The following is a 144,179-nucleotide window of genomic DNA, read 5'->3' as shown; positions in this document are numbered from 1 at the left end:
TTTTTTTTATATAAAAGGGGAAAGAAAACCGCAATTAGTGTGTGAACTTTAAAGACATTGGAGGAAAATGTTTTTTTACAATATTAAAGGGCATTTATTTGAGGGTTAAAAAAAGTGGATTTAAAAGTGATTGAAATTTAACCGTGCATCATGTACATTGTACATGTAGATAGAATGCATGAACCTACCGGTATCTAAGGTCCAAAACTCAAGTGTCAAGTAATTATGTACACAGATGACCAGATGCAGACTCTACATGTACATGTGTAACTTATACACGTAGTATGCAGCAAAACAAAAATCCCAAGCTCTATATATAAACTATTATTATGTCACGTGACTTGATGACGATGCTGTGTTTGTCCAGCGCCATCTTTACCAGATCCGCCGAGCATCAAAAACTGTTCATACTCTTTACATCAAAGGTAAACGTATTTGTTGAGTGATTTTTGTGGGAATATAGAAGAGGTAAGAAAAAATTGTCAGTTTCTTTAAATAAGGTTAAAGGCTAGCTTACAAACGTAGAAATCACACTTTGCTTTAGACTGCAAAATGTGAAGTGTATAATGTACATGTACGTACACAAAGTAATGTCCCAACAAAACCTACATGCAGTAATAAGAGTGGGAAGACTACGGTGATTCAAAATACATTTTGTCTATTTCGATATTTCAGAAGATAATTAAAGATGTACCTTATAAATAGCTCTTCAAAATTTGAACAATAATTCCAAAAAAAGAAACTAGAGCCTGTAGAGGTCTGTGTCTGTTTAAAAACAGAACATATAGGGTTTCTCCGCATTATATTAAATAATCCGTTATAACAAATTAATAATCCGTAATAACGAATTAAAAATCTGTTGTAACGAATTAAGAATCCGTACTAACATATACTTGCAGTGGCGCTAATGGGCTTTCGTATAAATCAGCCAACAGCTCAAGGTACATGTGTAATTGATATGAAATTTGGTTTCATTTGCAGTCCATCTTCCATTGGTTTTAAGATTAATTGCGAGGCATTAGGCTCCCCATGCACTATTGGATGCATCCGTTTCTGCAAGTTGCTCACTTGAGGCAAAATACATGTAGAATGAGATGCAGTGGGCAAACTGCAATTCAATTCTTGCTTCTTTTATCAGTGACATTTTTGTGTGAGAATTCCTCTGTTTTCCTTTGGCAAAAAATAAAAGTCTCTGGTTTCTGGTATGGAGCTTGCCCAAAAAGTGATGCGGCAACGCAGCTTTTTTTTTTTATACTGTTTTTTTTTTCTTCAAATGTCGGCTGATGACTGCAAATGGTGCCTGACTAAACTTACTGCCAATTATGGGAGTCCAGAGAGGCCACATAAAGCTTATACTCGATCGTAACCCCATCTAAAAACACATTAAAATTGTGCAACAGCAGGATTCCAGTCAAAGCAGTGAGTTTGGCAGTTTTGAGACATCTTTCATTGAAATTTCATTCATTTCATTTTGCCGACGCCCATGGCTACGGCAACGCACGCGCATATATACAGGTACCAGAAACCGGAGACTTTTTGGGGGGGGGGGGGCCTTCAGTGCAGTGCTGCATCTTTTGCTGATTTCAAGGTTCCTGCAAAACATGGGACCCAATTGTACTCCTGGAAAGCAAGAAACCAATTTCTCAATTACTTGAGCGACAAACTGTACAGTCAGCCATATTTGGGTAACTAAGGAACGACATAACTTTACAATTGGTTCAATTTGATCAGTAGGAAGCCGGACTTCCATTTCATTTGAATTTATGACAAACCCAAGGGTTCAAGCAAGATTTTTACAATATTATAGGGCATTTATTTGAGGGTTAAAGATACAAAAGTGGAATTAAATGGATGCTGAGGTGTATGCCATTGAAATTCAACAAAGAGCATTTTGTATGTAGATAGAATGCATGCGGTATCTTAAGGTCCAAAACTCAAGTGTGAAATAAATATGTACACAGTTGCTGAGGTGTGTGTGCGATTGAAATGTAACAAAGTACACCTGTAGATAGAATCAGTGCATGGAGCTACCTGTCTCTAAGGTCCAAATTAAAACTCAAGTGTCAAGTAAATACTGTATGTACACAGATAAACAGATAAACAGACAGTACGGGTACGTGTGACATACATGTATGCAGCAAAACAAAAATCCCAAGTTCTAAATATAAACCATGTCACGCGACTTGATGACGATGCTTGTCCAGTGCCATCTTTACCAGATCCGCCCCATCAAAAGCCTCAACTGCTTGTGCTTTTTACATCAAAGTAGAAAACTTAAATTTGTCTTCAGGTGATTTGATTGGGAATTTGGGTAAGAAAATTATCAGTTATTTTGGATGAGGTTCAAGGCTAGCTTACGAACTAGGAGTGACAGTTTGCTTTAGACTGCAAAATGTGAAGTGTACATACATGAAGTAATGTTGTAACAAAACCTATTCATGTAGATGCATTTAAGAGTAGGCAGACTACGGTTTATATTGAAAATACATTTTGTCTATTTCAATATCCCAGAAGGTACTGTTATAGCTCTTCAAAATTTGAACAATAATTCCAAAAAAGAAACCAGAGGTCTAGGCTATGTCTGTTTAAAAACAGAACATACAGGGTTTCTCTGACTAAGATTTTTATGAGGTTTTTTTGGCAATGCGTAGTCATGTAATTGATAATTTCTTGTATTAAATGAATTGACTTTAAAGTTTTGCTAGTAGCCACACAAAAAAAAGTTTAAACATAAAAATCAGTTGATGACGCCATCTGTACATGTACGTCATTTTGAATTTTGCATACTAGTAACATTATCTACCTTCCAACAAGTTTCATGATGATCGGACCTACCCTTTTGTTTGTTTTAAAAGTCATGTACGGTACCTAAACCTGTTACGAAAAGAATTTTGATTTGAGCATGTTGTGTTGGTGAGATATAGCGATAATCTTCAAAATGTCAGAAATCTATATAAAATCACGCAAGGACAGCACCATAACGTCATCTTGATTTTCATCAATAACGCATTCCCATCTATAGACATACATCTACAAAGTTTCAAAGGGCAAAACCTAATTTGATTTATATCACCCCGACGCAAAATTCCATCTTATAATAGTTTATGCGGTACCCGCTGCTATGTTCGAACCAGCCAACCGATCCCGTTAGCTCGGTGGTCGAGTGGTAAGACATCTGCACTAGAAAGCAGGAAGTCACGGGTTCGAGTCCCACCCGAGTGATTTTTTCCAACTTTCATTCGGGAGGTAACACACTACCGGTATGGTTCTCTAGATATAGGGCCCATTCACGCCTTCAATGAATTAAAATCGAACTACTATCGGAAAGTAGTCTTTAGATGCATCTTTGGAAATGACATTCTTTTATTGTTTTCTTTAAAATGACAGTATGTCAGAAGAAAAAATTCACAGGGAGTTTATTGCAATTACTTTCTTTAAAACAAGCACATGTGTATGCTTTTAAACAATAATTTCATCAGTTACTTCTTGGATAGCTGCAAATGATATCTTAAACAGCCCGATCATTCGATAAAAGTCGCAATATATAATGTGGTTTCAGTGGTGGATTTTTCAAAGGAGAGGATGGGGCATTGCTGCAGTCACCTCATCATAAGATCAAGGACCTCTCTGAATCAGTGAATTTAAGATTTGCAATTTTGAGTGATGACATTATTCAGAGAAGAATGCAGTGTTGTAGTCGAGTCACCAACGTCGAGTCCAAGTCCCGAGTCATCAGCCTCAAGTCCGAGTCCGAGACACAAGTCACTTGTCCTTAGTTGTTCACCAAACTAATCAAATTTTTTAACATTATTTGTCAATCACCCATTCTGTCTATTAAGTAAATCCCAGTGTATATAGTTGTGTGTGTACATGTTGTTTTGACCCAAAATGTGTTTTCCTTTTAATACCGGACACTTTTTGGTGTGACACCGGGCCCATGGTGCTCGTCGTGCAGGCTCTACACATATGTGCGCAGCCCTTGGATACAAATTTCCCAGGCGCTGTGTTTTGTCTATGATATGGAGTAAAAAATAATGCTACATTCATCGCAGAAATAACGTTATGATTTTTCTTTTGTTGAAAATACGTGACTTGAGTCACGAGTCACCAAGCTCGAGTCCGAGTCATCAAGATCGAGTCTGAGTCCGAGTCATTTTCCAATGTGACTCGAGTCGAGTCCAAGTCACCAAAAATGTGACTCGAGTCCGAGTCCTTGACTCAAATCATACAACACTGGAAGAATGTAAACCAAATTTTTTTTTCATTACATAAAGAATTAGCAATTTCAAGGTGGTTAGAAACACCAATCACTTCCTCCACCCTTGGATTAGAAACGAAATCCGTTCATAACATTTTAGTCTATATAACAAACACCTCGCTATCTCGCATGTAGCTCACTTACAATTTGCAGTTTTTCTTTTTAAAAGGAAGTCGACAAGAACAAAAATGGCAGAGTTTGGCAGCATGACCACGACTACAAATACGCCGTCTGCAACTGGAAGTGGTGGAAATGACTTGGTTAATGTTTCCTTGATCGTTGGAATAGTTGGACCACTTGGCCTCTTGCTGATGGCAGTGTTGACATTTGGTTTTGGAATATGTAAGTAGTATTCCTACTGGTATAATCTCAGGATTGAAAGTTATTGCCTTTCCATTGTTTTCACTTGCTTTCTGGTGGCTCTGTTGGCACTTTGTTTTGGAATATGTAAGGCCAAAAAAAAAAGTCTCTGGTTTCTGGTATGGAGCTTGCCCAAGAAGTGGTGCGGCGACGCGTTTTTTTTACATGTTTTTTTGCTTCAAATGTCGGCTGATGACTATAAATGGTGCCCGACTAAACTTAGTGCAAATATATTATGGGAGTCCAGAGACTGGAGAGGCCACATAAAGCTTAATCTTGATCATAACACCATCTAAAAACACTTGCGCAGCAAGATTCCAGTCAAACCAGTGAGTTTGGCGGTTTTGAGACGTCATCTTTTATTGAAAAAAAAAACACTTTTTCATTTTTCCGACGCGCATGGCTACGGCGACGCGCGCGCATACCAGAAACTTTTTTTTTGGGCCTAAGTCATGTTCCTACTGGTATAATCACAGAATTGGACGTTACTGTCTTTCCATATTGTTCACTTGCTTTATGTTCCCCTCCGAAGTGAATTCATGGCACGTTTTATTACCGTAATTTTCGGAATATAAGCCGCGCGGTGATAAGCCGCAGCACGCAAAAATCTGCAAATTAAGATTTGAAGTCGGCGTATAAGCCGCACCGGCGTATAAGCCGAACCGACCGCTGCGGTTTCAATTTTGTAAGGCCTCCAAATTCTAGTCAAAATGCTCTGAACCAGTTCCATTCACACTTCAGAAGCTATTAAAAGGACTACAAAAGTAATATCAAATCATTTACAATTGATACTTTTACAAACAAATATGGGAATTGATGAGAAATAAACACCGGGAACTGCTGCCGGCTGCCCCGTCATAGCCCGGCAGCCTGCGCCACGCACGCCGGTGAATGACAACATTTTCCCACAGCACGTGAGAGAGTATGAAACCCACCGTGTGTTGTCTGACTGGAGCGCTACAAATCTTGCTTTGTGGCAACAGATGCTGATTTGTTTTGTCCTAAGAATAAACAGGTTCGTTTTTACCTCAAAACTTATCAAATTGTTGCGATTAGTTGCGAGAAAAATTCAAGTTTCGATCGTAACTTTCTTTGGAAATAGTCAAAACGAAGCGGACCTTTTAATAGACGATTCCATTAATTTTGTAAGAGGTGATTTAGTCCCTCTTTTGAGTTTTACATCGTTTCTTGAATACATTTCAAGAAAACAAAGTATATTGTGACGTTGAACAACTGATTATGTAATACAAAAAATGTTTCGAACGCCATAAAAATTGTAGTGGTCTTTTTTCTTTTTTTTTAAACAGCGAAAAAATTGGTAATTATTGTTCCCAAGAAAGAACACCCCTTTGTTACCACAAATGGTGTGGTCCGCTGTTGGGAAAGCATGCCTGCATATCGCTGCTGCACTGTACCAGTATCACGTACGGCTGGTGTTAAGTGTCGAAGACAGCTTTCATCACCGTACTTTTTTACCGCTCGGTACCTTTACGTGAGACGTGGTTTCGGTTTGTTAATGACTTTCTTAATTTATAATTCATTTCAGCAACATATCTCTTCTTATACCAGTACATTAAATACACATGTGAATTTCATTTTTATTCTTCAAGGCTCGGTGTATAAGCCGCCCTGTGTATAAGCCGCAGTAAACATTTTCATGGGCAAAATCAACGTATAAGCCGCGGCTTATATTCCGAAAATTACGGTACTTGTTTTATACTCTCCTCCGGACCCCCCCCCTTCTGAAGTGAATAGGGTTAGAGAAGCAATGGAAATCCTCCCAAACCAAGATACATGTATTACAAAAGTAATAGGTACCATTAGAATTGTACGCATACGGACAACGCACGTGGCTCGAAAAAAATGACCTATTAACTCATTATTTGTGTGATAATTTCACCAGGCATACATAATACATTTCAATATTTTGATGTTACATGTACATTGCCGGGAGTGTGCCTTATAAACTAACTACGCAATATAGTGATTCAATAGGTGACTTTTCTGAGCCGCATACTTCTCCCATAGGCACACCATTTCTAATGGTCCCTAATATTGACACATGAAAATACATGAAGTGAGCTCATGATTTCATGAGATTATGTTCTCTTGTTTACTGTCCTTTTGTGTGTTTGTTAGAGATTTCATAATAAAACTGAGCTTTTGATGTTCTTTAATTATGGCATTTCAGTTTTCCTCGGCAAAATGGTCAGTTTGATAGTTCACTGACAGTGTTGGTCTTGGAGCAAGAGGTTCTGAATTCACGATACTGAGACGGTACAGCCTTATTACCGCGTAGCAGCATGCACCTTTCCATCCACAAACCTGACTCAGGCAGCGAACTGCTCACAAAGATACAAGGACGTCATTTGCGCGGCTTGTGTACGTAGCACCCACTTCGGTAAATCGCTGCACAGTCCAATAACCTGTGCGCATAGTAACAAACCTGATTAGAGCAGCGAACCGCTCGCAAAGATACAAGGACATCATTTGCGCGGCTTGTGTACGTAGCACCCACTTCGGTAAATCGCTGCACAGTACAATTCGATGAACCATGCGCATTACCATCGCACCACTACGATAGTAGCTGTGCCCTATATATATGTTATAACAAAAATTGTTTCCCTGTTGTATGAGATTCTTCAAAGTAATTACAAGTGTTTTGTGTTGTTTTTGCAGATAAATACAGGGAGAAATGCTGCCGTCAACGTGAAGGTAAGGGTCCTAAGGGGATATTTGTATTTTGAAACAAAAACAATATAACAATGGAAATTGAAATATTATTAAAGAAAACTGCGCGTGATATTAATATTAAGAATAAAATGATTTTGGATCTCCGTCACATTTTAATCACTCTTCCTTGTTATAGCCGAGCAAGACTTGCATTTTTGGCCAAAACTTTGTAAAGACATGGCTTTAACGAGTGAAAAAAAGAAGAAAATAAAACAATATTGCTTAAAATAATATATAACCATTATTAGGCCCCCCCCCCCCAAAGTCTTCTGGTATGAAGCTTGCCCCAAAAGTGGTGCAGCGACGCGTTTTTTGTTTTTTTTTTTACTTTTTTTTTTCTTCAAATGTCGGCTAATGACTGCAAATGGTGCCTGACTAAATTTAGTGCAAAATATATGGGAGCCCAGAGAGGCCACATAAAGCTTATACTCGATTGTAACCCAATCTAAAAACACGTTAAAATTTCAGTCAAACCAGTGAGTTTGGCGGTTTTGAGACATCATCTTACATTGAATTTTTAAAAAAATTTGCTGACCCGCATGGCTACGGTGACATGAACGCATACCAGAAACCGGACCTTTTTTTTTTTTTTTTTGGCCTTAACTGGGACCTACGTATTGAGTAACGATAACAATTATGATCATGAGATTATATTCATAGATATGTACATAGTAGGACCTACATGTACTCTTTCACTGAATCCATTCAGATAATTTAATATTAGATTAAACATTTATTATGGAATCTCAAATTAACTTGCTGTGGTATTTGGAATGAGGATTCATGCATCGGTATACAGTTAACGCAATTTGTTCTCATTGTAAAATTTGCATCCAGAAAATGGTCAACAATCGTCACGTGGGGAAAACATAGGACTGATCCCAATACCAGCTGACACAGGTAAGCTTTTCCCAGTGTTTCACAGTAATGATAACTTTCATCATAGGAAACGTTGTCGTTGTTAATCTTTCCTCATCAGAAATTATTTGTTGTCCAAAATGGACAATACAACTTGCTTTTCCACCAAGTTGTTAATTAAATTGATCCATCAATTTATGAGGCCTATCAATTTATTTTATTTTGAAATGATTAAATAGGCAGCAAAGAAAGACTAGAGACTATTCTCTGCACGCTATCACAGTCACTGTACAAAATATGCTCCCTTCAATTGTGAAAGTACCGGTATTGTGGTAGCCATGGTTTCAAGTAACTAACCCCCTCCATGAATTATCTCAACAATAACTGGCACAATGCATTCACCATGGACTTAACAGAACATAACAGACATTTTCACAGAAACTTTCTTGACCGTTTGCAGGTATCAATGACGCCGTTCTACACAAGATCTCTGAGATGCTTGGCTTTGATTCGCGGAACCTAGCAACACATCTGGGTTTAAGCGCGTCAAAGATCTCCCACAAGAAACAACAGATCTTCAAGGTACTGGACAAATGGAGGCGCCGACAATCCACCGGCACGGATCAGAGTAGAGTGTTATGCACAGCTCTCATTGAGATCGGTAGAATGGACATTATCAATGAATTGATAGGTAGGCATCAAAATAAATTTTAATCAGTCATAATTTTCATGATATTAGTAGCCTTGGTACATACATGTATGATAGATTGACGAAGCAAAACCCTTTTTTTTTCAAGCCGCTAAAATAGGCATGCTTAATTTACTGAATTACTTTTTGTGTGCTTAATTTACAACGGTATACCAGAAATCACATGAAATACTTTTGTTGACATGAATTACTGTCTGTTTAAGGCTCATGACTCTGTTATCAACCAAATTTCAGTACTCAATAAGTTTGAAAGGGAAAGCACATATAATGATTAAAACCAATTAAATTACCATACTCGGAGAGAAACGCGTGTTAGCTCATTTCTTAAGCAACGTAATTATAATGTTTATGTTAGCTTATTAAAAACTTTCCTTCTGCTTGCCCACCTTCCCTTTTTTTGCGGGGGGGGGGGGGGGGGGGCTGGGAAGGGCACATGTCCTCATGTCCTCCTGCACCCACGAATACATCCAGGAATGAACACTGGGGAATTAATAAGTGTGTGGTTCGGTGGCTGTTGGATAAACGTAAGATCGTAATAAAAATGGCCTGGAAACAGCATGCAGCATTGTCAAGTTTCGCCCTTTTTGTTAGAATTTACCGCCAGCTACAGTTAGTCATCTTCATCTAGTTCATGGTGTGATCAGAATTTCTGCGTTGATTTCATCACAGCTGCGTTTGTTTGAAGAGTGTAAGGAACTGGCTGTTTGTGTGTAACATCAATTTCATGCGCCTCATGGTTTATCGATACATGTATTGTCATCTTGGGAATGTCACATTTAAAAACAAACTGGATATGTAACTTTCAATCCTATACAAAATTTGTAAGTGTACATTTTACCGTACTAAATGGGAAACTAAATCTAATTCAATACTTTTGTGGATAAAGATAATAAACCTGAATGCGAAAAAAGAAATATTTGGTGGTGCGAGGACTTGGACCAGCAGATTGGTCGGCTTTGTTGAACTGTAGCTCGAAAGAATTGTAATGAATCATGTTCATGTGTTCTCTAGTAAATTACTCATTATAATTGTATGATTTGTTTTAGAAATCACCGGACTCCAGGGGCTGTATACCTTTGCGTATTTTCAACAACAAATTATCGACAACTACAAGCAAACTGCAACGACTATCCCTGCACACCCAACACTGCAGTCACGTCAAGTGGGTATTGAGGAATTCTTTATTCCTCTAAATCTCAAAAAGAACATTCCAGGCAAAACAAAATCAGAAAGGTTGGTGACATTACCAGAAGGAAAATTATTCTTGGATGAAGCACTATATGACATTCTCAATTCCTTGGATGATTTGTTCAATCAGGAAATAGTTAAGGAAATCAAGATTCTTCTTATTGGTGGGGCCGGGACGGGTAAATCAACTCTGTTAGTGAAGGTTGCAAACTCCTCCATCAAACTTAGTTCAAAACCCCTTCTTGGTAGATTCGATCTTGTGTTTTGGATAAAGCTGAGGCAAATGCAGCAATCTAGTTGTGTCTTGGATGCCATATTTGACCAAATTCTAGCACAAAACACCAAACTGACAAAACCCATAGTGAAAGGGTTCATTGATGATCATGAATCATGCATTGCTTTGCTGTTGGACGGATTAGATGAAATTCCGTCTCATGTTTTGCAATCCAAGGAGGGCGTGTACAGGGTTCAAGATATCTTACACAGCAGAGTCCTTACTAAAAGTTTTGTGGTCACCACCCGACCACACATGGTGGAATCAGTACTCAGGTGTCACCCAAAATTTGCCCAGGTGGAGACAACTGGCTTCAATCCACAAGACAGAGATCAGTACATCAGATTAAACCTTCCTGATGATGCTGACATGGGAAAGGCATTGGTTTCATATCTGAAAACCAATCAACATCTATGGGAAATGTCCAAAGTTCCAATCATTTCCCAGATGATGTGCCTTGTTTGGAAGAATCAAAAGTCATTGCCTGAGAGAATTACTGAGCTGTTTGCAAAGTTTACAGAGGTTCTTTTCATTCGCCGCAATGAAGAAATGGGTGATCAGCACATGATGTTCATCATGATGTCAATCATTGATGGTTTGGGGTGTGTTGCATTGCAAGGGTTACTAGACTGTAGAGGGGAAAGACTCATGTTCAATGAAACTGAATTTCAGGATTGTCAGTCTTCCTTAGCTGAGGGTTGTCGTGTGGGATTCATTCAATGTGAAACCTTCACTAGTGGTCTGGATGTAAAAACGTTGGTCACTTTCCCCCACAAGTTCATCCAAGAATACTTCGCAGCATGTCACCTGGTGAAATTGCTACAAGATGATAAGACAAATTCCGTCATCAGTTGAAGCAGATTGGAGAAGGCAATGTTCTTGCGATGGAATACCTGCTGAGATTTTGTTGTGGTAGATCAAGGCAGGCTGCTGGTCTCATTCTGGATCACATACGAGAGATGCAAGGTGATGAGAGGGAACTGCAGAGATTAGCTCGGTTACTGTTGTGCGAGTCTGGTTCAGAAAATTTGGCTACCAAACTAGTCAAACCAACTAGTGTAGACTGCAAGAGTAACAAAGACCTGAAATCACTGAGCTACTACTTACAGCATGTCACTCCGCCACTTGAAGGTACAGATTTTTACATGCATGTAAGAAAGCAGGAGCTTACCCTGCTCAAGGGAATTCTTCCGAGTGACAGCATGAAGTCAGCTAAGCTGATATTTGTTTACTACTACTTGTCTGAGCAGGAGGAGGAGGAACTTAGCCTCCTAGAGGAAACACTTGGTGAGGTGGATGAACAGCGCCGTGCTCAAATACTCATTGTGGTTTGCATTGAGGCAAAGTCTTGGTTTGACGTGGGGCATGTATCACACAGCTTTTTCCGCATGCAGGAACAAATAGGCAGGCTTGGTTTGCATATGTACCAACGATCACTGGATGAGGTTGTTGATCTATTGAAGGCACTGGAAGGATGCAGGTTGGGTTTTCTCACACTGTATGGCACCAACCTGCATGCCCGGGTGGGAGATGTCAGCCACATCTCATCATCCCTTACAAGCTTGCACCTCATTGCATGCAGGTTGGTCGATGATGACGTGAAGGACCTGATCAGCATCCTTCCTGCTGGGCATGGTTTAGTATTGCTTAGCCTTGATATCAATGCATTCAGTTTGGATGCAGTGAGGGCTCTCACCCATCATCTCCGAGGTCTTCCTAAGTTATGGGCGTTGAGACTTTGTAACACCGGCCTCGATGCTGAGCTCGTCAGACAAGTTGTCAGTCAAGACCTCTCTCGCCTGAAGGAAAAAGAAGAGGGAGAATTCAATACCTATTAATCTCCCACCAAGTAATAACTCTCACCCTGTTCCCTATGAATGCACCACGCTCACAAGGCGCATTAAACCGAAACAAGTAGCACGTATCATGGGTCATTTTATGTAGAATCAATGCTCTGCAACCCCCTCCCCCTCCCCCCCCCCCAAAAAAAAAACGGTTAAAAAAACTAACAATCAATAACAACAACAATTATATTTTCAGAGGTCAATAAGGGGCTCGATAATGAAAAGAAAAGTCAACAAAAAGGTTTCAATACAAATAGATGTATTCGGAATCCTCTTACATTATGAATACAAATATACCAAGCATAGTTCTTCATTCTACTGAACCCCCATCCCCCCCCCCCCAAAAAAAACACACCAGATTTTCAATCCATCAATTAATCACTCAATCAATGTGAAAAGTCGATCAACAATTCCTGTACAAAATGATTCATTGAAATCTTTAAACTTAATAGCACTGTACTAAGCATTCTGGGTGTCACTTGAAAGTGATATTAAATTGACCTTGTATCTTGGGTGACCTCTGAGTACTATTATAAATCCACAATCTAATCGTCAATTAAACAGGAGAATATCCACCTCTCCTTTCCATTTCTTTCGAGAAAATATCTTGAATCGCAACATCTTAGGTAAAAGTTGTGTGAGATGTCTTCAACTTTTGTGACAAAGGCCTCCTCCTACCCTGTTATCCGATCAATGTAGTAATATGGCATTCAGACAGACTAATGTGACCACACGCAAATGGTTGCACGACACTCTTCCATAGACCAGTGCTGTGCAAAACTTAGTATACAGAATAATACTCCAAACCTCGGGTACTTTAGAATTGTTTTGTGTTTGCCTCATGTACAAATTCGGAAAATTCTCGCAACTTCACGCCTTTTAAACAGACGTTTCTATTGAGTGTTTCTGCTTCAGTCTTTATCAAATCGTTTGTGTAAATTAATGTAAACTACGCATAAAATGGCAAAATTTATGATTCCAGTTTGCTAACTTTTGTATAGATCTTTAACTTTGACTGTTAATGTAATATACCTTTAAAGTGGTGTAGTTGTGTAAGAACAGTATAACGTGGATTTTGTTTACTATTCAACTATAGGCCTATGTCCATATTGAGAGTTACCAAACCAGTGTTCATACTGTCAAACAATTCATGTATAATATATACATGTAGAATGTTGCATTGCCAAATGATGCATTTTTGTCAGAGGACAGTCATGTTTGCTCATTCAGGACCAATCATTGCAATTGTTGTATACGCGAAAATGTTTCTGTGTTTCTGATTATGTTGAAATAGGAACAAGTGGACAATTTGCTTGTTTTTATCATTGCAAGCCTCTTCAAAGTATTGATTGACACTAGATTTGTTTGTTCCAAGTATGATAAATTTTCTCGTACCAAAATGACATTTTTGTTTCTAACAGTTTTGATATTTTGCAGTTGCCCAGGTGATAACAGTCATTATAACATGCCCAAATGCAACCATTCAATTTGGTAAAAGTCGTTCTGCAGGAGAGCAAAACTATACTTTGAATCAGCGTTTTGATTTATTCACATTGGAAATGTAAACTGAATGTAAATAATGTTTAACTGTTGTTGCTGGCATGACACATGAAAGAAGATTTTGATTAAAATGAGATTTAAACACTGTATTTGCGAAGCCGAACTGATTGCAATTTTAAATGATGGGGATTTTTGTACTCATTAATGTACACATTTAAAGGGATATGGGATGGGATCATTTGCATTTATCCCAAACGTAACCTGTCGAATTGTAATCAAAAAGCTCACTTGGATTAAAGATCGTACTTGTACTAAACACCCTGTGAAATTATTCCATCTGGCTTGCTGTCATTGAGAAGAAATCAAGAAATGTAGGTGATTTCCAATGATAAGTCAATTGACTGGTGTTCGGATTTAAAAGAGTTCTATGGACAAAATCGCTTTTATTGATGAAAAGTTTGTGCATGGATATTTCACCCTTTATTGAAAGGTGTAATATCCAAAGCTTCAACATGTTAGGTTGAGAGTATTCTTCTGTGGAACAGTGATGGCATTACTTGTATTGGAAACAAACAAATTGCATGAAATTCAAATGTTCCTATATGCCTTTAAGCCATGGTTTACAAACTACGTAATTGTGATTTCTATCTTGTGATCATTAATGTGCAACTCTGTAAGATAAGGTCATCACTCGGTCACGGACTACAAGTCAGGATAATCTGCTGACTTCTGGATAGTTTGGTTTCAGTCATAAAAATAAACCACAAAGGAGAACTGTCTTGGTGCATTATAATAACGTGAAAGTTGAACAAAGAAATTGACTAGAGCTGGTTTGACCCTGTGACCTCCGGATTCCTGTTCCGGTACAGTAATCCGGAACGGTAATCCTGCTACAGTCAATTTGTTTATTTAACTTGAAAATAAGATTTGAAGGTTTGCATGGTGGAAAGATAAGACAAGATAAGTTTGCGGTAGCACCATGTGAGTAAATCAGTCAACTTGCATCCTTCTCAGCTTCACCGGTTTGGAGCTTCACCAGTTTGCATCCTTCTCACGCCCTCACCGCTCCCATCCTTATAATCGCATCATCGTTGGAATCCCTCATTCTCCTGACGACGGGTGGAGCATACTGTTCGAGACGTTAAGTCCCTCCGGTTCTTTTCAGAACCACACATACTCACAAAAGAGATTTATTCACATGGTGCTACCGCAAACTTATCTTAAAAATAAAAATTAAATATCTGATATTTGCACCGTTTGGTGGAAGTAAGTTTTTATTGGTTAACTATGAGTAGAGATATGTTGGAATTTGTTGTATTATTTGTTATTGGTGCAGAAACATTTCTGATCTCTTCTTTTGTTTTTCCAGCTATTTTGGGCAAAGTTTAAGACGTCCGGGATTGTTATTTGACATTGTGTACTTTGTATGATTATTGTCGTGTAATAAATTATTGCATGCAATGACTTGAGTCAATCAAGGAGAAATCTTTGAGGTTAGATGATTGTTGTGTTATGCTTCCATTCCTCCCTCAGTGATGGACCAATCTCCCGCCTCTGAATTCTACAGCTGGGTCACCACTTGGGTTTTGTAATCAGGCATGCAGGCTTCATAATGAGGATATCCAAAGAAATTCCTTGGAAAATATATCATCCCAATCACAAGTTTACTTCATGCAGTTACAAAAAAATGATTAGACAGCTAAATCACTGATGGATCCAGAAGCATTTATTGTTGGGGGATTAAGAAATAGCCGACAGGCCAGTTGTTGCCAATTCCTTATGTGGAGGGGGCGGGGCTAGATCGAATTTTATGGGAGGGGTGCAGTGTTTCCTTTCTTTTCTTTCTTTGTATTATAATTGGCAACAGGGATGAATAGCCTACAATTTCGTATTAAAAACAGTCGTCTTCACTGGTGGATTTATCGTAAAGGCATTTCTGGTGGCCCCCACTTCGGTCTGCAAGAAGACAGCTTCTTTGATTAATTCAAAACATCAAATAAGTTGAAGTCGTTTTGAATGAATCCTCAGCTTTGCGACACCATAGTGAGTCTTACATTTAAAAACAAACAGCATTTTAAAATATTTATCTAGCACCCAATGAACACTAAAAATTGGAACTTGCAAAACTACAAATTACTGCCCCCCCCTCCCCGCTTCATGCCCTTTCATAAACAACTCCACTTTAAAGAACTAAAATGCGCATTTTGTTTGACCCCTTCCATATTCCCTTAAAGATGTTTTTGTACAATTTAATTGAGCTGTTTATATTACTTATGGGGGGTTATCAGAGGACAAGTTGGCCGCACTAATCGAAAGCCCGCCCTCTATGGCTAAATTTATCAAATAGAGGAATATTTGATATTAAATAAATATTGAATAGAGGAACATTATTAAAATAGAGGAATATTATTAAATAGAAGAATAAATAGAAATCGCGGCACTCTGGAAATTTGCGCAGTTATCACGTGATGGAAGAAAAGACCAATTGCCCCTGTATAATTTGCATATACATTTCCGTACAGTCCTGGCTATACCAAATTAATGAAAAGGGGTGAGCCATCCATGAATACAAAAATAAGGAAACTCAGTTCAAAATAAAACAAAACAAAGCAAACTATTCAAACAATCTTTTCTTAGATGTACGTCTCCAGTATTGTTTTATAGAAATTGTGAGAATTTAAAAAGATGGATATGCAAAAATTGTGAGTAAGAAAAAAACTCAACTTTTTCCCCCAAGCTAAAAGAAACTGAAACTACCCCACAAAAAAATGCCGGGTAATTTTCATTGATAAATAAGGCGATGCAGAAATAACTGGTTCGCGTCTCCCAATGCCTTTGAAATCATTGCAATAGTACAGAGACCAGGGATTTGTTCACAAACCAATCTCACGTGGTTCGTTGCGCGTTCGTAAATTGGCGGGGCACGTATGGTGGAGGACTTCGAAAAAACGTCACAACAGCCAAAGTAAGTTTGCCAATTTTGACCTGAAAAGTGAACCATTTGGCCTTGGAAAGCTAGGTAGAAGTGACTGAACTACTGTAGATTCTTCTGAAGTTGATGCAGTGGAAAACACGGTTCGGAATCCTAAGTTTTTAAAGGAGGAATTCCGTCAGTTAGTTTCTCCATTTTCTTAGCCCCATAAATGTGGCCTATTTACTGGACTGCCTCCGTAAACATAGGCCACACATCCACATGTACAAAAACGTGTCGACTTTGCTAAATTTTGATTTTCACATTTAGGTTTACTTTGTAGGTTTTTTTTGCTTTAGAAGCATTCTCACCCTCTATATAGGCTAATCAGAAAGTGCTGCCTTTTTTCAGATGTCCATTTTTCGTGAAATTTCCAGATACATTTGCACACGTTTGCGTATCAAAATTTCAACATGAAATTTCACAAAAAATTAGACATCTGAAAAAGGCAGCACTGTCTGATTGGCCTATATAAAGGTTGAGAATGCTTCTAAAGCAAAAAAACCCTACAAAGTAAGCCTAAATGTGAAAATCAAAATTTGGCAAAGTCAACACGTTTTTGTACATGTGGATGTGTGGCCTATGTTTACAGAAGCAGTCCAATAGGCCACATTTATGGGGCTACCCCCCCCCCCCCCCCACCTATTGATTTTCAGAGGCCTAAGTGTCTGGAAAAAATAACCGGTCAACATTTCAGCACGCCTCCCTGCAAAAAAATTCTGGATCCACCGTACTAGCCCCCCAAAAAAATATTGGTTCTAGAACTGCGCCTGCGGTTTGGGGCGGAGGGGTAAAAGGAAAAAATAAACATTTGTGCAATGCATGCTGGGCGTGGATAAAAACAGGAATTTTAATCCCCAGACTTGTCTTTTTTATTAAAGTTCAAATTTGGCAGTGGGAGTATATTTAGCCGGCGCGGGCTTTCTTGAAGCGAACGATATTTTGCGGGATAGGCACTGAACATGCGCAGTGACATTTTTCAGGACTTGGACATTTTGACTGTGATAAATCTTATTCTGGTACCGCCACAACATTGTCATTTTGACTTCGTATTCACGAGACGTAATCTGATCATTTTACAATTTCCGATTTTATTTCCCTTTAATTAAAAAAAAAATCCTCCATAGCCAAGAATCAGAAAAAGAAAATGGGTAGTTTAATGTCAGAGTTCTAGTCGATTTAAAATAATTAAAAGATATTCTTCATTTTTTTTGGATGAACAAAAATTGAAAATGTTGAGAGCTTGGGAATCAAACCCTGCTGTGCTGGGGATCTCTCACTCATCAGATTCACATGTTATCCACTAGGCCACAGGTCTTGCACATGCACAAACAATGTTGGTAATTTGATTGATACATTTTATACGTGTGAAAAGGGGGCACTGTGTAATCTATCTGGCTAAATATTGTTTACTGAAAGAAAGCCAGCTCAATCTAGCCTGCGAAATAATTATACACTTCCTTCAAATTTCTATTTTATTTGCCTGCATGTCTCTTGAATGTTCACTACTGAATGGTAGCTCTCAAAAGTCTGCCATTGAAAACTGATAAGTTGCACTCTTGTTATTTACAGGTGGTTATCATGACAGTCAGACTCGGAGCCAATGAAGTGGATGCTGTCAAGAATGCAAATGTGAACCACACAAAGCTGATCTTTAACTGAAGGAATGCCCAACGTTCAAAGTCCTTGCCATTCGGTTTGTCATGGTTCAACTCTGTTCATTGAACTAATATGCTCTAGAACAAAGCTCCAGTAAAGTCTATAGGGCCAACTTCTTAGGGCATGGAAATAATCTTATGAGTTTTATACAGTTAAACTGAAATCTGAAATGAGTAATTTGATTCCAAATACATTAACAAGTCTTTGTGATGTTTAGACCTCGAGCACGTAGATGCTTAGAACTAAGTCAAGTTTTAAAATAACTTGAAATTAAAACAAAGCTCCAGTAAGGGCCAACTTCTTAGGGCATGGAAATAATCTCATGAGCACGTAGATGCTTGGAACTAATTAAGTTCAATTTTAAAATATTGGAAAATAAGTTGCACAGTAAACCTAACCTAAACATTAGGTCAGTGCTAATAAAAGTAAATTTAAACTTCAAATACATTTAAATATTCACTTTAATAAATTATATCAATATTTTTTTAGACTTAAGAATATTCAGTGCCGAAAACTAAGTTTTCCACTTGATTTAATGAAATTAGAAAGCATCAGCAGAACCGTAAATGTAACAAAACCTAGGGACAAAGCGAATAAAAGTCAAATTTAGCTTTAGATGTGAGGCAGCTCACTTGGGATGGCAATCCAGTTTTGACTACAATGTGGTAGCATTCAAGTATGCCAAAGTCATTTTTGTTTCCACTATTCTGTGTAAAACTGTGGACCCTTGCAGCATTTGTTAGGTCATTCAATCATCTGCATGCATCCATTGACCGACAGTCATATTAACCACTGGCACTGATGACATAAACCACCTAATTAACCACTAACCAGACCTGTCCAGATGTTGCAAGGACTGGGCAAATATTCCACACTTCTTGGGAACTTAAGTTCACTTGCGCATTTTCTTCTTAGTTTTCCAAGGCTGGATTGCCAGTAAAAACAGTTCTAGCATTTACACAATTTATTGGAAATCAAACAAATCGAGTCAACTTTTACATTTGGCTGAAATAATGAGCACAAACAAGAATGGAAATGAAAATGCTTTCAACAAATTCTTTCAGAGCATAATCTAAAAAAAGGACATATTTAAAAAATAATCTTAATGTTAAAAATCGAAATTTTTATGCCCCGCGGCGAAGCCGAAGGGGCATACTGTTTCCGCCTTGTCCTTCCGTGGGTGGGTGGGTGGGTGGGTGGGTGGGTGGGTGGGTGGGTGTGTGGGTGTGTGTGTGGGTGGGTGAGTTTGTCTTACATACGCAGTGTGGACTTCCGAACAAAAGACGTCCACATAATGTAGGTAGTACCGACGTTGTGTGGACTTACCCCACGTCCACACAGTGTTTCCCCATTTCTGGAAAACAGGTTTAGAGGCATTTTTGGGTTAGGTTTATCTGTAGCAGAATGAAGAGAAACACTAAAGGGAATCATAGAAAAAAAATTGGGTTGAAAGAGTTTTCACAGTTTGAGAAAAATGAGTTTTTTCACTGGTTTTTCTTAACTACACGAAAGCAATGGAAAGTCCACACTAGTCATGTGAAACAAGTATGGGTGGGTGTGTGGGTGTGTGTGTCCGGACAAATCTTGTCAGCGCGATAACTTGAGAAATACTTAACATATGAACTTCAAATTTGGTTTGTGGATTGTTCTTGGTAATCCTAAGAAGCCTATTGCATTTGGGGCCAAAAGGTCAAGGGTCAAGTTCACAGTGGCTAAAACAATAGAAATCTTGTCAGCGCGATAACTTGAGAAATACTTTACATGTGAACTTCAAATTTGGTTTGTGGATTGTTTTTGGCAATCCTAAGAAGCCTTTCGCATTTGGGGCCAAAAGGCCAAAGGTCAAGTTCACAGTGGCTAAAACAATAGAAATCTTGTCAGCGCGATAACTTGAGAAATACTTTACATGTGAACTTCAAATTTGGTTTGTGGATTGTTTTTGGCAATCCTAAGAAGCCTTTTGCATTTGGGGCCAAAAGGCCAAAGGTCAAGTTCACAGTGGCTAAAACAATAGAAATCTTGTCAGCACAATAACTTGAGAAATACTTTACATGTGAACTTCAAATTTGGTTTGTGGATTGTTCTTGGCAATCCTAAGAAGCCTATTGCATTTGGGGTCAAAAGGTCAAGTGTCAAGTTCACAGTGGCTAAAACAATAGAAATCTTGTCAGCGCGATAACTTGAGAAATACTTAACATATGAACTTCAAATTTGGTTTGTGGATTGTTCTTGGTAATCCTAAGAAGCCTATTAGTGGACCAGCCAAAACGACATATTACACTTTGGACGGCATTTTTGGGTAATAGCAGGCAACCATGTCAGATCAATCAGTCATGGCATGGGGAAGAAAATGTAGGTGGATGCCACCCTGGATTTTGACCCCAAAGGTCATTTAGAGGGTCAAAGGTCAAATATAGTAAAATTTGTATTTCTTTTGTATTTTGAAAGATTTTGGAGCTTACTAGCGTAAGTATTGTTCAGAAAATATTTTTATCCTACAGTTAGGCACACCAGGCAGTTGTAGTTAACAGGTTGAATTAAATTTTTCACCTCCATATATAACAATTACCAGAAAAAAAGGTACTGTTTTCACCTAACATATAGAAATATACATACATTTATGTATATATGTACTTGTGTTTTTTTTTTTTCAAATTATACTTAGCGCTTCGGTCGTTACTGTGATGTTTCACTGTAAAGATATTACAATATATAATATATCATAATATATTATGTAAGACTCGAAAAATAGGGGATATATCTTACGTTATGCGTTCATGTACACAGCTGTATTATAGGACTGGTTCGCTAGTCTTGGCCAGCTGGGTTGCAGCAGTTAGTGGCGTCACACCCACAGGCAAGAGTGCACCTCAGATTCCTTCGGAAGCATGTGCATCGGGCTGCTCTGCACTTCGATTTGCAACCACAAGTAACCAGCTCTAGACAGGCATCTGGGATAGGAGGTAATCGTGTCCAAACAGCTTTAAGGCAACCTGACTCCATCTTCCAAGCTAAAGTATCCATAGGAGATGATATATCGATGTGTTCCTGGTCTGCCTGGAACCAGATCTTTGCCTGGTAGTTTGCACGCATAGTGTGGAGTTCCAGGGCATCTCTTGTTGGCGGCAGTGCCTCAAAGGTCTTCTTTGCCTTCCCAAAAAGTTGCAATCTGGCATGGTTAACAGTGTACAGCTCAGGAGTGCCATAAAGGTCACATACAAATTGTTCGATAGGCGCAAGGTCTCCATCACGACCAATTCCCTTGAAAAGTTGTGGTTGGTTCCGGAAGGTTTTCCAGCATGACTTTTTCCCATGGCCAGTAAATGAGGAGGTTGTATCACAACCTGTCAGTGCGTGAAAGCTAAGCAAGTTATCCCTCACAGGTTGTGTAAGCCTCTGAGATATGGCATTTACTGAGTAGCATTTCCTCTTCTGAGCTGTCCCAGCGATCATCCATACTTCAGCTTGGGTTGAAAGGAAGTGAATCAGAAGTAACATAACATCTGTGTCTCTGCAGACAACCAGTAGTCTCTGGTATCCTTCTTTGACAGCCTCACATGCATGGAGTATTATTCTGGTGTCGGCCTCTTCGTGGTTTCCTCGAAGCTCTGTGTCCTCTCTTCTGGTTGACCTTGCTTCTGTTATATCAGAGAACCCGCCTCCTGTTACCAGCTCGTATCTGTCTGGTAGATCTTTTCCTTTCTCCATGATGGCCTTGGACAGAAACTTAGCAAGATCGGCCTTGTTTTCATCTAATGCAATGAATTGCCTCCAAACATGTGGAAGTGGCACATGGTGTCCATCAATGAGCTTCCGAATAGGTTTCTTCTTGCCCAGTCGCTTTGAGCGGGTCACTGCCTTTATCGAGCTTTCCCCAATGTACCGATCAAACACCACATCAACTCTCCTTGTGTGCTGCCTAAAGTGATGTGCCACACTCTGTACAAACACATCAGCATAGTCGCCAAACGTCTGACACCCTTGAGGCTTTCCAAGAGCTTGGATGAGTGCATGGCCATCGACCAGCACACACGTCTTCTTGTCAGAATGAGGAACTTCTGGGAGTGTGTTAAGTCCAGGCGTCAAGATGCTGATCAGCTCTGCCTTTGGTGTGGAGTTCATTTCACCTCCAGCCTTTGCCAAAGACAAAGGAATTGGGGATAGTTCGTGCTTCAGTATGACCGGCATTTCTAATGGCCGACCTGCAGTAACAGCATTGAGCAGTCTCTGGAGTAACTTTCTGTCAGCTTTGATAGTTTTCTGTACATTTTGCTTGGTGGAAACGCTTGCTTTGTATAGGTCAGCAAAGCTTTTTGAGTGATGTTTTCTTATCACGTCGTGAAACCCCACAGTTTTCTCAATCAGGCGTTGCTTGACGTTGGTGAGAAGGTGCTGATATCCTCGATCTTGAGCTGTGAGTAGATCGCTCACTACGTCACTTGGTGCAGTGTCTCTTGTTGCCAATGATACCAAAGGTATGTCTTTTCCATCCAGGTCGTCTCCATCTTCTTCAGTCGAGGTTGTGTGTATTTGAAACATATCAAATCTTCTTAGCTGTGTTACAAGCTTCTTCACATCGTCAACATCACGCTTTCTCCCGGAGTGAAGACTATCAGTACGGACGAAGGTGGTTTCTTTCTCATCATCTTCCAGGTTGAAGAGAGATCTCGTGTCCTGTGTGATGCGTGATCGTTCTGACCATGTGATGCAAAACCTGTCTCTGGCTTGATCATTCCGTGTAATGCCAATTATACCGTTGTGCATCTTGCAGGTTTTGTTTATCCACTCAGTTGCTTGATCCGCGGGAACCTGGTTGAAGCGCCTGTGGGATCTCTTCACAACAAAATTACCATCGATGAACTCCGCATAAACTTCTGGTGCTGTCTTCTCAAGGAGTTTCATGTCTGCGAGATAGACAGGTCCCCATCTTGCATAGTTTGTGTGGTCGTATATGGTGAGCCATGGCAGCATTGCTGCAAAGGCTTCAAGATGAAGAGTCCAGTTACCATCTCTCTCTGCCCTGATGAAGTCAAGTAGGATCTCCACCATTTCCATGTATGTTGACCACAAGGTGAAGTTTGCATTGTCAGACTGCTCCTTGTCAAAGTCTTTGATGAGACCTTGAACGTTCTTACTGTTCAGAAAATTTGACAGCTGTTCCACTGCATTACACAGTTCTTCTGTGTTGCTGCCATCATTCTCTGTGAACCATTTAGCCACATTTCGGGTAAGATTTTTCACTTCCACATCATGTTCGTGACCATTCTCAACCAGCCAGGACTGAAACAGTTCCCATTTGATGTGCCACAGAGCTTCATACACAAGTTGGTGCCCTCTCACAGCACGGTAGTAGGCTTTGCCATCAAGCATAGTCTCTGTCGTGTTGGCTGCATACACACCTGCTTCAGTCCAGAGATCATCAAGACCAGCATTTTCCATGTGTTGACCAATGGCTTTCAGGAAGTTGAAGCAGACGTGGAGTCCTCCCAAGAGAAAAATTACTTTCTTGAACTTGGGATTTGCCCATACAAGTTCCTTGCCCCTGCTATACAGTGGCTGGTCAGCAGTTATGATGGTATGCTGCTGGCCAATATGATTTGAAATGTCCATAAAGCGATTTATCACAGTTGTCAGTGTGTCGTTGTTATCTGCTGGTGCCTGCAGAATGGGTAGCATCCCTGCTGTTGTCACAGGGGGGTCAACTTTACTGGTGGCTTCATTGAGTGCTCTCCAGGCAGGAACGGACTGGTTCTCTCCATCGTCATGTATGCGTGACACCACCCATGCCAAATCTTTATCTCGTGCCTTCCTCCTTTCATCAAAACTGCTGCTGAACAATTCTACATCAATCTCACTGTCACCATCAAATAGAGGTGTCGGTCTCTGGCCCGATGGCAGGATAGCATTATCAAGCTTTTGAAACTCATGTAGAGCTTCAGGCTTGATAGCTCTTGATCTTAGAATGCGTTTGCTGTCTGGATCACCTTGGCTTGGACGTGGAGCCGGCCCTCTCTGCCATACCATCATCTGTGTACAGTGGAAGGTGTTCTTTCCATCTAACGTTGCCTCTAGTACGTCAATGTTGTCACAGGAACAGTGGATCATCCTCTCTTTGACGATGTTGTCTGGAATGTAAACATTGCCATTTTCTGCAAATCTCTCCAAAATGTTATTGGCTATAGTTGTGTCAATTCTTCGCACAGTGTCGATACCAATGGTATGGTTGGCTGCATGGAACAAGTCAACGAGTGCCTCAGAACGTGTAGCTTGGTGAAGAGCAAGACCTAAGCCAACATGCTTTGGCGTCAACTTCCGTTTGTTTGAAACTGCATAAACAATATCCTGGGCAATGCTACACACAGTTTGCTTAACAGTGTTGTCTTCCTCGATGCCCGAATGCACCACATCTATGCCTCCAAACAACAAGCGAAGAAAAAGATACAGGCTGTTAGGGATCACTTCATCGACATGTTCTTGATCAAGTTCTTGCCAGGTGTCACTATGTCCTGGGGTGTCAAGCAAATCTTGTCTGATTCTGAGGGCCACATGAACCATCTCTTGAAAGATATTACCTTGTGCAATCTTTATCGTTGCACCATCTTCATCCTCAGTTGATTCTGAATCTGATGAAAATGCTACTTGTTGACGACACTTTGTCAGGGTCTTGGATATTATGAAGTCTGATTTTTCACCAGGATACATTAGAAGAGATCCTGTCTCGAGGGTCCGCACGTAGTTGGCCTTTTGTCCAACCAGCAGTTGAACCTTTTCGTAGAAGGTTGTTCTCCTGGACAGATATCTCACAGGCACACAGGTGCCCCTTTCATTGCACATAGTCTCATATCTATCCCATACATCACCCATGCTATACACATGACCTCGGGACAGCCCTGCACCCACATCTCTACACAGCTTCAACATGCAGTCATCCACCTCAGGTTCCCGGGGATCTGTTGATGATTTTACTTTTGAAGATCTTCTCTCAAATACTCTCAAGCATGCAAGATGGTAACAACCTTCAGCTGCGATCAAGTCACTGACTCCTGATAGTCTTATAGACATTACTGGATCACTTTTGGCACGTTCAATCAAGTCAGCAGACTTTTCCAGTGTCTGTACGTTGTGGATCTTTCTGTTACCCTTTTCTTGGCAGAACATGCAGAGTGACCAGTCAATTGCTGATTTAGAACTTCGTGTAGTAGGCGCTGAGGAAGTGCTTGTGGATGGGTCTGATGCAGCACTTGTTGATGCTTCTGGTTGTGATGGCTGGCGTTGCTTTCTTAATCTGCTTAATTTACTCTCAGAGGTGAAGGAAGAATAGCAGGTTTTGTGCCATCTGATTTCCAGTGCATACAAGTCATCCTGTGAAAGGCTCTGTAGTCTGTGTAACACATCTACATAGCTAGTATCACCAAGTTTTAGTCGTTCCTGGCCAACAGTCTGAGCCCTGGCCTTTCCATCTGATGATGCTGTGCGGAGATCCCCAGCGCTACTCTGGCAGAAGAAGCATGCCGATTTATCAAAGTCTTTAGGTTGTCTCTTGCGCTTGATGGTGTAAACTGGATCCATGGCTATTGCAATGGCTATTGCATATAAATTTGGGGTGTATCTACATGGTGAATTGGGCTTGATTCTGTAAACAAAAACATAGATGATTTTCAATCAAGAGGGAGGCGAATATGGCTATTCAAAGATCCACAAATAATGCAAAATGAATTGCAATAGACATTATGCATTGTTTTTTTATGTAGGCCTACATCATTTATTAAATAACAAGCAATAACTATTTCAAGTTTCATGTATTTAACTGGCTCTCAAACAAATACCACCGGAGAAACGTCATCTCCATATATGGACAAAGGCAAGATTTTTCAGTGTGTTTGTTTAACTATAATTGGCATTGGATGTGAAAAGGATTTAATTTAAGATATCAACAATGCCACATAATAGTAAGCCAGTTCAACAAACTGGTAACAACACTTTCAGTCTGTGTGGCCAGTACGGTATGTAAGTTCTCTGAAGTCTCCAGGGCTAGGCAAGAAAACCACTTATCAAGATAACATTACTCCAACTCAAGGCTAATGGGACCACCCCATGTGCACAGGCCACTGTGCTAGTCAACTGCTCCATGACTGCACTTACATTAACCCATTCATTTTTTTCTTGTTTATTGCACCTCATGATTGCACTCACATTATAACACTGCTTTCAATAAAATATGCATGCACAATTATTGTTCCACATAAGCTTGCTACCTACAGATATATCCATTATTCCAAGTGCCTTGGTTCGAGAAATAGGCAAACTTGACATGCATGTACTTGGAATCTAAAAGATGTAGTGTATATTTGACAATTCAGACACTTGGTCAACTGTTCTAAAATTCTAATCAAAATACTAAACTACATACTCAATCTTCAATTCAACAAATGGTGATTGTGGATAATATAGTCATACATGTATTCATCATTAAACCTGAACAAAGTAAATCTTGTTACAATTTAAAAAGCAAAATACAAGAGTGAAAAGTTTGAAAAGGGATTAATACCAAGTCATCCATCATCTTCGTAAAAGCACTATGCTAATGTGAAAAACATACAACTTGAAACCTACAAATCAAAAGAAAGGAACTAGTACATACCTTGTATAGGGAAGGTCGAGTCTTGTGTGTAAAGATTAGATACATGTAGCTGATGTCTGGATACGTTGGCATTTGACTTGGAAGTGAGCAGCCTCAGTCTCACATACACTGTCCAGTCCGCCTTTGGCCCATACCAAAATTTAATAGGTGTAACCACAGAACAAGGATAACAAGTGTATAACATTACAATTAAACTGCATCTATCGTACACATACTGTACATGTATGTATATCAGTAAAACTTTCGATAAACCTGTCCAAACAATCTTGAAATAATCTTCACCTACATGTATCACAGGTCATGACACTCGCTTTCAACATTCTACACCTTGCGGTAGAATGGTATCTCCAACCCACTGCAACAAACACGTGAACTGTTTCACAACAAGAAGAGATTAACCAGTGTTTATTGAATATTTAGGTTAAACAATGCAAGGGTAGTGCATTGTGTTAGCAGGATTCTGAGAACTGTTCTATATACTGGTATAGGAAGATTAAGCATGTAGATACACACTTGAAGGAAATCACACTTTTGTGTTTCCTAATGCTATATAGTTGTGTGTTAAAATGAAAGTTTATTAATGAATTTTACAAGCTGGGGATATGCACATGATAATGAAAATAGTTTTAGTGGATAGATCTATTAGTCTAGATAAAATTTGCTACATAATTAAAAAATGTGAAATTTGACCTCATTTGACCTCATTTGACCTTGAACAATAGAAATCTTGTATTTATTCTGAGATTATAGGGATTAGGGATTAATTCATATAAAACCTACAGAAGACACTAATGCTGTCAATGAATGTTCCATGTGACCAAGGTACATGTAAGTTGATGTTAAAAGAGTGGTGTTATGTCATGGGAACAGTCACGGTTGCGGGGCATTTGTGTTTGTAAACACACCTGACTTGTTTTTTAATGAAATTAAATATGAAAATGATATAAATGATAAATAGCCAAACAATAAAGGATGTGTTCAATCTAAAAATGCAATTTAAAAACCATATTCATAAAAAGAAATGTTTGAAAGGATTAGTGAGTATAAGACATAAACCTGAGAGAATTTTATTTTAAAACTGTAATTACAAACAAGGTAACTCGCATTTCTTGTTTGCCATAACCACATGATTTAAAAATTGAGGTACATGTATATGACACTTATTCAAGTTGGCCCTTGACATACTTGGGACATTGTTCAGTACGGAGCAGTAAAATGTGAGAGTCATTATGGAGAAACTCTGAAAATCGAACTTTGGGCATTAACATTGCAGGCAATACTGCTGCAAATCTGACTGTTTTGTTGAGTGTTGCATCTCTCCAGTGTGGACTCGTTGCCAACTGCAACATAACTTGATACAATCGTCTTGGAAGCACAACAGAAGAACATGCCTACCTTCAACTCCATGCAATATTGGAAGTTTGTTTGGACACTTGTTTGGGAGGACGATGCGTGTTTGGAAGGATGATGCTTGTTTGGAAGGACGATGCTTGTTTGGAAGGACGATGCATGTTTTGGAAGGACGATGCTTGTTTGGAAGGACGATGCTTGTTTGGAAGGACAATGCTTGTTTGGAAGGACGATGCTTGTTTGGAAGGACGATGTTTGTTTGGAAGGACGATGCGTGTTTGGGAAGGACGATGCCTGTTTGGAAGGACGATGTTTGTTTGGAAGGACGATGCTTGTTTGGAAGGACGATGCGTGTTTGGAAGGACGATGCGTGTTTGGAAGGACGATGCTTGTTTGGAAGAACGATGCTTGTTTGGAAGGACGATGCGTGTTTGGAAGGACGATGCGTGTTTGGAAGGACAATGCTTGTTTGGAAGGACGATGCTTGTTTGGAAGGACGATGCGTGTTTGGAAGGACGATGCTTGTTTGGAAGGACGATGCTTGTTTGGAAGGACGATGCTTGTTTGGAAGGACGATGCTTGTTTGGAAGGACGATGCTTGTTTGGAAGGACGATGCATGTTTGGAAGGACGATGCTTGTTTGGAAGGACGATGCTTGTTTGGAAGGACGATGCTTGTTTGGAAGGACGATGCTTGTTTGGAAGGACGATGCTTGTTTGGAAGGACGATGCTTGTTTGGAAGGACGATGCGTGTTCGGAAGGACGATGCGTGTTCGGAAGGACGATGCGTGTTCGGAAGGACGATGCGTGTTTGGAAGGACGATGCGTGTTTGGAAGGACGATGCGTGTTTGGAAGGACGATGCTTGTTTGGAAGGACGAGGTTTGTTTGGAAGGACGAGGTTTGTTTGGAAGGACGATGCTTGTTTGGAAGGACGATGCTTGTTTGGAAGGACGATGCGTGTTTGGAAGGACGATGCGTGTTTGGAAGGACGATGAGTGTTTGGAAGGACGATGCTTGTTTGGAAGGACCAACTGGAACTTTGAGGAACACTGCCTATTCTGATGTGGGAGACGTGGAATTCTGGTGACTTTCTGCTGTTGGGACAAGTGGAATGATTCTGGTGACTTTCTGGTGACTTTCTGATGTTGGGAGAAGTGGAATTCGCCATCCTCGCTACCTGTGGATGCCTGTATCACTCGGAAACCTCGGAGGTAACCCCCCCCCCCAAAAAAAATCATTGTTAATTGTCAGACACTTAAAAAGGATTTTGCTAATGCTATAGCAATGCATCATTTAACTGGGTTTGGGTTTGTTTCACAAATTAACACATGTTATGGGGCATGACACTATAGGTCATTCTAAAAACAGATTGGTTAAATAACCAATGTTGGTTAAAATGTATCCAACCAACCCGATTAGGTCCACACATATTAAAAAATTGTTGGTTAATTCAACCAATGATTGGTTATGTTACCAATCTGTTTTTAGAGTGTAAAAATGGCAGATATAATGAATCTGGTATTTAATAATTTCAGATTTTCATTATTTGGCCAAAGGCAATTCAAGGAAAATACTTCAAATTAAATGAACATTAATTTATTTGCATGGATTTTCTGCAGACGTGAACATGCACAAGAGACCCCCTGATTGTGAAAGTGTACAGTTTGCAAGTGGAGTTGTTCTGTAGATTGCTCGGAATCGTCGGCATAGGGGGACAAGGTTGCATGTTAACTGAGGTGAGGTAACCATTTTTTTTGCAGGGCCACATGCATTTGTCCCCCCCCCCGGATTGTGACAGTTTGCAAGTGGAGTCGTTCGTTGGATTGTTTGGAATCATCGGCGCAGGGGGAACAAGGTTGCATGTTAACTGAGGTGAGGTAACCATTTCCTTCGCAGCTCAAGGCCACATGCACTTGTTCCCCCGGATTGTGACAGTGGAGTCGTTCGTTTTGTTCAGAGTAAGTCAAACCATGATTCTTGTATTTTTCATGTGCAAGCAAATTTGAATCTATCCTGATTCTATAAGTCGAAGCAACTGCTAATTATTATATTATGTTAACCAATTTGCACAGCAGTTTTGAGCAATTCTGTAATAAAATTTCTCTCAGGAAAAAAACGTTAAATTTGCTTGTACATATATATGTAACTTGAACCATCCTGGAAAAATTTCAGTGAAAACAAAGTTTTAGAAATAAGCACAAAAGTCAATTTGTTTGTCAGGATTTTGTTGAAATAAAGGAAAATTGGGAGAAAAACATTCCCAACAGCCCAAATTCTTTTTTAATTTTTTTTTTTTTTAAGATTACATTTTGATTATGTTTTACTTAAACAATAAGAATGTCCAGGGTGGTTGAAATATGTGTTTGTTATGTACTAGTTGGTGGTGGGTGTGTGCTTGTTATTGTGTGGGGTGTAGGTGGTGGCTTGTGTGGGGTGTAGGTGGTGGTTTCTCCACAGGTCATCGGAGTTGGACTGGTGCCCCGTTTGCGTATTGCGGGGTAAACCCAGTTAATCGGAGTTGGACTGGTTCTTCGGTTGAGGTGCGGGGTAAACCCAGTTAATCGGGGTTGGACTGGTGCCTCGGTTGGTGCGAGGCAAACCCAGTTTCAAGGGACGGGTTGCGTCCACGGGAATGCTCCGGCATCCACGTGGGGCGTGGGTCCTATGCAGCGGCCTGGAAACCCTAGGATGCCGTGCCATAAAGGAGCAGGTAGTGCGTCCCTCTTTATAGGGGCGTGGCCCTGTATTCACAGCCGGCAAACGCTGCTACTTCCTCAGAACGCATGAACCTGTAATGGGGGATGAACTGAGGGGGGCACGCATATAGGTTAGGGTACTCTCCTGATCCTTCGGGGTTGGGGGGGCGTACCGGACAGTCGGCAACTGTGCATGGCCCTCCGGGGCCGGCCTTTTGCCCAGCAATGGACCTGACGATACTGAAAGCGTGTTTGGGGCTGGTATCCTGGGACCTTCACGTGGTGGCCCTGTTTAAACCAATCTTACCAGGATGTGCTTCCAGAAGGGTTACATCTAAAAACAAGGTAAGATTTTAAGAAGGAATGACTTTTTGAAGAAATTTGAAATTTAATTAGGAACTTTTGAAAAATAAATTCTCAACAAACATCATAATTATTGCCGATCAGTCAAAATGGACTTCAATTTTAGACCCCAAAGAGCATTCCATTTGTTTCTTGGATTATTATTTTTTCCATCAAGTAAACCAAAGCATTCTGTTGGAGAAAGATTTGAAAACCTTTTCTTACAATGGTAAACAATCTTCAGAGTGGGTCATCAAAGGCCTTTTTCTTTTAATTGAAATGATGCCACCTCAAAATTTCACTCCAGTTTTAACTCGGCATTCTGAATCTATAGCTTAAAAATTCTGGGCACGCTAAATAAAGATAACAAATAAGTAAAACAACACAAACAAAATTGCTTTTGTGTTTATAATTGGAAATACAAAATTTGTGGACAAGATTTGTGTGCAAAATGTACTTTGAAAACTTGACCACTTGAATGATTGTTTTGTTTTTGATAACACTGCAAGGTACAAGCTACCACGGATGAGAAGCTTACTGGAGAGAAGAGGGAAAGTAGCGATGAAACAACGATTTCAGGGGAATCCGATCATCCAATCCAAGGTGAGCATCTGATTGCAACTGATCCATTATAGACAGCAAAAGGAATGGAGAAACATCTTCAAAACGGCTGAAATTATGATTGGACATTTGTCTGTGAACAAATTGAATTCTGTACTTTGAAGTGCATTTTAAGTTAATGGCTTTTGATGCTCTGCATGAGACGGTTTAAAATTGATTTTGTCATGTCAGTCTGTTTTAAAATGCATCAGCAAATTAAACTTTTTCTAAACTGAACAGTTTCCAGTTTAATTGATTAAATGAAATTCACCAATTTGCCACTGGATAATGTTGTTTTGTATTAGTTATTTTGTTATTGCAGTTTAACCCCCCCCCCTCCCCACTGGAGATGAGAGGCTGTAGAGGAATTTGTTGTGGTGACAATGAATCATTCTAATCAAAGGTGAGCAAAACATCTGACTGAAAATGATCAATTCAAGACAGCAAAAGCGGGAACGGATAAACCTAAGAAACGGCTGAAATTATGATCGCACATTTGTCAATTCAGAGGTCCTTGTCAGAGCAAAAATACATGCTCAAGTCAGATTTTGTACTTTTGACATGCATTCTAACTTTTGGGGAGAAGTTTATTGTCAACGTGATTGATGGCTCCAAATTGGTTTTCGCAGTGCATTTTGGCAAATTTATTTAAATTCCCTCATTTATGATGAATAACGCTTTCTGTTCATTCTCAGCCCTGATCACTTATTTCCTTCAGATATCAAACATTCATTTCTTGTTTTTCTTTCCTTCCTTTCCTGATAGTCAGTATGGGCTCTGAGAAACACGCAGGAGACAAGATCTGCCGCAGCCATTGTTAGCAAGAACTACCAGTTTAATAAGGTCAATAATTTTGCACTTGTGCTTTGAAATCAAGGAGCAATTGTAGTTGACTTCCAAGGTAGAGAGTAGACTCTGCTGTTGTCACAAAGATTTACACATGTGTATTTGAAGGACAGTTTTCCAAGTTGTAAACATATTTTTCAAACTACGAATGATTCGCTGATTGTGAACATGCCCTGAAAGTGTCCACTGGTTGCACCTCAGAAATTGCTTTCCAATGTGGTCATCAGATTATAGTCTCCATAATCTCTTGAGATCAATTCAAGTCTGCATGTCCTCTTGATAGTAACTACAACATTGATGTCTTATTTTGATGGAAACAAAATCTTCTTTGTAGTTGAGATGTTCTCAAATTCTGAAATTGTCTGATGATCCACTATGAGCCCTGTCTGATAAACACTATTCTAAGACCCCACTGTTCTCAATCCAATTCAAGTTGACTTGACTCTGATATGCCTTTTTGTTTCTATCTCACATCTTCCTCTGCAGGTGGACCACTGAGCACGATAGCCTTGCATAGGAGAGCGTCACGAGTGGATTTACAACTGACTGACCAATCAACTTTCATCGGAACTTTCTGAAGTAGTGGTGGTGGGAAAGCTAGGTTTTCAGGTTTGAAATGGAATGTTTATCTAAGTTATGACTAGTTAAATGTTTGGTATTTTGTAAATTTATTTATTTTAACTGCATGCAAACACATAAAATTGTGATATTTTCTCCAAAATGTATGATACTTGTGAAACGGCAAAAAATGGCTCACTAAGAAAAAATCCTGTTTGAAATTATTACGTCACGATATACTTGTAGAAACTGGGACAAAGAAAAAAAGGAATCAAGAAAAACAAATAGACTTTTCGAATTTTGAATTTAGTCTGATAAAAAAGGAGATCTTTAAAAAAAACAAAAACGTATCCTTAAATAAAAAAACAGTCTTCTTAACTGAAAGAAATCTCAATCTGGATCAAACAATGAACAAAAAAAGCTCTAAAGGTATAAACAAATGGACAGTAGGAAAAAAGTATAAAGCCACACAGCATTATTGGAAAATGACTGTAAAAGCACAGCAATGATCTACAAACCAATGACTCCACAAGCAGACAAACCCAAGCAGGAAACAACTCCAGTTAGGAGGAACTTATCATGAAATACTGTGAACTATAAACTGCTGGTCTGCTGGCTACAACTAAAGTGTGGCTTGTAGGGCTGTCCATTTTCAAATAGTTTAGTATTTGATTATTTCAAAACTGCACTTAACCGAATGTTTGAATATTAGAAACTTGCCGATCAAGTGTGACACACGCAAGCTCCATCTCCAATTTCTTGCCACCACAGACGGATGTTTCAGTGAAGTCGTTTTGCTCCAACCTCTCTGCCATCTGCCATGCGATGGGCGCTAGAGCACATCCCGTTGAAGAAGTCGGTAGCTAGGGGTGGAGGAGCAAAGTTCAAGTTAACAACGCTGATGTTTAATGGTAGCTACTAGAGATCCTGGATGCTGACTCTGCCTAGGTAGGTGATGTTGAATACGATAGAAATCACTAGGGAAAAGTTCTATATGAACAGCATGTGAAGTGACAGTCTCTAAAAAGAGAAGTGGTTCTGAAGAGTTGAAGATTTAGTCAGTGATTCTCCTGACTGTCATCAGGAGAATGCCTAAACCTAAAGACAGGTGATCATTTAACCCCTTAACGCTGGCTGACGGCGGTGACTGCAGCTCAATGAAGGGTGATGAGCCAGGGAACGCTGTGGCCGCATTCCTGCTGCATTCATTGATGGGCAATATCCAAATGCCTGCATGTACACATTCAAACTCAAAGTGCAGCTGATCCGTGGCTGACAATACCGGCATCAAGGGGTTAACAGGTGTTGGGCAGATCCAGTGTGGATCAATGAAGCAGGATTTGATTAAACAGCCAGCTTAGGATTGCATTATATCAGGAATAAATGACCCACATGTCTTAGATTTATTGAAGATCAATAACATGTGGAAACACCTGTTATATACCTCCTGAAAAGCGATTGTGTGCCGGTTCGTGTACGGTCCCTATACTTACATATATAATTAATTTTAATGTCGCTTTTTATTTCCAATTCAAGGTTTTCACAATACCTGGACCTAAAAGATGAGCTGCTTTTGATGCTGAAATGCACTGACACGGCACTACTTTGTGACATCACACATCACGTAAATCCTCACCGTTTTCACAAACTGACATGTACGCATGTGGGGTCAGTTCGTGAAAACCGTGTTATCAATAATTTCAGTTTCACGAACTGACATGCGGGTGTGTGCACGCACTTTAATAGTACACTGACTCGTAATAGAATAATGTAGTTTTTTACCCAATGAAACACAAACATGTGATGGAAATACGAAATAAAAACGCTTTGAAGGGTTCGACACAAATTTACACCATCCATTTACTTGTGGGCTTACACAAAAAATGAATTAGAATCCTTTAGACTGGTGACATTAAGACCGGTTTCAGTTTGTGAAAACCGAGTGTCAGTTTGTGGTGTCTGTGACAAAATTTTGATGCCTTTGGTTCGCTTAGAATGTAGTTTTAATGGGTTTTTTTCAGAACTCAAGAACTAATAAATTTAAAGGATACAATTAATGGTTGACTTCACATCCCTGCCTGCATCAGTGATCAATTGCATAAACTTAATTCAAAGTGGTTGTTACATCAACTATTTACTTGAAATGGATCAGTAGAGTTTTTACGCAAAATTTTTGGATCAGATCCTTGCTTGAACATTGTAGTAAACCAAGTTATTGTTAGTGCACCTTCTTCAGACATCTCTGTGAACAAGTTCACTCATTATGTAACTTTCCATTCTGTGTATGTGTGCTCACATGTCTTTTCAGCACATGTTTGTTATCTTGTTTATTTACCATTTCACTTGCCTCATAAAATCAGTTCTTTGTTCCGTATAATAAAATTAAAAACGGTTTCAGCAAGTGTATACTCGGTGACATGCAACCAACCGAGTTACTGGAGATCGCTTGAAGTAGATTGCATGCAAGTTGTTTCTTCAGTCAACATGTCCTACTTGTGATAGCGTCGCATCTACATGCACCCCTGCATCACTGACAGAAGTGCAACTTCTTCACACAGAAAAGCCAGCTGTCACTGCAAATACAAACATTGTCTGCAGGACGTCATCGTTCTTGCAGTCATTCAAGCAATCGACCATGCTTCCTGAAATGGTAGGTATAGGAGCTGGATGATGAAGAACAACTCTGGAGACAAGCTGCTGGAGAAGAATCACTACACGGCCAATCTCCAACACTCCACGAAGGAACGCTCATCAGACGCCCCTTTGGGCAACAGTAAGGCGGATAAGGGGAGGATTCTGGCTCTGGCCCAACACTCTGTGGATGCATGCTTGAGAACCCCTCAGGGTAACCGTATCACAGATGAGGGTTTGGGGAAGTGACCGGGAAAGTGCCCAACACTCCGTGGAGGAATGCTCAGCAACCCTAGGGCGACCATAACATAGACAAGGGCCAGGCCAATGCCTGTACGTGGTACTCGAGATCATTCCTACGGCTTTTGGACTCCATCGTTACAGGCACGGGTCCATCTCAAATCCGCAGCCTTGAAGATCTCCGGACAACGCAATCAATTCTTGTCCTATTCTTTCACTTAGTGCCTGGAATTGTGTCTTGTGTTGGGAAAGCTACCATTTGCAGCAGACTTGACCAGACACCAGCAGTGTATAGGCCTTCATCCTTTAGTTTCCTTCAATCGTGTCTACTGAGGAGGGGCATTATATTGCTACCTCGGCATCCGTATCAGGTTGTACAGAAGCGACAAGAGATTGAGGCACTGGTGGCCAAGATGACAGAAGATCTGCGCAAGGTGGAATCCTCTCTCCTGGCCCCCTGGCAAACGCTGGATGCGCTACAAACTGCCATTGAATAGTGCACCTTGTATGTGTTGCGTGTCAGCAATTGCCAGAAGAAAAGTCTGAAGTGGCTAAAGAAAGAAAGGTTGGTGCAGAAAGTTTGCAACCTTCCGATGGGACCACCACCAATGACGTCTTTGCGACGTCTATACAGAAAGGTGTAGGTCTGATGGATCCCAACCGGGATGCTGCAGTCAAACAGTCACGCAAGCCGTCCGCATTTCATCTTCACCTGACAATATCGTCCGCGGTGTCTCCACCATACAGTTGACTTCTATCATCTGCCGCACCATTCAGTTCATGAGCGGGTCTTTGGAAGGGGACTTGGGCCCCACGCTAGGATGGTGGTTTGCCTGTTGGGTATCTCTTTCAGGGGCTGCTGTTCCAGCTCAGTACTTACACGTACAGACAAGGGAAAGGAGATACGCTCCAAGAGCATTACCACAGCTCTGCGTGCCGCGGCTCGAGAGTTTCACTCTTGTTGAGAACCGACCGCAGCCGGTAATTCCAATCAGCCCTCTTTCGTACCCTCACTTGATCTTGCTCTTGATTGATATAGCTGTGAGCTCCTACAGGAACATCACTCAGCTTGGAAGGGATGGACGTGCTATTGACGAGTGCTGAGGGATCTAAGGGCATCGCTGAATTGATTGGTGTCTCCTATGCCAGTAATGTGCTGAGGGAGGTCGTTCTAGTCCTTGCTGGTCTGATAGAAGAATGAGTGTTGGAGTCCTTTGATATTGGTGAAGGGGATCTGAAGGTAGTTGGGTTTTGAGTGTCTCGTTGATATTTCTGGCTGCTTAATGGTTATTTCAGGTGGAACTTTAACGTCGTCCGTCCATTGAAGATTTTGTGGAAGTTTGTGAGGCGCTGTACGTATCTCCTATTTTCCAGGGTGGGTAATTCCAGTTTTTCAAGAAGAGCAGTAACAGATGTAGAATTGTCCCAGCTATATGTGTTAGTGATGAAGCGGGCAGCTCTTCGTTGAACCATCTCCATCTTCTGTTTATTGGTGGCTGTGAAGGTCCCACACTGATGCACAGTAATCGAGATGAGGATGGACTAAACTTTGATAGGCTTGGAGTTTGATCTTGGGTGGGGCTGAACCTAAGTTGCGTCTAAGAAAACCAAGCATGCTGTTAGCTTTAGCTGTGACTGCATTCATCATGTCGGTTTTAAGGCCGTTGTCCAGTCTGTTCTGGGTTGGCCTGCTTTCTCCCTATGGCTCTCCTCCACTTGGCCCTGTCCGTCGCGTCCCTCGCATTGACTCCAAGCAGTCGCATGTCATCTGACACGGAGCTCTGCCAAGTCTTGCGCGGTCGGCCGACGGGTGTGGGCCCACCCACAATTACGTTGGTACACCTCTTGACCCAGTTGACATCCTCCTTTCTCTCCACATGACCAAACCACCTCAGCCTGTGCCTCCTCAATACGATGCCAATCCCCTCCACTCCCACTCTCCTCCTCAACTCCTCGCTTGACAGCCTGTCAGCCAGAGACACCCCACACATCCACCTGATCATTCTCATCTCTGCTCGTTCCATCTGCTGGATGTGCCCCACCCTTGTGGGCCATGTCTCGCAGCCGTACACCATACTGCTTCGGACACAGGCGGTGTAAACCTGGCCCTTCATCTTCAGGGGCGGCGCCTTGGATGTCAAAAATGGGGCCAGCTCCCTGAACTTCTTCCACCCACTCCTCACGCGTGATGTCACTGCTGCTCCTCCCTCAGCACCCAGCATGTCACCCAGGTAGTAGAACGACTCCACCACCTCATACGTGTCACCGCAGACCTCCAGACCCGCTTCTCTCTCCTCTGGCCGTAGACCATCATATACTTGAGTACTTGCTTTTGCAACAATGTTTATGTGAATTATGGGTTGATGATAAATTCATACTAACATTTTGTTGTGTACGCAAAGGAAGCTAAAATTCTAAATTCTATCTTGAAAACTCCTCCTTACATATAGTTGTTCTCCCAAATTAGTGGAGCCTCAAAAGCTACAAAAGCCTGCAAAAAAGTAATCATAAACTGCATGCATACAAGTATGCTATTTATATTCAATTTTCCTTTTTAATTTTTGATTTTAACTTGAATTTCAGGTTTTCCTGCTCTTACCAAGAAGACGTTGCTCTTGATGCTGGAATGCCCTGAAACTGCACCACTTTGTGATGACATCAAACATCAGAGAAACTACATCCAAGGTGCCTTGGGCCTATTTAGAATGTACTAGGCTGTTAAATGAGAAAAAAAGGTTATATGGGCAATTCCATGCTGGTGGAGACACAAGACCAAACAGTTATTGTACGGTTTGTTCCAAGTTTGATTTGCTGAAGTGACACAATATAGCTTGGCGTTTTTAAAACTGAAATAGTTTTGTCCCATGCGCGCACTATTTTGTGAGTTACGGTACACCATCACATCAAAGTCTGCAATGACGTCATGATGACTTATGGATGCACTGGTAAGGAATTTTGAATTAGTCTTTTGCTATCTATTCAGTAATATTTTCTCTCAATTTGTTGTGTTACCATTTTAAGGGTGTTTGGATATTATTTGTAGTTTTTAATTTTAGTCAGATTTTGCTTGTAAAATGATGTACAAATTTAATTATTTGTAAGTCACCAAAATAGATTTGGTTTTTTTGTAAATACCTACATTTTTTTACCAATGAATTATTCTGTTAAAAGTTTCTTAGCTTGAGTTTTTGAGAAGTATATTTAAATATAGAATTTTGTTTACATTTTAGTTTTAATGCTTAGGCCAGCCATGAAATATTGTAATGTCCGCCACATGTAATGTCATGCAGTCACAATCTCTTAGCGTAACGTAATGCCAGTCACATTATTGCACAGTCCGTAGTTGAGGAAAATGCAAGTACACATGTTATTTAAGTCCATACACATACAAGTAGTAAACTCTTTCAACCAAAATGCAACTGAGTGCCAAGCCACTGTCTGAGCAACTTATATATTTTCACAAAACAAGTCTTTTTAAAATTTAATTTGGACATCTGTAACCCTTTGATAAAATGAAAAATATGTTTGTTTTGCTTTTTGGCACAAGTAGTCTATCATTGTCCATTTTGATGGGGTGGGGTGGGGGAAGTCTTCCCTGTGAGAACTGAATTATTGTTTGGCACCAAATAGTTTGATTTTCATAATCCCCTATTTATTACTTAACATTGGCTAGCTTATTTCTTTTGTTTTGTTGTTGGTACATTGGATAACTTTGGTATTGCTAGAAAAGTAGCAAGTAAAATTGTGTTAATGTAAACATGTACAAATTATGATTAATTCTGTTGAATATTTTATATTTTCAGGAAAGATGTGCAGCCAAGTTGCAACTTACAGCAGCAGAGAGAAAGACACAGCAGAAACAAAACTTGGAAGAAAAGGATTGTATGAAGGCCACAAGAGGAACAAATGAAAGAGGAATAGACAGAAAAGATCAGAACATGAGGAGTTTCATAAAGTGAGCAGGAATAAAACTAGGAGAACAAGTAGTTAAAATTGAGCATGGAATTTGTTAAACATGTTGAGACCTCAAAATTTGTAGTAACACAGAAAATATGATGCAAGTCTATTTACCCAGGTTTTATTGGAGACAACTGTAATATTATTACGGTCGCTTTGCAAAATTTCTTACTTAATTAGCTTTATGATCAGTTACTTTTTGGTGTTGATGGTATATACATGTAGGTTTTTTTATTATGTTTTTGTTTTTGATAAATTCTAAAATTCTTTGAGTTTGGATATTGAAAAATTATTTTTGGTCTCGAATACAGTCACTGTTGGAAATTATGAAGAAAATAAAACTTGACCTGAACAGAAACTTTTCAATACACAGTGTCTCATTTCTCAATTATCATGATTATAAAAACTTTCATTTTACATCTTTGTTCATGTATAAAGTGTTATACAGGCTATAAATTATATGAAAAATAAAATATGACATCCATTGGCCTTTAACATGAAGAGAAATTTCAAATTTGCTCTATCATTTGTTTCCTGTGTTCTTTTTTATGTAATGCCAGTCACAATAAAGAAAGAGTTCTGTAAGCGAAGGACGTAAAAGATCAATGCGTCTACAGGTTGGAAAATGTAAAGACACTTCATCCCGAAAAAAAAAGATGCGTATTGGAATTTATATGATACGGCTGATTAGTGTACACAAACATAATGACGTGTTCAAATTGCAGTTTTTGGCATGGCGTCTCTGCGTATACCTATTGAGAAAATTGCGTTATAATTTCTTGTCACAAAAATGCTCCAAATTCACTGTATACCTTTAAAAGTTCACTCTAACTTCTAATTGCAAACCGACATATGTCTTGTACATCATAAAATTAAGAATGAGAGGAGGTTATCATTTTTCTTTAAGAGAAAAATTTGAATTAAAAAACCTATGTCACTTATTCGCATGTGAGAAGAATTGAAGTGATGGCGTCACGCGTAAAATCGTGATACTGATGCGAATTTGAAACCTGCCGAAACACTCTAATGTCTGTCGCCATGGAATTGCCCATATACTTGCTAAAACTGTAGATTTTCTGATTTTGCCCAATTAGTTACTTGGCATTATTGTATTTTTGTTCATTTGTGTAGTTATCATTTGTTTAAATTTAAAATTGAGATTTTTGTTTGTATATCAATGAGAGAAAGTTAAAAAGTGTTGTACATAGTTGTGCACCCTAGTTGTGGTAAAAATTAGTCTCAATGAGGAGCGCCCTCTATTGCCCATGAATTGCTAATGACTGTTTCATGAATGAATTAATGTATAATAATAATAATAAAATTATAATGGAAATTTCTATAGCCCCGAATCCATTTAAAAAGTGCTCCCTGCACTTTACAATCAAACTATTTATATAAATAAAAGGAATATAAATACAATTTTTAAATTGTGATTATTTAAAACTCAAAGTGTATGATCCACACTAACAATTGGTTTAAACATGATGCATAGGAATGCTTTGTTACAAGGTGTAAGATATGGTTGACATGAATGAAATCAAGCCAAATTTGTGTGATGTAAATGATGTTATCAAACAAAGTTAAACATTAGTAACTTCTTTGCAATATACAATTAAAACTGTCTTTTTGTAAAGTGACATTTTTAAACTACATTCCTAATAGAAAAAAGTTCTGGGAGGAAAAATCCATGTTTTAAGGATACAAAATCCATAAATATTTCCTTTTTGAGTTGTCCTTAAATGTATGGAAAGAAAAGGGAAATGGAGAGTGTTTTTGAAATAATTTGAGCATTCTAAAATGATTTGGCATAAAAATCTAGCCAGATAGACACAGTTAAAATATTTGGTCTATAGAGGGCAGTATGCATATATTATCTGTAACATGTTTGTAAATCAATGTTTAACTTATTTAAATTCAGTTATACAAGCAATTATTCCTGAAATAAGGCGTTACTGTATTGGAACTGGTATTGTTTTTCTTTTTTAAGTGGTTAAAACATTTCAGAATTTGAAAAAAATAGTTGTATAAGATTTGAAGCAAAATTCACTGACAATTTTAAGTAAAATCGAGATTACCAAATTTAAAAACCTCCATTTCCACATTCAAACAAAAGTTGGCCTTTTATAGTTAAAAACAACTTTGTGCCCCCCCCCCCCCAAGAATAAAATGAGTGAACAAATTTAACGTAGGACTTGCTTTTAAAATATTGAGCATTGACAAATTTAGAATCTTGTAAAGGGAAGTAAATTAACGTCTACATTTATTAAACAGAATTGTGTTTCTTGTTAAATACATGTATGTGAAGTTTAAAAACTGTAATATTAACTTTAAAAGAAAGTGTGAAATAGGTTTGTAAAAAGTGTAAATAAAGAGCAACAAAAGAAATAATATGGAATAAATGTCTAAATTGAGAACCAGAATTTTGGATCTGTTGAGGTTTCCTTCTCAATATTCAGTTTTCTGCTTTCTTCAATTATTCAAATGAGCCCAGGCGGCCATTTTTTTTTCTTTTTTTTATATTGCGCAATCTAACCTTTAAATATTAGTTCCGAGAACACATTTTCGAAGAGGCCAGTGGCCTGGTGGTCTAGCTCGCTGACCGCCAGGCGCTGGGTCCCCGGTTCAAAACCCAGCCGGGGACCCGGGAGGAGAATTTTTCCTCACAGCAGTGATAAAATTTTAAAAATATATAAAATAGTAGCATGGAGCAGAGTTGAACCGCGTACCTTGTGCATGCCAGCTCTCTTCTTTTCCGCTCTGCCATGGCACTTTCTTGAAAAAATCTCCGGTTATTGTAATTAAAACCCTTAGGTTGTTGGACTTAGAAAATTTTTCAGCTTTGGCCAGAATTTCAGAAATCAAGGGGTACCCCTTAAAATTTTTTTCAGATCTGAGGGTCTGAGGCTGGGAGGTTGAGAAGTTGGGAGCTGAAGGGGTTTGGAGCTGGAGGGTAGGCTTTGGGACTTTGGGCTGACTGGTTGGTGGTTGAGAGGGAACTGGAATATTAGTTGAAGGGCTTCCTGACTGATAGGTCTGAAAGTTGATAGGACTGGGAAGGGTCTTGGGGATTTTTGGACTTTGGAGTTTATTTGGCTGGACTTAGATTTGGGAACATAATTTCCTCATATTAGTTGGACGAAATTTTTGACTGAATTTTCAGACTTCTTTTTTGAAGCCCTGCACTGTCCTGTAAGTTCAGATCTGTCTTCGCAGCCAATCATCAGTCAGACTGGTAGTTAGCCTTTTCCTTTTTTGGAGATTGCTACACTTGTTGAAGCCTGCTAGAGACCACATAAGACTGCTGGAATGCTGGTTACCAGTGGTGTGTGAGGTGGATGTAGACTTCTTAGCCTGAGGGTCTCGATACAACCTGGTTGAAGGGCCTTCCTCACTTGACCATGTAGAGTGCCGTCAGCATGGGTTTTCATGCTTCAATGATTTTATATGGCTTATCGCCCTCTCCTGTCAAGGTGTCCAGAGGTCACATGATAGTCTGGTGCCGGTGAAAATTTCAGGATTTTTAAACAGGAGTAATTTTTACACTTAATTTTTAGAGGTATGCCTGAATGTTTGCAAATCTTAGATTTGTTTCTCAGTGCAACAGTATAATGCAAAGTTTATACAGCTTTGATTATATTTTACATTAGTATTTTTCTAAATGTTTAATCGTTTTTTGTTACGCGATTCCTCTTGAAATTTTATGGAGTTCTTAATTGAAGACTTTACTTTATGAACAATCGATGGACACATTTTTATTAAGCTCAGCATATATTTCCAGAATTGTCGTCCACACAAATGTGTTGTTCTTGTTGCGTATTACGAATATTTTTCATTCCGATTTAAATTTTCACGCAGAACACACTTCGTTGTTTTTGTTATATTAATTGAATTAATTTGGTGTTGAAATTAAATAGACATCGTCTCAAAAACCAGTGTGTGGGGTTTTTTGGGACTTTTTTTTGCATTATTTTGCATTGCCATTTTCTCGCTAGAAACAACTTGTTCTAGTTACATTAACTGTATTGTTTGATATTCCTGTAAAAAATTTTCAGGCTTCACAAAAACGTCATGATCAGTTTATAACGGAGGAAATTTCACTTTAATACAATGGGTATTTCTCATGATATCCTCCAGACAACGAGTATGTAAAAACGTCATGATCAGTTTATAACGGAGGAAATTTCACTTTAATACAATGGGTATTTCTCATGATATCCTCCAGACAACGAGTATGTTTTGTTTCATTAGGTCGAGTAAAAAAAACACATGATTCTCGTCCGGGTTTTTGAAAAAAAGAGGAAGCGGGGCTTTTTTTTTTTTTTTTTTCAAGATGGCGGCCATTTAAAAATTTCCTGCAACTGTTGGTGTTTCCACTGTTTAAAGACACTTTTAAAATGAAAGATAAGTTAGACAAGAGAACTGAACATGTTTACAGTTTCATTTAGACTTGCATTGGTCTACAATTTTTTTCCGATGAATTTGTGGACTTTTTCAGTGTTTTTGTAACTGCATTTTTCAAAAATAAAAAATAATAAAAAAATCCAGACGGCCTCCAAAAAAGGAAGCAGGCGGGGACGAGAAACTTTTTTTTTTTACTTTGCTTTAATGGTTGATTTAATTCGCATTGTACTTGTTTTCCTGCTGAATTTACACACTCTACAATATTAAATTTGACAATTCCTCTTCAAATTTGGGCTGTTTAGGACGTCAAAATTTCAAATTTTCGTGACGCGCATCGGCTGCGCTGTATTTTGGAGACATTCCAAGCACCAGGAGCCCATGTTTAGAACATTTTGCACACTACGCGCACAGGGCGTTACACACGCAGTTGTAATTTTCCTACAAAGATGGCGTCCTATGAGAGAGATCTATAGGAGAATCCCGGCCTCGTCATCACAACCAACCAACAAACAAAATTTCAATTGACTTGCATTCTGATTGTACTTTTTCCACTGAAAACACTCCATTGTGTTTTGTTTTATTGTTGCAAGAAAAAACTATGAGAATTGTTACACACTCCCTGTTATTCTAGATTTGTATCTGCACATGTGCACTTAATCAGGCCATAGAGCTAAAGTAAATTATTAGAGAGGTAATTCATATATGAATAGGATGAAGCTTGCTGGGCGCATGCATCCATGTTTGTGCTTAAGTCATCAGACATTAGCTTAAATGTTGTATGTTTATACATTTCAAAGCTGTTATTACAACTTTCATTTAAGTCTGTGCTTTCACACTAGTGCGCTGCATAGATTTTTGCATTTTGTTCACTGTAGATCACGTGGCTGCTCAGCCATATATCTGTTATATTTTGGCAACACATTAAGTGCATATAAACTCAAAAGAATTGATGTCATATTGGTGACGTGACTTGCACATTGATCTTGCTATATGTACATTCTTCAAGCACTGTGTTGAGCTCAGACAACTTTGAAGTGTGCAAGGCAATGAGGAGTAAATGCCCTCATATTTTACTACAGCTCTATGGAATGGACATTTTAACTGATAAACTACTATTGAGACAACAGAGGTCAAAGGTCACCCAGGTTCACTGACCTTTAATGTTGTAATGTATACATGTCAACAAAACATATTTTTAACTAGCAGTTTCCAAGATTGGTTTAAAGTAACTTCAAATTTTCAACATTAGTAGCCTATCATCTTTTTACATACGAAAAATTAAGCCAACTAAAAAGCAAAGGTTTTCAATTGTTTTACAGTACTGGTAAGGCCCCCCAAAAAAACCACTTAGTCTCTGGTCAGACCATAGTTCCGGAATTGATGCGGCGACGCGTCTTTTTTTTTTTGCTTTTTTTTCAAGCTTTGATTGTACAGACAAGGTGGGTTACGATTTTGCTTTTTTTTGGTGTACTCATGTACATTGGTGTCCTCCATAATTTGCCTTGGTGCCCTCGATCATTTGCCTTGGTGCAATTTCCAATTCCTTGGTGCTCTTTGGTAAAAAAATATTGAGGTGCGCCAATAGAGGGCGCTGTTGGAGCATTCGCGGAACATTTTGAAAAAAGAAGAAGATTGAAGCGCATTATTAAAATCGACGCGTGCACTGACCAGAGACCGACTATTATTTTTTTTGGCCTGACATTAAATTTTTTGGTAGGTAAGGCAACAAACCCACAGACATATAAATGCATAGACCGCCAGGTCCTATTCAAAACTACATGAGCATTTTGTGATTTGCCTAGCGCCCGACTAAAATCAAAACTATTGGGAAATTCACCTCTATGAATAGGGATTTTACACACGGTTGAAGAATTCCAATCAAACATGTAAAAAAAACCTGTGAAGTTAGTTTTTGATTGTTAACAAATCCCTTGTGAACAAAATACGATATCCGAGATTAAAAACAATACGGTATCCAATATTTTCATACAACTTTTGAGTAATACAGCCTTTACCAAAATAATTTATGAACTGTATTTAAATGTATGTACTGTACTAAGCGCATTGGCACATTGAGTGGCATCGCAGTTATGCGCGCTGTCAACAAACATTTTGCCCAATTATTAAATCACGGTTTCACACGCACGACTGGTGGTCTATGTGTTTATATGTCTGTGAACAAACCAGATAGCATTATGGCACCCTCTATGGCTACTGGCCATTGAAGAAAAATTAATTAACTTAACTATCGCTTGTGGATGCTGCGGCTGTGACGAACAGCGCCCTCTATAGGAATGGACAGAGAGGTGTCCTCATGTCACATGACTGACTGGCTCTGTGATGCTCCCAACACCCGGGAAAATAGAAGACAAAATTGCAAATTTAATAAATTTATCAAATTTAAATTAAAAAACATTAAAAGTAAACAAATGAGGATTATTTTGTTGGGTGATTGAGGGTCGTTGATCCCAACTACATGCAATGCTGTTTTGCCAATTTCATTTTAGAACGTGTAGTTCGTGTCAACAAACTTTTTTAGGGCCCCTCCCTGCAAAATAAAAAAAGTGGTATTTAAAAAGGCCTGTAAAGTTTTGAGTTTTGTATTCGTTTTGTAAGATGCCAATTATCTTTCCTTATAAACTCTTGTATTCCATGATTTTTAGACTACATGTTTTACTTACGTATAAGAATATCTATAAATCTGAAAGTCGCAAAACAAAAATCACCCCGTATCATTTTGTTACATTTTCCCTCCACTACGGCCTGTGCCCAGTTCCATCTCATTTTGCCAGAATGCCTCACATATATAGCCTGATAATACTCACACGGACTTAAGCTTTGAGACAGGACCCACCTTTAGATTGGTGCCATGAAGTTGCATGGTGGCTACAGGGTTCCAGACCGTTCCTGCCATTCCATGAGCTGTCACCCCTCCCCCATCTCCCATGGCCATGTTATGATGCATGCCAGACATTGGCTCATGTTGCTCACCAAACCGGCTGACAGGTGTCTGTAGGAAATAACCAGGGCAATAAAGTTAGAGCTCGCAAGCATGATGACATTTCAGTAATGTCTTGAGATACACAAGGTGCATCTTGATGAGGTTTTGATTTCTCTATTTGATTTTCTTAATGATCGCTGTTCAGTTTGTGCTGGTCCCAGAGGGCCAGCTTACAGTCCTCTTTGTACCTCACGGATCGACTCACTGTCACTTGTGAGCTGGGCAGTGCTGTTGTATAGGATTACCCTGTAACACCGATGAATGGGCTAAATCAATTGAATAGGACTGTGTGTACTCTGGAACCAACTTGAATTGCCTTGTGTTGTTGTAAACTGTTTTCAAGTCCTGAACTCATGCTGATTGAGTGTAGTGGGGGTGGTGGAGGGGTGAGATGCTTACTTGTTCATTTGGAAGCCATCCTCTCTTGACAGTGTCTTGATGGGGGAAGTTAGGCATCCTGTTAGCTGCTGTGCCTGGGATGTCCTCTAAGTTGCTACTTGGGATCCAGTCACCGCTGCTTCCTGGGGAAAAAAATCAGCAGAAACAACAAGTTTGTTTTAAATCTGCCATTTATAAGGAAAATATTCTCTTGAATGGATGACAACTAATATTTTGCTAATCCGCATGTCCTGTATGTCCATTGGGTTTAGAAATCACAGTGGTCTATTATTTAAATTGTATTTTCATGGCCTGAACTTAAATGTTATCGTATCCTTCTGAGTTGATTTTAATAACATTTTTTAAATAACAAGGATCCTTTAGCTAAGTTCTTCAAATAGGATCTTTAAGTACCGAGCCAAGAAAATATGAAACTATTTCACACTCCTATTATCTTGATGCTCCAGATATAGTCAGTTTTCATGCATCTAATGAAAGTGTGTGGTAAATGAAAACTGAGCTTACCTGGTGTGTAAGCCCAGATGCTACTCCCTGGTGAACCAACAGGGTAACCCAGATCACTGACAGGTACAACAACAAAGCTGACAGGTGTCTTGCGTTGCCCTCGACTACGCTCATTGCTGATTGGAATTGGTAAGCAACGATCTCGACCAATGGCTGCTGGAGGCGGGGCCTGAGGCTGTTCAGTTGCCATGGTGACCAGACTAGGCGAGGTGGTTGGTCAATGAAGCAAGGCTCCACGTGATGAGTGAGCTGCTCAAAATGAAATTAAAATGATAAAAAAACCTCAAAATTAATGAGAAAAATGAATGTAATGTATGCCATTAATGATAGACTGTGTTTCATAATTTGGTCAGAACATAACAACAAGAATTCAAAGTTTTTTTTTTGGGGGGGGGGGGGTTGCTGTAAAAACATGTGCTATGTTAAGGCCTAAACCATAGATGAATTTTAAAAAGTAAACATGGGTTATCCTTTCTTGTGATGTAGTTAATTCTGTGACATCGTTTTGCATTTTGGCTGGGTGGCCTTTAAAAAGAAAGCAACAGTATTTTTGCAGTGAGCTCCAAAATTTGGCCAAAATACATGACCTGTCTCCATGGCAATCGTTCTATTCTGCAATATAGCGTATGCATAATTTTTCTAAATTGCGATGGACTTCAGGACTACTATTAGGGGTGATCATCTTTGGATGAAAATTTCTACTAAAATTCATCAGCCTACCCCCAAAATTTGAATAGAAAATGAAAGATGATAAAATCAGTTTTAATTTGATGTGTCTTAACACCTTGAAGGCTTGTGAGTATTTTCCCCTGAATTTTGGAAGTAGGGGTATCTATCACTGGGGTCTATGGCAGTTTATTTAAGTAGTCTGCAACCTGATGGTGTACGTGTACATGTACACGTATGCAAGTAAAAAATTAACCTAACTCAGGTCCAAGGTACAAACTCAAGTGTAGAGTCAACATGTCAGCAAACAAACAAGATAATGAACTGTACACGGCTCAGATCTGGGATCCGCCCACTCTAAAGGTTACGACTATTCACACTTGTTGCATCAAAGTGGAAAATCCCCCCCCCCAAAAAAAAATGTCTTTCAGTGACTTGACTCCTCAATTCCTTCAAGGAAAACTGAAGTCACACCTGGGAATAAACAGGAATCGAACCAGGGGTCAATAGAAAAGAAAACCAGCAATAGGATCTGAACCAAAGACTCCTCAATTCCTTCAAGGATAACTGAGGTCACACCTGGGAATAAACAGGAATCGAACCAGGGGTCAATAGAAAAGAAAACAAGCAGTAGGATCTGAACCAAAGACTCCTCAATTCCTTCAAGGATAACTGAGGTCGCACCTGGGAATTAACAGGAATCGAACCAGGGGTCAATAGAAAAGAAAACAAGCAGTAGGATCTGAACCAAAGACACCTCAATTCCTTCAAGGATAACTGAGGTCGCACCTGGGAATAAACAGGAATCGAACCAGGGGTCAATAGAAAAGAAAACAAGCAGTAGGATCTGAACCAAAGACTCCTCAATTCCTTCAAGGATAACTGAGGTCGCACCTGGGAATTAACAGGAATCGAACCAGGGGTCAATAGAAAAGAAAACAAGCAGTAGGATCTGAACCAAAGACTCCTCAATTCCTTCAAGGATAACTGAGGTCGCACCTGGGAATTAACAGGAATCGAACCAGGGGTCAATAGAAAAGAAAACAAGCAGTAGGATCTGAACCAAAGACTCCTCTATTCCTTCAAGGATAACTGAGGTCGCACCTGGGAATTAACGGGAATCGAACCAGGGGTCAATAGAAAAGAAAACAAGCAGTAGGATCTGAACCAAAGACTCCTCAATTCCTTCAAGGATAACTGAGGTCGCACCTGGGAATAAACAGGAATCGAACCAGGGGTCAATAGAAAAGAAAACAAGCAGTAGGATCTGAACCAAAGACTCCTCAATTCCTTCAAGGATAACTGAGGTCACACCTGGGAATTAACAGGAATCGAACCAGGGGTCAATAGAAAAGAAAACAAGCAGTAGGATCTGAACCAAAGACTCCTCAATTCCTTCAAGGATAACTGAGGTCGCACCTGGGAATTAACGGGAATCGAACCAGGGGTCAATAGAAAAGAAAACAAGCAGTAGGATCTGAACCAAAGACACCTCAATTCCTTCAAGGATAACTGAGGTCACACCTGGGAATAAACAGGAATCGAACCAGGGGCCAATAGAAAAGAAAACAAGCAGTAGGATCTGAACCAAAGACACCTCAATTCCTTCAAGGATAACAGAGGTCACACCTGGGAATAAACAGGAATCGAACCAGGGGTCAATACAAAAGAAAACAAACAGTGGGATCTGAACCAAAGACTCCTCAATTCCTTCAAGGATAACTGAGGTCACACCTGGGAATAAACAGGAATCGAACCAGGGGTCAATAGAAAAGAAAACAAACAGTGGGATCTGAACCAAAGACACCTCAATTCCTTCAAGGATAACTGAGGTCACACTTGGGAATTAACAGGAATCGAACCAGGGGCCACTAGAAAAGAAAACAAGCAGCATCTGAAGCAAAGACTCCTCAATTCCTTCAAGGATAACTGAGATCACACCTGGGAATAAACAGGAATCAAACCAGGGGTCAATAGAAAAGAAAAACAAGAAGTAGGATCTGAAGCAAAGATTCACCAGATTCAAACCAGACAGCCCTAACATGAAGCTTCCAAGACATTAAGTACATTTAGGATCACTAGTCATCAAATCTAGCTGATGCAGTGATTATTTTCAGAACATGGTCACTTGCACATTGGTCTTCATTTACACTTGACACAATATTATGCAAAGAGCAAAAAACAAGTCTGAATTCGGTGGCATTAGTTTGCTTAAAAGTAATACACAAAGTATGTGTGTTTGGATGAATATGATAGAGTCAGTTTCTTTTAAGGCAAATACTCAATACATGTATATTTTGGGGTTTTGGGTGTTGAAAATTTTCCAGTTTTAAATCGAAAGAGTACAAAGAGTATAGGCCTACAACCGTAAGAGATTATTTCACTAAATATGAAAAGACCAATTAACTTATCTCAGGTCCAAGATACAAACTCAAGTGTAGAGTAAACATGTCAGCAAACAAACAAGATAATGAACTGTACATGTCTGTTGCATCCAGCACTTGTCCCCCAAACTCCCCAAGCTCTATATATAAACCATGTCACGTTACTTGATGATGATTCTGTGTTTGCCAGTGCCATCACGCTCTTTGCATTTTCCAAATGAAAGCACTTCCAAAACCATTTCTTTATTGTTATCAATAGTTTGTCAAGTCTGAACTTAATGACAACAAGAATTCAAAGTTTTCAAAGTCCATTTTCATTTTCTTACTCAACATGAAATGCAAGGTTTTATTAAAAAGATTATAAATGGATTGACTGACCTGGGTGTCATCTTCATTGTTTATTGTGTACATGTACCATCACCTGAAAGAGAAAATGATTGAAAATAAAAAAAGTAAGAGTCATTTCATGTAAGTAATTTACATAAGTGTCCACGGAAAAAAAAGAACTCTTAATAAAAGAGCAAAGGAAATCTGAATTTGGTGGCGCTCGTCTAAAAGTAATGGACAAATTATTTGGGTTTGTAAAAATTTGCAAGATTCAGGATGATTTTCTTTTTATAGAAAGAAAGGAAAAACCTCCGAGATTTTCTCACCAAATATAAAAAACACAAATATAAAAAGATCTCATCACAGCCAACAGCAAAGTATTCTGAGTGCCCAGCTGGCAACTTGCATTTTTTTGGGGGGGGGGGGGGGAGAGGGGTTGAAAATGGAGTAAGAAATGCAACTTTTCTAGTTGTGAAAACATGTGCTATATTAGGGCTTCAAAGATAGATGAATTTTAAGCAACAAAATGTATTAGTAGCGAGTCTGTAAATTGGCCCAAAATGTAGTTGCAGTGAGCCTGTAAATTGGCCAAAAATTGCAAAACACATGCCCTGTTACCACGGCAATGGTCCTGGTACGGATTTTAAAAGACTTTGGTTATTTACTCCCAAGTCCAATCAAGATGAAACAATCAAGTTTTGATCGTGGACACTCATATGAAAGATTGACATGAAACAACTCTTCAGACAGGTTGGCAATTTTACAACTGAAAATTCTGACTGAAGCTGGTTTGTGAGCTAGGTCCAAGGAATTCACACCTTCTTTAGAAATCCAAACTTGTTCATCGGGACTTTTTACAAACAGAACACAAAATGAGAGATTAAATGAGTCCATTATGTCACAGAATGGAAGGAAAAAGTATGCACAGGTACATGTATTAACACCTCATTTGATGAAACAAGTTTGGAATGACATGTACAATGCATATATGTATGGACACTGATGGTTGCAGGCCAGTAAATAGGCCCAAAATTGCCTACGTCGGTCAAATCACGATTTGTACGCCCTCATTTTTTTGCTATCATCATTTTGTGGGCCATGAACTTGAAGGGTTGTAAAAAGAAAAAGAAGAAAGGTGGAAGCCGTGAACAAGACTGCCAGCTCATATTTCTGTGTAATTTGGATGAATTAAGCCCTAAAATTGCTCTTTTTTGCAATGCAGCATAGGCATAAGTTTTCAGAATGGCGATGGGCTTCCGGAATATACTTTTAGGGGTGACAATCTTTGGATATAAATTTATCACAAAAGTCATCGGATTACAACCACAAAATTGAAACACAAATTGAAATATGATGAAACAATAATTTGATGTGTCTTAAAGACCTTGGAGAGTTGTGAGTATTTCCCCCTAAATTTTGGAAGTGGGGGTATCTATCACTGGGGCCTATGGCCGTTTATTTAAGTAGTCTGCAACCTGATGGTGTACGTGTACATGTACACGTATGCAAGTACAAAATTAACCTAACTCAGGTCCAAGGTACAAACTCAAGTGTAGAGTAAACATGTCAGCAAACAAACAAGATAATGAACTGCACATGCCTCGGATCTGGGATCTGCCCACTCTAAAGGTTACAACTATTCACACTCATTGCATGAAAGTGGAAAACCTCTAACAATTTCTTAAAAAAATGTCTTTCAGTGACTTGACTCCTCAATTCCTTCAAGGATAACTGAGATCACACCTGGGAATAAACAGCAATCGAAGCAGGGGCCAATAGAAAAGAAAACAAGCAGTAGGATCTGAACCAAAGACTCCTCGATTCCTTCAAGGGAAACTGAGGTCACACCTTGGAATAAACAGGAATCGAACCAGGGGTCAATAGAAAAGAAAACAAGCAGTAGGATCTGAAGCACAGATTCACCATATTCAAACCAGACAGCCCTAACATGAAGCTTCCAAGACATTAAGTACATGTAGGATCACTAGTCATTAAATCTAGCTGATGCAGTGATTATTTCCAGACAACTTTCATTCTTACTTGACTTGAGACGTTGACCGGCCGTCATCTTCTTGACTCCTCATCGTCTCTCAGCCAACATTCTCTCAAGATCAATTTTACTTCAAAGTTGATTTTTTTGGTTGGTCAAAATGATAACTTTATTGATAGACTGAAAATTCTTTATCAGTATTTATAGCACAGGATAAAAGAAATTTTAGTACATGCAGGGCCTACAGTGTATGTGAAATATGAAAGATTTGAGGAAGAAATATTTTTATAACCTTTTTATTTAATGGTTAAAAAAAAACCTGGTGTGATTAAAAGTATGGTGAGGTGCTTGCGATTGAAATTTAACAAAGGGCAGCATGTACATGTACATATAATGCATGAGCCTATCTAAGGTCCAAAACTCAAGTGGGAAGTCAATATGTACACAGATAAGCAGATATACAGACTGTACGTGTGTGACGTACATGTACATGTATGCAGCAAAACAAAAATCCCAAGCTCTATATATAAACCATGTCACGCGACTTGATGACGATGCTGTGTTTGTCCAGCGCCATCTTTACCAGATCCGCCCCATCAAACGCCTTAACTGCTAGTGCTCTTACATCAAAGTGAAAAAACTCTGTCTTTAAGTGATTTGACTGGGAATTTAAAAGAGGTAAGAAAATATTGTCAGTTATTTTGAATGAGGTTAAATGCTAGCTCACCGGTACAAGTGTAGGAATCACAGTTTGCCTTAAAAAACAAAATGTGAAGAGTACATACAGTAGTAATGTTCCACCAAAACCAACATGTATATTTAGTAATAACCAGATTAGGGCACAAGCTACCGTACACGTACCAGAGCTCTTCAAAAAATCAGAGCTCTTCAAAATTTGACAGGAATTCCAAAAAAAATTGATGTCTTGTTCAAAAGTGGATACATGTAAATACAAAATAACAAATTTGCCTGAATTAAACTCACACAGACAGTGCAGTATTAAAGAAGTTACATCTCTGTATTATAATCATTTCAATTTCTTTTTAAATACTCTTTGTATACAGATAAAATGGCTACAGCTCTAAAGAACATCGGTCCCCATCTTGAATGCATCATCTGTGCAGACAAATACAAACAGCCCAAGGTGCTGGATTGCATGCATAGTTTCTGCCAGAAATGTTTGGAGAAATACTACACTAGCAGGTATGCAGGTCAGCCTAAGATTCCTTGCCCTGTATGTAGACGGGAGACGGTACTCCCAGAGACACGCATTCAAGGCCTAAAAACAAATTTCCATTTGATGGGAATAGTTGAGGAGGTCTCACTCCAAGAAAAGGTGGTTAGTTCAGAAAACACAAAGGTCACCTGTGAGATTTGTGATGAGGGAAATGAGGCCATGCATCGTTGCCTGGACTGTGCACAGAATATCTGCTCAAACTGTCGCAAGACACACTTGCGATGTACTGCTACATCAAACCACACAGTGGCTACTTTGGAGGACATTCGTCAGGGGAAGGTAACAGTGAAAAAAACACCAGAAGAAGATGAGTCTAGATGCCACAAACACAAGGGGGAAGTGAAACGGTTTTACTGTGAGACATGTGAAGAGTTAATCTGCCGAGATTGTACTGTAGTAGACCACTGTAAACCAGAGCATCACTACATTGACTCTGGAGAGGCTTCTCGCAAATACAAACAGTCAATGAAAGATACGTTTCCAGACTTCACCACAGGCATCAAAAGACTTGAACAAGCTTTGACCACTTCATCACAAGTCAAGCAGAAGTTCACACAGAACGTCACAAAGACTGTGAAAGCTGTGCAAGACAAAGCGGATAAAATGAGAGCTGAGATAACAACTCAAGAGACCAAGATGATTAAAGAAATCAAGCAACTCCAGCAGGATCGCAACAGAACATATGATGAACATCAGTCAACACTGACAATGATGCTAGAAAGTAAAAAACATTCATTGGGGACATCCCAAGATATCATTAACACTGCATCAGACAGTGATTTTTTGTCACTATACCCTATCATCAGCAAAGACTTGAAATCACTCAAGAGTCAAAACACTCCCCAGATTGATCCCAAGCTTTCATATCTGAGCTTCACCCCGGGTCATGGTTACATCAATCTGGGCAAGCTTGATGGGGTGGAAGCAGTCAAGTGGGAGATGTGTCGTAAGTTTGGTAAAAGAGGAAGTGGTCGAGGAGAGTTCAATTTGGCTCGAGGTATTACTGCTACTCAACCTGGTGAGATTGCTGTGGCAGACATGATGAACAACCGAGTGGTCATCTGCAGCAATGAGGGACAACACAAGGGAACCATTCTCCTAAAATCAAGTAAGTTTCTTTCATGCACATGTTTCATAATTGTGTGGAAATTATAAGTCAGTCTTCCATGTGCACATGCAGATCTGACAACTGAGAATGGCCAATAAAATACTGGCAAGGAATTGATGTGCTGGCAGTGCTACCAAACATATTTGATTTTGTTCTCCCAACAAATATTAAGGTTTTTTTTACATGAAGGCCTATGTAAAAAAAATGGCACAAAAAAAACACACACAGACACACACTCACAAAATAAACAAAACTTCAGCAAAACTTCTATTTATTTTATTACTGATTTGTGTTTGTATGGTAGAAAAACTTTTTTGGGGGGGGGGGAGGGGTCTGTAACCTTTAGAAAAAAATGTTTATTTAAAGGTTGCTTTGCAAACATATCTGCTCTGTGAGTAGAATGTTTTAGGCCATTGGTGATGGGGCTGATGAGCCCCCATCCAGATCACCCTTTCGTTTGGTCTTTGTTCTTCTGACAATAATGCTGCATGGCTTTTATTTCAAACACAACAACGTGTGAATTTCAAAATTGGTATTCAATATATCCATCCTGACACTGAGATGTGCATTCAAATCTGAAGTCAAAATGACATCAGCAGGCATCAAATTACAAGAAATTTTAGTTCAAAAAGTGACCATTTTGTCTCGTTTATAACTGAACAAAGCATGGAATTACTCACTTACGGGTCAAGGTATGAAGAAAACACTGTGTACAAATATGCACTGTTGTACAAAGACATGACATCATACAATGACACCACCATATCAAATTAAAAGTGATTTAAAGGGACACTACATCCTGGAAAGCACCCAATGGGGCTACAAAGAGCATTTAAAAGTAGGATATTACACAAATATATTGATGAGTGGCTCAGAGTGAAATAGGAGGAATATTATCGCAAGATAAAATCTGGACTTTTCTTCGCCTCGTGAAATGGAAAAGTCCAGATTTAACCAAGCGATAATATTCCTCGGATTTCACAATTTTAAGCCACTCAATATTTGTTTGATATACCTGACATATAGATCCTGACATATTTGATACATTTGAACCTTTATTTCAACATAAAATTGGTGGAAAATGTATTTATTTCTTCCACACCACCCCTTCACAAATATGTTTGAACCTAGCTCTGCAGCGCTGGCTCTTTGGAACAATACGCGATACGGTACGCTACGCTGAACGTGCACACCAGCATGCATTTGCATACAAATACCAAGTCATGGAACAAGAATGATCCTAACTGTTGAATAGTACAATGTATTTCCCATTCCCCATGGGTGAATGGGACTTTTTGAGCCCCGGCGTGAATGGGAGCAATAACGCATGTCACGTGATGTGAGTTCCACCAATCAAATGACAAGGATCTGTATGTCAATATAAAAACGTCTACACAACCATCCTTGACAAATTGGCCGTTTGTGTGTTATTCTTGCAAGAACAAATTTTTGGGGTCAAAAATTTGACTCTCCGAAATGTGTCATTCCATGTCAATTCAACACGATTTTGGACCCGACCCTCACAGATTGAAACGATTTGGTGTGATGATCGGCCTGTATGAGAAACCCCCAGAACTGAATTTTTTTGTAGTTTGGCTTGTTAGATTCTGAGTTACGGGTCAACAAACTTTTGACTAATTAGCATAACCTCCTAACTTTCAATACTTGTATCTCCAAAACTACAGCACCTACAAAGCCAAATTGTACATCATATTAAAGCTCTTTGAATGGCCTCTATTTCATAAAATAAAACCAAAATTATACCATGAAGCACAGAGAAAATGCGCTATGAAATGACCTTTGACCTTAAATTACAAAAAAAAAACAATGTGCTTTAAGTTACTTTTATTTTCTCAGTTGTCAATCTTGGGACATTTTGTGAAAGGTGGCTTAAAGTTTGCCAGAACTAAATTGTTATTATACAGTTCGTTATTATACAATTATTTGATGACTACAAATGGGGTTTATGTTGTTCAATTAATGCTTCATTTGAAAATTGAACAACCTTATTATTGCTAAAAAAAAATTAGCAATACGGGTAAATATAAGACTAATCTATTTTGATGTTTAAACAATGAGAATAGCACAGAGAGTGCATCAACTATATAAAAGACTTTGCAAAACTGTATCTCCAAGACATTGCAGTTGTTCATAATTATACATGTATGGTGGTTGAAGACTACACAATGTTCATGTACAGGCCTGTTAATTCTACATGACCAGGCTTTAAGGCAGGCCATGTTTTCATTAATATAGGTAGGTTATCATAGGTATTATATTTCATGAGGACTGAGAATAGTGACAGTGCATTTATATACTGTACATATGTTACATTTGAGTTCTTCTTTACCCACAGATCCAGTGGCAGTTGCAGCCATCCACAATCATGAGCAATGCTTGCTTGTGTTGGATCTTGGAAACAAGTATGTCAAGGTGTTCAACATGAAGGACAACACTCTTGTTATGCAGTTCCCAACGATGCTCAAGCATCAGGTAGACAAGACAAAAATGAACCTACAGAGTCTAGCCGTAACAAAGAATAGCATCTTAGTAGGCGACACCAACAATATGGTGTGGACTGAACACAGACCCACTGACGGTGAGATCCTACGCACCATACCAGTGCAGACTCCACCTCACTTCCTGGCTGTTGATGACGACACTGATAGAGTTGTGGTCAGTGGAGGTAACACAAAGAAAGTGGTTGTTGGTGATACCAAAGGTAGAACAATCTGGACGATTAATCCAACCATTAATGGTGAGCCAGTGGGGAACTGCAAGGGTGTATGCTGTGACAGCTCAGGCATCTACCTTGCAATTGCAATGCACCAAGGTGTGTCTGACACTGGTCATATTCACCACTATGACCAAGATGGCAGGTTTCTTAATTGCCTGGCTCAGGGTCTGTATGACCCACAGGGAATCGCATTCACATCGGATGGCCAGCTGGCAGTGGCTGATTGGTTCTCAATCAAGATGTTTCACAAAGTGTGATGTCATCCAACATGACATTGACTACCAATCATCATCATCCCAACAGAAAATGTTGAGGATGAAATTGTCCAGTCATTACAGCACCAATCAACATTCATGCCCTACTCATATCACATCTCTCCTCAAAAATCCAAACTGCAAGATCCCTCTGATGTGGACCATTTTACCATACAAATTCTTAAATAAACAGTGCATCAATTACATTATAATAAAGTCTTATTATATAAACAGTTTTATTGACTACAATTACATTTGATTTGATTGGGGGACAATTTTGTTTTAATCTTGATTAATTTGAAAGGAGAGGGGAGTTTAGTGGGTGTTGAGGTGTTTGAATGTAATGACCCCCGCCTCCTCAACCCAACACCCCTCCCTCACCCAGTACATGGATTGCCATCAATCTATCCAATACTTACCAACTTTATGTGGTGTTTATGAAACCCCGGCTTTGTTGTGGCTTCCGCTTCATCTCTGGCACTAGATTCCTAAGAATCCTACCACATTCAAACTCAGTGAAAATGCACCAACCATCCATTGGCCTTGTGTGACAGGATTTGGTGTCTCTAAAGAAGAAAATGGACCAGTATTGTACTGGAGTTACATCAGGGGACAAAAATCATGAAGCCCTAAGTCAAAGCCAGGGACAAAGCCAAGATTTCATAAACACAATTAAGATTCTTCAATTGTTCCTGATGGAAGTTGCTGTATATATTCTGCTATCTTTATAACCAAGATTTGAGAAATGTTTAGGATCATTTCGTTCTTGAGATTTAACATTCTTAACATTAATTTTGAATAATTAAAACTTTACAAATGCATTACTCAGTTGAATTTTCTGTTAGGATTAGTGTTCAAGATAATGCATTACTCAGTTTAAATACGTGCATATTAGTGTTCAAGATAAGCCTTTATTCACTCAGTTCATTTTGTGTTACTTTTTTGCAGTTTCATGTACAGATTTAATTAATAAAATGCTGCTTTCATGTAAATTGACTTGTCCAAATACATCCTAAAGATGAGCAACAAAGCTCATTCTATTAATGTGGTTTCAGATCTTCATTCACAGAATGGAGAATTGTGCAGTGTTCATGAAGTTTATTTCTTGATCTCATCAGAGGCTTTAAATAGTACAAGCCAAAGCTGGAGACAAAGCCAAGATTTCGTAAACTCCCTGGGATTCTGAAATTTGTTCCTAATGGAATATCTACATGTAATCCATAATATATTGTACTTTTGTTAATAGAACTTTTGAGACAGTTTTACAAGCACTTCATCCTTGAGAAGCAACCATACTACAAGTATTTGGTGAAATAGTATTGTTTGAATTCATTTTAAGCATACGCATCACCATGATAGTTAGTACTTAGATTACTGTTCAATGTAAGCCTTTATTTACTCAGTTTTGACATTACGTTTTGCAGTTTCTGTTTACACATCTTAATTAATGATGCACTTACATATATATTGAAGATGACTTACTTATTGAAATGTTTGCTAAAGATGAGTGAAAATTAATTTGGTTTCCTGTCTTAATTCACAGAATGAAGACTCATTTTTATAAGAATTTTTTTTATCTTGATTTGAAATTTTGTTGACATTTTTTCTCAGACTGTCAAATATCTCTTCAGTTTGAATGATTAGAAATCAATTCGACTGAAGCTGAATTTCAGAAAGCTATACGGCCTCAGTTGCCTTGATTTTGGCCTGACTGCCACCTTGAAAAGGTCCCACACGAATAGCACATTTCTAATTCAATTATTTTCCTCACAAAACAAATAGATTTCTTTGACTTTTCAAGAATTGAATTGCACACGTTTGTTTTCATTGTTTTGCACATTTGGTTGCAGTTTAAAAAAAACCTTGAAAACGAAAAAGAAAACGTCATCAATTCAGTGTGCGTTTCAGCAAAAATTATTAATTTGTTTGCAAAGTATCAATATTATTGTAAAAATTAAATGTTCAAGTAGACTTTTAAGTGTTTAACAATTCACCACTGTATGTAGATCGTAGTAGTCACAACAAGACTTTGTAAACTCCCTTCATGTATATTGTTCAATTTGTTCCTAATAGAACATACATCTACTCATTGTATACTGTGCTATCTCTATATTACATTTTCTGATTATAGAAATTACAGCCTGTGCAATTTTAATTATTCTGTTTTTCTGTTAACTTCACTTTTTAAAGCCATGTAGCATCATTTGCAATTACCCAGATAAGTACCTACCGATTTAATGACAGAAACCTCAAAGTGAAGATTGGACTGGTAACAAATACCCTGTGAAATAATTCCACCTGAAATGGTATTGTCAGAAAACAAACATTGAAGGTGGTTTCAAGATGGGGTGCCTACAGAATCCAGTTACGAGATCCAAAGACTTGTGCATTATGTTTTCTCTGTTTTCTGTTTAGTAGCCACTAAGCTAAGACTTGAACAGAATGCTTGTTATGCACCCTACTTAAAATATTGAGCACTTTTGTTGCTTCGGAAAAAAAACCTGCAAAAAGTAAATGATACCTTAAAGCATGTACATCATAATAAAAGTTAATCAAGATAACTTAAAAAATTAGTCCTTTTTTAATATTCACTAAGTTTCTTTAAAAAAGTTGGTAGTTTTTTGGTTTCATTTTTGTAGTTTTTCATAGAAATCATGTTTATTGTTATTATTTACAAGCTTTGTACATTTGCATTTATATCAATGAAACACTAATGTGGATGATAATGTAATCATCAAAATGTCTGCTTAAGATGAGCACAAATACTTTTCCTATTAATTTGGTTTCCTGTCTGAATTCACAGAATAAAGACTTGTTTGAACTTTACTCACAAGGGATTATCTTGATGAAAATCTTTATTATTTCTCTTTGAAGGTTACAAATTCTTTAAGTTGGAAAGGTTGCCACTCATTGTAACAAATGTTCAAATCAATGTTATTGAATTTCAGGACGCTATGGCCTCCGTTGCCTTGATTTTTGCCTGACTGCCTCCTTGAAATGTCCTTGCCTTTTCAAGAGTTAAATTCCAGACCTCTGTTTTCATTGTTTTACTTATTTGGTTGCAATTTCAGCAAACTTCAAAGCAATGAAAGAATTACCCCCTCATACAGTTTGAGTTTCAGCAAAGAATTATTAATTTTGATGACACTTTTCAAACTCTGTTGTAACAATTAAATATCCAAACTGACTTGTAAAATCAGATGTTTTGAAATGAAATGAACAGAAATAAATTAATTCATTATTCAGAATAAGAATTCACTCACCACTCTTTGTAGTTCTTTGTAGTAGCTCTTTTCTTCATCTAACAATTAAAAAGAAAAGTCATGCCTTACAATAACTGTATTGTTATTCCACTTGGAACGCTCAACCCCCAAAGAAACCCACAAAGTAAAGTCTCCTGAATCCAACATAATCCCACAACTCAGATGAACCATACAACAGGAATGGACCACTGTGGAATTTGCTTGAAACTATCACATGTGGTTGAATGTGTGAATAACTTAATTTTTTCCCAAGTTTCGGCAATAACAACATTCATGAATTATTTTTGGATTACCTTTGTTTGATACATAAATACGCAGACAATTTCATGAGTGGATTCCAGCCGGCCAAATACAATCCAGAATTCTTGGACCGGTCTGCAAGTCTTCATAGCCGCACGACAAGGTCAATGGTTTCACCTTTTCATCAGATCCCCAACAGTAAAAGTTGCACAGCGCCCTCTTTTGACGATGGCTCTCCCTCCCTTAATTATTGAGTGTCTGTGATTTTTTTGCATTGATGATATTTAAACTTATAATATAAATAACAAATTATTGCCTCTTTGGCCATTTTCATAGACATTCCAACAAATTTCTTTCAGAATCTGTTCTGTGAAAAGGATTTTAAAAACCACTTTATCGTTTCCCTACAAATTAACTTTGGCTGTACCTTGCAATTTGCCAGCTGGAACCCTGACCATGCAATACGGTCCGTGTTAGTCATCTTCACTTGATGACTAATATGGGTCATTCTAGACATTGAGGGTCCAAAGTGTGACATCATTCCTGTGCCTGTGACCTCTGAACTTTGTAACTTGCCATTCAAGTATCATTACAAATGACGTCCATTGTTGATTTGTTGGGAGAGTTGTTTGCTTTCATAATCACTCTTGAAACCTGACTGCATTAAAGAATTCATGCAGAATAAAAACCAACATACATGTCAGGTGTAACACGGAAAGCAAAAGAAATGTTATTTTCTTTAATTTATTGCATGCCCCATATGCATGTATTGATGGATGGGATTCAATTTGGTTTTTTTTCTTTTTAACTTTTCAATGGACCATCCACCGAGACATTTTTCCTTCTTTAGTTGAAAAGGAAACGAAGATGCCAGCTCCTCACAGCTGCTAAAATGAGTGCCATTACTGTTTTTTATTTACATAATTATTGTCCAGTAGGCCAGATCATGCCACATTGAATGTAGTGCTACCTAATTGTGTGATGTGTCCAAAATTATGCTTATTGAACAGCTCCCCCCCCCCAATAGTCAGATGGTGTTCAGCCCTTAACTCCCCCCCCCCCAAAAAAAAACATTAAAACAAATGTGAGATTTCACAAATTAAACAAATGATTCATATTTTCCTCATTGTTTGGTCTAAGTTTTGGTCTCGATACATGTATATAATGACTTGGTCTCAGAGTTGGAGGTCTGGACTAATGTTGTGCATCGGGTCGGGCTGAGCAGGCCGATCCGACCTGAAACATTATAGGTATAGAATCTGAACCGAAACCGATCTGAACTCTCAAAATCCAACCCGACCTGACCTGACCCGACCCAACGCAACAAAAATTCAGGGAAAAAAAACGACCCCAACTGACCAAAGTCAGTTTTGGTTTGGGTCAGTTTGGGGTCGCGTTTGCACAACATTAGTCTGGACTACATCACTGCATGCATCAGGGGCGGAGCTAGCTTGCAGGAAATGCATGGAGATGGGGGGGGGGGGAGGGTTCGTGATATTTAAGTGCATTATGCCCCTCCAATAGGGCGTCTAGGGGCATGCCCCTTCCGGATTCAAAGGCAATTTCAGAATAACTTTAGGAAATTTTGGTCAAATTCTGGTATTCTTGGCCCTATTTTACTAGTATCATAACATATTGTTCAGTGGCCGAATGGGGGCTGGGGGGGGGGGGGGTTACCCCCCCCCCCCCCATTAGATCCATCATCCCCTGATTACATTCCTTGACTTATGTTGTACTTACATGAGATTGTTTATCTGCAGTAGATTGACAAAGATGGCTGGTAGCAGGCTGGCTGTATCTGCCTTTCTCCCTGGCTGGGTGAGTCAGGACTGTTGAAAGGTTGCCATCATCTAGGATGCCATGAAGGTTCTGATGTCTCTTATGGAAATCTCTTCAGAAATCCACTGTCTAAGCCCAGCTGAATGGGTTATCATTCTCAATATGAACTACTCTCAACTCTGGAGTAGGCGATGTTCCCAAAGTGTGGACAGAAGCGCACTGTCAAATAAAAGTAGACATGTTTCAAGTGTTTCATTATGCAGGGTCTCATTTACATCTCATGATGCATTCTTATTTACATTTCCCAATGTCACTGTTCTGGGCATTCAGGCAGCTTGGGTTCCTACACTCTGCCTTGACTTGTCTCATGTTGAACTCGAATACAGAAAATACAGGCAAACTCTTGAAACACTGAAAACACAGACGATCAAAAACAGAATGTGACATTGGTGGCATTTCTACAGCTCTTTATCAAGGGTAGCATCTCTGGGTATGGACTCCTTGCACAAGTACCCCCTCAACGGTTACAAAGGGAGAGTTGGGGGAGACAACTTGAAAGCATTGCCAACAGCGCCTGGCACTCATGTGAAAATGTTACAGGTTGGATAAGATTCAGAATAAAATAAGTCATGCGTACTTTGCGCAGTCCGCATATGAACCAGCACGTGTAGGCAGTATGGCCCTCCCACTGGGGCTCTCAAAAGTGCTGCAAAGATCTTGAGAAAATGAGGCATCAGATCAAATCATATGCAATGATCACTGTCAGGCAAAGTCACTTACATGTACTGGCTGACAGTCAGGCATTGACTGGCTTGTTCATCAGGCTATAGTTCCAAACTACTCAGTTGGGTTTCACATTCAGTTGGCTTGTAGGACTGCACTGGCTGGCCAACTGACTGACAGTGACAGACAGGTAGTCATCAATGGTCAGAAGAGATGAAAGTCTGATGTTGGTCAACTGACATCTATTCAATTCTGAAAAACAAAAATGAACCCTACAACATTATCATTGGCAGTTTGGAAGTTAATAGTTTGGAAATGATGATTTGGCTGGTACTTTGGCACATTGCTGGCTGTGACTTAGCCTGTACATGTACATGTAAGCCATGGACCATTTGCACAGTTCTGATTGTTTCTCTGTAATATGGCTGGAGTTACATACAGCCTTCCTGACAGAAATCAACATGAATGGGCATTTGGAGATGAAATATAAATCATGGTCTTCACTTCTGCAAAGACTTGCTTGTTCATGCGACCTCAAATTTTTTTAACCAATAATGAATGCACATAGGCTATAAAACAATTCTGGATTGTCTGGTGTGTAAAATCTGAATCACACTGAATTTACATCTGAGATGAAAAATTATATTACGCAAAATTGTCACTGCTTGACCGTAAAATTGTCAAGGAATTTAGTTGGGTTTGTTGACCTAAGGCCAAAAAAAAGAATAGTTCTGCTTCCGGTTACCCGACCGACCCTATTTTTAGGCTGCAACCCTAAAAATGTTATCGGCAATTTAAAAAAAAAAAAAAAAAAAATTTAATAAATAAAAATAAAATCTTGTTGTCTTTCTGTCTTCACTAAATACCTCTCAACAACCCTTTTGCATCAAAAAATGCTTGTATTTATTTGTTTTCTTACCTACATAAGGTTTTTTTCAGAAGAAACCTCCGTTATTTGTACAAATTCGCTTCGTGATATGACTACTTCGCAATTCCATATCACGGTGACTATAATCATGTGCGTAAACCGAGCTCAATGCGGCGACGACTTGTTCCTGCCACGCCCCGCAGGTGCCAATTTAGAAGACATGATGAAAATGCGGTAACTAGTCTGTGCACGACTATGCAATCGATAGCGATAGCATGGCTGTGCATTGCAGGCCGGTGCACGGTCAACTGGTCAGATTCGACATCGTAAAAATGCCAAGAAAACACCAATGGAGAAAGAACATTTTTGCAAGTTAATTCACAGAATTGATCTGGCTTGTCTGTGTATGTATTTTCCGTGTTCAAGAGTTCATTTTGAGATCACACTACTTGTATTTGACGTGATACAATGCAGCGTGTTTCCTGAAATTTTCGACCATAAAACGAGGTCTGTTGGCTGCGCGACACAAATGCACAGTGCATCACACACTTTGGAGTTTTGGCCAGCTTCCTGTCTTGACTAGCGTTGTGCATATGGTGCGAACGACCCAAATTTTCCATGATTTTTTACGAATTATCAAAGGTAAACATATTGACAATAGTTAAGGTAGGTTTTATTTACTTTTTGTGGCCATTTTGTGTATAGCTTTCGTAGTGCAATGGAAATAGTTCAGGCTAAAACTTTGCACATAATTGAATACCCCATTCAATCTGCATTAAAAAAAATTGGCAAAAAAATAAAAATTCCGACCGACCGACCCTATTTTTGAAAGGCATGTAATTGGAAGCAGAACTATTTTTTTTTGGCCTGACAGATGTGAAATCAGATGGCTTTTTGGAAGGAGTGTTACTTCTTACTGTGAGCAATGGGGGGATTAGGGGTGTAGATGTAACTTGTAACATGGTCACTTGCACATTGGTTTTCATTTACACTTGACACAATATTATGCAAAGAGCAGAAACAAGCCTGAATTTGGTGGCATTAGTTTGTCTAAAAGTAATACACAAAGTATGTGTGTTTGGATAAATATGAAAGAGTCAGTTTCTTTTAAGGCAAATACACAATACACGTATATTTTGGGGTTTGGGGCGTTGAAACTTTTCCAGTTTTGAATCAAAAGAGTACAAATAGTATACAACTGCAAGAAATTATTTCACCAAATATGAAAAGACCAATGAACTTATCTCAGGTCCAAGATACAAACTCAAGTGTAGAGTAAACATGTCAGCAAACAAACAAGATAATGAACTGTATATGTATGTTGCATCCAGCACTTGTCCCCCAAACTCCCCAAGCTCTATATATAAACCATGTCACGTTACTTGATGATGATTCTGTGTTTGCCAGTGCCATCTCTCTGGGATCCGCCCCCTCAAAAGCTTACCACTGTTCACACTCTTAGCATTTTCCAAATGAAAGCACGTTCAAAACCATTTTGTTATTATTATCAATAGTTTGTCAAGTCAGAACTTAATGACAACAAGAATTCAAAGTTACTTCAATTCCATTTTCATTTAGTTACTCAACATTTAATGCAAGGTTTTATTAACAAGATTATAAATGGATTGACTGACCTGGGTGTCATCTTCATTGTTTATTGTGTACATGTACCATCACCTGAAAGAGACAATTATTTTAAAACAAAAGTAAAAGTCATTTCATGTAAGTACTTGAGTGTCCACGGAAAAAAAAAACTCTTCATAAAAGAGCAAAGGAAATCTGAATTTGGTGGCACTCGTCTGAAAGTAATTTACAAATAATTTGGTTTGCTAGATTCAGGATGATGTTCTTTTTATACTCAATTTTAATTAGAAAGAAAGGAAAACGTACCTGAACATAGGGTTTTGAAAAAAAAAATCATTTCTGGATTGATGCTGCAAAAAGAGTATGCAGTTGCCCAAGATTTTTTCACCAAATATGAAAAGACAAATATATAAACATCTCATCAAAGCCAACAGCAAAGTATTCTGAGTGCCCAGCTGGCAACTTGCATTTTTTTTTGGGGGGGGGGAGAAATGGAGTTCAAAATGCAACTTTTCTAGTTGTGAAAACATGTGCTACATTAGGGCTAAAAAGATAGATGAATTTTAAGAAGTGCAATGTACATACATGTCAGGGTGAGGCTGTGTAGTGATATAGTTAATGTTGTGACATTGGTTTGCATTCAGGCTGGGTGGCCTTTCAAAAGAAAGCAACAAAATCTATTAGTAGCGAGTCAGTAAATTGGCCCAAAATGTAGTTGCAGTGAGCCCGTAAATTGCACAAAAATTACAAAACACATGCCCTGTTACTATGGCAATGGTCCTGGTACGGATTCTTAAAGACTTTGGTTATTTTACTCCCAAGTCCAATCAAGTTGGAACAATCAAGTTTTGATCGTGGACACTAATATGAAAGATTGACATGAAACAACTCTTCAGACAGGTTGGCAATTTGACAACTGAAAATTCTGACTGAAGCTGGTTTGTGAGCTAGGTCCAAGGAATTCACACCTTCTATAGAAATCCAAACTTGTTCATTGGGACTTTTTACAAACAGAACACAAAATGAGAGATTAAACGAGTCCATTATGTCACAGAATGGAAGGACAAGTATGCACAGGTACATGTATTAACACCTCATTTGATGAAACAAGTTTGGAATGACATGTACAATGCACATATGTATGGACACTGATGGTCGCAGGCCAGTAAATAGGCCCAACATTGCCTATGCCGGCCAAATTAGGATTTGTACGCCCTCATGTTTCGCTATCATCATTTTGTGGGCCATGAAATTTCAGGTTTGTAAAAAAAGAAGAAAGGTGGAAGCTGTGAACAGGACTGCCAGCTCGTATTTCTGTGTAATTTGGATGAATTAAGCCCTAAAATTGCTCCATTTTGCAATGCAGCATAGGCATCAGTTTTCAAAATGGCGAAAGGTTTTCGGGACTTAATTTTAGGGGTGATCATCTCTGGATGGACATTTCTCACAAACGTCATCTGATTACCAAAACAAAATTGAACACAAAATGAAAGATGATGAAATCAGTTTTAATTTGATGTGTCTTTAACACCTTGAAGGCTTGCGAGTATTTTTTCCTGAATTTTGGAAGTGGGGGTATCTATCACTGGGGTCTATGGCAGTTTATTTCAGTAGTCTGCAACCTGATGGTGTACGTGTACATGTACACGTATGCAAGTCCAAAATCAACCTAACTCAGGTCCAAGATACAAACTCAAGTGTAGAGTAAACATGTCAGCAAACAAACAAGATAATGAACTGTACATGACTCAGATCTGGGATCCGCCCCCTCTAAAGGTTGTGACTATTCACACTCGTTGCATCAAAGTGGAAAACTTCTCACAATTCCCCCCCCCCCCTAAAAAAAATGTCTTTCAGTGACTTGACTTCTCAATTCCTTCAAGGATAACTGAGGTCACATCTGGGAATAAACAGGAATCAAACCAGGGGTCAACAGAAAAGAAAACAAGCAGTAGGATCTGAACCAAAGACTCCTCAATTCCTTCAAGGATAACTGAGGTCACACCTGGGAATAAACAGGAATCAAACCAGGAGCCAATAGAAAAGAAAACAAGCAGTAGGATCTGAACCAAAGACTCCTCAATTCCTTCAAGGATAACTGAGGTCACACCTGGGAATAAACAGGAATCAAACCAGGAGCCAATAGAAAAGAAAACAAGCAGTAGGATCTGAACCAAAGACTCCTCAATTCCTTCAAGGATAACTGAGGTCACACCTGGGAATAAACAGGAATCAAACCAGGAGCCAATAGAAAAGAAAACAAGCAGTAGGATCTGAACCAAAGACTCCTCAATTCCTTCAAGGATAACTGAGGTCAAACCTGGGAATTAACAGGAATCAAACCAGGGGCCAATAGAAAAGAAAACAAGCTGTAGGATCTGAACCAAAGACTCCTCAATTCCTTCAAGGATAACTGAGGTCACACCTGGGAATAAACAGGAATCGAACCAGGGGTCAATTGAAAAGAAAACAAGCAGTAGGATCTGATGCAAAGATTCACCAGATTCAAACCAGACAGCCCTAACATGAAACTTCCAAGCATTAAGTACATGTAGGATCACTAGTCATCAAATCTAGCTGATCGATGCAGTGATTATTTCCAGACAACTCTTACTTGACTTGAGACGTTTACAGGCCGTCATCTTCTTGACTCCTCATCGTCTCTCAGCCAACATTCTCTCAAGGTCAATTCTAACTCAAAGTTTGGGTTTTTGGTTGGTCAAAATGATAACTTCAAATAGATTGAAACTTCTTTATCAGTATTTATAGCACAAGATAAAAGAAATTTTAGTGTGTGTATGAAAGATTTGAGGAAAAAATATGTTTATAACTTTTTTATTTGAGGTTAAAGAGAAACTGGTGGGATTAAATGTATGGTGAGGTGCATGCGATTGTAATTTAACAAAGTGCAGCATGTACATGTAGACATAATGCATGAACCTATCTAGGGTCCAAAACTCAAGTGTCAAGTAAATATGTACACAGATAAGCACATATACAGACTGTACGTGTGTGACGTACATGTACATGTATGCAGCAAAACAAAAATCCCAAGCTCTATATATAAACCATGTCACGCGACTTGATGACTATGCTGTGTTTGCCCAGCGCCATCTTTACCAGATCCACCCCATCAAACGCCTTAACTGCTAGTGCTCTTACATCAAAGTGAAAAAACTCTGTCTTTGAGTGATTTGACTGGGAATTTAAAAGAGGTAAGAAAAGAGTGTCAGTTATTTTGAATGAGGTTAAATGCTCGCTTTCCGTTACAAGTGTAGGAATCACAGTTTGCCTTAAACAACAAAATGTGAAGAGTGCATACAGTTGTAATTATTCCAACAAAACCAACATGTATATTTAGTAATAACCAGATCAGGGCACAAGCTACCGTTCACGTACCAGAGCTCTTCAAAAAATCAGAGCTCTTCAAAATTTGATAGGAATTCCAAAAAAAATTGATGTCTTTTTCAAAAGTGGATACATGTAAATACAAAATAACAAATGGAAATAAAACTTTGGGTTTTTTTGCCCAAATAAAACTCAAACAGACAGTACAGTATTAAAGAAGTTACATCTCTTGTATTATAACCATTTCAATTTCATTTTAAATACTCTTTGTAAACAGATAAAATGGCTACAGCTCTAAACATCGGTCCCCATCTTGAATGCGACATATGCGCAGACAAATATAAACAGCCGAAGGTGCTGGATTGCATGCATAGTTAATGTAAAAATTAACCCAACTCAGGTCCAAGATACAAAGTGTAGAGTAAACATGTCAGCAAACAAACAAGATAATGAACTGTACATGACTCAGATCTGGGATCCGCCCCTTCTAAAGGTTGCGACTATTCACACTCGTTGCATCAAAGTGAAAAATCTATGACAATTTCTCACAAATTGTCTTTCAGTGATTTGGTTTCTCAATTCCTTCAAAGATAACTGAGGCCACACCTGGGAATAAACAGGAATCGAACCAGGGGCCAATAGAAAAGAAAACAAGCAGTAGGATCTGAACCAACACTCCTCAATTCCTTCAAGGATAACTGATGTTACACCTGGGAATAAACAGGAATCGAACCAGGGGCCAATAGAAAAGAAAACAAGCTGTAGGATCTGAACCAAAGACTCATCAATTCCTTCAAGGATAATTGAGATCACATCTGGGAATAAACAGGAATCAAACCAGGGGTCAGTGGAAAAGAAAACAAGCAGTATCATCTGAACCAAAGACTCCTCAATTTTGCAAGGATAACTGAGGTCACATCTGGGAATAAACAGGAATCGAACCAGGGGTCAATAGAAAAGAAAACAGGCATTAGGATCTAAACAAAGATTCACCAGATTCAAACCAGACAGACCTAACATGAAGCTTCCAAGACAGTAAGTGCATGTAGGATCACTCGTCATCAAATGTAGCTGATGCAGTGATTATTTCCAGACAACTTTCATTCTTACTTGACTTGAGACGTTTACCGGGCGTCATCTTCTTGACTCCTCATCGTCTCTCAGCCAACATTCTCTCAAGATCTTCCTTCAATTTCTTCCTGATGTCATAGAACCCAGGATGAATCCTGCCAAGAACCTGACCATGTTCCTTTAGTTGTCTCATCTTGTTGTCAAAGGAGTTTGAGGTGATGCCTTTCACACCCTGGAAACAAACCAGACAGGATGACAGTTTTGTTACCATGGTTACAAATAGATGCATTCAATAAAGAATATATTATAAGATTGAATTTTGCGTCGGGGTGATATAAATCAAATGAGGTTTTGCCCTGCACCGACGTTTTAACACTGTATACTCAGTGTGTTACCTCCCGAGTGAAAGTTGGAAAAAATCACTCGGGTGGGACTCGAACCCACAAGTTTGTTTCCAACTTTCACTCGGGAGGTAACACACTGAGTATACAGTGTTAAAACGTCGGTGCAGGGCAAAACCTAATTTGATAAAGAATGTAGTTTTGCTACACTGTTTCAACATTATGTTGGTTCCCCTCCTCTAAAACTCACACTCCCACAAAGGTTTGCGTAGATTGAGGACTTCCCACTGTCCTTCTGATGGCTTTTGTTTGGGTAACTTTTGGCAACTCCTTTCATTTGATTTGTGATGGTTTTCAACTGAGGACATAGTGTCCTCTTATGTACAGTCAATTCTGTTGACAAATTTAAAACTGAAAAAAAAAAACCCAATTGGTCCAAATTCAAATTTGAATTGATTGAACATTTTTCATCAGTATTTATAACACTGGAGAAAAAGAAACTGCAGTAAGTGTGTGGAGTAAGAAAAGAAATTTGAGAGAAATATTTTTACAATGTATTTTATTTGGTGTTTGAAAAAAATTAGTAGAATTAAATGGATGCTTAGGTGTATGTGATTTGAAAATTTAGCCAAATGCAGCATGTACTGAACATGAAGACAATGCATGAACCTACAAGTATCTAAGGTCCAAAACTCAAGTGTCAAGTAAATATGTACACAGATAAACAGATATACAGATTGTGCAAAACTAAAATCCCAAGTCATGTCACATGACTTGATGACGATGATGTGTTTGTCCAGCGCCATCTTTACCAGATCCGCCTCATCAAACGCCTCAACTATTTGCTCTTTACGTCAAATTGGAACAATTTTGTTTTTGAGTGATTTGGTGGGAATTTAAAAGAAGTAAGAAAATATTGTCAGTTATTTTGAATGAGGTTAAATGCTAGTGGGCACAAACTATCACAGCTCTTCTAATGTCAGAGCTCTTTAAAATTTGACAGGAATTCTAAAAAAAAAAAATAAAAAAAAATTGATGTATTGTTCAAAAGTGGATACATGTATCTAACTACAAAATAGCAATTGAAAATAGATTTGTCTTTTTGGCCCGGGTGAAACTCACACGGACAGTGCAATATTACTGTATTATAAAAAGTTACATCTCTGTATTATAACCACTCCGATTTCTTTTTAAATACTTTTTGTATACAGATAAAATGGCTACAGCTCTAAAGACGATCAGCTCGCTCGAGTGTGACATATGTCACGATAGATATGAACAGCCTAAGATGTTAGATTGCCAGCATAGCTTTTGTACGGAATGTCTGGAGAAATACTACACTAGCAGGTATGAAGGGCAACGAAAGATTCCTTGCCCTTTATGTCGACGGGAGACGGTACTTCCAGAGACACAGATTCGAGGCCTGAAAACAAATTTCCATTTGATGGGTATAGTTGAGGAGGTCTCACTCCAAGAAAAGGTGGCTTGTTCAGAAAACACAAAGGTCATCTGTGAGATTTGTGATGCGGGAAATGAGGCCATGCATCGATGTCTGGACTGTGCACAGAATATCTGCCCAAACTGTCGCAAGATACACTTGCGATGTACTGCTACATCAAACCATACAATGGCTACTTTGGAGGATATTCGTCAGGGGAAGGTAACAGTGAAAAAAAAAACAGAAAAAGATGAGTCTAAATGCCACAAACACAAGGGGGAAGTGAAACGCTTTTACTGTGAGACATGTGAAGAGTTAATTTGCCGAGATTGTACTGTAGTAGACCACTGTAAACCAGAGCATCACTACATTGACTCTGGAGAGGCTTCTCGCAAATACAAACAGTCACTGAAAGATATGTTTTCAGACTTCACCACAGGCATCAAAAGACTTGAACAAGCTTTGACCACTTCATCACAAGCTAAGCAGAAGTTTACACAGAAAGTCACAAAGACTGTGAAAGCTGTGAAAGACAAAGCGGATAAAATGAGAGCTGAGATAACAACTCAAGAGACAAAGATGATTGAAGAAATCAAACAACTCCAGCAGGATCGCAACAAAACATATGATGAGCATCAAAACACACTTACATTGATGCTACAAAATAAACAACATTCGCTGGGGACATCCCAGGATATCATAAACACTGCATCTGACAGTGATTTTTTGTCCCTATACCCTATCATCAGCAAAGACTTGAAATCACTCAAGAGTCAAAATCCTCCCCAGATTGATCCCAAGCTTTCATATCTGAGCTTCACCCTGGGTCAGAGGATTGGTGACATCAATCTGGGCAAGCTTGAGGTGGAAGCAGTCAAGTGGGAGATGTGTCGTGAGTTTGGTACAAAGGGAAGTGATCCAGGAAAGTTCAATGGAGCTCGGGATGTTACTGCTACTCAACCTGGTGAGATTGCTGTGGCAGACAGTTTGAACAACCGAGTGGTCATTTGCAGCAATGAGGGACAACACAAGGGAACCATTCCCGTACAATGTAAGTTTCTTTCATGCACATGTTCATCAACACAAACTTTCATAATTGTGTGTAAATTATAAGTAAGTCTTCCATGTGCACATGCAGATCTGACAACTGAGAATGAAAAACAATAAAATACTGGCAAGGAATTGATATGCTGGCAGTGCTCTCCAACACATTTGATTTTGTTCTCCCGACAAAACTTCAATTTGTTTTTCTTTACGTGAAGGCCTATGTTTAAAAAAAATCACACACTGACACACACATACACAAAAAACCTACAACAAAACTTCTATTTATTTCATTACTGATTTCAGTTTGTTTGGAAGAAAAACTGTTTTTATTTTTGGGTCTGTAACCTTTAGAAAAGTGTGAAGTTGCTTTGCAAACAAACCAATCTGCCGTGTGAGTAGAATGTTCTACCCAGTAAACAAAACACCGGAAAAGAACCTGTTTTGGGGAGAGAGTTTTTAGTGAATTTTTGGTTTGGTAGTTTTTAAACCAAATTTTCGCGTTTTTATAATGTGATTTTTATTAATTATAAACGGAAATATGCTTTCTCGTTCCAATGGCACTTGGAAATTACCTACTAATCACGCGAATAAAGAAATGTGATTCCGGAAGGTTTTTATAACTAGTGCGAATCGCGTTATGATCACTATATATTCACTTGACCAAATATGACATGTTTTTAAATCGTCTTTATATGGTGGTGACAAAAGGAGATCATTTCACTTTTGAAGCACCAATACTTCTGGTTTTACAGTTTCCACGAATATCCGGTGATTATAACATTATTATTATCTATTCATTGCCTAGACTATTTACCACTGTATTTGACGTAATTATTTGGTGTATATAACAAGTAATTTTTTTGTTACTAAAACACCAATAGATTTGGTTCTTTAGTTGCCAGTAATTCATTAGTGATCTTCATGTTATTGTTGTCTCTAGTTATTTACCTAGGCATCTTACTGCTCGACATAACGTTAGTATTTAGTGTATGCAAAATGGTTATTATGTCGTTTTTTGAAGACAAATGGATTTGCTTGTACAGTTACCAGTAATTCATTAGTGATCTTCACGTTATTGTGCCTTGTTATTTACCTAGGCATCTTACTGCCTTACATAACATAATTATCTAGTGTGTGTAAAATGTTATTTTTTTATTTTTTAAAGACCAATAGATTAGGTTGTACAGTTACCAGTAATTCATTAGTGATCTTCACGTTATTGTATCTTGTTATTTACCTAAGCATCTTACTGCTCTACATAACGTCAGTATTTAGCGTGTGTAAAAGATTATCATGTCGTTTTTTTAAAGACCAATTTACTTGTACAGTTACCAGTAATTCATTAGTGATCTTAACGTTAGGCCAAAAAAAATAATAATCGGTCTCTGGTCAGACCTAAGTTCCGGAATTGATGCGGTGACGCATGTTTTCTTTTTTGGTTTTTTGGGGTGGCTTATACAGACAAGGTGGGTACTATTTTGCTTTTTTGTGTCCTCATTATACATTGGTGCCCTCCATAATTTGCCTTGGTGCCCTTCATCATTCGCCTTGGTGCAATTTCCCCATTCCTTGGTGCTCCTTGGAACAAAAATTTGAGGCGGTGCGGCAATAGAGGGCACTGTTGTACATAGCTTCCGTGTAAATTTGAAGAAAGAAAAAAGGTTGGCGCGCATGATTAAAATCGATGCGCACGCTGACCAGAGACCGATATTTTTTTGTTTTGGCCTTACTAAGCATCTTATTGCCCCTCACAACGTAAGTATTTAGTGCGTGTAAAAGGTTGTTATGTCGTTTTTTAAAGACCAATAGATCAATCAATTTTGTGCCACTTTTATGCATGGGCAGAGTTCTTTCGAGTACTGTGCCATGCTGTCTTGAAGCTCACAAAAGATTGCAACTTGGCGAAAGAAACAAACTCAATTTTTGTGTTCCGCAGTAAACTGGAGTTATCTCTGGATTCACAAAAGCAAATGAGATGAAACAAAAAGTATTGGAAAGCCTGGTCTTTTTTCTTTATATGTAAATGCTCAAAACGACTTAATTATGTTGAGATTTAATATGGAAAAAAAAAATCATTTTCGATTGTACCATTTTTTTTTAGACAGCCTGTAGTGTGTGTAAAAGGTAATTTTTTCATTTTTTAAAGACCAATGGATTGTTTCACTTAAGTTACATGTTGACTCGAGGTGGGCGTGGTAAACCTTGGTGAAGCAATTGTGCCACTTTTTGGCCATGAACGATATGTTTTGCGTAATAGCGGTATGTTTTAGGATGTTTTTATGTAGTGAATGTTATAATATTTAGCTGTTCAAAGTCTCAATGAAACAAATTTGCCAAAAAACCCCCAAAAAACAAAGCAAATAAAATATTTTTTTACGTGCAAACTGTGAGTTTAAAAATTATTTGAATAATAACCAATATTAATTGAGTTTCAGGATACCTGAGTTTCAGGTATCGCCGAACCTTGGAAATTGCAATATACATGTAACTAAACTTAATTCACACCACATTGGTAACGTGTCATGATGACATCAGCAGGTATCAAATTACAAGAAATTTTATTTCAAAAAGTGACCGTTTTGTTTCATTCGTAACTCCTGAACAAAGCCAAAATCTTGTTCACATTTTGTGATCTGATGGACCATCCATTGATGAACCATGTTTTTTTCCCTGTGTACACGTGAAGTTGCCTGACCTTCTGGTGTTGACAGTCAAATTAAAGTTAGGTGAATTCAAAATACTAAAAGCAGCATGAGTTTAAAAAATGGATTTACTCTGTAACGGGTCAAGGTATGAAGAAACAAGTCAGGTGTGTTTACAAACACAAATGCCCCGCAACCGTGACTGTTCCCATGACATAACACCACTCTTTTAACATCAACTTACATGTACCTTGGTCACATGGAACATTCATTGACAGCATTAGTGTCTTCTCTAGGTTTTATATGAATTAGTCCCTAATCCCTATAATCTCAGAATAAATACAAGATTTCTATTGTTTTAGCCACTGTGAACTTGACCTTTGACCTTTTGGCCCCAAATGCAAAAGGCTTCTTAGGATTACCAAGAACAATCCACAAACCCAATTGGAAGTTCATATGTTAAGTATTTCTCAAGTTATCGCGCTGACAAGATTTCTATTGTTTTAGCCACTGTGAACTTGACCTTTGGCCTTTTGGCCCCAAATGCAAAAGGCTTCTTAGGATTACCAAGAACAATCCATAAAATCAAATTTGAAGTTCATATGTTAAGTATTTCTCAAGTTATCGCGCTGACACAATTTATCCGGACACACACCCACACACCCACACACACACACACACACCCACCCACCCACACTTGTTTCACATGATTAGTGTGGACTTTCCATTGCTTTCGTGTAGTTAAGAAAAACCAGTGAAAAAACTCATTTTTCTCAAACTGTGAAAACTCTTTCGACCCAATTTTTTTTCTAGGATTCCCTTTAGTGTTTCTCTTCATTCTGCTACACATAAACCTAACCCAAAAATGCCTCTAAACCTGTTTTCCAGAAATGGGGAAACACTGTGTGGACGTGGGCAAGTCCACACAACGTCGGTGCTACCTACATTATGTGGACGTCTTTTGTTCGGAAGTCCACACTGCGTATGTAAGACAAGCTCACCCCCACCCACCCACACACACACCCACCCACCCACCCACCCACGGAAGGACAAGGCGGAAACAGTATGCCCCTTCGGCTTCGCCGCGGGGCATAAAAACTTTGTACAAACATGCACTGTTGTACACAGATGTGACAGAAATTGTGACATCATACAATGACACCACCATATCAAATCAGAAGTGATCTAAAGGAACACTAGGCCTACATCCTGGAAAACACCCAATTAGGGCTACAAAGAGCATTTAAAAATAGGATATAAACGTCTACACAACCATCCTTGACAAATTGGCGGTTTTTGTTATTCTTGCAAGAACAAATTTTGGGGGTCAAAATTTTGACTCTCAAAAATGTGTCATTCTGTGTCAATTCAACACGATTTTGGACCTGACCCTCACAGATTGAAACGATTTGGTGTGATGACTGGCCTGTATATGAGAAACCCCCAGAACTGATTTTTTTTTTGTAGTTTGGCTCAACGAACTTTTGACTAATTAGCATGACCTCCGAACTTTCAATACTTGTATCTCCAAAACTAAAGCAAATACAAAGCCAAATTGTACATCATATTAAAGCTCTCTGAATGGCCTCCATGAAGCACAGAGAAAATGCGCTACAAAATGACCTTTGACCTTAAATTACAAAAAAAATCAGTATGCTTCAAGTTTCTTTTTTTTTCTCAGTTGTTAGTTTATGATGTAAGCACCAATCTTGGAACATTTTGTGAAAGGTGTCTTAAAGTTTGCAAGGACTAAATTGTTATTGTACAGTTTGTTATTATACAATTATTTGATGACTAAAAATGGGGTTTATGTTGTTCAATTAATGCTTCATTTGAAAATTGAACAACCTTATTGTTAAAAATAAATTAGCGATACGGGTAAATATAAGACTAATCTATTTTGATGTTTGAACGATGAGAATAGCACAGAGAGTGCATCAACTTTATAAAAGACTTTGCAAAACTGTATCTCCAAGACATTGCAGTTATTCACAATAAATACATGTATGGTGGTTGAAGACTGCACAATGTTCATGTAGGCCTATTCATTCTACATGACCAGGCTTTATGGCACGCCATGTTATCATTATTATAGGTAGGTTATCATAGGTATTATATTTCATGAGGACTGAGAATAGTGACAGTGCATTTATATACTGTGCATATGTTACATTTGAGTTCTTCTTTACCCACAGGTCCACTGGCAGTTGCAGCCATCCACAATCCTGAGCAACGCTTGCTTGTGTTGGAAGATGGAAGCAAGTATGTCAAGGTGTTCAACATGAAGGACAACACTCTTGTTATGCAGTTCCCAACAGTGTCTAAACATCAGGTAGACAAGACAAAAGTGAACCTATCGAGTCTAGCAGTAACAAAGAATAGCATCTTAGTAGGTGACATCGACAATATGGTGTGGACTGAACACAAACCCACCAATGGTGAGATCCTACACACCATACCAGTGCAGACTCCACCTTGGTTCCTGGCTGTTGATGATGACACTGATAGAGTTGTGGTCAGTGGATGGAACACAGAGAAAGTGGACATTGCTGATAGCAAAGGTAAAACACACGCCACATTTCATCCAACCATTAATGGTAACCCAGAATGGTGCCGTGGTGTATGCTGTGACAGCTCAGGCATCTACCTTGCAGTGAACAAAGGTGAGCCTTACACTGGTCATATTCACCACTATGACCTAGATGGCAGGTTTCTTGATTGCCTGGCTCAGGGTCTGCATTTACAACAGGGAATGAGATTCACATCAGAGGGCCAGCTGGCAGTGGCTGATTGGTTCTCAATCAAGATGTTTCACAAGGTGTGATGTCATCCAACATGACACTGACTAGCAATCATCATCATCCCAACAGCAAATGTTGAGGATGAAATTGTCCAGTCATTACAGCACCAATCAACGTTCATGTCCCACTCATATCACATCTCTCCTCAAAAATCCAAACTGCCAGATCCCTCTGATGTGAACCATTTTACTACACAAATTTAAAATAAACAGTGCACCAATCACATTTTGTTACAGTACAAAGTCTTATTTAAACAGTGTATTGACTACAGTTACATTTGACTTGATTGGGGGACAACTTGTTTGAATCTTACATGTATGATGACTGGAATTTTCTTTGTCTAAATTAAATTTGAAAGGAGAGGGGAGTTTAGTGGGTGTTGAGGTGTTTGAATGTAATGACCCCCGCCTCCTCAACCCAACACCCTTCCCTCACCCAGTACATGGATTGCCATCAATCTATCCAATACTTACCGACTTCGTGGTGTTTATGAAACCCCGGCTTCGTTGTGGCTTCCGCTTCATCTCTGGCACTAGATTCCTAAGAATCCTACCACATTCAAACTCAGTGAAAATGCACCAACCATCCATTGGCCTTGTGGGCCAGGATTTGGTGTCTCTGAAGAAGAAAATGGACCAATATTGTACTGGAGTTACATCAGGGGACAACAATCATGCAGCCTGAGGCCAAAGCCAGGGGAAAAGCCAAGATTTCATAAACACAATTAAGACTGTTAAATTGTTCCTGGTGGAACTTGCTGTATATATTCTGCTATCTTTTATAACAAAGCTTTGAGAAATGTTTAGGATCATTTCGTTCTTGAAATTTAACATTCTTAACATTTATTTTGAAAATTCATAACTTTACAAATGCTTTACTCAGTTCAATTTTGTATTAGGATTAGTGTTCAAGATAATGCATTACTCAGTTCAAATACGTGCATATTAGTGTTCAAGATGAGCCTTTATTCACTCTGTTAGTTTTTTGTTACTATGTTGCTGTTGGCATCTGCCAATTCAATTTATAAAACACTACTCTTCTTGTAAATTGACTTGTCTAAATGTATCCTAAAGATGAGTGACAAAGCTCATTCTATTAATGTGGTTTCAGATCTTCATTCACAGAATGGAGAATTGTGTTGACAGTGTTCATGAGGTTTATATCTTGACCTCATCAGAGGCTTTTAATGGTATAAGCCAAAGCTGGAGACAAAGCCAAGATTTTGTAAACTCCCTGAGATTCTGAAATGTGTTCCAAATGGAATCTACATGTAATCCATTATTGCACATGTACTTTTGTTAATAGCACTTTTGAGACAGTAAATCCACTTCATCCTTGAGAAGCAACCATACTACAAGTAGTTTGTGAAATAATATTGTTTAAAATTTATTTTAAGCATACGCATCACCACGATAGTTAGTACTCATTACTGTTCAATATAAGCATTAACAATAAACATGTACTTACTCAGTTGTTATGTTACTTTTTGCAGTTTCTGTTTACATATCTGAATTTACGATACACTTACATATTTATATTGAAGATAATTTACACACTGAAATGTTTGCTTTTAAAGATGAGTGAAAATTAATTTGGTTTCCTGTCTTAATTCACAGAATTAAAACCCATGTTTATCAGAATGTTTTTATCTTGATTTACAATTTTGTTTACATTTGAAAGATTAGAAATTAATTTGACTGAAGCTGAATTTCAGAAAGCTATATGGCCTTAGTTGCCTTGATTTTGGCCTAACTGCCACCTTGAAAAGGTTCCACACAAATACAGTGTAGCAAATTTCTAATCCAAGGTTTTTTCCTTTAAAAACCAAATAGAATTCCTCGTCTTTTCAAGAATTTAACTGCACACCGCTGTTTTTCATTGTTTTGCATATTTGGTTGCCGTTTCAAAAAACTTGAAAATGAAAAAAAGAACATCATCACTTCAGTTTGCGTTTCAGCAAAAATTATTGATTTGTTTGCAAAGTATCAATCTTATTGTAAAAATTAAATGTTCAAGTAGACTTTTAAGTGTTCAATAATTCACCACTGTATGTAGATCTTAGTAGTCACAACAAGACTCTGTAAACTCCCTTTATGTATATTCTTCAATTGGTTCCTAATAGAACATACATCTACTCATTGTATACTGTGTTATCTCTACATTACATTTTCTGATAATGGAAATTACAGCCTGTACAATATCAATTATTCTGTATTTCTGTTAACTTCACTTTTTAAAGCCATGTAAGATCATTTGCAATTACCCAGATAAGTACCTACCGATTTAATGACAGAAACCTCACAGTGAAGATAGGACTGGTAACAAATACCCTGTGAAATAATTCCACATGAAATGGTATTGTCAGAAAACAAACATTGAAGGTGGTTTCAAAATGGGGTGCCTACAGAATCCAGTTAGGAGATCCAAAGACTTGTGCATTATGTTTTCTCTGTTTTCTCCAAAATGTATAGTAGCCACTCAGCTAAGACTTGAACAGAATGCTTGTTATGCACCATACTTAAAATATTGAGCACTAGCTTTTGTTGCTTCGGGAAAAAAACCTGCAAAAAGCAAATAATGATACCTTTAAGCATGTACATCACAATGAAAGTTAATCAAGATTACTTTAAAAATTAGTCCTTTTTTAAAATTCATTCAGTTTCTTTAAAAAAAGTTTTGGTAATATTTTTGTTTCATTTTGTAGTTTTTCATAGAAATCATGTTTATTGTTATTATTTACAAGCTTTGTACATTTGCATTTATATCAATGAAACACTAATGTGGATGATCATTTAATCATCAAAATGTCTGCTAAAGATGAGCACAAATACTTATCCTATTAATTTGGTTTCCTGTCGGAATTCACAGAATAAAGACTTGTGTAACCTTTACTCACAAGGGATTATCTTGATGGAAATTTTTGTTATTTTTCTTTGAAGGTTAAAAATTATTCAAGTGTGAAAGGTTGCCAATCATGTTAACAAATCCTCAAATCAATGGTATTGAATTTCAGGAAGCTATGGCCTCCGTTGCCTTGATTTTGGCCTGACTGCCTCCTTGAAATGTCCTTGCCTTTTCAAGAGTTAAATTCCAGACCTCTGTTTTGATTGTTTTACTTATTTGTTTGCAATTTCAGCAAACTTCAAAGCAATGAAAGAATTACCCCCTCATACAGTTGGAGTTTGAGCAGAAATAACGTCATTCATTTATTCAGAATAAGAACTCACTCACCACTCTTTGTAGTTCTTTGTAGTCACTCTATTCTTGATCTAAAATTTAAAAAGAGAAATCATGTTTGAAATAACTATATTGTTATTCCACTTGGAACCCTCTACCCCAAAGAAACCCACAAAGTAAAGTCTCCTGAATCCAACAGAATCCCACAACTCAGATGAGCCATACAACAGAAATGGACTACTGTGGAATTAGCTTGAAACTATCACATGTGGTTGAATGTGTGAATAACTTAATTTTTCCCAAGTTTCGGCAATTACCAAATTTCCACTTATTATTTCTGGATTACCTTCGTTTGATACATGAATACGCAGACAATTTTATGAGTGGATTCCAGCCGGCCAAATAAATTCCAGATTTCTTGGACCAGTCTGCAAGTCTTCATAGCTGCACGACAAGGTCAATGGTTTCACCTTTTCACCTGATCCCCAACAGTAAAAGTTGCACAGCGCCCTCTTTTGACGATGGCTCTCCCTCCCTTAATTATTGAGTGTCTGTGATTTTTCTGCATTTATGATATTAAAAACTGATGATATAAATAAGAAAATTATTGCCTCTTTGGCCATTTTTCATCGAAATTCTAACACATTTCTTTCAGAATCTGTTCTGTGAAAAGGATTTTAAAAATCACTTTTTCATTTCCCTACAAATTAACTTTGGCTGTACCTTGCAATTTGCCAGCTGGAACCCTGACCATGCAATACGGTCTGTGTTAGTCATCTTCACTTGATGACTAATATGGGTCATTCTAGACATTGAGGGTCCCAAGTGTGACATCATTCCTGTGCCTGTGACCTCTGACCTTTGTAATGTGCCATTCAAGTATCATTACAAATGACTTCCATTGTTGATTTGTTGGGTGGGTAGTTTGCTTACATAATCACTCTTGAAACCTGACTGCATTAAGGAGTGCAGGCAGAATACAAACCAACATACATGTCAGGTGTAACACGGACAGGAAAAGAAATGTTATTTTCTTTAATTTATTGAATGCCCCATATGCATGTATTGATGAATGGGATTCCATTTTGTTTCTTTTTAACTTTTCAACGGACCATCCACCCCGACATTTTCCCTTTTTTATTTTGAAAGGAAACAAAGATGCCAGCTCCTCAAAGCTGCTATAATGAGCGCCAATTCTGTTTTTTTTTTACATGATTATAGTCTAGCAGGCCAGATCATGCCACATTGAATGTAGTGCTACCTATTGTGTGATATGTGTCCAAAATTTTGCTTATTGAACAGCGCCCCCAATAGTAAGATGGTGTTCAGCCCATAACTAACCCCCCCCCCCCAACATCAAAACAAATGTGAGACTTCACAAATTAAACAAATTATTCATATTTTCTTCATTGTTTGGTTTAAGTATAAATAACTTGGTCTCAGAGTTGGAGGTCTGGACTAATGTTGTGCATCGGGTCGGGCTGAGCAAGCCGATCCCACCTGAAACATTATAGGTATAAACAATAATCTGAACCAAAACCGATCTGAACTCTCAAAATCTGACCTGACCTGACCCGACCCAACGCGACAAAAATTTAGGAAAAAAACGACCCCAACTGACCAAAGTCAGTTTTGGTTTGGGTCAGTTTGGGGTCGCGTTTGCACAATATTTGTCTGGACTACATCACTGCATGCATCAGGGGCAGAGCTAGCTTGCTGGAAATGCATGGAGATGGGAGGGGGATATTTATGTTCATTATGCCCCTGCAATAGGGGGTCTAGGGGCATGCCCCTTCCTGATTCCAAGGCAATTTGAGAATAACTTTAGGAAGTTTTGGTCAAATTCTGGTATTCTTGGCCCTATTTTTTATACTAGTATCATAACATTTTCAGTGACCGAATGGGGGCTAAGGGGGAGTTTTACCCCCTCCCCCTTTAGATCCACTACTGTGCATCATCCCCTGATTACATTCCTCAATAACTGACTTCAGTTGTACTTACATGAGATTGTTTATCTGCAGTAGATTGACAAAGATGGCTGGTAGCAGGCTGGCTGTATCTGCCTTTCTCCCTGGCTGGGTGAGTCAGGACTGTTGAAAGGTTGCCATCATCTAGGATGCCATGAAGGTTCTGATGCCTCTCATGGAAATCTCTTCAGAAATCCACTGTCTAAGCCCAGCTGAATGGGTTATCATTCTCAATATGAATTACTCTCAACTCTGGAGTAGGCGATGTTCCCAAAGTGTGGACAGAAGCGCACTGTCAAAAAAAGTAGACATGTTTCAAGTGTTTCATTATGCAGGGTTTCATTTAGATCACATGATGCAATCTTATAACCTTTCCCAATGTCACTGTTCTGGGCATTCAGGCAGCCTGGGTTCCTACACTCTGCCTTGACTTGTCTCATGTTGAACTCGAATACAGAAAATACAGGCAAACTCTTGAAACACTGAAAACACAGACTATCAAAAACAGAATGTGACATTGGTGGCATTGCTACAGCGCTTTGGGTATGGACTCCTTGCACAAGTACCCCCTCAATGGTTACAAAGGAGAGTTGGGGAGACCACTTGAATGCATTGCCAACAGCGCCTGGCACTCATGTGAAGATGTTACAGGTTGGATAGGATTCAGAATAAAATAAGTCATGCATACTTTGCGCAGTCCCCACATGAACCAGTATGAGCATGTCCCTCCCACTGGGGCTCTCAAAAGTGCTGCAAAGATCTTGAGAAAATGAGGCATCAGATCAAATCATATGCAATGATCACTGTCAGGCAAAGTCACTTACATGTACTGGCTGACAGTCAGGCATCGACTGGCTTGTTCATCAGGCTATAGTTCCAAACCACTCAGTTGGGTTTCACATTCAGTTGGCTTGAAGGACTGCACTGGCTGGCCAACTGACTGGCAGACTGACAGACAGGTAGTCATCAATGGTCAGGAGAGATGAAAGTCTGATGTTGCTCAACTGACATCTATTCAATTCTGAAAAACAAAAATCAACCCAACAAAATTATCATTGGCAGTTTGGAAGTTTATCCTGAACAGGTTGGAAATGATGGTTTGGCTGGTACTTTGGCACATTGCTGGCTGTGACTTAGCCTGTACATGTACATGTAAGCCATGGACCATTTACAGTTCTGATTGTTTCTCTGTAATATGGCTGGAGTTACATACAGCCTTCTTGACAGAAATCAACATGAATGGGCATTTTGAGATGGAATAGAAATTATCTGATTTTCAGCCTCACTTCTGCTAAGAACTGCTTGTTCATCTGACCTCAAATTTCCAAACAATTAAAATATAAAAATTCTGGGTTGTCTGGCCTGTGAAATCTAAATCACACTGAATTTACATCCGAGATAAAATTATATTACGCTAAATTGTCTCTGCTTGGAAGTAACATTGTTAAAGAATTTAGTTGGGTTTGTTGACCTACCGAAGTACAGAAAGCAAAACAATTATGACACAGGATCGTAATGAGAATGAAAGACTAGGCTTATCCAGTCAAGGGACAAAATGGGATGTGTGAAAGAACAGAAAGCATTATAATTTACAACCTATTGAAAATATTGCCAATTGATGACTATTGCCAAAATCTGACCTCAACTTCTGTTTAATCGATGGTACATTTAACTATTGAGTCAATTCTAACACAGGAGTCTGTGACTCCAGTATTTGGTGCCCTAAACGTGAACTAGGGATACCTATGGATACCGTTGAATTGGCACTCCACAGAACCAAATTGTTTGCTCAGTCAGGCGGAAATCACTAGAGCAGGAAACAAACTCTCTTTTTTCAACCTAACTTTTCACTCTCAAGGAGTGATTAAAATCAAAGGTGTTATGTGCAAAGTTTGTTCCTCAGAATTTACTCTTTCATGTGATACCAAAATCAAAACTGTATGCGCAAAAACAAGAAAGTTTTAATCTCTGTTTTTATCTGGGGCCTTTTTATCAAACTGCAAGCCATTTCACCGCACGAGCAAAGGCACTCCATACCTCAAATTGAACTCTGAAGCAGGTCACTCAAGTTTTGTAAAGGGACCAATTTGAATACACCACAATGGATTGAAAAACTCTCTTTCAGTTGGTTGATGAGGTATGCATGGGTGCGGCAAACATACCAGCAATGCCAGCTTGGTGTAAAGCAGTGAATATCTGTGTTGAGGGTGTTTAGTGTGTTATTTCCTCGTCCACTACACAGTCGCCTATGGTAAGGAAGGGTGAAATCAGAGTGAACAACTTGACTTGGAGGAATTTGTTGGGATTTTAAAGGAAATATCTGCAGTTGTGAGGTGAGTTGATTATATTAACTGATATTTATTGAATGAGTAGCCTCAAGACCAGAGGAATTGCAGTTTGCTTTAGACTGCTGACTGTGCAGTAGTTGTTTCTACAAAGTAATTTGATTCATGGGGAAACTTACTGATCTCAAATATTTGAGTTCCAATCCATAAGTGCAAAAATCAAGTTGGGAGGCAAGTATGATCTGTTCGTTCAAAAATTAAATACCATCCATTTTTCAAAGTTTTTTTACACTATTATATAATCAATTTTCGTTTAAAAATTAAATCAGCCCCTATCTTGAGTGTGACATCTGCCCAGACAGATACACTCAGCCAAAGGTGATGGATAACCAGCACAGTATGCCTGGAGAAATTACTAAAAATATATGCATTAGTAAACAATTGTAGTTTCAATGCACTGTTTGAGTGTTTCAACATTATGTTGGTCCCCTCCTCTAAAACTCTGCACTTTCACACTCCCACAAAGGTTTGTCTAGATTGAGGACTTCCCGTTGTCTTTCTACGAAAGCCCATTAGCGCCACTGCAAGTATATATGTTGCAGGTTATTTAATTCGTTATTACAGATTATTAATTCGTTATTACGGATTACTAATTCGTTATAACGGATTATTAATTCGCTATTACGGATTACTAATTCGTAATAACGGATTGTTAATTCGTTATTACGGATTATTAATTCATTATTACGGATTACTAATTCGTTATAACGGATTATTTAATTCGTTATTACGGATTATTAATTTGTTATTACGGATTATTAATTCGTTATTACGGATTACTAATTCGTAATAACGGATAATTTAATTCGTTATTACGGATTATTTAATTCGTTATTACAGATTATAAATTCGTTATTACGAATTATTAATTCGTTATTACGGATTACTAATCTGTAATAACGGATTATTTAATTTGTTATTACGGATTATTAATTCGTTATTACGGATTACTAATTTGTAATAACGGATTATTTAATTCGTTATTACGGATTATTTAATTCATTATTACGGATTATTAATTCGTTATTACGAATTAATGCAAAGATAGCGCCGCCTAGCGGCGTTATATACATAGGCCCCTGGTCACGTGCTCTCCACGTGTGAGAACATCAGACTTAATTCGTAATAACAATTATTAATTCGTCATAACGAATTAGTAATCCGTTATAACGAATTAATAATCCGTAATAACGAATTAAATAATCCGTAATAACGAATTAAATAATCCGTAATAACGAATTAAATAATCCGTAATAACGAATTAATAATCCGTAATAACGAATTAATAATCCGTAATAACGAATTAAATAATCCGTAATAACGAATTAATCATCCGTAATAACGAATTAGTAATCCGTTATAACGAATTAGTAATCCGTTATAACGAATTAGTAATCCGTAGAAACGAATTAAATAATCCGTAATAACGAATTAATAATCCGTAATAACGAATTAATAATCCGTAATAACGAATGAAATATTCCGTACTAACGAATTAATAGTCCGTAATAACGAATTAATAATCCATAATAACGAATTAATAATCCGTAATAACGAATGAAATATTCCGTAATAACGAATTAATAGTCCGTAATAACGAATTACATAATCTGTAACATATATACTTGCAGTGGCGCTAATGGGCTTTCGTATCTTTCTGATGGCTTTTGTTTGGGTAACGGCTTTTCTCCTAAACGGTTCATGATATGAACTTGTAACTTTCAATATATATTGACCCTCATCCCAAGTGGTGCATATTACTCTGACGTCATGATGACGTCATCGGGTGTCAAATTACAAGGGATTTCAGCTGCAAAAGTGATCAATTACTTTCACCTATTACTCTTGAAAAAAATAATCGATGATGTTTGTATTCCATAATCGGATAGACCATGAATTGATAAACATTTTTTGTCGTTAACTCGCTTGACCTTTACTTCTGGGTCTACCGGAAGGTCAAAGTTATGTGAATTTAACATGAAAACTTTAGTCTGAAATCAAAACAAAGCAGAATTTCTTCCAAACGGTTTACGGTATGACCCAGAAACCTAATGTGAACTTGTCCCATGCTACGAAGATGTTTTAAATTTTGTTACGTCACCATGACGTCATCAGGGATCAAATTACAAGCGATTTCAGGGCAAATTTTGACAAAATAGTTTGCGCTATATCTTTTGAACTAAATAGAGTATCGTGTTCGTTTTTTCGTGAGGTTGTAGACTATGCCGTGAGAAACATTTCTTGTTCCCAGACACAAAACCGCCTGACCTTCACTTCCGGTATTACCGGAAGTGCAATGAAAACTGAATGTAATTCAAAAGCGGAAGCATTTTACAACACACATATACATGTAAATTATGAAATTGTTTAGTGAGGAATGCCAGACAAAAAAAATGTGATGACGTCATCTTTCGAAAGGGCGCCCCCTAGCGGCACATAATACAGTGTTTGCTCTTTCTAATTTAAAAACCATCCGTTGAAATCTTACCAAATCCCGCCTTGATATTCTTTGATTAACCAAAAATAACTTGGCAAGGTTTCAAATTCATGACGTCATCAGAACGAAAGTTACTTCTGTGAGAATTTGAAAACGACCATAAGTTCTAAAATCCGATTCATGTTGTATATCTTCGTAGCCCAAGTTACGATATCCTTTACAATGTTCAGTTTTTGCTGCCAAATACTGTGACGTCATCAAACCGGAAGTTAGTTGTTATGAATAAATACACATATATTTTTCATACTTTCATACGTCATTAATTTTCACAATGAACATTTATCCACTCCGAACTAAATCAGTATTCACTTCCTGTTTTTGAATAATGACGTCATCAAGCCAGAAATAACTTGTGTACATTGAATGTTTACTGAATTTTACCACAAAATAATTGATTGTACATGACAGGATTTAATTTCGTGGTCCTTTGTTCTTACATAAACATATTCATAACTTAACACGGCAGTGTTTATTGAATAAAATATGTCTGCCCGACAACTCCAGTGCATTTGTAACAACAAACGCAAACCACTTTGTCTTCAATTGATTTGGTTGAAATTTTAAAAAAGGTAAGAAAAGAGTGTCATTTATTTTGAACGAGGTTAAATGCTAGCTTACCGGTACAAGTGAAGGAATCACAATTTGCCTTAAACAATGTTCCAACAAAACCTATATTTAATAATAAAACTTGCATGTATATTTAGTAATGACCAGATCAGGGCACAAGCTACCGTACACGTACCAGGGCTCTTCAGATCATCAGAGCTCTTCAAAATTTGACAGGAATTCAAAAAAAAATTGATGTCTTGTTCAGAAGTGGATACATGTAAATACAAAATAACAGATGAAAATAAAATTTTGGGTTTTTTTTGCCCGGATGAACTCACACAGACAGTACAGTATTAAAGAAGTTACATCTCTGTATTATAACTATTTCAATTTCTTTTTAAATACTCTTTGTATACAGATAAAATGGCTACAGCTCTAAAAAGCATCGGTCCCCATCTTGAATGCGACATATGCGCAGACAAATATAAACAGCCCAAGGTGCTGGATTGCATGCATAGCTTCTGCCAGAAATGTCTTGAGAAATACTACACCAGCAGGTATGCAGGTCAACAAACAATTCCTTGCCCTGTTTGTCGACGGGAGACAGTACTTCCAGAGACACACATTCAAGGCCTGAAAACAAATTTCCATTTGATGGGAATAGTTGAGGAGGTCTCACTCCAAGAAAAGGTGGTTAGTTCAGTGAAAAAAACGCCCGAAGAAGATGAGTCTAAATGCCAGAAACACAAGGGGGAAGTGAAGTGGTTTTATTGTGAGACATGTGAAGAGTTAATCTGCCGAGTTTGTACTGTAGTAAGCCACTGTAAACCAAAACATCACTACATTGAGTCTGGAGAGGCTTCTCGCAAATACAAACAGTCACTGAAAGATATGTTTCCAGATTTCACGAAAGACATCAAAAGACTTGAACAATCTTTGGCCACTTCATCACAAGCTAAGCAGAAGTTTACACAGAACGTCTCAAAGACTGTGAAAGCTGTGCAAGACAAAGCGGATAAAAAGAGAGCTGAGATAATAACTCAAGAGACAAAGATGATTGCAGAAATCAAACAACTCCAGCAGGATCGCAACAGAACATATGATGAGCATCAGTCAACACTGACAATGATGCTAGAAAGTAAAAAACATTTGCTAGGGAGATCCCAGGATATCATTAACACTGCATCAGACAGTGACTTTCTGTCCCTATACCCTATCATCAGCAAAGACTTGAAATCACTCAAGAGTCAAAATCCTCCCCAGATTGATCCCAAGCTTTCCTATCTGAGCTTCACCCCGGGTCAGAGGATTGGTGACATTAATCTGGGCAAGCTGGAGTTAAGACAGTGGGAGATGTGTCGTGAGTTTGGTACAGAGGGGCGTGGTCCAGGAGAGTTCAATTGGGCTCAAAGTGTTACTGCTACTCAACCTGGTGAGCTTGCTGTGGCAGACTGTTTCAACAACCGAGTGGTCATCTGCAGCAATGAGGGACAACACAAGGGAACCATTCGCGTACAAGGTAAGTTCCTTTTATGTACATGTTCATCAACACAAACGTTCATAATTGTGTGGAAATTACAAGTCAGTCTTCCATGTGCACATGCAGATCTGACAACTGAGAATGAAAAACAATAAACTACTGGCAAGGAATTGATGTGCTGACAGTGCTCTCTGACAAATTTGATTTTGTTCTCCCGACAAAACTTCAATATTTTTTCTTTACGTGTAGGCCTATGTTTAAAAAAAATCACACTCTGACACACACACATACACAAAAAAACTACAACAAACCTTCTATTTATTTCATTACTGATTTCAGTTTATTTGGAAGAAAAACTGTTTTTATTTTGGGGTCTGTAACCTTTAGAAAAGTGTGAAGTTGCTTTGCAAACAAACTAATCTGCCGTGTGAGTAGAATGTTCTACCCAGTAAACAAAACACCGGAAAAGAACCTTGTTACGTGCGGGGAATGCACGGCAGAAAGAAATAAGTAATAAAAACGGGAATCATGACTTTTGAATCAAAGGCAAAAATGAGACCAATATATGATTAACAAAATTTAATTAATTCTCCCAAATCAATCAACAGGACAGTGGGTGATACAAACATTCTCAGTTAGTCTTCAACTGTAAACGTCATGCAAGAACCTCCAAGCATTAGACACAGGCAAAGCAAAATAAATTACAAAGAAATTAGCAAAGCAGCAATTTATACAAACAGGCAAAATACAGTAAAGAACAAGCCGGCAAAATAGAGTTAATAAGCAAATCACACAAAAAAGGCAAATTGTACTCGGCCAAATATAATTACCAAAGGAACCAGTAGCAGGAACAGGGCCCGCCCATCCAGTGCCCACAATGGTATTAGCGCAGCCGTCGAACCAAGCATCTTCGCACCCAGCCGTAGATCAACCAAGCCACAGGTAAGTCAGCGTTGAGCACCGAGAATTCAGCCACATCAAGCAGGCCACGACAGTCCAGGTCTCCGTCCGGTAGTACCGTCAGCCTCGGCCATGATCCAGCGATGAGGGGTACTAAATCGGTAGGACGGCGGGAGATGCTGGCTCAACGACGCGCTAATGAAAATCGCACATGGTTGTACATGGGCACCAACTGAGACCGAATAAAAGCCAGTCAGTGCTTATATAGGGTATTTACCCACGCGTAGCCGCCATAACAAACATTCATTAAATACCGAAAATTCTAGTGCGGGAGCAACCGTACTAAAGGGTTACAGATTAAGTGGGTTCGTAACAACCTGTTTTGGGGAGAGAGTTTTTAGTGAATTTTTGGTTTGGTAGTTTTTAAACCAAATGTTCGCGTTTTTATAACGTGATTTTTATTAATCATAAACGGAAGTAATTCATTAGTGATCTACACGTTATTGTATCTTGTTATTTACCTAAGCATCTTACTGCTCTACATAACGTCAGTATTTAGCGTGTGTAAAAGGTTATTATTTCGTTTTTTTAAAGACCAATAGATTTAGTTGTACAGTTACCAGTAATTCATAAGTGATCTTTACGTTAGGCCAAATGGTCAGACCGAAGTTCTGGAATTGATGCTGCGACGCATTTTTTGGGGGGTTTTTTTGGTGGCTTTTTTTGTTTAAGCTTGAATTGTACAGACAAGGTGGGTACTATTTTGCTTTTTTGTGTCCTCATTACACATTGGTGTCCTCCATAATTTGCCTTGGTGCCCTTCATCATTTGCCTTGGTGCAATTTTCCCATTCCTTGGTGCTCCTTGTAACAAAAATTTGAGGAGGTGCGGCAATAGAGGGCACTGTTGTAGCTTCCGTGTAAATTTGAAGAAAAAAAAAAGGTTGACGAGCATGATTAAAATCGACGCGTGCACTGACCAGAGACCGAGTATTTTTTTTGTCCTTACTAAGCATCTTACTGCCCCACATAACATAAGTATTTAGTGTGTGTAAAAGGTTGTTATGTCGTTTTTTAACTGAAGACCTATAGATTAGGTTGTACAGTTACCAGTGATTCATTAGTGATCTTTACATTATTGTGTCTTGTTATTTACAATGTAGGCATCTTACTGCCCTACATAACGTAATCATCTAAGGCCTGTCTCAAAAAAAATGGTACAATCGGAAAAAAATTAGTTAAATATGAAATTTCAAAATCCTAAGTCATAAGTCATTCTTACTTGGCATAATATTAAAGAACAAAGACTGGGCTTTCCAATAGTGTTTGTTTGATCTTATTTGTTTTGTCTATTCAGAAATATAATCAATTTAGTGCGATACACCAAAATCGATTTCAATGTGCCACTTTTATGCATGGGCAGAGTTGTTTCGAGTACTGTGCCATGCTGTCTTGAAGCTCACAAAAGATTGTAACTTGGCAAAAGAAAGAAACTCGATTTTGTGTTCCGCAGTAACTGGAGTTATCTCTGGATTCACAATTTAAGCAAATGAAATGAAACAAAAAGTATTGGAAAGCTTGGTCTTTCTTTTTTCTTTAATGTGATGCTCAAAACGACTTACTTATGTTGAGATTTAATATTGAACAAAAAAATTGTTTTCGATTGTACCATTTTTTTTTCGACAGGCTGTAGTGTGTGTAAAAGGTTATTTTTTCGTTTTTTACAGACCAATGGATTGTTTCACTTAAAGATATAGTCCATCATTTGTAGTTTGTGCATTTTGTTCGTTTGAAGCAACAAAAGCGTTTAAAATCTGATGAAGGATACTGAACAACTAGCCTGATGAAGAAAAACAGCATTCTAGGATCTCAATTCAAATCAAAAGTTGCTGAATCATGTTTTGGATTGGGCCTGAATTCAGCATCCGAGACGCATTCTCACTGAGCCGATTGCAGCTATACGCGATGTCGTGCACTGATCCGACGAATTATAGCAACTGCGCGCGCGCATGCGTCGTGCCAATGCTTGTGCGCGCTTAGCCGAATAACAAAACGAACTATTGATTTAAATTTTCCTACGGTGCGTCTTAAGACGCACCTTTGGAAAGGCCTTCTTTCGTTGATTACTTCAAAATGACAGCTTGCCAGGAGGAATAATTTGACAGGGAGTTTAGTCCCCTTACTATCTTTCAACCAAGTACGTTTTTCAACAATAATTACGCCAGTTACTTTTCGGATGGCTGCAAATGATGGACTATAGCTTTAATTTACATGTTGACTCGAGGTGGGCGTTGTAAACCTTGGTGAAGCAATTGTGCCACTTTTTGGCCATGAACGATATGTTTTGCGAAATAGCGGTATGTTTTAGGATGTTTTTATGTAGAGAATGTTATAAAATTTAGCTATTCAAAGTCTCAATGAAACAAATTTGCCAAAAAAAAAAAAAAGCAAATAAAAAAATGTTTACGTGCAAACTGTGAGTTTAACAATTATTTGAATAATAACCAATATTAATTGAGTTTCAGGAACCGTATCGCTGAACCTTGGAAATTGCTAACATACATGTAACTACATACAAGAACTGAGTTGTTATTAAACAGTTTTCAATTATTTGTTGTCTAAAAATGGGGTCTATGTTGTTCAATGCTTCATTTGAAAATTGAGCAACCTTTTTATTGCTAAAGAAATGGCAACACGGTTAAATATAAGACTAATATATTTTGATGTTTGAACAATTAGAATAGCACAGAGAGTGCATTAACTTTATAAAAGACTTCACAAAACTGTATCTCCAAGACGTTGCAGTTATTCACAATTATACATGTATGGTGGTTGAAGACTGCACAATGTTCATGTAGGCCTATTCATTCTACATGTCCGGGTTTTAAGGCACGCCATGTATTCATTGTTATAGGTAGGTTATCATAATAGGTATTTATATTTCATGAGGACTCAGAATAGTGACAGTGCATTTATATTCTGTGCATATGTTACATTTGAGTTCTTCTTTACCCACAGGTCCACTGGCAGTTGCAGCCATCCACAATCCTGAGCAACGCTTGCTTGTGTTGGATGGAAGCAAGTATGTCAAGGTGTTCAACATGAAAGACAACACTCTTGTTATGCAGTTCCCAACGGTGCCCAAGCATCAGGTAGACAAGACAGAAATGGACCTACAGAGTCTAGCCATAAAAAATAGTACATGTACAATCGTAGTGGGTGATATCAAGAGAATGGTGTGGACTGAACACAGACCCACTGATGGTGAGATCCTACACACCATACCAGTGCAGACTCCACCTTACTACCTGGCTGTGGATGACGACACTGAAAGAGTTGTGGTCAGTGGATATAACACAGGGAAAGTGGACGTTAGTGACAGCAAAGGTAAAACAAATGCCACCATCCGGCCAACCATTAATGGTGAGCCAGTGGAGTACTGCCGTGGTGTATGCTGTGACAGCTCAGGCATCTACCTTGTAGTGTACCAAGGTGGTGATGATGACACTGGTCATATTCACCACTATGACCTAGATGGCAGGTTTCTTGATTGCCTGGCTCAGGGTCTGTATTACCAATGTGGAATCACGTTCACATCAGATGGCCAGCTGGCAGTGGCTAATGGACACTCAATCCAGATGTATCACAAGGTGTGATGTAATCCAACATGACATTGACTAGCAATCATCATCATCCCAACAGCAAATGTTGAGGATGAATTTGTCCAGTCATTACATCACCATCACCACAAGCAACATTCCAAACTGCCAGATCCCTCTGATGTGAACCATTTTACCATACAAATTCTTAAATAAACAATGCATCAATTACATTATGTTACTATACAAAGTCTTATATAAACAGTGTATTGACTACAGTTACATTTGATTTGATTGGGGGACAATTTGTTTTAATCTTGATTAATTTGAAAGGAGAGGGGAGTTTAGTGGGTGTTGAGGTGTTTGAATGTAATGACCCCCGCCTCCTCAACCCAACACCCCTCCCTCACCCAGTACATGGATCACCATAAATCTATCCAATACTTACCAACTCTTTGTGATGTTTATGAAACCCCGGCTTCGTTGTGGCTTCCGCTTCATCTCTGGCACTAGATTCCTAAGAATACTACCACATTCAAACTCAGTGAAAATACACCAACCATCCATTGGCCTTGTGTGACAGGATACGGTGTCTCTAAAGAAGAAAATGGACCAATATTGTACTGGAGTTACATCAGGGGACAAAAATCATGCAGCCTGGGGCCAAAGCCAGGAAAGAAGCCAAGATTTCATAAACACAATTAAGTTTGTTAAATTGTTCCTGGTGGAACTTGCTGTATATATTCTGCTATCTTTATAACAAAGACTTGAGAAATGTTTAGGATCATTTCGTTCTTGAGATGCAACATTCTTAAAATTTATTTTGAGTAATTACAACTTTACAAATGCATTACTCAGTTCAATTTGGTGTTAGGATTTGTGTTCAAGATAAGCCTTTATTCACTCAGTTAAATTTTTGTTCCTTTTTTTGCTGTTGGCATCTGCCTATTTAATAAATAAAACACTACTCTTCCAAGTAAATTGACTTGTCTAAATGTATCCTAAAGATTAGTGACAAAGCTCATTCTATTAATGTGGTTTCAGATCTTCATTCACAGAATAGAGAATTGTGTTGACATTGTTCATGAGGTTTATATCTTGACCTCATCATGGGCTCTGCAATCTGCATAGTAGAAGCCAAAGCTGGAGACAAAGCCAAGATTACGTAAACTCCCTGAGATTCTGAAATGTTTTCCTAATGAAATCTACATGTACGTGTAGTCCATTATATATTGTACTTTTGACAATAGAAATTTTGAGACAGTTTTACAACCACTTCATCCTTGAGATGTAACCATACTACAAGTATTTTGTGAAATAGTATTGTATGAATTCATTTTAAGCATACGCATCACCATGATAATTAGTACTCAGATTACTGTTCAATGTAAGCCTTCATTTACTCAGTTTTGATGTTACTTTTTGCAGTTTCTGTTTACGCATTTGAATTAACGATATGATTACATGTAAACTGAAGATAATTTACTTATTGAAATGTTTGCTAAAGATGAGTGAAAATTAATTTGCTTTCCTGTCTCAATTCACAGAATTAAGACTCATTTTTATAAGAATTTTTTTATCTTGATTTGAAATTTTGTTGACATTTTTTCTCAGACTGTCAAATATCCCTTCAGTTTGAATGCTTAGAAATCAATTCGACTCATGCTGAATTTCAGAAAGCTATACGGCCTCAGTTGCCTTGATTTTGGCCTGACTGCCACCTTAAAAAGGTCCCCACAAATAGCGAAATTCTATTCCCGGTTTTTTCCTTACAAACCAAAAAGATTTCCTCGTCTTTTCAAGAATTTAATTTCAAACCTCTGTTTTCATTGTTTATTTGGTTGCAGTTTCAAAATGAAAAAAATAATCATCACTTCAGTTTGCGTTTCAGCCAAAAATAATGATTTTTTTGTAAACTATCAATCTTATTGTAAAAATTAAATGTTCAAGAAGACTTTTAAGTGTTTAACAATTCACCACTGTATAGATCTTAGTAGTCCCAACAAGACTTTGTAAACTCCCTTTATGTATATTCTTCAATTTGTTCCTAATAGAACATACATCTGCTCATTGTATACTGTGCGATCTCTACATGACATTTTCTGATAATGGAAATTACAGCCTGTACAATATCAATTATTCTGTATTTCTGTTAACTTCACTTTTAAAGCCAGGTGAGATCATTTGCAATTACTCAGATAAACACATAAAGATTTAATGACAGAAACCTCAAAGTGAAGATTGGACTGGTAACAAATACCCTGTGAAATAATTCCACCTGAAATGGTATTGTCAGAAAACAACATTGAAGGTGGTTTCAAAATGGGGTGCTTACAGAATCCAGTTACGAGATGCAAAGACTTGTGCATGATGTTTTCTCTGTTTTCTCCAAAATGTAGTAGCCACTCAGCTAAGACTTGAACAGAATGCTTGTTATGCAACCTACTAAAAATATTGGGCACTTTTGTTGCTTTGGAAAAAAATCTTGCAAAAAGCAAATGACCCTATGCACAATGTACCTTTAAGCATACACATGACTATGAAAGTTGATTATTTCTTTGAAGGTTAAACATTCTTTAAGTGTGAAGGTTGCCAATCATTTTAACAAATGTTCAAATAAATGGTATTGAATTTCAGGATGCTATGGCCTCTGTTGCCTTGCTTTTTGCCTGACTGCCTCCTTGAAATTTCCTTGCATTTTCAAGAATTAAATTCCAGACCTCTGTTTTCATTGTTGTACCTATTTGGTTGCCATTTCAACTTGAAATTAATGAAAACAATTATCCCCGTCACTGCAGTTTTGAGTTTCAACAAAGAATTATTAATTTTCATGAGACTTTTCAAACTAGATACTGTAATAAATCTATTCAAATTTACTGGTAAATTCTGAGGTTTTGAAATGAGCAGAAATAAATGCATTCATCCTTTTTAGTCACTGGGATAAGGACATTTATTAGCAACATTTTGTGACTAATCTTTTAAATATTACTTTGTTGAACTTAACCTTAGGACATCTGAAACTTTGACTTGCACAGCTGGTATTTGTGCCTTCCAGCTCAAACAACTGTAATTTCTGATGCTAAATTTGTGGAAACAGATAAAATAATGTTTTGGGCCACTGCTCTCACCAAAAATGGCTTCATCGTGACCTGTTTTCTCTTTTTACCATCTTGATAGGATGGGTGAACAAGGACAAACATGATGTCCTAATTGTATCCACATTCGTAGCTTCTGAAGGCATATTGCTAAGTTTAAGGACACCCACAAAACTCTGTGACTTTACCCTATTTGGGGACACTTGTAATGAGTTCAAAACACATACACATGTAGTTATTCTTTATTCTAAACATGCCAGCTAGCTTGGTGAACAAAGTGGATTTTCATGAGTCTTGCGGGAAAGGGGTCCAGAAGTAGGCTTGCGACGATGGCTTCTCTCTATTAAAGTGAAGCCCTTTCCACACTAGACATATCTCGGGGTTGACGTACATAGGGTTGAAAACATGTATCGTTTCACTCTTAAAGAATTTCAACCATGTGTCAACCCCGAGATTGATTTCGCCCCGGGTTGAACTCAACCCTGCTCCAGACCAGGGTTGAGATTTTCAACCCAGGTTGAAATTCTGGCCAGGGTTCAAAACAGTAGTACCTGAGCATGACAAGCTTGATTTGCATGAAACAAGTGTGAAATGATGTGGGGTTGAACACGGGGTTGAAATAAAAAACTCAACCCAGGGCGGCACTGGGTTCACCCAGGGTTGAGTTCAACCCAGGTTGAGAGGCTCTAGTGTGAAAAGGGCTGAAAAGTTGGTTCTAGTTGCCCCATCTCCCCTCCCTATAAAAAAGTCTACCCCCCCCCCCTCCCCATGAATGGGGCAACTTAATAAATGATCGTGTTGGGCTTACCGAGAAGTGACTGCTTGTAGTGAAGGCCATCCCACACGGTTGCATCCTTTCCACACGACCGCCATACAGGACTGCTTTGGCTGATTCTCAATTTTCAGGGGTCAAATAGCATCATTCAAAGTCTGTTGGTAACAAAATCAGAGTCTATAATACTTCGGCATGAAATAGTGCAATGATGGATGATCAAGTCAAATGGAAAATTTGTCAGTGAAATAAATGTTTTTACTCTTTTTTGTTCAGTTTGAGGTCGATTATTAGCTTCATGAATGACTGCTGCATGGTATTTGGTATGGATTATGGGATTTGGGGTAGGGATAATCAGCCTGAAACATTACTAAAAAAAACCTGAAACTACCCTTACCCCCTTTCAAAAATGTGTTTTCTGGAAGTTTCAGACCAAATCCAACATTTTTTAATTTGTCTCATTTAAAAAAAAAAACAACAACTCTGAATTCAGGTTAAAACCTAAAAAGTGGCATCTCTAGATTAATAGAGGGAAAATGGAATATTTTGGAATACACTGGAATACAATATACGGTCCTGGATTTCAGGCCTCTTATGATCTAGATTTTTTAACGTAGTTGTGCCTCCAGCTCTAATTGCAATAAGCATTGGAGCTGGAGTTACTAACAGTGAAACGCCGCTATAACGAACATGGTGGAGTCGACAGACAGTATTCGTTATAGTGGTTGTTCGTAATAGCATGGTTATATTGATTTTGCATTAACTATAATAAAATTTACTATTTTGGGAGCCCATAGGGATTATTTGTTATAGTCAAATAATGTTTGTTATAGTGGTGTTCGTTATACAATGCCACGTTCAAGGATAATACTATGCATTTGTATATAGTGGCGTTTTACTGCATGAGATATGGATTAAAGAATCTTGGTTGGGATAATAGAGGGAAAATGGACTATTTTTGCAACACTGGGGGATACACGGTCCCGGATTTCGGGCCTCTTACGATCTAGTTTTTTTAAGGTAGTTCTGCCTCCAGCTCCAAGTTTAAGCATTGGAGCTGGAGTTACTCAAGTAAACTCAAGCTATATGCGTCCAAAAAAAAAAAAGATAGTGGATATTTTGCCGGAGGTAATGCCGGCAAACTAACGTTTACTAAAGTTTGCCGGTGGCAATCATCATATCAACAGAGGGCACAGTACTCTTTAGATAGGTCTGAATTATACAATGTATTAAATTCCCACCAAAAGTTGTGTAGCACACTAGGTGTAGTGGTTAAGCAACGGCCCTTGTGAGAGGGATGACCTGGATTCGATCCCCATCCCTGCCACATTTCAAAGGTTTCTTTGGGGGGGGGGGATGGCCCCAAATAAATAAGAATATCCTTCTTTTGTTATTTTAACATGTCTCAAACATTTTATTGCAGAGTATTACATTTTCTTTTTCAGATTTGTGGCTCTGGAGGATTTTTTTTAAAAAGTGAAATAAAGTAAATCCGAAATTATAAAATGGTCTGATTCCTATCTAAATACGAAGTTACAACGATAATATTGGTCTGATTCCTATCTTGTGAATACGAAGTTACAACGATAATAATTGGCATGGAGCCAGACTAAAATTTGTCACCGGAAAATGTTTAAGTACCAAAAAACAGTAGGCCTATCTGTACATGTTCAGTGCATATTCCGCAAACTAACGTTTGGCCGTCTCCGGCAAAATATCCACTGCCATAACAAATTATTTTCTTTTAGTCCAAGTAACTTGGACCCAACTTATCACCTTTTTAACATTCGGGCATGGTCTAGCGATAGTGGGGTCCAAGCTAATGGTTTATGCCAGAGTTGTAATGACTCGAGTCAATGACTCGACTCGAGTCCGACTCGAGTCACATTTTTTGGCGACTCGACTCGAGTCCCGACGGGTAAAGGACTCGACTCGACTCGAGTCACTGCGAGCAAATGACTCGACTCGACTCGAGTCCCTCATCAGAATGACTCGACTCGACTCGAGGAAGGCTAATAAGACTCGAGTCCCAAAATAAAAGCAAAATTTACTTGCGAAAAATATTTGCAATGACTTACGCTGCGCCGTTCGCGTTGCCAGTTTTTGTTCACGTCACGTTAATGTTCGCGAATAATGTACGTTTATATACAGCGGCAGTCTGTTTCCTTCCTCCATAATGAAACAACAAACATACACCGTGTCGCGGACTCCCACCTTGTGGTTCTATAGCATGTAATGCTAAACCCGGAACCAGACTTAAAACGCATTTCTTAATCCGTGGTTTCATCATTGGTTTCGGGCGATTTTGAAGTTCTTGGTGGAACGCTGGCTAAATTCATGTCCCGATTTCACACACAAAAATGGATACGGACGGGCCCACCTTTAAATAATCAGAAACAGTTTTGTATAATGCAATTAGGTTTTAACGTTGTCAGCGATCAGCGAACAACAAAATCTAGACCCGAAGCCAAACCAGTTATATTAGACCGAAGTTTCACATCTTCTTATCTGTGACGTGAGCTAGCAATGGAAACTGTTGGTTGGGTACCATACAGCATACTTTATGTCTTTGGATTTCCGTAATAGACTGGTGCCTTGTATTCTTTCTCTCTTGTGTTTGTTGCTTTTTATTGTAATTAAGTGTTCAAATATTTGTGACTCGAATTGACTCGAGCTAAATACTTGACTCGACTCGACTCGACTCGACCACACTCTGTGACTCGACTCGACCTTGTTGACCTAATGACTCAACTCGACTCGAGTCATTTCTTTAAAATGACTCGACTCGACTCGAGTCACAAAAATCAGTGACTCGTTACAACTCTGGTTTATGCAGAGCAACACAATTCTGTCACTAGCCCCATAAATGTGGCCTATTTACTGGACTGCCTCCGTAAACATAGGCCACACATCCACATGTACAAAAATCGTGTCGACGGAGCCAAATTTTGATTTTCCCATTTAGGCTTAGTTTGTAGGTTTGTTTTTGCTTTAGAAGCATACTCACCCTCTTTATAGGCTAATCAGAAAGTGCTGCCTTTTTCAGATGTATATTTTTTGTGAAATTTCCAGATTCATTTTTACACGTTTGCGTATCAAAATTTCAACATGAAATTTCACAAAATTAAGACATCTGAAAAAGGCAGCACTTTCTGATTAGCCTGTAAAGAGGGTGAGTATGCTTCTAAAGCAAAAAAATCCTACAAACTAAGCCTAAATGTGAAAATCAAAATTTGGCTCCGTCGACACGATTTTTGTACATGTGGATGTGTGGCCTATGTTTACGGAGGCAGTCCAGTAAACTGGCCACATTATGGGGCTATTCTGTCACTGACCCAAAAACCCAACATTGCCCAACAAAAACATCAGATTTCACACTCAAAATGGCCTCCAAATTACTAAATACGCCACCTGAGGTACAAGTAGACATTGATAATTGAGATGGTTGTACTGAAGTTTACTTACGATCCAGATGAAAAGTGAAATTTTCCGTTCAATTCCGAGAGCTCCCCTCACGATTGTGAACACGTTAATTTGGAAGCCATGGAAACAGGGCAACTCGTACGCGGTCAACTCGTACGCGAGACAACTCGTACGCCAGCCAACTCGTACGCGGACCAAAATTAGCAAATGTAAAGAAATTGAACGATGTTTACGATCGCCAAAAGTTTACCTCAAAACCAATGTGTTTTATTTCTCCATGCCCAAAACAGATGCCAAAATTAACGATTTATCACTGTCTGATTGTATGACTGAATGACTGTGATTGTAGCCATATGTATTTTCAACAATTTAAATTCCATAACATTATCCATTTCGCAACCGATGTGTAGTGCATTGCTGCGGCATGCACTTCCAACCATGCAGCTAGTGTGGAGATTTTGTCAAGACATACATAGCCTTGGTCAATGCTCTCGTCGTTATTCGTACCGTACGCGGTCGTCGGCATATATCCTCACGCGCTATGCACATGCATGTAAAAATACAGCGCGAACAGCGACCTCGTGCGGCCACTATTTTTTATGCAAATCAGTTGAGCACGATCTCGAGCCTTGGTTCATTCAATCGTCGGCAAAAGCTTATGTTTTTCTTTATTTTGCGCTGGATTTCTAGCGCACGACCTCGTATGTGAATACAGATAAGTGTAGGCAGGGCTAATATGTGGAGTGTCCAATCACACCTTGGTAAATCCGGACGTCATCAAATTATTTGCAGCTATTGGCCTTTTGCTGACGTGACAGGAACCACAGTTTTTGTGCATTGGTGCCGTGTGCAGAGTCACACAACGTGTACGTGTATGGATTATGTACGGTGCCACGTTTCACTATGCAAGTTTCCACACAACGATAGACCAATAAGAAAACGACATTTAAGGTCAGCTAAGACTATTAACATAAAGAGCACCACCTCCAAAACCTCACATGGACGATTGAACCAAGGTTCTCGATCGTCCCCAACTGATTTGCATATAAGAATAGTGGCCGCGTGAGGTCGCTGTTCGCGCTGTAATTTTACATGCATGTGCATAGTGCGTGAGGATATATGCCGACGATTGACCGCGTACTGGACGAATAATGACGAGAGCATTGACCAAGGCTAAGCCATACAACGATTTTATTTACACATAGAGCAGGGCCACTATAGCAGTATATTGTTGGAAGTCTTAAAATGCAGCGGACATTGTACGATTTAAATTCTCACTACGTGGCATTATGTAGTGTAGCGTATGGTGTGAGCAAGGATCGGACAGTGTGTGAGTGGCCCGGGAAAACAAATCATAACTTTACAGTTATGAGCAAAACAAGCTGATTTAAAAATGAACTAATTGGGACGCCTCAGTAGCACAAAATAATCAGAGTAATTGCAGAATACCCCGCCACTCGGAAATACACCCCTAAAATCTCTGGCTACGCGGTTGGAATCACTGAGTGGGGGTCCGTTATTTGAGAACGAAGCAGCACAAAAGGAATTGGAGTTGCTGAAAAAAATTTGAAGTCAAAACCTTATATCCTTACGCTAGTCTATACTCAAGCGTACGAGTTGGCTCGCATATGAGTTGGCCCGCGTATGAGTTATCCCGCGTACGAGTTGCCTCGCATACGAGTTGGTCCGCATACGAGTTGTCCTGCGTACGAGTTGGTTGCATACGAGTTGACTCGCGTACAAGTTGACCGATTCGTGTTAATGTTTGAACGACGCGATGCCGTCTTCATGCCCAGCCTACATTCGATGGTTCCCGTATCCTGAATACGATTCCGTTACCGAGCGTGCGCCATGCATCGATTATGATAACAAGTAGAAAATTTGGTATCGGGACAGCTCGTACCCGGGACAACTCGTACCCGGGACAACTCGTACCCGGGACGACTCGTACCCCAGATTTGTGACCCGGGGCAACTCGTACCCTAGACGACTCGTACCCGGGACAACTCGTACCCGGGACGACTCGTACCTTGTACTTTTCTTACCATTTACTTTTCTGTTCCTTTATTGACAAATCCGAAGATGTGGAAAACCAAAAGCCGTTGAGTTTTGGGGAATTGCCAGTGGTGACAAGCAAGAGATTGTTCTGGAGAGATTCTGGCAGCTGGCCGATGATCGTGGAGTTCGCCGAATTCGCGGAAGGAGCTATAGCAATCATGAGCTTCGTTACTTATTTGATCTTCTAAAAAAAGTGGACCGATTCATTAAAATTATAAAAATGTTACATATGTCACCTTCTACACTTTTTATGACATTAATTTTGATAACCATCAACAATCCCAGTAGCGTGTCAGTCTTTTGCATAATTATGTGAAATAATTCAAACGTCACTTAATTAGAATTGTTAAGTGAGTAGCGTGAGATGCCATGTTTCACACGTCATTGTGTTCCCCTTTGCAGGGCTATAACGCCAGCTACTAGGGCGGAGTTTGCTCGTAACTTATTTGATCTTCAGTTATTGCATTACTAAATAAGTGTACCGAGTCATTATGAAATGTTACATAATTATGTCACCTTCTAGTCGGCGCAAGTAAGGCACAGATACGAGTACGCTGCACAGTGTTTTATTTTCAGACGGGTACGAGTTGTCTCGGGTACGAGTTGTCCCGGGTACGAGTTGTCCCGGGTACGAGTTGTCCCGGGTATGAATTGTCTCGGGTACGAATTGTCTCGGGTACGAGTTGTCTCGGGTACGAGTTGTCCAACATTCAAAAATTTAACAATCGATCTTGAGGGGAGCTCTCGGAATTGAATGGGAAATTTCACTTTTCGTCCGGATTGTAAGTAAACTTCATTACAAGCATCTTAATTATCGATGTCCACTTGTACCTCAGGTGGCGTATCTAGTAATTTGGAGGCCGTTTTGAGGTAAAATCTTGTTTTTGTTTGGCTATGTAGGATTTTTGGGGTCAGTGACAGAATTGTGTTGCTGGGCATACAGCATTAGCTTGGACCCCACCAGACTTGCCAGACCATGTCCGAATGTTAAAAAGGCGATAAGTTGGGTCCAAGTTACTCGGACTAACAATCTTTTAAGTACTGTGTAAGCAAAGATAATGATGCCGGTTAATCAGAATTTATCAGCCAAAGATTCTGAGGCATTGACTTCGGAGTTTTTTTAGTTTTGTTTTATTCAAGCACGCCACACATTTACTGAGCCGATTGTGTGCCCAATTTCCGGACGCCACCGTTTTCAAAGTTGTATTTCGGACTCAATTTAAAGACACTGAAATTGTTCACAAAGGTTCAACAAAAAGCATAATTAAAGTAACTAATAGTACCAGCATTTTAATGAATGCAGTTGAAGTTCGTCAACGAAGAAATTTGGCAACCCAAATCGGGGAAACGTCGTTGTGCCTTACGTTAACGCCAGAAAACAGATAACACGTGCTGTCCGCCACAGGCATGTTTAACAAATGGTGGCGCTCTTTTAAGCTTCACAATTAAAGGAGTCAAGTCTGTCCTCGTTCTCTTCTAGTCAAGCGGTACGCCCTCGCTGCTATATTACTATTTGAAACTAATTGAAAGTTCGCCCTGGGGACTATGGCCTGTGTCGTTCAGTACAATGGTAAAATCCTTATTAACGGTGGTTGTGAACTCTAGTTGAAATAAGTTAACATTTTTGTCGGCAAAATTAAAAGTGTGCCCACGGAAAACGTCTTTTTTTTTCGCACCACTTTACTGCTTGAATTGTTTTAAATATAGTGTTTGATGTTCCCTTTCGCAATTTAATGTGGACTTCCTCATGATGACATCACGACCAAACATTGAGCCGAATTTTGAGTTCATAACACGTGGCACTTTTGAAAATGTACCTCTTTTAAGCCAGTGTGTTGTGTTTTCAACCAAATGAAGTGACTTTAATTCGGATGAATTTTTCGCGCTGTCACCACTCTACTGCTCTAAGAGCATTAAATATAGTGTTTGATGTTCCCTGTTGAAATGTAATGCCCTTGTGACACAAGCCTATTGAAATTAGAGGGTAGCTGTCTAAAATGAATTTTATATGATTAAAATAAATAGTGTGCTCATGAGAAAGCGTTGAACAACACAAAATATCTGACTGAAACAATATAGTGTTTAAACGCAAAAAAATACAATCCGAATCAATTTTCATGGAAAATGGCAACATGATCCTCTTGAAAACTAAGAAAATTATGGCCGTTTTACTTTATTGAAAGTCGTTTGTTTCACTAGTTTACAAGGGCATAACCCCATACATTTTACCATCACACTTTTGTCAACTTAAGATTTCTGTTGAAAAGGGACGCGCCTGACAAAATAGTCTAGCACAAAGACAAATTTATGTGCCTTACTTTAATCTTACTTTAATCCCCCCCCCCCCACCGTTAATTGAGAAGGGCGCCCTCAGAATGTAAGATGTCTACGTCCAACTAGAACTAGAGAGGGCGCCTGTCAAACTGGTCGATCGTAAACAAAAGTCATGCATGTCATGAAAGCTGAAAGTTGTGGACGAAACTCCTGAAGTTCAGCAAGAGAGGGAACGTTTTGAGAAAGAACGTTGCAACGTTGACGCACATTTTCTTCATATATCATGTCAATAAAGGTCAGTCATTGTAAAAATATTTAAAATATATGAATCTGGGACTGAGAATCATTTCCAATTTGGTTAAAACTTAAATTGAGAACCTTCTTGAGTATCTTCTTGAATTTCCGTAAACTTTGTACACAAACGCTGAATATAGTCGTGTTCCCTAACGTGGCGCACTTCGAAGCTTACCCAACTTTCCTCGTGTAGTGTTGCCAAACTTCTTTGTTGACAAACCTCAAATTCATGCAGTGAAGTACTGGTACTTTGACCTTATTAATGCTTGCTATTTAACATCTGTGAACAATTTCGGTTTCATAAAATTTAAGCCGAAATTAAAAAACGGTGGCGTCCGGAAATTTGGCACAAATTGGCGGAGTGTGCCCTAACGTGGCGCACTTGAATAAATCTCGGACAATTCCAAATTAACATTTAAGAATTTCTGTTAACTTGATAAATTCTGATAAAACATTATTATCTCTACTTACATACCCAGCCAGATGTTTGTCAGAAAATTATTTCCTTATTTTCGGGGCATTTTCAAAGGGTTCACTTTGCACTAGCCCCATGAATGTGGCCTATTTACTGGACTGCCTCCGTAAACATAGGCCACACATCCACATACACAAAAAACGTGTCGAATTTGCCAAATTTTGATTTTCACATTTAGGCTTACTTTGTAGATTTTTTTTGCTTTAGAAGCATTCTCACCCTCTATATAGGCTAATCAGAAGGTGCTGCTTTTTTCAGATGTTTAATTTTTGTGAAATTTCATGTTGAAATTTTGATACGCAAACGTGTGCAAATGTATCTGGAAATTTCACGAAAAATGGACATCTGAAAAAGGCAGCACTTTCTGATTAGCCTATATAGAGGGTGAGAATGCTTCTAAAGCAAAAAAAACGTAAAAAGTAAGCCTAAATGTGAAAATCAAAATTTGGCCAAGTGGACACGTTTTTTGTACATGTGGATGTGTGGCCTATGTTTACGGAGGCAGTCCAGTAAATAGGCCACATTTATGGGGCTAACTTTGCACTTGAAAATAAAATTGGAAAATCACGCCAAAATAATTTTTTCTTTTAACTTTGTAGCGGGTAAATAAACTCGCGATTTATGAACGGGAGTGTTTATAACTTGATGAAATTTCACTTTCTGTAAAATTTCAGTTAAAACTTTTGCTCTAGCTAGGCGCTACAGCCAAAAAATCAAAGTGCGCCACGTTAGGGGCCGCCCCACGTTAGGGTACATCAACAATACTGCATTCTTTCCTTCCTTTTGTTTAGTATTTTGTGGAAAGAAGGGAATGTTTTTGATTTATGAGGGAAATTTCGGGGTAAAAGAGGAAGACAACCAGAAAACGGGTTCAAAAATACAAGATGTTAACTTTGAAAGCTCAATGAATGCTCGATGCTGATCATGCTGATTGGCTGATAAAAAAATTAATATTTTTTTAAATTTGTTAATTAGCCAATCGGCATCAGGCTTTCATTCTGTCTGGCTTGCACGCGTGCTGTGAGAAGTACAACATGCACGTTGTCTCTGATTGCAAAAAAAAAAAAAATAGGAAAGTCACATTTTCTTTGAAAGTGCATTTCAAAAATTACAAAATACATGAGTTAGTATGAAGAAAAGAGACTGGCCTGCAAATGTCACTTTGGTACTGAACAGTCATGCAAAAGTCATTTTTGAACGGAACTTGTAAAAAATAGAGGTGTCCTGAAGGTAACGATAACCCAAGTCTCAGTACACAATGTACATGTAAGCCCCATCGGAGTTACAACTGCGCGTGTGCACATCACATGACAACAATGGTCTGTGGATAAACAAAGCGGAAAGACTTCCATACCCAACCTCGTCCCCAGTGCTTACTTTATTTCCAACCGCTTTTCCAATAGTAAACCCTGGATAGGAAACTTTCTTCCTTTATCCTGATTGGATACCGCAATTGGCTAGTAATGGGTTTTTATCGTGTACTTGGTGCTATATATTCACAACGTGCAGTATGTGTTTTCGCGATCATTCGTCCACGCCTTCTCGAAAATACTAATTTCCTTTCCAATTTGCTCATATTAATATGAAATACATGTATGATACTGCATGTTGTCTCGATAAGATTGTAACAGTTTGATTTCAAAAATCGTGTTTTTCGTAACTCACGCCGTGCTTGCGCTGCTACGAATTGACTCTGTTTTTACCCCAGACACCCCATACAAAAACAAACGCTAATGTGTAAAGCATATCCAGGCACCAGACTGTTCTCATTTGCATACGTGTGCAAAAATCTTGCACATGCAAATGATCCAATACCAGGGTGAGAGAGCAGGTAGTGGTGGGCGCGTACTGCTCGACACCGTGGGACGAGGTTGTTCCATACCCCACCTGGATATCACTTGATGCCCTTTGCAAAAAGAAAAAACCCTATGAGACTCGGGTCTGAAAAATTGCAAATGTGGCCAATTTACTGGACTACCTCCGTAAGTAAAGGCCACACTCGGAACATGTACCCCAGTAAATGCTTCCATATTTCCCTGGCAAAATTGGACTTTTTAGGACATGACATTATCAGAAAAATTTAGTGATGTCCATATTTGTACAATATAATTCTTTCCTATGGCAAAAAAGAAGATGGAACTTTTGTTGCACAAAAGTTGCAGCATAGACATCATGATCAATACAAAACATCTTAAACCATGGTGCACAAGCAACATTTTTCATCTGCTTCAAAACAAGAAATTTCTTTGATTTCGTTGGTACCCTGCTATGAATTTGCATGCGTGTGGCGAACTGTTCATCCACAGACCCTAATCCTTGTCATGTGATGTGCGCACATGCAGTTGTACGAAGGACATTTACTATTAAGTCAGGGAGCCAGACGATGCTGTAACGATAGCAATTGCTGCAACAGTAGCCCCTGCATTGTTTTTAAATTTTGGACATGATCTGGCGATAGTACTTACATGGCGTTTCAAATAATTAACAACCCAACCATTTGCCAACAAAAACATCAGATTTCACCCTCAAAACGGCCGCAGAATTACTACATATGCCACCTGAGATACAATTACAAATTTATGATTTTAACTTAGATCGAGATTGATACAAGTTTACAGTCTGGATGAAAGTGAAATACCATTTATGAATATCGGCGAGGGCTCCATTGCAAATATCGTGCGGACATCATTTTCCAACTTTTCCTCCTTTCTTTTCCAATTTTAGTAAACTATGGCGACAGGCGTCCAACATGACCTGATGAAGCAGACACAGTGCTTTTGGTCAATGCTGGATGAGCTTGCAGAGACCGATGAAGATGCATACAGGAAGTTCATGGCCACAAACCTCCAAAGAGGACAGCAAGAATTGACACCGGCCAAGCCATGGATGTGTGTCAAGACCCGCATCATGGTAGGTTCACTTAGGCTGAATATATGTGTGTGTTTAGGGTAACATCCTAACAATTATCCAGGTTGGTAGGTAGGAAAATTATTTGGGTTATAACTCTCTTTATGTTTGTCTGTCAGTCTGTTTTACTTTTACTTTGGTTATTTATAGGGTACACACCCTTCACTGGTATTCTGTTTAATTAACCTGTTCAATTGTTTAATTTAACCAACAACACACCAAAAGACTCACCTAGCATGCCTATGGCAATTCCGTAAAATCCAACATACGTCGGACCCCATGATTAACATGTACAAGGTTGTTAAGGTGGTGGTACCTTAGTTGGGCCTGTAATTGTTTTCCACTCATTATATGTCACATTCTAGTCTCCCACATACATATAAGAACAGGCTTCTCCTAATCTTTATCCCAATTTACGGACGCATCTTTTTGTCCTTTTTGTTATAGTCTTCTTGGCTATAAAATGTTATCATTGTTACTACACGGACCTTTGTCAGTGTACCATAGCGATGAGGACACTCAGGATGTCGTCATGAAGTCTGAAAGTGATTATGATGCGTCAGGTTCAGTGAGAACTAGAACTTTGCATTTCAAGTTCATTGATGCTTATGAGTGAAGATTAATGATCATGATCCTAAATGTACACACATGTAGGTTTCTTCTACATGTACTTGTACATGACATAGATAATTTCTTTCTGATCGAAGGCCAGGCAAAGTAATTTATTGCTAGAGATCGCCAATTACTAGAGATCGCCTTAAAAATAATAAAAAGGGGGGGGGGGGCTGGACACCACATTATACTAGGGGCCCTCTTCTGGGTAAAGAAAAACATATGTCATGTTTATCAATATGTTATACTCGCGCTTACATTTTTAAAGCTTTTGTACTTTGTTTCTCCACTTTTCAATGTTAATTATTGAATACATTTTAGTTGTTGGATCATTCGGAAAATACTTCCAAATGCGCAGTTTTTTTCTCATCACAAAAAGGTGGGGGGGGGATGATTCAATAGCCCATCCCTCTGGTCAAAAAGTGGGGGGGGGGATACACATATCCATCCACCCCCCCCCCCCCAGGAATTACGCCCCTGCCCATCGCCATTTTGAAAAATGGTGCCTTTGCAAAATAAAGCAATTTTAGGGCCCAATTTCATGCGAATTTCACAGAAAATACAAGCTCACACGCCTGTGCACGGCTTCCACCCATCTTTTTTACAAACGTTCAAGTTCATGGTCCACAAAACGCTCTAACAGCAAAGAAAACGAGGGCAAACAAATTGTGATTTGGCCACGTAGGTAATTCTGGGCCTACCATATTTTACAGGTCTGCACCCTTTGGGGAAAATGTAAACCTTGGTTTTCTGGCTAAGTATACAACACAGTTTCCAAAAATGTATAGTTTTGCTAATCCCCACAAATTTTGAATGAAATTACAATAGATTGGGCCAAAAATAAAAATACTTCTGCTTCCAATTAAATAGGGTCGGTCGGTCAGAATTTTTTGTTTGCCAATTTTTTTAATGCTGATTGAATGGGGTATTCAATTATAAATATGCGAAGTTTGAGCCTGAACTATTTCCATTGCACTACGAATGCTTTACAAAAAAATGGCCACAAAAAGTGAATAAAACCTACCTTAAATATTGTCCACATATTTACTTTCGATAATTCTTTAATTCCATTAAAAAATAATGTAAAATTCAGGTCGTGCGCACCATATGCACAACACTAGTCAAGACGGGGAACTGGCCAAACGTTTGTGTGTGATGCATGCACTGTGTGCATGTGTGGTGGGCGACAGACCTCTTTTTACGATAGAAAATTTCAGGGAAACACGCTGCATCATTTCACTTCAAATATGAGTAGTGCGATCTCAAAATGAACTCTTGAACACGGATAATACATCCATGTACATGTACACAGACAAGAGAGATCAAGTTCTGTGAGTTAACTTGCAAAAATGTTCTTTCTCCATCGGTGTTTTCTTGGCATTTGTCAAATGTCGAATCCAACGATAGCCATGCACAGACTGGTAACTGCATTTTCATCATGTCTGTTAAATTGGCCCCTGCGTGGCGTGGTGGGAACCAGTCATCGCCGCATTGAGCTAGCATTACTCACGTGTTTATCGTCACCGCGACATCAAATTGTGAAGTACATGTAGTTATCGCGAAGCAAATTTCTAAAAACAACAGAGGTTTCTTGTGAACAAAACTAGCGAATGTAAGTTAGAAAACAAATAAATACTTGACGCAAAAGGGTTGTTGAGAGGTATTTTGTGAAGACAGAAAAGACAACAAGATTTTTTTTTATTTATTCAATCATTAATTTTTAATTTTTTGGGGGATTTGCTGATAAATTTTTTAGGGTCGCAGCCTACAAATAGGGTCGATCGGGTAACCGGAATTTTTTTTTGGCCTTACCCCTGTGGTGTGTGCTGTAAGTTGTTATAACAAGCCAATCACTCATTATCAAAGAAAAACAGATTGAGTTTGCCTACTAAAGAATTTTTCACGTAGGACAGGTGATGATGAGTACTCCATTCGAAATGAAATTAAGCACCTGCAATAGTTCCATATCGCCATTATTCCTTTTACCTGGTGTATACATACCGGTAAACATACATTATCCGTAAGCAGCGGGGCAGCACCAAATATGGGATTGTTTGTGGCAGCTTTTTCAATCTGTATTGTTGATAGAATTTGCATCAAGGTCTGTGAGAGTCAATGGTGGATGACCTGAGAATACAAACCAAATAAACGGGGTAGTGACGTTGGAACGAGGAACACTGAACTTGTAATGGATTTTTTCTGGCTCCTGGTAGTGTAGGTAAACATTTGTCGAGCACACCATTGTACAATCAACAATACATACAGGGGAAAGTCCAAGGTTTTGCCCTTTAATGTATAGCGTTGTGCATGTGTGTTATACTTACGCAGTATTGAACAAGTCCCTTTAACGTCGGGTTTGCTATAACTGGGCAGACGGCGCTTTATTCATGTAAACAATTTTATATATTCGCAACACAAAAAGTAGTGCCCACCTTTGCCATGTTCGGGAAACATGTGTGCTAATTGGATGAGATGTTTTTGTTGATATAATTTATTATTGATCCCTTTTGAACGTTGTAAGGGGTAAATTGCACTTTTCATTATAACTACAACTATTTCATTGAGGAGTGATAATTTTACTCAGTGGGAGTGTTACATTCGCTCTCTCAATGTTTCCGTAGTTGACGTGTATCGGGGTTAACAATAGCTGAGGGTTACTGGCACTTTATTCCAGAAATTCACCTTTTCCGAAGAATGATAGGCATCTTATCTGGATGTTAAACGTAAGTGTATTGTTTATGCTTTCAGATAAAGTGCTTTAGGCCAAATGATTCGAGCATTTGGGGCATGAAAATGTGTGTTTTTCTGGCTACATTAATTTATGTAAACACGAATTGTGCATGTCATGCATATGTATGCAACCAACTCGTACCCACATTATTTGTTGCAGCATGTAGTGGCTAAAATAGAGTGAGAGCATGCTGGCTTGAGTTTTTTCATTCCTTTTTTATCTGGATTGTGCAGTGGATCCTGTATCAGTAGAGCACTATGGACAGTCATCACTGTTGCTGTTATTCAGTCACAGCCAGTTAATCTGATCATGAAACGAGCTGATCAATCCAAGATCAACTAATCCAAGACTGTTGAGAGCTTTATTTCCGAGAGGTACACACCCTCATTCCTGAGGTGGAGTTCACACCCCCTTCTTGGCAGGAGTCAACTCGCTCCTGTTCCATGATATACTTGTACATGTACATAGTCTGGTTATATTCAATTTACAAATGTAAATAAAATATAAACCGATTGTACGTGCTCTATGGCGAAGCTTAGATTGTCAGAATAACCTAGGGGTCAACCAAATTTAAATATCTAAGTGTGCACCAATAGGGTGGTATGTTCAGTGTGACCCATGAGTGTGTGAAGGAGAAATAGGCCAATCAAACTACAGGGTGGCACAGCACAGACGCATATACCGGTAGCAACCATATAAAGGGAATAACATTTGCAAACATCGAAAAAAATAAAACTACCCAGTTTTTTCGAAATACCTTAGTAGGATGTTGGTGAATGACAGCCTCAAGCATCCTGTAAAATATGGCACCTTGTGTGAAGTTATTTTCAAGAAAATGGTATATTTGTATGCATTTCCAACGGTGGTCGGCTGACCATGTGTTGGAAAAACCTAACTATTTTTCAACTTCTACTCCAAATTTACCATTTTTCAGTCCAAATTTTGTTTGCTAAATTGGTTACATGTTCATGAACTGGTGCAGGCCAGATAGACTGATTCCCTTGCCTTACAATTTTCCATCATCTATAAATTGATCCATTTTATATTTTGTGGAGTCAGGAAACCAGACTACATGAACATTTTTGTTTTTCTTGGTTTCCCCACCTTTTTGAACACAAAACTTAAAAATTGTCAGTGTAACAATATACTAACCCCTCAAATAGTTCATTTCTGAAAATTACAGCAAAAGCCAATGATGTACATTCCCTTTAAGATATCAGATATCATATCAGCATAGACGCATGGCAACAATGAGATATACTAAATGCGCCTTTTGCATATAAATGATCAAAAGCGCATTACAGAAGCAACAATAAATGCATCCTGCATCCATAAGAAGCATGAGGCTGACGGCTGTCATCATTTGCATGCATTATGAGGTCAGGTGCCCAGTCTATCCCTATTTTATAAAGGAACTGAATCATTTTTGTGGGACACAGGATCCATAGGGCAGTGTTGTAGTACTCGGTACTCGTACTCGAGTACTAATCAAGTACTTTTTTTAAAGTACTCGCACTCGAATGTCAAAGTACTCGTATTCGAAATGACGGTACTCGCACTTGGGCAGCAAAGTACTCGTACTCAACATGTCCAAATTGTACTCGATCATCAAAGTACTCGTACTCGAATAGCAGTACTCGAAAAAAATAAATGGTATAGCTTGACTAAGGGGCCATTCAGAATTTTCAATGTTTTAAAATTTCGACTTTTTTTCCAAATTATTTTGACCCACCCACCCACCCCTAATTTCGATTAATAAAAAACTGAACATGTACATGTACAGTGTGTACATATACTTGAACATGTACATGTATACCCATGTACATGTACATGTGTACCCATGTTCACGTGTGTCTAGTTCAGTGACGGCGTGAAGTTGTCGGTCTTCCTCTTTTGCAGTGGTGGCCTTCAGTTTTCTTGTGTTTTACCAGCTGATATGCTGTTTGGAAAGACAGGTTGCAGTCTTGGAAGCCACAAAGATGACCGTGGTTTTGTCATTTTCTGGATTAGCCCCATAAATGTGGCCGATTTACTGGACTGCCTCCGTAAATAAAGGTTACACTGCCACCATGTACAAAAACATGGCGAACTTTGTCAAATTTTGATTTTCACATTTAGGCTTAGGCAAAGTAAAAAAAAAAACATGTTAAGCGTCCCCGCCCGCTTCCTTTTTAGAGGCCGCCTCCTTTTTTTTTTTTTTTTTTTTTTTTTTTTAAAGACAAAAATTGATAAATTTTAACAATCTCTGACGAAAGAAATCGTATTTTTAGACTTTTATAAAGTGTATAAAGCTGTGGAAATAGTCAATTAGCACACGTGCGTCTGCACGAGAGTCTATCATACATTCACCCCGTGTGAAATATTAACTGGTTCTCTACGTCTCAGAACTCAGGACTAGCAAATAGAAAAGTGTTGAAAGACAAGGAGAACACGGAAACCAGCATACGTGTAATCTTGCCCATAAGAAGCCAATATGTCATTTCCTGAGTCCAAGTGGCGGCCATTTTGAAAAAAGCTGGTAACCATCTTGAAAAATAGCCCGGCCGCATTGTCTTGAAAAATGTGTCGGGCGGCCATTTTGAAAAGAAAAAAAAAAAAAAAGGGCCTCCTCCTTCCTTTTTGTCAAAGAGGCAGGACGCTAAACTTGTTGTTTTTTTAATTTTTGCCTTAGTTTGTAGTTTATTTTTGCTTTAGAAGCATACTCACCCTCTTTAAAGGCTAATCAGAAAGTGCTGCCTTTTTCAGGTGTCTATTTTTCGTGAAATTTCCAGATTCGTTTGCACACATTTGCGTATCAAAATTTCCACATGAAATTTTACGAAAAATAGACATCTGAAAAAGGCAGCACTTTCTAATTAGCCTATAAAGGGAGTGAGTATGCTTCTAAAGCAAAAATGAACTACAAACTAAGCCTAAATGTGAAAATCAAAATTTGACAAAGTTCGACATGTTTTTGTATATGGTGGCAGTGTGGCCTTTATTTACGGAGGCAGTCCAGTAAATTGACCACATTTATGGGGCTATTTCTGGATGAGGTGGATGACTTGTGAAATACGAGGTTGTGCCTGTCACGTGAGGTAGCTGAGAAAAACATTCCCTCGTACCCCCTGCCCTGTTTGCAGGGCGGGGGTACGAGCGAAAGAAAAACATCAGGTTTGGGCAGTCATCACATCACAGGCTGCGGTCCTCATAGTCTTGGAGTCCAGTGGTTGAATAGTCCAGTTTCTTTTATAGCGATTGGTAATCCACATCCGCGGCGTGTTATAGAGCCGATCTAGTACACCTGGTACCCTGCTGCCTCTGCACGGCCTAACCACTAGATACGCCCGGCATCCAAGTCTACTGCAAAACCACCTCCCTCTCATGCCACAGTGGGTCTATAGGCCTACACGTACATGACGTACATGTACAGTACATACAGGGGACCACGTTGGAAAAGAAACACGCATCGCGATATCGGAATGCTTGCACGTTGTTCAGGCAAGTCAAAAGATCTATCTTTCTTTGTTTTTTTTAATCTTTTTTCCATGGAAACTGAATTTTGATTTTCAATTATTTAGCTTGACCCACCCACCCACAATTTGGGAAAAAGATCGAAATTTTAAAACATTGAAAATTCTGAATGGCCCCTTAGGGTGTCATTTGTTTTGGGACACCCTGTACAACACAGTTTCCAAAAGTCTATAGTTTGGTAATCCCCACAAAATGTGAACGAATTTACATATTGGGTGTGTGCTGTACGCTGTCAGCCAATCACTCATTAAAGACAAACAGATTGAGTTGAGTCTAATAAAGACTTTGTCACTGAGGTGAGTACATGTACTCCAACAGAAATGAAAAGCACCAGCAATAGTCCCATATCACCATTATTCCTTTCACCTGGTGTGCTAATCCGTAAGCAGCGGGGCAGCACCAAATATGGGATTGTTTGTGGCAGCTTTTTCATTGGGTATTGTTGGCAGAATTTGCATCAAGGTCTGTGAGAGTCAATGGTGGATGACCTGAGAATACAAACCCAATAAACGGGGCAGTGACGTTGGAACGAGGAATGCTGAACTTGAATAGATTCTAAGCTCTCTGGCTCGCTGTAGGTAAACTATTAGGGAATACCCCCGGTACCAATTTGTACAATCAACAATATAGTCTGGGTATTCAGTTTATTTCTCATAAACTGAGTGTACAATTGTACGTGCTCTATGGGGAAGCTTAGATTGTCAGAATAATCTAGGGGTCAGCCTAATTTAAATATCAAGGTGTGCACCAATAGGGTGGTATGTTCAGTGTGACCGAGAGTGGTGCAGGAGAAATAGGCCAATCAAACTACAGGGTGGCACAGCACAAACGCATGGCAATTGCTTAATTCTTCTGAGTAACTACCCAGCATGACGTCATCGGGACTATAAATAGGGGCTGGGCAGAAGTGGTTTTATCATTTGCGCGCCTTCGCCTTTGAGAGTAACTTGGATTCTGTTCTTGTCGATTCTGCACTGCACCTTTTTAGTACTGCAATCTTAGATTTGGTTTCTGGAAGAGTTTAGCATTGATTGTTTGTGAGGCCAGCCACAGTTGTGTGTGTAGTGCTGTATACAGGGGAGGAGTTTCTGTAGGTGAGTAGCCATTCTTTCTTTTTGTGTGTGGAATCATTTAGTGACAATTCATGTTGCTAGTAGGACTGCTGTTTGCAGAGTCAGAAATGGGGTACAACTTTGAAGTGCAGTTTTACAATTTATCGATCAGCTAATGGACGAGGATTTGGTTCGCAAGTTGATTTGACACTTCAGATGACATCATGTAGCTAGTCGTATGCTGGTGTCCTACGTGTAGTCACCATGACAAATTGGCAAAGGGTTTCAGGTTTAAAGTGTGATCGTGTTTGGTACGGCAACTTGTAGAAGATAACGTGAAGTTTCGATTCAAATGCTAAAACTTTTGTTGTCACATGGGGTTGAACTCCTGTCAGCAGTATTATAGTGTAGTCCACCGAGTTGAGTCCAAGCAGATGGAGTCCAATCGAGTCCAGTCTCTTTTCCAGAAGTCAAGCTATTAAAGTCCAAGTTTCATGATTTGAGTCCAAGCTAAATCCAAGCCTAGGCATGAAAACACATTCAGACCACATCACTTACCATGAGCAGTGTTTAAGGGACAACATACAGAGAACAGTTCGTGTAATTATAACATCCTGCTGCATATTGCTTCATAATCTGCAGTGAATATCGTGTGATGATGGTTCTATAAGTTTATTTGAGATGCCTACTGAGCTTGTCTACAATTATGTGAAAATGTGAAGTTAAATGCAGTCATTTAACAATTAGCAAATACATGTACTGTGATGTGGGAATTTTTTATTGTAATGGATTTTCTACTTGTACCGTAAGTTATAATTTAACGAAAAAAGTATACATGTTCTATTTTAAAGCCAGAGTCCATCATCCAAAAAGTAACTGGTGAAAAACATACTGATTGAAAGATAGTAAGGGGACTAAACTCCCTGTGAAATTATTCTTTCTGGCAAGCTGTCATTTTAAAGAAAGCAACAAAAGAAGGCCTTTCCAACGTCTTAAGAAGCACCGTTGGAAATTTCTGTTAACTAGTAGTTTGTTTATTCAGCGAAGCGCGTGCAAGCATTGACACGATGCACACGTGCATGGTTGCTATAATTTGTCTGATCGGTGCTCGACATCACGTAACTCAGTGAGAACTGTTTCGGACGCTGAATTCAGGCCCGATTCAAAACATGATTTAGCAACTTTTGATTCGAAATTGAAATCATAGAATGTTGTTTTTCTTGAAATATACAGCTGAAGCTGAGCTGAAACTTCATCAGGTCAGTTGTTCAGCACCCTTCTTTAGATTTTGAGCACTTTTGTTGCTTCAAATGAACAGAATGCGCAAATTACAAATGATGGACTATATCTTTAACCATGTGCAAATTAATTCATGCGATGTACATGTACATGTAGGCTGCTGATACTGTGAGTCAATCACTCATTACCAAAGAAAAACATGTTGAGTTTGCCCACGGACCATTGTGGTCCATGGTTTGCCTAATACAGTATTTTTCACAACAGGTGAGTGCTCCAAAGGAAATGAAAAGCACAGGCAATAGTTCCATATCGCCATACACTCAACCAGAAAAGAAATCCCCCAATACTTTTTGTCTCACTCTAAAACTACTGCGCATCTTTTGCTCAAATAATGACAAGTACAGAAATTCCTTAGCAATCCAGCCATACTCTTTATTTGGTACAAAATATAGTGATAATGTGTACAAAATTATGCAATTTTGTATACGAGCAAGTTGAGTGTGAACATTTCGTCTCTAATGCAATCTTCCAACAATAAATTTCATAAAAATAATGTCCAGTTTTGTTGGTTATATTTTTACCCTTTCCTTTACTGAACCTCAAAGAACATGCAAAGTATGCAGTAAAGAAAATGGTGAATTTTTTTTTAAGAAATCAATTTTAAGAATTTTTTGTTGGAAGAGATGAAAGAGCGTTAGAAACAAAATGTTCACACTCAACTTGCAGGTGTACAAAAGTACAAATTTGTTCGGTATCATTTGTCATAAGTTGTATAAATGTGTACACATTATCACTGTTTTGGAGCCAAATTAAGAGTATGGCTGGATTGCTAAGGACTTTCTGTACTGATTAGTCGTTATTTGAGCGAGAGGTGCCTAGTAGTTCTTGAGTTAAAGACAAACAAGTATGGGGGGGGGGGACTTTCTTTTTTGGTTGAGTGTGTACAAGTTTTACCTGCAGGGTGTGGCACATGTACGTGTATATTATCCATAAGACATACATGTACATAGCGGGGCACCGCGCCAAATATGGGATTGTTTGTGGGAGCTTTTTCATTGGGGATTGTTGATAGAATTTGCATCAAGGTCTGTGAGAGTCAATGGTGGATGACCTGAGAATACAAACCCAATAAATTAAATGGGGTAGTGACGTTGGATCGAGGAATGCTGAACTTGAATAGATTCTAAGCTCTCTGGCTCGCTGTAGGTAAACTATTGGTGAATGTACCATTGTACAATCAACAATGAAGTCTGGGTACAATTTATTTCTCATAAACCGATTTTACGCACTCTATGGCTATTAAATACAAGTGTGTGTTTTTTTGGCTGTTGTCGAGTAACATGTACAGGCTAGGCCACCATGAGTCGAGGCCAAGCAGAATGAGTCCAATTTGAGTCTGGTCTTTTTCCAGAAATCCAGCTACATTGTATTCTAGTCAAACATGTCAAAGTTAAATGATTGATTCTAAATTTAAGCTATTTAAATCCAAGTCTACATGTACACGTAGGAATGAAATCTTATTCAGACCACATCATGAACTATGAGCAGTGTTCAAGGGACAACATACAGAGAACAGTTCATGTAATTATGACATCCTGCTGCATAGTTTCTTGATAATCTGCAGTGAAATCGTATGATGATGGTTCTATATAAATTTACTTTAAGTTTATTTGAGATGTCTACTGAGCTCGTCACAATTATGTTAAAAAGTGAAGTTAAATTAGAACCATTGTTGAGTATACTGCGATGTGGGAATATTTTATCCTAATGGATTTTCTACTTGTAAGTTATAGTTTAATAAAAAAAAGTACATGTGTTTTCTAATTTAACTGTGTGCAAATTATAAAAGGCGATGTACATGTAGGCTGCTAATGCTGTGAGCCAATTTACTAAAGAAAAGCATGTTGCCCACGGACCATTGTGGTCCATGGTTTGCCTAATACAGTATTTTTCACTGAGGTGAGTTCTCCAAATGAAATGAAAAGCACCTGCAATGCATGTAGTTCCATATCGCCATTGTATCTTTACCTGCAGGGTGTGGTAATTATTATCCGTAAGGCATAAGTAGTGGGGCAGCACCAAATATGGGATTGTTGGTGGCAGCTTTTTCATTTGGTATTGTTGACAGAATTTGCATCAAGGTCTGTGAGAGTCCATGGTGGATGACCTGAGAATACAAACCCAATAAACAGGGTAGTGACGTTGGATCGAGGAATGCTGAAGTTGAATAGATTCTAAGCTCTCTGGCTCGCTGTAGGTAAACTATTGGTGAATATACCATTGTACTATCAACAATATAGTCTGGGTATTCAGTTTATTTCTCATGAACCAATTTTACGCGATCTATGGCTAATACAGACCTGTGTGGTTTTTTGTACTGTTATGAGTAACATGTACAGGCCAATTAAGGTACCGGTACTATATTTTGGAGGAGTGGTAATTTCTCTTCGACACAATAAACAAGCTTTGTTTCATCAGATAGGCCTACCAGTAAGGGCTACATGTATGAACGTGCATGTACCGTAGGCCTGCATGTCAGGGCCCTAAAAGAATAGCAGTTCAAACAGCTGAAAAGGCTACCCTGCTGAAATATACTTCAAAAGATGTTGCTTTATTCCGTAATTAGGACTTGTTGATAACAAAAAGGTTTCAGACAAAACAAATGTTTTACAACTTTCAAATTGTACAATGTAGTTTAATTGTACTGCATGTTGCTCCTCTGTTATGAAGTTTAAGAGGGAATTTAGACTTTTCAGAACGTTTTGGAACTGGACGCAAAAAGCTTAAAAGTAAAACTTTATATTTGGAGGGGGTGCAAGAGTCCCATACATTTCAACATAGAGCTCTGCAAAGGAATCTTCAAATATCAAAGAAGCTGTAAATATTTTATCTGTATAACATTTTTACTGAATAATTACAAGAATAAGAAGAAGCAAATTTGGACTGATTAAGTTGGTTGAAATTGTTCTATCGGTAGTTCCAGAGGGTCAGCCCAGTATCATTGTGATAGCTGACTGACAGGCAGGTTCAACAGTACACCTGGTGCTTCTCAGCAAATTCTATCTTGGTTTACTGTTTATCTTTGTAATAAACTTCGTACCTGGCATTAGGAAATATTGGTAGTCTCCCATTTAATTTGAATAGGTACCTTTGTATGGAAATGCAATAATTAAATGGAGTATAACAATAGGTTATGGATGTATTAAGCAAAAGAAGGCCTTTCCAAAGTCTTAAGAAGCACCGTTGGAAATTTCCATTAACTTGTAGTTTGTTTATTCAGCGAAGCGCGTGCAAGCGTTGACACAATGCACATGCGTGCGCAGTTGCTATAATTCGTTGCTATAATTCGTTGCTATAATTCGGTGCGCGAAATTGCGTAGCTGCAATCCGCTCAGTGAGAACTGTTTCGGATGCTGAATTCAGGCCCGATTCAAAACATGATTTACATGTAGCAACTTTTGATTCAAAATCGAGATCGTAGAATGTTGTTTTTCTTGAAATATACAGCTGAAGCTGAGCTGAAACTTCATCAGGTCAGTTGTTCAGCACCCTTCTATAGATTTTGAGCACTTTTGTTGCTTCAAATGAACAGAATGCGCAAATTACAAATGATGGACTATATCTTTAACCGTGTGCAAATTAATTCATGAGATGTACGTGTACATGTGCAATGTAGGCTGCTAATGCTGTGAGCCAATCACTCATTACCAAAGAAAAACATGTTTGAGTTTGCCCACGGACCATTGTGGTCCTTGGTTTGCCTTTAAATACAGTATTTTTCGCTTAATAGGTGAGTGCTCCAAACGAAATGAAAAGCACAGGCAATAGTTCCATATCGCCATTACACTCATACACTCAACCAGAAAAGAAATCCCCCCAATACTTTTTGTCTCACTCTAAAACTACTGCGCATCTTTTGCTCAAATAATGACAAGTACAGAAATTCCTTAGCAATCCAGCCATACTCTTTATTTGGCACAAAATAGCGATAGGCCTAATTAATGTCCGTACACAGAGTTGAGTGTGAACATTTCGTCTCTAACGCAATCTTCCAACATAAATTTCATAAAAATAATTTCAAGTTTTGTTGGTTATGTTTTTACCCTTTCCTTTACTGAACCTCAAAGAATATGCAAAGTCCATTTATGTAGTAAAGGAAATGGTGAAAAAATGTGAAGAAATCAATTTCAAGATTTTTTTGTTGGAAGAGATGAAAGAGCGTTCGAGACAAAATGTTCACACTCAACTTGCAGGTGTACAAAAGTGCAAATTTGTGTCGGTATCATTTGTCATAAGTTGTATAAATGTGTTCACTTTATCACTGTTTTAGGGCCAAATTAAGAGTGTGGCTGGATTGCTAAGGACTTTCTGTACTGATTAGTCGTTATTTGAGCGAGAGGTGCCTAGTAGTTCTTGAGTTAAAGACAAACAAACTTGAGGGGGGGGACTTTTTTTTTTGGTTGAGTGTATACAAGTTTTACCTGCAGGGTGTGGCACATGTTATGTACGTGTATGTTATCCGTAAGGCATACATGTGAGTAGCGGGGCAGCACCAAATATGGGATTGTTTGTGGCAGCTTTTTCATTCAGTATTGTTGGCAGAATTTGCATCAAGGTCTGTGAGAGTCAATGGTGGATGACCTGAGAATACAAACCCAATAAATGGGGTAGTGACGTTGCAACGAGGAATGCTGAACTTGAATAGATTCTAAGCTCTCTGGCTCGCTGTAGGTAAACTATTGGTGAATGTACCATTGTACAATCAACAATGAAGTCTGGGTACAATTTATTTCTCATAAACCGATTTTACGCACTCTATGGCTATTAAATAAACAAGTGTGTGTTTTTTTGGCTGTTGTCGAGTAACATGTACAGGCTAGGCCACCATGAGTCGAGGCCAAGCAGAATGAGTCCAATTTGAGTCTGGTCTTCTTCCAGAAATCCAGCTACATTGTATTCTAGTCAAACATGTCAAAGTTAAATGATTGATTCTAAATTTAAGCTATTTAAATCCAAGTCTACATGTACATGTAGGAATGAAATCTTATTCAGACCACATCATGAACTATGAGCAGTGTTCAAGGGACAACATACAGAGAACAGTTCATGTAATTATGACATCCTGCTGCATAGTTTCTTGATAATCTGCAGTGAAATCGTATGATGATGGTTCTATATAAATTTACTTTAAGTTTATTTGAGATGCCTACTGAGCTCGTCACAATTATGTTAAAAAGTGAAGTTAAATTAGAACCATTGTTGAGTATACTGCGATGTGGGAATATTTTATCCTAATGGATTTTCTACTTGTAAGTTATAGTTTAATAAAAAAAAGTACATGTGTTTTCTAATTTAACTGTGTGCAAATTATAAAAGGCGAAGTACATGTAGGCTGCTAATGCTGTGAGCCAATTTACTAAAGAAAAGCATGTTGAGTGTGCCCACGGACCATTGTGGTCCATGGTTTGCCTAATACAGTATTTTTCACTGAGGTGAGTTCTCCAAATGAAATGAAAAGCACCTGCAATGCATGTAGTTCCATATCGCCATTGTATCTTTACCTGCAGGGTGTGGTAATTATTATCAGTAAGGCATAAGTAGCGGGGCAGCACCAAATATGGGATTGTTGGTGGCAGCTTTTTCATTTGGTATTGTTGACAGAATTTGCATCAAGGTCTGTGAGAGTCCATGGTGGATGACCTGAGAATACAAACCCAATAAACAGGGTAGTGACGTTGGATCGAGGAATGCTGAAGTTGAATAGATTCTAAGCTCTCTGGCTCGCTGTAGGTAAACTATTGGTGAATATACCATTGTACTATCAACAATATAGTCTGGGTATTCAGTTTATTTCTCATGAACCAATTTTACGCGATCTATGGCTAATACAGACCTGTGTGGTTTTTTGTACTGTTATGAGTAACATGTACAGGCCAATTAAGGTACCGGTACTATATTTTGGAGGAGTGGTAATTTCTCTTGGACACAATAAACAAGTTTTGTTTCATCAGATAGGCCTACCAGTAAGGGCTACATGTATGAACGTGCATGTACCGTAGGCCTGCATGTCAGGGCCCTAAAAGAATAGCAGTTCAAACAGCTGAAAAGGCTACCCTGCTGAAATATACTTCAAAAGATGTTGCTTTATTCCGTAATTAGGACTTGTTGATAACAAAAAGGTTTCAGACAAAACAAATGTTTTACAACTTTCAAATTGTACAATGTAGTTTAATTGTACTGCATGTTGCTCCTCTGTTATGAAGTTTAAGAGGGAATTTAGACTTTTCAGAACGTTTTGGAACTGGACGCAAAAAGCTTAAAAGTAAAACTTTATATTTGGAGGGGGTGCAAGAGTCCCATACATTTCAACATAGAGCTCTGCAAAGGAATCTTCAAATATCAAAGAAGCTGTAAATATTTTATCTGTATAACATTTTTACTGAATAATTACAAGAATAAGAAGAAGCAAATTTGGACTGATTAAGTTGGTTGAAATTGTTCTATCGGTAGTTCCAGAGGGTCAGCCCAGTATCATTTTGATAGCTGACTGACAGGCAGGTTCAACAGTACACCTGGTGCTTCTCAGCAAATTCTATCTTGGTTTACTGTTTATCTTTGTAATAAAATTCGTACCTGGCATTAGGAAATATTGGTAGTCTCCCATTTAATTTGAATAGGTACCTTTGTATGGAAATGCAATAATTAAATGGAGTATACAATAGGTTATGGATGTATTAAGCAAAAGAAGGCCTTTCCAACGTCTTAAGAAGCACCGTTGGAAATTTCCATTAACTTGTAGTTTGTTTATTCAGCGAAGCGCGTGCAAGCGTTGACACAATGCACATGCGTGCGCAGTTGCTATAATTCGTCTGATCGGTGCGCGACATTGCGTAGCTGCAATCCGCTCAGTGAGAACTGTTTCGGATGCTGAATTCAGGCCCGATTCAAAACATGATTTACATGTAGCAACTTTTGATTCAAAATCGAGATCGTAGAATGTTGTTTTTCTTGAAATATACAGCTGAAGCTGAGCTGAAACTTCATCAGGTCAGTTGTTCAGCACCCTTCTATAGATTTTGAGCACTTTTGTTGCTTCAAATGAACAGAATGCGCAAATTACAAATGATGGACTATATCTTTAACCGTGTGCAAATTAATTCATGAGATGTACGTGTACATGTGCAATGTAGGCTGCTAATGCTGTGAGCCAATCACTCATTACCAAAGAAAAACATGTTTGAGTTTGCCCACGGACCATTGTGGTCCTTGGTTTGCCTTTAAATACAGTATTTTTCGCTTAATAGGTGAGTGCTCCAAACGAAATGAAAAGCACAGGCAATAGTTCCATATCGCCATTACACTCATACACTCAACCAGAAAAGAAATCCCCCCAATACTTTTTGTCTCACTCTAAAACTACTGCGCATCTTTTGCTCAAATAATGACAAGTACAGAAATTCCTTAGCAATCCAGCCATACTCTTTATTTGGCACAAAATAGCGATAGGCCTAATGTCCGTACACAGAGTTGAGTGTGAACATTTCGTCTCTAACGCAATCTTCCAACATAAATTTCATAAAAATAATTTCAAGTTTTGTTGGTTATGTTTTTACCCTTTCCTTTACTGAACCTCAAAGAATATGCAAAGTCCATTTATGTAGTAAAGGAAATGGTGAAAAAATGTGAAGAAATCAATTTCAAGATTTTTTTGTTGGAAGAGATGAAAGAGCGTTCGAGACAAAATGTTCACACTCAACTTGCAGGTGTACAAAAGTGCAAATTTGTGTCGGTATCATTTGTCATAAGTTGTATAAATGTGTTCACATTATCACTGTTTTAGGGCCAAATTAAGAGTGTGGCTGGATTGCTAAGGACTTTCTGTACTGATTAGTCGTTATTTGAGCGAGAGGTGCCTAGTAGTTCTTGAGTTAAAGACAAACAAACTTGAGGGGGGGGACTTTTTTTTTTGGTTGAGTGTATACAAGTTTTACCTGCAGGGTGTGGCACATGTTATGTACGTGTATGTTATCCGTAAGGCATACATGTGAGTAGCGGGGCAGCACCAAATATGGGATTGTTTGTGGCAGCTTTTTCATTCAGTATTGTTGGCAGAATTTGCATCAAGGTCTGTGAGAGTCAATGGTGGATGACCTGAGAATACAAACCCAATAAATGGGGTAGTGACGTTGCAACGAGGAATGCTGAACTTGAATAGATTCTAAGCTCTCTGGCTCGCTGTAGGTAAACTATTGGGGAATACCCCCGGTACCATTGTACTATCAACAATATAGTCTGGGTATTCAGTTTATTTCTCATAAACCAATTGTACATGCACTATCGCTAATATAGAGTGGGTGTTCCTGCTGTTATTGAGTTGAGTAACATGTACAGGCCAAGGTACTTTATTTTAGAGGAGTGGTAATTTCTCTTCGACACAATAAACAAGTTTTGTCTTCACAGACGTGTACCAGTAAGGGCTATGAACGCGCATGTCAGGGCCTTGAGCAGTTCAAACAGCTGAAAAGGCTACCCTGCTGAAATGACAGCAGTATACTTCAAAAGATGTTACTCTATTCTGTAATTAGGACTTGTTTGATAAAAAAAAGGTTTTAAGCAAAACGGGATGTTTGACAACTTTCAAATGGTAGTTTGTGTTGCATGTTGCCCCGTTGCTCAAAAGGCAGTGAAGCAGTTTCAATATTCGTGGTGTATACCGACCCACAGGGATCTGACAATTGCCCAGTTCTACTTTAATATCTCTCTGAGCATGACGTCAGTTTCACTATAGATAGGGGCTGGGCAGAAGAGGTTCTTTCATTTGATAGTAACAGTGGATCCGCTCTTATCGATTCTGAACTGTACATTTTCAGTATTACAATAGTTTTCAGGCATGCAACTTTTTTTCGGAGCAGCTTATTTCCTCTCTTTTTTTATTCTCATGTCATTATGCCTCTCAAAATTTGAAAACATATTTTGGAATTTTCTTTTTTGTGTGGTGAATTTACAGTTGCATGCCTGAGATTTAGTTTGTGGAAGAGATAAAAGCATAAATCCTACAACACTTGAGGGTAGGGAGGCGGGTGTGCATGTGGTTGTCCAAAGTTTGATGTGTTGCCATGGTTAATTCCCTTCCAGACAGTTTCTTGTGTTAAATGTACCATCAGCAAATAATGAGTATTGACATTCAGACTCTGATATATACGGAGCATGGGGGTTAACTAGGAGAGGGAAAACATGGGCAGGGATGCCCCTCCCTCAACACTGCTGTTTTAGAGGTTTTTAGCACAATGCAGGTTGTAAAAATAGGGTTTAAGTTCCTTCCCACACAAAGTTAACTGTCATGTCTTTATATCCAAACAGTACTGGACGTGTGAACTCCTTCACTGCCACAGTCGGCTACAGAGTAACGCCTTTCGTGGGTTAAAGGTGAGTGAATTAATAGACCTGCATGTATTAGACATCATGACGTCACGCTTTGTTTACATGTGTGCTTTCCTATGGGAGCTTGGTGGCTCTCTTGCCCACCTGGCTTCCATAGGAAAGCACTCATGTAAACAAAGCACGACATCAATAGGTCTATTAATGACTGCAATATGATTTTTTCTGCTGATCAGGAATGTACAGCTTTTAAAAATCTTTGTGACTGAATGATGTGATTTTTTAAAATAAAGTGTGTCTCCAATTTCAAGTTTTAAGTTTTTAAACTACTTAAGTTGGACTTTTATTGTCAAGGTGTCAGAAAGTTTTGCTGGTCACGTAGCAAGATTTTGTTCATGGCCATGTGCAGAGAGCACAATCTGCATGTTGATCATTATCAGCGGCTATAACCCACTTCCCTTCTTTCACCTCAATACTCCACGCTCTTTTTGACCGATGGACTGACTGACCAACCAGTCAACCACGCCCTACTGACCAACCAACAGACCGACCAACCGACTGACTGACATATATAGCAGGCATGCAACTTTTCCTCGTATCCGCTGATTTCCTTGTTATTTTGCTTCTCATGAATACCATTACAAATTGAAAAACACTGTACAAAGTCTTGTGTGGTATGGAAATCCCTCGTTTTTTTTCTAAATTCCCAGTTGCATGCCTGATCGGTCGACCAACTGACCGATGGACAGATTGACAGCCCAAAAGCATCCATTATGTGATTTTACCTGATTGTACTTTGCACTCGCAGGATTATACCAGGTTGGACTACCGAAGCTGTCTGCAAGTAAACTGTGCCCACATCACCAGCGCTAAATGGCAGAATCACCGGGTGAGGGAGCCCAAAGACGAAATGAGACACAAATGCTGCGGACACAAACTTACCCTGGTCCAAGCACAGCACAAGACATTCAGACAACTCCGACCCAACAAGTCCCGGCTGGTAACGAACAACCTTCCCAGCAGGAACCAACACCACAACCACAGCCGCAACTACAGCCAAGACTCGGTGAGACACATTTGAACATTTGGTCTGTAAACCCTGCATTTTATGACTCCCCTGGCCCTGATATCGGTTCCCTGACAGCATCCTTCCCATCCTTCGCATCCTTTGCATTGACGCTATTAGGCACAATATATAGCATAGCAGAGTCCCTGAAACAAGGGGGACCGCACTGGTGACCTGCCCCCCTCACCCCATGGTGAATTACTCGGAGCATCCGTACTTCACAATACCACAACCAATTAGTAACTAATTAAAACACCGATAAGGTCACACTAGTCCAATTCTTCTAACAGTTAACGCTTAAATCCTTGCCACCTAAAAGAAACAAAGATTCACCCCATTGAAGTTTGGACCGATATTCAACTTCCGATGCGATTCTGCAAATTTCAAATTGGCACTGAAACCGAGGGCCTCAGTACTGAGAGAAATAAAAAAGAAAAGGTCCTCCGACCTGGAAAATGCAAACGAGGATCACTCAGAGAGGATACGGCTTTTTGTTACAAATTTTCAAATGAATCACGAATTACTCGGAGCATCCGTACTACACAATACCACAACCAATAATGACTCATTACAATTCTTCTAACAGTTAACACTTAAATCCTTGCCACCTAAAAGAAATAAAGATTCACTCTGTTGAAGTTTAGACTGATGTTCAACTTTCGGTGCGGCTCTGCAAATTTCAAATTGGCGCTGAAACCAAGAGCCTCAGTACTTAGAAAAATAAAAAAGAAAAGGTCCTCGGACCTGGAAAATTGAATCACGAAGGGAAACTGACTAGGTGCATTATAATCAGGTTATTATTACATGTATTATTATTACCTTGGATTGGACATTTGGGAGACATCCCCATAGACTTGTGCACAACATTTTTCAAACTTAAATGTGCCCTAACCCAATATATTCCCTTGTCCTTTTTCCACGAATTTCGGTATGTTTACTAATTAGACCACGAGCAACAAACATAACCGCATTGCGACAGTAAAATTTTGCCTCTAAAGGGGGGCTGTGACATTAGGGAGACATGAAAATGTCTCCCTAATGACCGATGTCTCCCAACGTTTGAAGAAATTACAATAACATGTCTCCTTTGGTACATTTAGTGGAATTAACTTAAGGTTTGTCTCTTGTCCCCGAAATTAGTTATGATTATTTCAATCATGTTATATATTTCATTTAACTCTGTGTTGTGTATCAATTATTTCTCTTTAGAAAGATAAATGGCAAAAAGGAACACTTAAATTGAAAATGAAAACACATTTTATTTTTCCATTCTGGACAATGGCAGCACCTTATACTGAGAGGTGTCCAGTAAAATACAACCCACGTGGGCGGCACACACACGGTCAAAACTATTAATAGACAGCAGCTATCAAACATTTCCTGACCTTGTTAAATTACCATTTTTTTTTATGCTGGTGAAAGCAAGTATATATAAAAAAAATCACTCTAGAAAGATGTAAACTGAAGTAAATGAATTATTATGTCCTGTGTCCTTTTTCAATTTGTCAGTACCTCTTTTCACAGTGCAGTGGTATTTACACTGTAACTTAGGCAAATGCATAAACAATATTATACTATTTTTAAAGCAAAAACTCTGCCATAATTACAAAAAAATACAAATGTAGGTATGTAAATTTAATGTTTCTTATCCCAAAAATGTTTGTTTTACAGCATTTCATATAATCTTGAATTTTGGTTTAACTATAGACCCTTTGTTGGTTGTGCCATGACAGTGGGCAGCAGTCGATTTCATAAAAAAGTGCGCAGCTTGTGCCATGAGTAAGACTTACGCAACAAAGTTGTTTCCCAGCTGCGCAATAAACTTACGATCGATTTCACAAAACTGGGCGCAGCTGCACAATGCTTTAAATGATTTAAGCATCTTGGACGAGGAAAAAAGCAGCATTTACGACGCTGTTTGTGTGTGAATTTTTTCGTTCGCAAAACAGTCGTTGAATCACCTCAGCCCGCCATTTTGAAAATTATTTTGTCCGTCTTGTATCAACTTTGATAATTTGTGCAATAACAAGTTCTGTGACACTCCTGATTTGCTGGTAAAATATGTCATTTTCAGTCGCTACGCCACAACTTACATGTATGCCGCCTAAAATGATGGTGCAAGTTACATCATAATTTATTGTGCAACTTGTGGACTTACGCACTATGTGACTTTTGTGAAATGTGTCATGTTGCACAACTTACACAATAAATTTTGGCTCAAGCAGAGTTGCGCCAATATGTAAGATTTTGTGAAATCGGCTGCCGGTCTGTCTTTTCTGCATTATTTTGTTTATATTGTAAGTCAAGGACACTAACAACCATGGGCGTCGCCAGGATTTTTTCTAGAGGGGGGCAATTTTTTTTTTGGCCAAAAAATGCTTGTATTTCTCAACACATTCTCGATTTATCAGTTTTAGAGGGGGGCAGGGACATTTTGCCCCACTCCCCCCCCCCCCCCAATTCATTTAATATACACCACTTTGTCTTCGCACCTCTTTTTCTTTCTTTCTTTCTTTTTTTTTTTTTTTTTTTTTTTTCTTTTCCAGGGGGTGGCAAGTGCCCCCCCTTGCCCCCCCCCCTCGCGACGCCCATGCTAACAACATTATCAATGAATCGAGGACAGAAACCGAATCGAGGACTCCTCGGTTGGAAAATGTGTACAAAACCAATGAGAGCTGTTGCAAAAAAGTTAAGGTACAAACAAAGGAAAAGGGAAGAGGAACAAAAGAAAATCCTCAATTTACACCATAAACAAAACTCCTGTTAACTCTTTAGGCCATCAGCATGGGGCTTTGGTCGGTATCAAATCAGGGCATAAATGATTATAGTGGGCATGCGCAAGGCATGCCGCCCCTAGAGTGGTAACAAGCCTTTTGATGGACATTTTGAGAAAAAGGGTGATAACTCCTTAAAAGCTGCCACCGCTGCAATGCTATCACATATTTTCCAACTCTGGAGGTGTATACCTTGCCAAAAATTGCTATGACGATTATTCCCCTCATTTGATACCGGTTGCCAAAATTTTGGACTGAGGCTGATGGCCTACTTGTTAAGCACGATAAATTGAGAACTACTTTACTTAGGAACTTGACATTTCGTTTGTGGATTGTTCTGGATAGTCTTAACAGGCCTATTAATTTTGGGGCCAACAGGTCAAAGGTCAAGGTCACTATTGCTAAAACAAAAGAAATCTTGTCAACGAGTTAACTTGAGAAATATTTTACTTAGACTAGAGAACTTGAAATTTGGTTCGTGGGTTGTTCTTGGTAGTCTTAAGAAGCCTATTGCTTTTGGGACCGACAGGTCAAAGGTCAAGGTCACTATTGCTAAGACAATAGAAATCTTGTCAACGCGATAACTTGAGAATAATTACGTAGGAGCTTTTAATTTGGTTTGTGGGTTGTCTGTTGTTCTTGATAGTCTTAAGAGGCCTGTTGCTTTTGGGGCCGACAGCTAGGTCAAGGTCACTAATTGCTGTATTGTCAGCATGAATGCTTGAGAAATACTTTACTTAGGAACTTCACATTTGGTTTGTGGGTTGCTCTTACCGTAACCACAGTAACAGACAGTCAGGCAGCTCTTGGTCAAGGCGTTAAATGTTATTCATCCCGGCCGTTGCGCGTAAACGATATCCTCGCTAGGGCCATGCATTAAAATACAGCGCGAACAGCGACCTCATGCGGCCACCATTTCTATGCAAATTAGTTGGACCCAATATCGCGCCTTGGTTCAATCGTCGGCAAAAGCTTATGTTTTTCTTTATTTTGCGCTGGATTTCTAGCGCACGACCTCGTATGTGAAAACAGATATGTGTAGGCGGGGCTAATATGTGGAGTGTCCAATCACACCTTGGTAAATCTGGATGTCATCAAATTGTTTGCAGCTAGCTATTTGCCTTTTGCGGACGTGACAGGAACCACAGTTTTTGTGCGTTGGTGCCGTGTGCAGAGACACATAACGTGTATGTGAACATGTATGGATTATCTACAGTGCCACGTTTTACTAAGCAAGTTTCCTCGCGACGATCGACCAATAAGAAAACGACATTTAAGGTCAGCTAAGGCTATTAACATAATGAGCACCACCCCCAAAACCTCACATGGACGATTGAACCAAGGCGCTATATTGGGTCCAACTGATTTGCATAAAAATATTGGCCGCGTGAGGTCGCTGTTCGCGCTGTATATTTAATGCACTGTACTGCATGCATAGCGCATAGACATTATGACTGCATGTATTACCGCGCTACGGCCGGATTAAAAACAACTAGCGCCTTGACCAAGGCTAATCCAAATCCTTTTCATATAAATAAAATGCACGAAAATAAATATGCAGACGAAAATACATGGTTATCAAGTGAAGAACAGAAGAAACTTAAAAGGCTTGTAAATACAAGAGTATTAAAATTAAAAATCCAAAACCACATGTGTTACTGCAAACCGAAATGAAAATGACAAAAATCCTTGGTATCTTAAAACATTTTACTCTTAACCCAGGGCTATAGGGGAAAGGGGGCCAGGAATCGTCTCAGATTTGCAACACAGAGCATCTCGATTCCAAAATTTCTTGGGGCCCTTTATTAGTGGGCCCCTGACCCCACACTCTCATTAGTCCTTGGAGCAAATGCCCCAACGCATTGTTGCAACAGTTTACAAACTAAGTCAATATGATTCTTTTTCCAAAATACAATGCAAGAAATATGAATACGAAAATACATGGTTTACTATTTTAAAGTACACAGTAACTTAAATGTTTAAAAGCAGGAGTATATTTAAAAAGAATCCTTATAATCTTAAAAGCTTTCGCTCAAACAATTCAGGGGTAAAGGGGCCAGGAATGGCCTCAGATTGCACCACAGAGCATCTAGAATCCAAAATGTTCAGGGGCTCGCGCTCGTATTAGTTCTCAGAACAAATTTCCCAAATCTCCTGGATCTCCTAGATCCGCGCCTGATGTCTGTGAAGGGCAAAAACACAATATTGATTTACATCACCCCAATGCAAATTTCATCTTATGAATAATATTTTAAAAAACAAAATATGGTGTTATTCACATACATGTACCTGTTATTCACATACAAGTACGAGTGAAAGTTGGAAAAATCACCTGGGTGGGACTGGAACCCACGACCTCCTGCTTTCTAGTGCAGATGTCTTACCACTCGACCACCGAGCTAACGGGATCGGTTGGCCGGTTCGAATCTGATGTACATAACAGCGGGTACCGCATAAACTATTATAAGATGGAATTTTTGCGTTGGGGTGATATAAATCAAGTTAGGTTTTGCCCTTCACCGACGTATAAACACTGTATACTCAGTGTGTTACCTCCCGAGTGAATGTTGGATAAAATCACTCGGGTAGGACTCGAACCCACGACCTCCTGCTTTCTAGTGCAGATGTCTTACCACTCGACCACCGAGCTAACCAGCCAACCGATCCCATAAGCTTGCTGGTCGAGTGGTAAGACATCTGCACTAGAAAGCAGGAGGTTGTGGGTTCCAGTCCCACCCGAGTGACTTTTTCCAACTTTCACTTGGGAGGTAACACACTGAGTATACAGTGTTTAAACGTCGGTGGAGGGCAAAATCTAATTTGATTTATATCACCCCGTCGCAAAAATTCCATCTTATAATAGATATTATAATTCTTGCTTTTGATTGTAGATTTCCCACAAATAAGTGGAGGCAGCATAGGAAACACCGGCGAGATCAGCGGTAGCCAGAACCCTATCATTGTTGGTTCAAGTGCAGTTAATATCACTTACAACAAGCCGTTGGAGGAACGCGGTAAATATAATCTTGTTTGATGCAATGAAGTAGTTTGATATCTTAAATCAAGTGTTAATGTATTGGGGGGGGGGGCAGGGGGAGGGTGGTTTACGGTTTAAGAATATTTGTGTTGAACATAGTTACATGAATTAGCTGTTGTAATTCTCCAGATATATAGGACTTTAAAATTTTCAGATGACAATCGGGGCCCACCAAGTTTCAGTGATTTTACCCTATCACGGCATATAGGCCTTGCTTCTGACCTGCAGGAGTCAAACATGGAAATTGTGTCCGGAAACTGTCTCAGAAAACGTGCAGACTTTGCAAGTGCAGTGTACACAAATGACTTCCGACTGACGAGTTTGGTCGAGAAAATGCTTTGTAATTCAGCACTTGTGGGTCAAAATGAAACATGCAAATAAAGATCAAAGGAAATCCACAGCTCCCCACATTAACATGAATAACTTTCTGTTCAATGTTCACAATTCCTTTGTTATAAATCAGCAAAGTTTGAAAGGAGATTGGAAAAAAATAATGGCTTTTAAAATTATTTCTATTACTATATTCAAAGACAAATGCGTGTTAACTCATTTCATACGCAAGTACGTTTTACTGTAGAATCAAGTCTTCGATAAACAAATCTAGGTCTGGTCGTAATTGGTATTATTCAGCTTGCTTTGCCCTCTTTTTAGGGGTTGGGTGGGGGTTGTGGTGTTGAGAAAGGTAGGTCGCTATACATCCTTAAATATGCCCAGGAATTTACAGACAATGAGGACTGATAAGTGGGTCCACACCCTGCTCGTGATAACACACAAGACTTGAAAGTGACCTGAAACACTGCACAGTACAGTATTATCAAAGGTTTGCTTTCTGCTGTGTGATGTACCGCCAGCAGCAGTTCGTCCTTTCATCACCCCGTTTGTGGCGTGATCAAAGTTTCTGCGTGGACTTCATCGCTGAGTGAATAAAGACTGGCTATTGCACGCAATGTCAACCTTGTGAAACTGCGTTTAGGCCCCCAAAAAAGTCTCCGGTTTCTGGTATGGAGCTTGCCCCAAAAATGGGGGGGGAGGGGGGGGCAACGCGGCTTTTTTTTTTTTTTACCTGATTTTTTTTCTTCAAATGTTGGCTGATGACTGCAAATGGTCCCCGACTAAACTTAGTGCAAATATATGGGAGTCCAGAGAGGCCACATAAAGCTTATTCTCGACCATAACCCACTCTAAAAACACGTTAAAATTGTGCAGCAGCAGGATTCCAGTCAAACCAGTGAGTTTGGCGGTTTTGAGACATCATCTTTTATTGAAAAAAACCTTTTTCAGTTTGCCAACGCGCATGGCTACGGCGACGCGCGCGCATACCAGAAACTTGAGACTTTTTTTTTTTGCCTTATCAATACATGCATTTTGATCTCAGGGATGTCAAATTAAAGGGCACATGTAATGTAATTTGATTCAATGCAATCCTTGAAAATGCACCTTTGTGTCCCATTTAAATTTAAATTCTTTTTGGCTATTTTCAGGGGTATCTTGGTGCTTTTTGTGTGTTTATGCTAATCCAAATTTCCATATTTTAGTAAAACTGGGATGTTGTTCTGGTCAGAAACCTCAATATTACAGTTATTTCAGCATGACAAATTGCTAGAATTTTTCGATATTTTAAGGTTGTAAATTTTCTTTGGCTTCGTTGTGTCAGTAAATGGCAGTATCAGCCAATGAGCAAACCTTTCTCAATTTTTTTTATTGACCAATTGACCAAATAATGGGGGCTTGATTCGAACAGAAAACCCTTTTCAGTAGAAAAATATCCAAAAATGGACATGCAAATTGTTCGTTTTTGATGAATTGCAGCTTGAGAGAATTGTTATGAATCATGTTTATGTATACTTAATAAATAGTTTACTCTTACTAATTTTATGATTTCTTTTAGAAATCACCGGACTCCAGGGGCCGCTGAAAGAACTAGAATTCGTAAACCAGTTGAAGCAGATTGGCAATGTTCTTAAAAAGGAATCCGAACTGAGAAGTTGGTGCCGTGGATCAAGGCAGGCTGCTGGTCTCATTCTGGATCACATACGAGAGACGCAAGGTGATGAAGAGGAACTGCAGAGATTGGCTCGGTTAATGTTGTGGGACTCTGGTTCAGAAAATTTGGCTACCAAACTTGTCAGACCAACTAGGGTAAAGTGCAAGAGTAACGAAGACCTGAAATCACTGAGCTACTTTTTACAGCATGTCACTCCACCACTTGAAGGTACAGTTTTTTACATGTATGTAAGAAAGCAGGAGCTTACCCTTCTCAGGGGAAATCTTCTGAGTGACAGTATGAAGTCAGCTAAGTCGATAGTTGTTTACTACTACTTGTCTGAGCAGGAGGAGGAGGAGCTTAGCCTCCTAGAGGAAACACTTGGTGTGGTGGATGAACAGCGCCGTGCTCAATCTCTCTCTCTTGCGTTTTACATTGAGGCAAAGTCATGGTTTGACGTGGGGCATGTATCACACAGTCTTATCTGCATGCAGAAACAAATAGGCGGGCTTGGTTTGGTTATGATGCAACGATCACCAGATGAGGTTGTTGATCTATTGAAGGCACTGGAAGGATGCAGGTTGAGTTCCCTCTCACTGCATTACACCGACCTGCATGCGCGGATGCGGGATGTAATTAGCCATGTCATGATGTCATCCCTTACACACTTGCAGCTCCCTGCATGCAGGTTGGTAGATGATGATGTGAAGGACCTGATCAGCATCCTTCCTGCTGGGCATGGTTTACAAGTGCTTGACCTTGATGACAATGCATTCAGTTTGGATGCAGTGAGGGCTCTCACCCATCATCTCCAAGGTCTCCCTGAGTTACATATGTTGAGACTTTGCAACATCGGCTTCAATCCTGAGCTCATCAGACAAGTTGTCAGTCAAGACTTCCCTCACCTGAAGGAAACAACAGAGGGAGTTTTCCAAAAGTCTAAATAATCTCCCACCAAGTCATCACTCTCACCTTGTTCCCTATGAATGCACCACGCTCACGAGCCCCATTAAACTGAAACAAGTAGCATGTATGATGGGTCATTTTATGCGAAATCAGTGCTCTGCAACCCCCCCCCCCCCTAAAAAAAGAATAATTAAAAAAACAACTAACAATCAATAACAACAAAAACTTTATTTTCAGAGGACAGTAAGGGGCTCGATAATGAATAGAAAAGTCAACAAAACAGTTTCAGTACAAATAAACATATTCAGAATCCTCTTACATTATGAATACAAATATACCAAGCATAGTTCTTCATTCTACTGAACCTCCACCCCCCCCCCCAAAAAAAAGTCAATCCATCAATTAATCAATCACAATCAATCAATGTGAAAAGTCAATCAACAATTCCTGTACAAAATGATTCATTGAAATCTTCAAACATAATAGCACTGTACTAAGCATTCTGGGTGTCACTTGAAAGTGATATTAAATTGACCTTGTATCTTGGGTGACCTCTGAGTACTATTATAAATCTACAATCTAATCGTCAATTAAACAGGAGAATCCACCTCTCCTTTCCATTTCTTTTGAGAAAATATCTTGTATTGCATCTTAGGTGAAATTGTGTGAGATGTCTTCAACTTTTGTGACAAAGGCCTCCTCCTACCCTGTTATCAGATCAATGTAGTAATATGGCATTCAAACAAACTAATGTGACCACACGCAAATGGCTGCACGACACCCTTCCATAGACCAGTGCTGTGCAAAACTTAGTATACAGAATAATACCCCAAACCTCGGGTACTTTGGAATTGTTTAGCGTTTGCCTTATGTACAAATTCAGAAAATTCTCGCAACTTCACGCCTTTCAAACAGACGTTTCTTTTGAGTGTTTGTGCTTCATTCTTTATCAAATCGTTTGTGTAAATAAATGTAAATTATGCATAAAATGGCAAAAATTATGATTCCAGTTTGCTAACTTTTGTATAGATCTTTAACCTTGACTGTTTATGTAATATACCTTTAAAGTGGTCCAGTTGTGTATGGACAGTATAACATGGATTTTGTTTACTATTCAACTATAGGCGTACATGTATGTCCATATTGAGAGTTACTAAACCAGTGTTCATACTGTAAAACAATTCACATATAATATATACATGTAGAATGTTGCATTGCCAAATGATGCATTTTTGTCAGAGGACAGTCATGTTTGCTCATTCAGGACCAATCGTTGCAATTGCTGTATACGCGAAAATGTTTCTGATTATGTTGAAATAGGTACAAGTGGACAATTTGCTTGTTTTTATCATTGCAAGCCTCTTCAAAGTATTGATTGACACTAGATTTGTTTGTTTCAAGTATGATCAATATTCTCGTATGAAAACTGACATTTTTGTTTCTAACAGTTTTGATATTTTGCAGTTGCCCAGGTGATAGCAGTCGTTTATAACATGCCCAAATGCAACCATTCAATTTGGTAAAAGTATTCTGCAGGAGAGAAAAGTGTACTTTGAATCAACATTTTGATTTATTCACATTGGAAATGTAAACTGAATGTAAATAATGTTTAACTGTTAATGTTGCTGGCATGACACATGAAAGAAGATTTTGATTAAAATGAGATTTACACACTGTAACTGCACAGCCGAACTGATTGGAGTTTTAAATTAATTTACACACTTAAAGGGATATGGGATGGGATCATTTGCATTTATCCCAAAAGTAACCTACCGAGTTGTAATCAAAAAGCTCACTTGGATTAAAGATCGTACTGGTACTAAACACCCCATGAAATTATTCAATCTGGCTTGCTGTCATTAAGAAGAAATCAAGAAATGTAGGTGATTCCAACGATAAGTCATTTGACTGATTTTTGAAAAACTTGAAAAACAGGTGATGAGCAGAGTCCAAGATCACGAAACACGTGGTAAGCAACACTCTAAAAAAAATTGGGCAAATTTTGCCCAACTTTTAGCCCAATGTTGGTCTAAATATCAACAGGTTAAAAAGTTGGTCATTTATTGCCCAACAAGCATTGGGCAATCGCTTTGCCGAGAAAATGGGTTATGCCTTTTGTTTAAATGTTGGGTAGTTTACATATTTGTTGGTCAATTTCAAATTTTCCAATAATTGGTCAAATTTGGTTGCCATGTTTGTTGGTTAATTTGAACTTCCCACATTTGTTGGTTATTACAACTTTCCCCCCCAAAATGGTCAAATCCGGTGGCTATTTTTGTTGGTTAAGTTTAAATACCCCTAAAATTGGTCAAAGCTGGTTGTCATATTCGTTGGGTAATTTTGAATTCCCAAAAATTGGTCAAATCTGGTAGCCATTTTTGTTGGTTTAAGGTTTTAATTTTCCCAGGAATTGGTCAAATGCGGTTGCCATAATGTTGGTCAATTTCAACTTTCCCAGGAAATGGTCTTTAATTACTTGATTGATTGGGATTTTTTTTCCACAGAAATTGGTCACACGTAGTCACGTTTGTTGGTTGACCCAGAAAGTGGTCCTTTCCTTTTGCTATGTTTATTGGTTAAATCAGGTTTTCTCCAGAAGTGTCTTTTCCCCATAATTTGGGTTGCATAAAATTAGCTTTTTTCCTTCGAAACTTGAAACACATTTTGTCAATAAAAATCCAACCAGAAGTTTAGGGCTTATTCTTGCTGGATAATAAACAGCGATGACAGTAATTGTGCTTGTCACTTGAAATACAATTTGGATAGGTCAAATTTTAAATAAATTGTTTCACGAATATATAAAGGGGAATTTTTTAAAAATAAATTTACGTAAAGTTCCATTCCGTCCCTAAATTATCAAGAGCAAATAAAAACAATGAAATACTACCATGTTAAACTACCACTTAACTGTTTGCTGCCAAACAAACCCTTTATTTAAACCATACTGATATAAAACATACACAAAACACAATGGTTCATTTGTTTTCGCAAATGCTAATGAAGCATTTTTTTGCAAAGCCTTATAAGTTTGGGAAGATTTTGTATAGACTTCTCACTTCGTCCAATGAAAACTGCCAAAACAAGCTTTACAGCTTTTTATCATCATGTTTAATATCTAGCATTGCTAACACAATAACGTTGGGCTCCATCTTGCCTTGGAAGTGTTGAACAATTCAACAACTTTCGTTTTATTCCAAGAGTATTTAAAAGCTTTAGAGTGTTAAATTTGGGCCGATGAATTATTCAGAGATTAAACTTTTAACATGTAAACTATTTTGAAGCCTCAAAGGGAAATACAACATTTGCAAGCATTGAAAAATAAAACTACCATTTTTTTACAAAATACCTCCCTAGGATGCTGGTAAATGACAGTGTAAAGCATCCTGTAAAATTATGGCACCTGGTGTGAAGTCATTTTCAAGATAATTAAATTTTTGTTTACATTTCCAACCTTGGTCGGCCGACCTCCGTTGGAAAAACCTAACTATTTTTCAATTATCCAAATTTATCATTTTTTTCAGTCCAAATTTTGTTTTCTATTGGTTACATGTTCCTGAACAGGTGCTGACCAGCTGGACTGGTTCCCTTACCTTACAATTTTCCGGCATCTATAACTTGATCCACTTCATTTTCAGTGGAGTCAGGGAACAGACTACTTGAACATTTTTGTTTTTTCTTGGTTTTTCCAGCATTTTTGAACACAAAA

The 144,179-nt window shown here is 38.7% G+C and overlaps 6 protein-coding genes, 2 long non-coding RNA genes and 1 pseudogene across 14 annotated transcripts; 7 read left to right on the top strand and 2 right to left on the bottom strand.

Annotated features, from left to right (window-relative positions):
• The window catches only part of LOC119733323, a 20,286-nt pseudogene extending 5,084 nt beyond the window's left edge, over positions 1–15,202 (top strand).
• Positions 15,203–29,307: 14,105 nt separating this feature from the next.
• On the top strand, positions 29,308–30,643 carry LOC119733338. The gene is made up of 2 exons (XR_005271786.1): positions 29,308–29,558; positions 29,967–30,643. It is a non-coding gene; the product is annotated as an uncharacterized LOC119733338 (long non-coding RNA).
• Positions 30,644–31,009: 366 nt separating this feature from the next.
• LOC119733244 lies at positions 31,010–35,031 on the top strand. 4 transcript variants are annotated; one of them, XR_005271733.1, is made up of 7 exons: positions 31,010–31,388; positions 31,895–31,988; positions 32,291–32,388; positions 32,755–32,828; positions 33,318–33,440; positions 34,102–34,337; positions 34,926–35,031. It is a non-coding gene; the product is annotated as an uncharacterized LOC119733244 (long non-coding RNA). The 4 variants fall into 4 exon arrangements; XR_005271732.1 differs by having other exon boundaries at positions 31,011–31,388; positions 32,308–32,388; positions 32,751–32,828; XR_005271730.1 differs by having other exon boundaries at positions 31,011–31,388; positions 32,751–32,828.
• Positions 35,032–37,915: 2,884 nt separating this feature from the next.
• LOC119732865 lies at positions 37,916–38,926 on the bottom strand. Its single transcript, XM_038206467.1, has 2 exons — positions 38,860–38,926; positions 37,916–38,556 (listed from the first exon to the last, which is right to left on the bottom strand). The coding sequence occupies exons 1-2, from the start codon at positions 38,924–38,926 to the stop codon at positions 37,916–37,918; spliced, it is 708 nt and encodes a 235-aa protein (XP_038062395.1).
• Positions 38,927–46,250: 7,324 nt separating this feature from the next.
• On the bottom strand, positions 46,251–107,651 carry LOC119733146. Of its 4 annotated transcripts, XR_005271672.1 has the most exons (12): positions 107,515–107,651; positions 100,787–100,908; positions 97,332–97,478; positions 86,339–86,535; positions 65,288–65,482; positions 64,469–64,726; positions 62,489–62,526; positions 59,645–59,791; positions 51,951–51,993; positions 48,523–48,771; positions 48,019–48,140; positions 47,476–47,628 (listed from the first exon to the last, which is right to left on the bottom strand). XR_005271672.1 is itself a non-coding variant. In XM_038206718.1 (11 exons), the coding sequence occupies exons 8-11, from the start codon at positions 48,710–48,712 to the stop codon at positions 46,936–46,938; spliced, it is 504 nt and encodes a 167-aa protein (XP_038062646.1). In that variant the 5' UTR covers positions 48,713–48,771; positions 51,951–51,993; positions 59,645–59,791; positions 62,489–62,526; positions 64,469–64,726; positions 65,288–65,482; positions 67,733–67,775; positions 70,297–70,358; the 3' UTR covers positions 46,251–46,935. The 4 variants fall into 4 exon arrangements, 3 of the variants coding, with proteins under 3 accessions (XP_038062646.1, XP_038062647.1, XP_038062649.1); XM_038206718.1 differs by lacking the exons at positions 86,339–86,535; positions 97,332–97,478; positions 100,787–100,908; positions 107,515–107,651 and adding exons at positions 46,251–46,971; positions 67,733–67,775; positions 70,297–70,358 and having other exon boundaries at positions 47,473–47,628; XM_038206719.1 differs by lacking the exons at positions 62,489–62,526; positions 64,469–64,726; positions 65,288–65,482; ... (2 more) ...; positions 100,787–100,908; positions 107,515–107,651 and adding exons at positions 46,251–46,971; positions 61,456–61,519 and having other exon boundaries at positions 47,473–47,628.
• On the top strand, positions 54,293–59,369 carry LOC119733147 (tripartite motif-containing protein 3-like). The gene is made up of 2 exons (XM_038206722.1): positions 54,293–56,234; positions 58,591–59,369. The coding sequence occupies exons 1-2, from the start codon at positions 54,959–54,961 to the stop codon at positions 59,226–59,228; spliced, it is 1,914 nt and encodes a 637-aa protein (XP_038062650.1). The 5' UTR covers positions 54,293–54,958; the 3' UTR covers positions 59,229–59,369.
• LOC119733145 (E3 ubiquitin-protein ligase TRIM56-like) lies at positions 73,593–80,558 on the top strand. The gene is made up of 2 exons (XM_038206717.1): positions 73,593–74,931; positions 79,765–80,558. Exons 1-2 carry the CDS (start codon positions 73,659–73,661, stop codon positions 80,391–80,393), a joined length of 1,902 nt encoding a protein of 633 aa, XP_038062645.1. The 5' UTR covers positions 73,593–73,658; the 3' UTR covers positions 80,394–80,558.
• On the top strand, positions 91,328–96,940 carry LOC119733148 (E3 ubiquitin-protein ligase TRIM56-like). The gene is made up of 3 exons (XM_038206723.1): positions 91,328–92,428; positions 95,012–95,022; positions 96,315–96,940. Exons 1-3 carry the CDS (start codon positions 91,329–91,331, stop codon positions 96,938–96,940), a joined length of 1,737 nt encoding a protein of 578 aa, XP_038062651.1. The 5' UTR covers position 91,328.
• A 946-nt stretch (positions 107,652–108,597) lies between the features above and the next one.
• On the top strand, positions 108,598–140,646 carry LOC119733312. The gene is made up of 6 exons (XM_038206908.1): positions 108,598–108,800; positions 111,999–112,184; positions 130,689–130,754; positions 131,515–131,772; positions 137,438–137,560; positions 139,472–140,646. The coding sequence occupies exons 2-5, from the start codon at positions 112,005–112,007 to the stop codon at positions 137,450–137,452; spliced, it is 519 nt and encodes a 172-aa protein (XP_038062836.1). The 5' UTR covers positions 108,598–108,800; positions 111,999–112,004; the 3' UTR covers positions 137,453–137,560; positions 139,472–140,646.
• Positions 140,647–144,179: the final 3,533 nt, after the last annotated feature.

Source organism: Patiria miniata, unplaced genomic scaffold (genome assembly GCF_015706575.1).
Source record: "Patiria miniata isolate m_02_andy unplaced genomic scaffold, ASM1570657v1 HiC_scaffold_25, whole genome shotgun sequence".
NCBI classification, from domain to species: Eukaryota; Metazoa; Echinodermata; class Asteroidea; order Valvatida; family Asterinidae; genus Patiria; species Patiria miniata.
The sequence above is the reverse complement of the archived record's forward strand: the minus strand, read 5'-3'. Positions and strand labels throughout refer to the sequence as shown.

Bases quoted from the DNA above. Each gene is read 5' to 3' on its own strand.
- LOC119732865 (XM_038206467.1), bottom strand. From the start codon at position 38,926: ATGTTTGATGTCATCACAAAGTGGTGCAGTTTCAGGGCATTCCAGCAT. The intron at 38,557-38,859 runs GTAAGAGCAGGA...GTCTACGGCCAG, and splicing joins TCAAGAGCAACGTCTTCTTG to AGGAGAGAGAAGCGGGTCTG.
- LOC119733146 (XM_038206718.1), bottom strand. From the start codon at position 48,712: ATGGCAACTGAACAGCCTCAGGCCCCGCCTCCAGCAGCCATTGGTCGA. The intron at 47,629-48,018 runs GTAAGCATCTCA...TATTTCCTACAG, and splicing joins GATGGCTTCCAAATGAACAA to ACACCTGTCAGCCGGTTTGG. The intron at 46,972-47,472 runs GTGGGTCCTGTC...CTATTTTCCCGG, and splicing joins TTCATGGCACCAATCTAAAG to GTGTTGGGAGCATCACAGAG.
- LOC119733148 (XM_038206723.1), top strand. From the start codon at position 91,329: ATGGCTACAGCTCTAAAAAGCATCGGTCCCCATCTTGAATGCGACATA.
- LOC119733145 (XM_038206717.1), top strand. From the start codon at position 73,659: ATGGCTACAGCTCTAAAGACGATCAGCTCGCTCGAGTGTGACATATGT. The intron at 74,932-79,764 runs GTAAGTTTCTTT...CTTTACCCACAG, and splicing joins GGGAACCATTCCCGTACAAT to GTCCACTGGCAGTTGCAGCC.
- LOC119733312 (XM_038206908.1), top strand. From the start codon at position 112,005: ATGGCGACAGGCGTCCAACATGACCTGATGAAGCAGACACAGTGCTTT. The intron at 112,185-130,688 runs GTAGGTTCACTT...ATATCCAAACAG, and splicing joins GTGTCAAGACCCGCATCATG to TACTGGACGTGTGAACTCCT. The intron at 130,755-131,514 runs GTGAGTGAATTA...TTGCACTCGCAG, and splicing joins ACGCCTTTCGTGGGTTAAAG to GATTATACCAGGTTGGACTA.
- LOC119733147 (XM_038206722.1), top strand. From the start codon at position 54,959: ATGGCTACAGCTCTAAAGAACATCGGTCCCCATCTTGAATGCATCATC. The intron at 56,235-58,590 runs GTAAGTTTCTTT...CTTTACCCACAG, and splicing joins AACCATTCTCCTAAAATCAA to ATCCAGTGGCAGTTGCAGCC.